At 51.1% G+C, this 110,122-nt stretch overlaps 3 protein-coding genes across 3 annotated transcripts; all 3 read right to left on the bottom strand.

Annotated features, from left to right (window-relative positions):
* Window positions 1-246: 246 nt before the first annotated feature.
* Window positions 247-23,924, bottom strand: LOC309683703 (receptor-type tyrosine-protein phosphatase alpha-like). Its single transcript, XM_082498025.1, has 28 exons — window positions 23,771-23,924; window positions 17,141-17,170; window positions 16,169-16,396; window positions 14,846-15,088; window positions 13,173-13,463; window positions 12,793-12,890; window positions 12,062-12,254; window positions 11,709-11,820; window positions 11,335-11,581; window positions 11,019-11,058; window positions 10,369-10,474; window positions 10,121-10,188; window positions 9,704-9,846; window positions 9,476-9,563; window positions 8,785-8,855; window positions 8,335-8,371; window positions 7,480-7,577; window positions 7,179-7,295; window positions 5,914-6,071; window positions 5,700-5,835; window positions 4,979-5,128; window positions 4,704-4,803; window positions 4,095-4,174; window positions 3,527-3,661; window positions 2,969-3,094; window positions 2,208-2,365; window positions 1,798-1,933; window positions 247-1,152 (listed from the first exon to the last, which is right to left on the bottom strand). The coding sequence occupies exons 1-28, from the start codon at window positions 23,871-23,873 to the stop codon at window positions 1,078-1,080; spliced, it is 3,567 nt and encodes a 1,188-aa protein (XP_082354151.1). The 5' UTR covers window positions 23,874-23,924; the 3' UTR covers window positions 247-1,077.
* Window positions 23,925-32,144: 8,220 nt separating this feature from the next.
* RUSC2 (RUN and SH3 domain containing 2) lies at window positions 32,145-69,823 on the bottom strand. Its single transcript, XM_082497670.1, has 12 exons — window positions 69,192-69,823; window positions 47,810-49,786; window positions 44,528-45,316; window positions 43,800-44,000; window positions 42,428-42,571; window positions 41,249-41,325; window positions 39,050-39,224; window positions 38,012-38,117; window positions 36,922-36,968; window positions 34,409-35,387; window positions 33,569-33,742; window positions 32,145-33,253 (listed from the first exon to the last, which is right to left on the bottom strand). Exons 2-12 carry the CDS (start codon window positions 49,677-49,679, stop codon window positions 33,073-33,075), a joined length of 4,743 nt encoding a protein of 1,580 aa, XP_082353796.1. The 5' UTR covers window positions 49,680-49,786; window positions 69,192-69,823; the 3' UTR covers window positions 32,145-33,072.
* Window positions 69,824-93,979: 24,156 nt separating this feature from the next.
* Window positions 93,980-109,683, bottom strand: LOC309683280 (phospholipid-transporting ATPase FetA-like). Its single transcript, XM_082497515.1, has 9 exons — window positions 109,582-109,683; window positions 108,610-108,757; window positions 105,207-105,390; window positions 103,462-103,685; window positions 102,652-102,735; window positions 101,480-101,725; window positions 100,473-100,611; window positions 98,468-98,598; window positions 93,980-96,680 (listed from the first exon to the last, which is right to left on the bottom strand). Exons 1-9 carry the CDS (start codon window positions 109,677-109,679, stop codon window positions 96,459-96,461), a joined length of 1,476 nt encoding a protein of 491 aa, XP_082353641.1. The 5' UTR covers window positions 109,680-109,683; the 3' UTR covers window positions 93,980-96,458.
* Window positions 109,684-110,122: the final 439 nt, after the last annotated feature.

Consider the following 110,122-nt stretch of genomic DNA (forward strand, 5'->3'; position numbering starts at 1 on the left):
GACATTCCAAACCCACATGGATACCGTCCTGTGCAACATGCTGTAGGTGAACCTGCTCTGTCAGGGGGTTGGACCAGATGATCTCCAGAGGTCCCTTCCAACCCTGATCATTCTGTGATTCTGTGAGAAGTCTGTTCTATGCCCATGCTGTGGCCAGAGCTGAGGGACCTGTCTGCTCTCAGCTTCTTCTCAGCCCCTGTGCCAGGTCAAACCTGGAAGAAAAGGGAAGAGGTCACCACCATCACGGCCAGCACAGTCTTTATTGGTGATACACAGAACAGAGTCATAGGGTCGGTCCTGGCTCTGAAGCCCCTTGCCCTTGAGCAGCAAAGGCAGAACCAGTCTGTGGTGCAGCAGCCCTTCCTGGGCAGTAGCCTGCTGGAACAGCACCTGGGGTATCTGAGTTGAGCCACTGCAACCAGGGATTGCCATGATGGAGTCAGAAAGGCTGGGGAGGAAGCCTCTGTGGAGTTGTCAGGGCTGTGGCACCTGGACCAGCATCAAGTGTATGGAACTCCAGGAAGGGATTGTGTGGGGTGGGAAGGACCAGGCTAGCACTACAGGACTGTGGATTGTCCCTCCCTTGGCTCTTGTTGGCCTTGGGCTTCATGCTTCTCCCAAAGTAAGACAGGTAGCCTGCGCTCCTGAGCTCCGTGGATGTTACAGTGGTTTGATGCTCCCCTGGCAAAACACAGTTTGGGCATTGGTGGAGCTACTTCACTTTCCCTGAGGCTGCCTGAAGGGACAAGGGAGCCTGGATGGGATAGCTGGCATAGACAGGTCAAGTCGTGGTGCTTCTGCTCTGGTCTGCATTTTCATACTGGCTGTAATTCCAGGTATGTTCTGACACAAACTTTGGGCAAAGGGTCAGGTTCCCACTTCAAAGCTTGACCACAATTTGGAGAGAGTCCAGTCTGTGCTCTCCAGCCACAGAGGACCCTTGGGGTGGCTTTTCAGGGGAGTTAAGCATCTTGGGTCTGTGTACACCCCTCTCGTCTCCTCTGGTTTCCACTGTTACTGATGGAAGGCTCTCAAGACAGTCAAAGTCCTGGTCAGAGATAGGCAGTGGCCATGCCTCTACTTGAAATTCCCATAGGTTTCAAATGAATTCAGGTAACTGAGAGCTAGTTCATAGCAGAGCCTGTACTGCTCCTGTGGATAGAAGGATGCATGTAAGAACCTGGTACACCAAGACCTGCAGAAGAAGGCCAGCCTTGGTTGCCAACAGCTTCCTGAGCAAGCCAGGTGCATGTACAGCCCACTCTTCTCCTCCCAATCAGAGCCCACCTTGCCCCGCTGAGGAATCACAGGCATGTCCTCCAGTAGGTAAGAGCTGGAGCCCAATGCTGGAGCCATCTGCTCTCAGGATGAGAGCCAGCACCTATGGCAGGAAGCGGCTCGGTCCCTTCTGGGGTGCTCACCCTACGATGGCACCCATGGCAGGAAGCGGCTCACTCCCTTCTGGGGTGCTCACCCTACGATGGCCTCTAGCACCCAGACCGGGTGGTGAGGTGGGTGCAGGACTGACACCTGGGCACCTACCAGTGCAGTCCCCCACTGAGCAGGCCAGGTGAACCAGAAAGGGGCAACTCAGCCAGCATGATGCTTTTGTAGAACCTGCCCCCGAGTGAGTGGGTATGTCCCAGCGGCAGAAAACAGAGTTTCCAGAGATCTCATCTGCCCTGCTGGCCCCGGATGATCTGAGCACAGAGCTGCTAGGACAGCTGCTGGCACAGTCCAGGCTATGGTTTTTGCTCTGGTGTTACCATCCCAGCTGAGTTTGAAGTCAGCACCTACCACATCTTTAATCAGCTGTCTCCGCCGCCTCTTCAGCATCCTCACAGCCTGGGATACATCCACCAGCCCCTCACTTTGGATCTGCTCACACAGGAAACCAGCAGCACAGAAGATTCCGCTCCGGCTGGCACCATCCCTGCAGAGGAGAGCAAGGGAAGAGTCACTTGCCCTAGGATCACCTGGCAGTGCTGAGCCTCAGAGGTGTCCCACTAACCATGCAGACTCTCAGGATGGTCTTGTCCACAAGTTCTGCCCCCAGCCAGTCTACACAGGAAAGCCTTCCTCCCTGAACATAGCTGAACTCATGTCTGCACGTCCACCCAAGATGGAGCTGTGACCCAAGATCACTGACACAGCCTGGGCTAAGCCACCTCTGTGCCACGGCTGCTCCTCTGAGAGACATCACTTACCAGCAGGTGACGAGGATATGTCCGTCTTGGCTCTGCCGATGGTGTGTCTCCACCTTTCCTAGCAGGCTGATGATGGTGGCAGGTTGCGGGGGAAGATGCTCCTGCATGGGCCAGTCCTTTAGTTGCCAGAGCCGGACTTCCAGTGCAGACTTCTTGGGCTAGTGGGGAAGAAAGTCAGTGGGCTGGGCAGAGAAAGAAACCCATTGGCTTCATGAAGGAAAGGGATGGATAGAGTGTGTCAGTCCAGGCTCAGCCATGCACACTGGATCAAGTGAACGGCTCCACATGGGATGGCCCAGTCCCAGACTTTGCCCTTCTCCATAAAGTGCTCTGAGACCGGCAGACAGACAGAGCACGAGATAAGAGCTGAGCACCAAGTGCAGCTCAGACTGATGCCAGTCCAGCAGCCAGCCACCTGTGATAACTGTCCCCATTCACGAACCACCACCGAGATACACAAATTCTATCCATGGCTGCTATCCTCCAAGTTAGAAAGGTACACAAATGTACCTCTCTGCCTTGAACCTCTGCCTGCAGCCTCACCTTCTTGGGACTAACCTCTTTCCCAAGGCAAAAGGCCGTGCTCTGGCCAGTGCCCTTCCAGGACCCCATCAGATCTCTCTGACCACTATGGCTTCTGCCATCCCTGGCTGTCTTTGACCCCAAATCAAAGGCTGCTGATGCTGGAGCCTGGCTGGTCCTCCCAGCTCTTGCAAAGGCTCATCTCAAAGGGCTTCTCCCTCTCTGTGCAAAGAGCCCACCTGCTGCTTGTTGGTGAGGGCAAGTGTCCAGGCTGTGAAGTCAGCTCCAGGCTCCTCTGAGATGAGGAGGACATGGAAACGTCCGTAGGCAGCTTCGCCCTGGGTGGGCCAGAACTCCACGTATGTCTGGGGGGGAGACACACACATGATGACACACAGGCCCAACCTGCATGTGTGGCAGAGCTCAGCACCTCTCATGGGTGTGCTGACACCAGTCCATAAGCCACAGTGTTCATGTAGGTGCTCTGCCTGCCATTTGCAGGGCAGGGACCAACCCGCCGTGCTGCAGCTAGAAAAATAATACTCCTGCAGACAGAACAGCTGGGCAGGGATAAGCAAAACCTGAGGGATGCTCCCTTGCTGTGAGACTGGGGACACCCCACTGCTGTAGTGTCATGGTGCTGGGACTGTCCCCAGGGCTCTCCCAGATGGAGCCCACAAGCTTCCAGTGGGTTCCTGTGTCAAGTGGAGCTCTCGTGAGAAGAGTTGCATGGGGGCAAAGGCAGAAAGAGCCGTGCAGGGAGCTGGAGAGGGGAGTGCTGCGCATGGGCTGCTGACCTTGTCCAGTTCCTGGAGCTGGTTCAGCACAACCACCGATGTGCAGGTGTAATCCCAGACCAGAGCCCAGAAATCCACTAGCGTGGTGAGGAAAGGCAGCTGGGTGACGATGAGTCTGTCCTCCTCAGTGTATGTCTGCAAAACACACCAACCGGGGTGTTGGGGGAAGAGGTCACACAATCCACCCCGCTGAGACCCCTCCGACAGCAGGAATGGCTCCCTTCCTCCCTGCAGGCCCGGGCCAGAGCCCGAGGGGACGCACGACTCCCCAGCCCTGCTCAGGACCCTGCAGCTCCCTCAGCTCATGGCACCCGGTCTTTGCTCCCAGCAGGCAAAAGCCAGCGGCCCTGCGGCAGCCTGGTGTGCAGGCTGGGCTTAGGCTGATCACGGGGGCCATCTCCTGGCAGCAGGGCCCCAGCTGCTGGGAAGGAGTCACTGTGAAGAAGCCCCAGGGCTGGAACACCTCATGGCATGGTGGCATGGTCTACCCCTGCCTTGCGCAGTGGTGGCCGGAGGAGTCTCTGCTGCTGGCAGCAGCTCCCACCCCACGCTGGGGCTGGAGCCTTACATTGGCAAACACGGCGTTGATGTAACCTGGCGAGCCGTCTGCGTTCAGCGAGGACATCAGGATGGGCCGCCAGGAATCGGCTGCAGAGGCAAGGGGCAGAGAGAGAAATGATGAGCCATCCTCTCCCTGCACAGAGATTTCCCTGAAAGCCGTGGGGTCAGCGTGGCTCCATGCGGCACAGGCTGGAGAGGCTCGGATGAACAGGCACCACCAGCATCGTGGCCATGACAGCTCAGGGCTGCCTGACATAGGGTATCCAAAACCCCACGAGTGGAGACCCAGCAGGTCCACCCTCCTCATTGTTCCTTAATGCCTCACCCAGGCTTCTCCACTGGCAAAGATTAGACCCAATACATGTTTATCCCAGGTGTACCCCATGAATGCATATCTCCAGCAAGCCCAGAAGGAAGCAGGGATGTGGTCTTGCTTCAATGGGGAGCCCAGCCTAATCTATACTTATTGCCAACCAGAAAATGACATTTGGACCCTGGGCAGAACCTGCCAGCGGCATGGAGCTGGGGAGGGAACCAGTAGGGCATCATTGTCCCCCCACACTGCTCTCAGTTGCTGGGTTGTGGACCAAGCTGCTCCCAGCCCTGCCAGCAGTACCTGGCAGGATCCCTGGCTTGCGGTTCTTGGGCTGGTTGCTGGGTTTCTCCGCTTCTCTGCAAGGCAGAAGCTGGAACAACTCGGAAAACTTCTGCAGGGTCTGCAGGGATGATTCAGCCAAGTAAGTCCTGCCTGTCAGCTCCTCCCCTTCCTCAGCCACCCCAGAGAAATATGAAATACTCCCCCATCTCCATCCCACTGCTGGGGATGGGGGAGCAGTAGGGGGGAGGCACCACAGCCCCCACAGCACCAGACCCAGTGCACCCTGGTGGTACCTTGAACTCCTTCTCAAGGACATTGTTGTGCCTTGAGGTCTCAGCTTCTCGAAGGCAGCGGACATGGCTGGCGACGCTTTCCACTGGGATCCTGGTGCTGCTGCAGAGCAAGCCTTCGAGCAGCACCTCGTACAAGAAGATGTACTGCTCCTGCATGAGGACATGGGTCAGCTGCACAGTCTGGAGTAGCTCCATGAGGAGTTCTGAGACTTCAGACCACCAGCTCATTGGCATCAGACTGTGCCAGGTCCATCCTTCACCTTCCTGCTGTGGGGACTTGAGGCCAGACACCTCTCAGTGCCGGCAGCCCTGCTCTGAGAAACAGCCATCAACTGCAACAACCATCTCATCCCTTGTAGTCCTTTGGCAAGGACACTGCTGCCCAGAAGATACCATAAGGGCAGACATCCTGAAAGCCTGAAGGACACGTGGACTCTTGTTCATCCTCCTTGCCTATAAGACAGTCTTTCTATACCAGGATGACTGGTATGTATGAATGCTGCTGGCACCTCAGAGGGTGTCAAGGGAATATGGATCCCTGCTAGATTTGGACACAGCATTGAAAACAAGATCCTGCAGTCTCCAGCACCTAGCAGCTCCAGCCCCTGTGTCTAGACCATGAATGGCATGGCCAGTGTGGCTTTGCATGCCACATCCCTGGGAAAGGTGAGAAGCAGACCTGCAGCCCGACAGTGTGCAGAGAGCAGGTAACTCTCCTCACCTTCGTCTGCACCATGCTGACCCGCTGCTCCCGCAGCCTCTGCACACAGTGAAACACATCCACCTTCCCCTCAGCCTTCCCCATCTTCAGGAGGAAGTCCAGGGCAATGAAGGTACCTGTCCGCCCAATCCCTGCGCTGAGGAGACAGAAAACTGGGGGTCAGCGTTGCCCCAACCAGCCCTACCCCAGCACCCAAGTGATCCCAGCCCAGTACCTGCAGTGCACCAGCACAGGTCCAGCCGGCACCTCCAATGCCCTCTTGTTCACCACCTCCACTAAGCACAGGAGATGGGCAGGGTTTCTGGGGACCCCGTGGTCCGGCCACAGCAGGTAGTGAAACTGCTCCACCACTCTTGGGAGAGCACAGCCTGCCTACAAAGAGGGAGACATGGCTGGGAGCAGGGAGCATGAACCAACCTGGAAAGTTGTGTGAAGTAATTCCATGCCAACAAGTTTGGAGCAGTGGAGAAAACTACTTTGGGGGGGCACCAGCACACAGTGTTCCCCCCAGCACCCCCACCATGATGACTGCTCCACTATAGCTCATCGGAGAGCAAAGGGCAAATTCAGCCAGCACACGGCTGCACCGTTCACTTTGTTCTCTGCTGTGAATAGTGTATTCAGAAAGATAAATGCAGCTTGTACCCCAGAGGAAAAAAAAAAACTAAATCACAGTGTAGAGTGTTTCCATAGCCATTGAAAAGCCATGATTTCCCCAAATAAGGTATTTCCTAAGGCTGGTACTGCACTGATGTGAACGTAATCACTTTTGTTGCCAGCCCATCATGTATTTTCCCCTAAACATCACATTCACTTGGCCTGAACTAATGAACTGCTGTGTCCCACCATCAGGTGCTCTTGGAGATTTACCTTTCAGTTAGACTTTGCTTGGGGCAAGACAAGAATATGCATAACTGCAATGTCTTTATATTCTACCTGTTTTCCACTCCTTGCAGCTCCTTCAGTTTTTGCTTATTATCTGAGGTATAACTTCAGCAGAAGTACTTGTCTTGAGAAATGTCATTATGTAAGTTATCTTAAACTATAAACTATCTGTTCAGGTTTAGGAGCTGTAAGTGACCACCGAGCTTCAATGTGGACCCTCTGCAGATTGGCCCAGGTGATGGGCAGCCACCGTCCCATCATCCTGGATGTACAGAGATGCCATTTTATACCCTTTAACTGCTTTTACACCTTTCTTGATCACCTTGTCCAAGCCCTCAAGGATGCACAAGCTGCCCATGTGCATCATCAGTCCAGACTCAGCTGGTGTGACCACTGGAGCTGACCAATTGCCTTTGCCTGGCACAGAAACCTGGGGTCGATGCCCTGGCATGGCATCCAGTGATAGCAATGATGACCTGCCAGTGCTGGAGACCAGGCAGGGCTACCCACAGAGTCTCTTGGCTGACAGCTCCCACTAGCTGCTGAAACCGAAAAGCATCCTGCATCCCCATCTCAGCTACACTCCAGGCTTACCTTATGCAGGCAGAAGATACGTGTGACAAGGCCTGTGGTGGTCCTGGTGTTGTTGAGTGTCACAGTGAAGTCCCCATAGACCTGCTCCTGCTCTGGCCAATACTGCTCGCACTTGGTCTGTCAACAGCAGCGAGACCACTAAGCATGAACAAACTCATGAGGGGAGCATTGCAAGCCAGCAGTGGTGTGGAGCTGCTCTCTGCCCTCATCAACAGCTGCATTGAGAGCAAAGCAAAGCAGGCAAGGAAGCCTGGGCTCTGGGGAAGACCAAGATGAGCACAGGCTGAGATGGTTTCTCTACCTTGTTCTGCTCCACTAAGCCCGTCAGCATCACAATGACCGAGGTCTTCTCTTGCCAGACCATCTGCCAGAAATCCACTACTGTCCCAGGTAAGGGGCCTTGGGGAGGAAGAGGAGAGCCCTGTGAGAGTGTCCAAGCCTTGCAGCCAGAGCTGCTCCCAGGCACAGCTCAGACATTCCTAGACTATGAGCAGCCCCGGGCTTCCTTCTGTCTGGGGACTAACACAGCACAGCCTGGGCACAGCAGCACCTGACAGGGGCTGATGAGCACCTTGGCTTCATCATCCATGTTAGAAATTGGGACAAAGAAGAAGGAGGGTAGGTAAGCCCAGGATATGTCAAGAATTCACTGCTGCTTCAGGGGCTTCTCTATCCAGACCATCCAGATGACCGTGAGTTGCTCCCACATTTAGGATCCTATTTCCTGAGGAACATTTCTGCAGCTTTGCAAGGAGGCTGAGACCTCAGCACATGCTGCACAGAGCAGACTAACCCATCCTGGCTTTCCAGTGTTGGAAGGAGCCTGTCTCCAAGTGCACTGAGTGAAGATGTGTCAGACATTTGTAGGTTGGTCCCCGTCATGCCAGCCACCAAAGGGAACAAACCAGGCTTGTGGGTGCAAGGACCACATCCACAGCCTGGGCAGTGCAGGGACCAGCTCCATCTGGCTGCTGCCAAACTGCCACTGAAGCCTTCCATGCCCTCCTGCAGCCATAACCATGGTCCAAGCCAGAGGCCCGGGAGATATAGGGCCTTGGACTGAGCCATTAACAGCTCCTAGGCTGCTGTCCCAGTTCCCCACTCCCCAAAGTGCTCAGCACAGTGACTGGCATCTCCTGAGCATGAGAGCACCCACCTTGAGCTGCAATGAAGAAGCGTGGACTCCGGTAGCTCTGTGGGGGAGATGTTCAAACAGCTCCGGTCACATGGGTTAAACATTTAACAGGGAATGAAATAAAGGACCCATCCCCACAGGCACCAGAAACCAGAGCCCCCACACAGTGTATCCCACAGCACTGCTCCTGGTCAGCACAGAGAGAGGGTACCCAGGGGCTGCATCTCAGCTCCTGTCCTCTCACACAGGTCCCTTTTTGTTGGAGATGAGAACTGCACACAAACCCACAGTACTCCGGGCAGCTCAGAGACAATGCAAGGAAAGTGTTATCCCAAGATCTGCTAGCACTTGAGGGCAGCAAGTGCCAGACCTTGGGGCCACCCACGTGAGGAGGACTGTCCTCACCCAGCGCAGCCAGGCACATCTCCTACCCTGCCCAGGCACCTCTACCCTGCATCCCTCGCTACCTACATCCACGTAGCTGGCATTGATGTAGCCATTCCCCGTGTCAGAGGGCTGCAGCACCACACGGCAGTGATCGTCTGAAAGAAAAGGGAGGTGGGAGTCGGTGGACAGTCTCTTTGGGATAGCAACAAAGTGACTGTTTAAGGAGGGGGATGTAATTTAGGAAAGTCTGGGGCTGTCCACTCCCTCCTCAGCAGCACTTGAGGCCTCAGGACATGTTCAGAGGTAAAGAACAGCTAATAAGATGAAACGTACCATGGCATGGCAGGAAATGCAACATGTTTTTTGAGAAAGGTTGTAAATGCAATGGCCAAATGTCCACACCATATGGATTCCAGAGGAGCTGTAAGCTCTGATAGAAATTGGGTTACTCCCTCCGCTTTCCCCCAAATAGCCACCTCTGGATGTGACACTGCAGCATTCAGCAATGACTAACAGCAGGAACAGGAATACAATGATGAATGATTAGGTTGCGGGGAGATTTGAGGAGCAGAACAAGGATTCTCCAACTGGACATAAAACAGTGGGGTCAACATGACAATTTTGGAAAACCCCTCTAGGTTTCAGTGGCCACAGAGGATGAGACGAAAAGCTCAGCATTGCTGAACAGCTGGAGGGGCACCTACACCAGCCCAGCACGCTGCACTGCCCAACCACCTCCAAGTGCCTGTGCCAACTGCTGGAGAGCTCTGCTTACATGGGATGATGCTTTTGTAGCGGTTCTTGCTCTGATTACACAGCTCCTTCCCAACATCACAGGGATGCAACAAAGTGGAGGACAGTTGCTGCAGGGGAAGAAGACAAACCCACTCTGCATTGGCATGTGTTTTGGGACTGGCCAAGGCCAACTGCATCACACAGCCTAGGAAGAGGTGAGGGCTGGGTGGACAGTACAGCCAGGTGGGAAAGTAAAGCTGAACCAGACCTGGTACTCTCTCAGACGTCCAGCGTCATGCCTGTCAACTGATTCGTCTTCATTCTGCTCTGCCTCTATTTCTTCTCTCTTAAATGTTTTCAGAGCCTCCAGCAGTTCCTCCACTGGGATCTGTGTGTTCAGCTTGCATGTACCTACAGAGACCACAAGGCCAGGAGTTTAGCATGCACCTGATGGAGCTCTGCAGTTGGGACTGAGCTGGCATTAAGGCGGTCAGGACCCCACCAAACCCTAGATTGTCCTCCCCACACAGATCCCTTTCTCCTGGGAGGTGTCCCTTTCCGCATGCCAGCCAGCTCTGATCCCTTTGTTCCTGTAAGGACCTTACAGAGCCTGTAAGCACCCTGCCTGTGCTTTTAATAGGCAGACTGTCCAGACAGGACACGTAGACATCTGCTCATACTGCACCTCCTCGACATCTTCGCAGGGGGATGGTGCTGTTGTTCTCCGAGGATTTTGAACCGTTGTACTTTCGCCTGCAAAACAGCAAGTCAGACCCGTAGAGCAGCAGAGGAGAGAGACAGAGGAGAGGCTGTTGCCCATGTAACAGCCCTGCCTCCCACTTTACTTTGTCTCAGGGTCCACTTGGACACTCCCTGGCAGTGCAAGGTGCTGGCTGCCTCACAGAGAGCAGGAGCGGTGAGGCACATACTCACCTGAAGAGCACGAAGAGCAGCAAAATCCCCAGTGCCAGGAGTGCAATGACTAGCGCTACTGCCAAAACCACAGGCATCCTGACCAGCAGAGACCCCGGCTCCTGATCTGCAACCAGCACAGACCAGACTCAGGCTCCTGCACAACCTGAACCAGGTGTTGGGAGATCCCACAGGGGCAGGGGGTGAAAAGCAGCTTCCCGCATCTCCCACCACGAGCTTTGTGTTGGAGAATAGCTAAGCTGGTGCAGAAAGAGTAAGTGCTTGCTTGGTGTGATACCCTTCAGTGTGGGCCCTCTCTCCCTGACTGCCCCAGGCGTGGCCAGAGCCTGGTGAGTTGTGTGCATTTCTGGGATTACACGTGCACCAGGGGAGCACCAGGACTGAGATGCAATATATGATCACTGCAGGGATAATGCACTGTGTCCAGCTGCCATCAGCGCCACACCTGCCCAAGTGGCCCAAGGTTTCCCAAAGCCCGTCCACAATAGATAGTTTCAAGATCCAGGGAACAACCACAAAGACAGAAGTAGGACAACGAGAACCCACAGGTGCTGTGCTCAGCCAGCTCCTGTCCACAGGAAGTCGCCAGGCTGCCAAAAGGCAACACATGGGAGAAACCCCCAGGCACAGGGAGAGAGGAGACCGCTTACCAAGAGAGAAGCTGTAGCAGATGCAGGTGAACCTCTCTACCTGTTGGAGGAGATGGGAGGGAGAGCTCAGGTCAATCCTGCCACACTGCCCATCCTGCGTGCAAAGACCTCCTACCCACGACCACCAAATGCCCGGCTGTGGCTGAGGACACTGGGGACACTGTCCTGTCACGGCACCTGGGCTCTCACCACAGGGGCCGGGAGCGGAGCCCATGCGGCACTGCTGCCTGCCATGGGTGGCCAGCCCAGACCCCTGGAGGATCCCGGCCCTGGCTGGCAGTGTCCCCAGGGAGAAGAAGCCCCACAGGATGGGTACCTGCTGCGAGCGGTGGACAAGGCGGAGAAGGGCCATGTAGTCCCATCCCGGCCGCAGGGCAGCATTGTGGTAGCCCTGCCCGCGGGTCCCATCACCCAGCACAAAGTCCATGGGGCCGGTGAGGTTGAGCACGGCAGCCACGTAGGTGCCGGGCTGCCAGCTGGCATTGAAGGGCTGCGGCTCCCCTGAGCAGGCGCCTTCCACCGCCGTGCCGTTGTGGGCCACGGCCACGATGAGCTGGTGCTCCCTGCAAAGCAGTGGGATGAGAGGGCTGATGGAGACGGGGCTGGGGGGAGCAGGACAGAGCAAAAGCTGCTGGTGGGGAAAGCCATGTCAGGGCTGCGGAGAGCAGAGCTGCTGAGGGCTGCACTCACCTCGCTGCCGCTGGGGGATGGGTGATGGGGTGGAGGGGAAGCACAGCAGTCCCTTGGGATGGGGAGACGTCATGGACGCTGCGGCAGCTGATGTCGAGAGGGTGCAGAGCATCTGGAGGGGAAGATCCAGAGAGATTCCAGAGGGGAAGAGCGATGAGCACCAAGCAGACAGCACAGCAGGGGCCGTGTGGGAGCAGGGTCAGCCCCGAGCAGTGCAGGCTGCAGAGCACAGCTCCTCTGTGCCCAGGCTCCTCCATGCCGACCAGGAGGCCACAGGGCTGGGGATAGGAGCTGCCTCAGCCAGGGCACACACCGTGGCCACCCTGGAGGGAGTGGGACACAGGAAACCTTACCTGACCCGTTGGTCTGAAACTCCCGCAGCAACGCAGCCCCGGCCCCAGCAGCCGTGAGTCCCTGAATCGTCACCACGTAGCTGCTGCCAGGGCTGTGCTTGGGCAGTGGGTGCTCAGTGACGAAGCTGCTCAGCTGCAGCCGCTCCACCTCCAGGAAGCCACCATCCTGCATGCTCCTCGTGGTGATGTTCAGCTGGGGAGAGGAGACAGAGCTGGAGGGCAGCAGCTCCCACCTGCCCTCTGGGAACTGCCCACGGCACACCGAGACAGAGCAAAGCACCCCTGTGAGCCCCTTCTTCCCCGTGACTGCCCCAGTTGTGGAAAGCTCCCGGAGAGGAACCAGCAGGAGCCTTGGCCCCATGCACGGACCTCCAAGTAGACAAGAGGAGGAGCGGAGGAATCTGGAGCCAATGCTTAAGACCTCAGAGCGGCTGCCACTGTGAGCAAAGGACCAAGTGTCTGTGAGGAGCTGAGGGCAAGAGGGAGGCCGTTCCTTTGCAGAGATGTATATACGCATAATGAGCTCAAGGCCAGGTCATTGGCATTGTGTTGCAAGACTGCAGGCACTGTGGTGACATCCCCCACCAGAGGAGCCCTGAACTGCTCTGTCCTCCCACAGGTCATCATGGCTTTTGCTTCTCTGCTCTCCCCAGGCTGCCTGCACAGAGCTCCAGACAGGGGGCACCTGGCAAGGTGAGGGGAACCATGGGGAGTCCGTGGTCCCCTGGTACCTGGTATCCGATGATCTCCCCTTTGCAGTATGGCAGTGGATTCCACATGAGGGACCCTGTGTTGGGATCCAGCCACAGCTTCTCTGGTTTGTCTGGCACTGGAAGCACAGGAGGACAGGGTCACGCATGGGGCCAACGAGGATTTGTCCACCACAAAGACTGAATGCACCACAGCCGCAGCAGCAGCAGCAATGGTGTGGTGAGGAGGGGGAGAGTGAGGAGGGGACGTGCTGTGTTGCAGGGCCCTACACAACCCCTTCCCCAGTGCCCCATAGGATCTGAGCAGGCATGATGCCAGGGTCATTATTGCAGGGAGCAGATGATCAGGCTGAGCTGCCGGGCAAAGGGGACATGTACATTTCCTGCAGGCAGACACATACCCGTTTCCTTTGTCGTCAAGAGCCGTGTGTACAGGATCATGCTGGGGGCCATGGAGATGGTGACATTGTAGAGAGTGAAGGGCTGCAGAGGGGGACAGGTGAATGTTCCCTCCTGGCCGTATAGCATCTCCTCTCCCATCACCTCCTCAGACTCACAGGGAAGGGAGGAAGGCATGGCCAGTCGGCATGTGGCCCGCATCTGCTGGCAGGCGTTGGGTAGCGTGCAGGTCCAGTTCAGTTTGATGCTGGTGCTGGAAATCTCCAAGGTCCCGGGGACAACCTGGAGGACCTCTGTTAAGAAAACATTGCAAGAGTTACTTTCTTCCCTTTCCCTCCCAGTCTCGCAAGGGTGCTGCAGTCAGGCAGTCCTGCTCCCCACTCAGCTGGGAGGGAGGGAAAGGGAGAGGCCGAAATTGGTCACTCCAGCTCTCTGCTGGAGAGAGCACAGGGAGTCTGGACAGGAATGAATGTGGGTGAATGTTTGGACTCCCATTGCTCAAGCCAATATTTCCCACCCAGTCAAGACTGAGGTATGTGTGGGTTCCAGCATCTCTACAGTTCCACAGATGCAGCTCTTAGAAAAACCTAGCCCTTTCCTGCTCTGCATAGAGCTCAGGAGAAAAGTTCATTTTCCCTGCCTGTGCAGTGAGACATGGAGCTCTAGGACACCATACTGAGTAGTCGTCTTATACCACATCCCCAGGAAGGGGGTGGCAGGAAAAAGGGCCCTGCGCTGCTTCCCTCAGGCCTCCCCGGAAAAGCCAGGAGGAGCAGGAGCTTGAGAGACTAGGGCACCCACAAGGTGCTCATACCATGCACAAAGCTTGCACAGTGACTGATGGACCAGCATTTGATCCTGGTGCCTTGTGGCATCATCTAAGAAACCAGGTCTATTTCATGCCTTATGAACCTGCCACATGAAGTCAGCAAAGCACCCAAGGGAACCAGGTGGGACACCCTGACAGCGTGGGGTCCTGCATCGCAATGTCCCCAGGGGGGCTGTCACAGGACAAGCGTCCCCTTCCCCCTCCCACAGACCTCCCCACACTACCCATGCTCACAGCTAGCTGCAGGTAACCAGCCCTGAGACCTCTTGCTGGGGCCCAGGTCTCAGGGCACTCAGTGAGCTGGGGAGCAGCTGAGGACTACTGTTTTCAAAACTTCAGAGACCTCCCGCCGGCTTCCCAAATCAGCCCTGTTCTCCCTTGGAGGGGACCTCAGTGCGCCACACTGTGCAAAGATGGTGCCAAGCCTGTGCCTACCATAACACAGAGCCTGGAGGGGACCAGCCTAAGGGGAGCAAGCTGTGGTACATCTGAGAGGACACAGGCAGCAGAGCCTTTGATTTCCCTCCCCCAGTCGTGAATGCCATGCAGCCCAGAAACTCCATCACACATAGTTCTCCCATGCTTCTCTCCCTTATGCACATGTTCTTCCCAGAAGGACTCAGAGAGACCTGTATGGCCCAGACCTCCCACAAGAACGTCCCACCCACTGGTGAACCCCAGGGACACTTTTCATCCTGGCCTTGCAGGAGCTGCTTCCAGGTCATTAAACCTCATGGCATTGGCCTCAGAGGACTCCCGTGACCTTCCAATGCTGACTCTCACCCAGACACATTCCCAGCAACCCATCTCTGCAAAGTACCATCCTGGTCTTGATGCCTTCCTTACCAATGCACTCCACATTGGACTGAATGCTGATCCAGTAACCTCTGCTGCTCCTTCTGTGCCAAACTCCTCTGTATACAGGATTCCCGTAGCTGATGGGCTGGTCCTTGATCAAACATTTGATTTTGGTGAAGGATGGCTGGAAACCCTCAGGGCAGCTCAGCCCCACTTCTTCATTCGTCTTGTAACTCTGCTGGTCTGGTGCCAGATGGAGTCTTGAGTCCCACTGGGGTTTTGGGCATGTTCCTGGCAAAAGTGTAAGTGGGTGTTAGTTCGGGTGGGAAGTTTCAAGGAGGTGGGGCAAGGAGTAGGTGGTGGGGTATCAACAATCCCTAGCAATTGCTCCAGCTGCTGATGGGAGAGGCAAATGAAGTCAGTACGTGACCCCTCATCAAAACTTATTGGGGAGGGACTGTTTTTCTGTACTGCTCAGGAAACACTGCAGGAGTTGCCAAGCTTGCCTGGCTGGCACTACGTTGTCTCTTGTCTCCTGCCTGGGCTGTCCTTTTCAACAGTTTGCACAGGCAACAGTGTCAAGGAGGGATGGTGGCATGCCTACTGCTCATCTGGGCAACGTCAAACTGCTGCCGAGGGTGAAGGTAGAGAGGGGATATGGGAGAGGTGCTGCTGCCTCACTTACCAATACACTCTACGGCCCTCTCAATGTACGTCCAGGCACCTGTGCTGTTCCTGCCCCACCAGGTACCTCCATAGGCTGGTTCTCCAGAACTCACTCGTTGAAAATCACTTGCACATTTGACCTTGGGGAAGGACGGCTCAAGATCTTCAGGGCAGGTCAGTGTGAATTCTTTATTCAGTTTGTAAAATTTTTTGCTTCCAGGAAACTGGACTCTTTTATCCCACTGGGGTTTTGAGCACTTTCCTGTCAAGGCAAAAGTGTGAGAGTCCTTCTCAGGAACAGGGGATGCTCAGACAGGAGGGGGCTGAGGCTTTGCCGTGACTGATTGTGGTGTTAGCATTCAACACCATGAGGAAACCCAAGGGCCCTCAAGTACAGGAAAGGAGTGTGTGCCTGGGCAAGGTGGTGATATAGGATACTGGGAGACACGTGAACTGAGGGGCAGGATCTGGCCTCCTCTAACTTCCGCATGGCTTGCAACTCAGGAGCGGACAGGGAGGAGATGGAGGGACAGTGACAAAACCTGTCTCACACTGAAAGCTTCTGTCCCTCCATATCTTGGAGACTGCTCCCAGTTTGGGCCCATCTCTGTGGCCAAGGTGTCTCAAGGATATGGCAGGATGTCAAAGGTCCCTCTTCAGGGAGAAACACATGTAGCAGGGGAGACCTACTGCTCCTCCACTTACCCATGGAGCAGGTCAGGTTCTCTACCACTGGATGCCATGTTCCCTGAATGTCCTTCACCTCCCAAGCATACTTCCAACCTGGAGACATCTGTTTTGTGCATCTGATCACGGCAAGGTGAAGAGGGTCCTTCATAGAGCAGTTCAGTGTCACCTCTTCATTAAGCCCGTAAAACCTCTGTGCTGGGGTAAAGTGGAGCTTTGAGTCCCACTGGGGCTGCTCGCATCCCTCTGCACAGAGGAGAAGAAGAGGGTGTAAGCAGGTTGGAAAGAGGTCTGCTGTGTGGTCTGTTGCCATGATTTTGACACTGTCCAGCTCCTTTCATTACCACATTTAATGCCAAATCCTTCTCTTGCAGCCTAGAGCAGAGTTAACGGTGGCAGCAGTCCATCTCAAGAGCAATCCCATCCATTCCTACAGACATGTAGGCTTTCCACTCAGGAATCATTTGGGTAAGGCTGACCAGGGATTCAGATCCTCCCCGGTCTTCACACAGAGGTCCTTCCACTCCCACTGCCTTGGCCTATGCCCAGAACTGTTTGAAGGCACTGCTGTTACGGTAGCCCACAGTGCCATCATGGTTGTTCCTGCCTTTGAATCCCTCCCCAGGAACACACACCCCAGGCAGCTGCCCATGGCAAGGTGCTGAGATAAAAGGTGCCCTGGCACTACCAGGACAGGGAAGAAAGCCAAGGCATCCAGGTCCTGGATTTTCACCAGGTGGGGCTGAGGCATGACCATGTCACAGAGGGTCTGCTGTCAGCTTAGGACCCTGGGATCAGGGTGTTGTTGGGCTGTTCTTACCCTTGCAGGTGGCAGTCCCATTCCACAAGGTCTGGGTCCCGCTGGAAATGCATCTCAGCCAGCAGGATCCAGCAGCCCGGTGGATGCTGCTCTCTCCTGTGCTCTCTCCCTCAAAGACAGGGGCTGTGGGAGTGCACCAGCCCTCCTGAGTCTGTGCTGGTGCCACTCACCTGCATTCCTGTCATCCTGCTGGGCATGACCTGCTCACAGCCACGTGCATGCTTATTTGCAATGAAAAGCCCACTCAAGTTGCCAGTTCACTTTTTCTCTGTAGGTTACACTTGTTCTTTTCTCCTTTCTATTCCTTGCCCAAAATACCTCCTGGTTCCTAGCACTGGGTACCTCCTGTCCTGTATCCCTCCCATCCTCACCCAGGAGGAGCAGCACCCCCACATCTGGGTTGGCAGAAAGGACTCAACAGGGGCTGCAGGTACGTATTTAACTAACTGTATGTTTAGTCGCATTTTGCAGTATGTAGATTGGGAAATTGGTGGAAGTAAATCTTCATATTAATTTTCCATTAGTTTCTAGACAGGAGTGCTGCTGTCTCTCTGCGTGGCACTAATTTGGGTCTCTACCCTTTGACCAGATACCAATTTTCATGTAATAAGTAATGTACCTCTCTGTGAGCTCTCCTCATTCAACAAATTCATCTGTAAGTACCCAAATGCTGTGCAAAGTCACCAGGGTGCTGCCAGGCCAGCAGAGTGAGTTTACGCTGCCTCCCAAAACATCCAAATGGCCTCACCACAAAACCGTAATTGCGCTGCACTCATTGTGCAGCAAGCCAACAGACCACAAAAGCTGCATCATCTCAGCCAGAAAAAAAAGCCCCTGCCAAATGACTTGAATAAAATTCTGCCAGACTGGGAAATTGAGCAGCAATTCTTTCAGGCAGGTGCGAGCTACTTGCGAAGGTGTTTCTGATATTTCATTTTGCATTTCAGGGCCCAAAATCTTGCCCGTACAAAGTTTGTTCATCGATGGGGATCCTTCCAGCTTAGAATCACAGCAGCAACTGAACAATCAAAAAGAGGTTTGCAGGGCCTGACCTCGAGCAAGAAGCAGTTTGAGGGAATGAAACTCCTCCAGTGGAGACAGCCCCCGGAGCTAAGGGGGCTGCGAGTCCCCATGGGCACAGCTGGCGTCTCCCAGACTTGCTCAGTCTTGACCTTCAGTGCAAATGCGGCTTGTTGCTTTTCCTTTTCTAAGTACTTCCTTCCATTCCTCCTGGTAGCCGTTACAGTCCCTGCAGTGACACAGAACCCACCGGCAGCACAGGAGATGGCGACCTGCCAGGCAGGAAATGAGGGGGGAAAGAGAAATTTTCCTTCACGCACAACCTGCTGACACAGGTGCAGATTTCAAGAGATATCTGGGACAGAGTCTTCCTACAAACAGTGATGCTCTGCTGGCAAGGGTGGTTGCAGATGTGTGCCAGTGCTCTGCCTTGCTCCTAGCCCACCAAAACTTGTAGTACCCTTGATGTAGCAAAGCATTTGCTGCTGATGCAGCCATGAAGGAGGGTTTTGGCCTTGTATGGTGCTTCCTTACAGAGACCAGGGGTAACACTATGTTTAAAAAGGCCACATCTCATGATTGCTGCTTTAACAGTGTAATACAGTGCAGAGTTACTGTAGTACAATTAAAGAATTAGCCTTTGTTTAAAGTTTATGCTTTCTTTTTTTAATAAAAGGTGAAGCTTCTGCATGCTGAAATTAGGAATATTCAGCATTATACTAATTACTGTTGCCAGGCACTTAGAACTGATCCAGCCTTTCCCTGTCTTAGTTCTGGGTGATTCACCAAAGTGCTGTGTAAGGCTCCCAGCCTGGAAGTGGGTGTGAAGGGATCCCTTGGGCTGAGCTGGTGCTGCAGCCACACATTTCTGACTAGGCTGGTCAGCTTCACCAGGGCTCCAGTGAGTCACTTCTCTTAAACCTGTGCGTTTATCAGCCCTAAAATCCCTTGCCAGAAACGTCAGCATCTTTTCCCTTTTCTTTTTTTTTTTTTTTTTTCAGGTGAAAAGGTCTTAGCAGAGGCACAGTTTTCTTCCAGGGCTTCCTCAGTCCTCCTGTTGGTGTCTGCTAGGCAGGGGTGGCAAGATGCTGCTGCAACACAGTGCAGCATGAGGCAAGGGCAAATGACTGAAACGTGCTTCTGCAAAGACCGCACATGTGCCAGTAGTGTGCCAGTGGCCACGTCTGCCCTTTGGGCACAAGGACTACACCGGTGAGCAGTCCTGTGGGCAAACCCTCTTGCTCCTTCCTTGTACCTGGCTGTGCCTGCCGACCCCCTTGCAAGCACCGGCAGGATGACTGTCCTCTGCAACTCGTCCTTTCCTTTCCGACCCCTCTGAGCTGTAGGGTGGTCATTTGCCCCCCTTTTTACTTCCCCACAGGTTCCCCTGTGCACTTCAGCCTGCCAGATGTAGCCGTTCCGTGTTCATGCGTGGAGCAGGCAGGGGCTGATACAGCACCTGGAGCCAGGCTGGGCATGGACCACACTGAGCAGAGCCCGAGGGCTGGGTGGGAGAGATCAGAAAAGGCAGGCAGAGCCCACAGCTCAGAGGGCTCAGAACCCTTCCTGGTGGCATTTCTGTGAATGCTTGATGATAAAGCCTAGAAGTCTCTGCTTCCCCATGGAAGAGAAGACACTTTCAGTCCACATTGATTTTTGTCTCAAGGACATCGCTGAATACAATCCAATTCAGCCCCACTTCTCCAAGAAGCCTAAGCCTAGCAGGCGTGTGGTTACCACATGAGATTCACTGGGAGAAACCAATCCATGACTGCTGGGTGCAGTCAAGATGCACAGGCTGGGGGGGACACCTCTGTCCTTGCCCCTTCCCCAGTCACTCTGTAACCTTTGCCATGGGAAAAATCTCCTTGGAGGAAAGGAGCTTTTGCTCTAGGCAGGGTGGCTGTGTGCTTTGGTGGTGGCCATGGGAGCTGCGTGGCACAGTGAGTCAGGAGGTGTTGGATCTCCACCAGGCTGGAGCTCAACACTTGTGCAAAGGAGACGGATGCACGTGCCTGTGCGTGGGGGGACAGGACACTGCTGGAGAAGGGAGGGTGCTCAGAGATAAAGGGGAAAGAAACACTCAGCTTCTAGCCTTGTAGGGACTAACAGCATCCGGGAGAGTAAAGAAACAGTCATCAGACACTGTTTTTTACCCTGTGCCGTGGTATGCAGACAGCCGCCCACAGGACCTCCACCCCCAACTATAGGAAAGAGGCTGAGACAAGTGAAATTTCTGCATGGAAAATATGGTGTAGACGTGACCAAACAGGCACCTCTTGTAACGTACAATGTGTGCTTGCTGCAAAACGAAGAATGCCAAATGCCTAGGCAGAAGGGGTAACAAAATGTTAGTCTATTTGCTTCATATAGCCAGAGATTAACTGTTATGTTAGCTGACGCTATTCAATGAATACCCTCCTTGTTAATATTCTTTAATACCCACGAATATAGTAAGCATTTTACAAAAGTATCTGGACTCTCTGTCCCTGCTGCAAAGGAGTTATGAGCCTGGCAGGCAAAACAAAGCCCCAGCATGCTCCAGAAGCAGACGTCAGGGAGGATCAGGAGAAAGGAGAAATAGCTGTGCTGGTAATTCAGGTCAGGCTCCTGGGTTCAGCGCTTTGCTTACCAGCAAAAGATGTACTTTCTTACATCGTGTTATCCCATACATGAAGAATAAAAAAAAAACCCAAAACAACAAAGTAAAATCTAGGGAGCAGCAGGCAAAGTTCAACCCTTTTCCCTTGGCAGCTCAGCAGCTAACAGAGGTGACAGCAAAGCACGCTGGAGTCTTGCTGCTTTTGATGCCATGCGTGTGCCGAGAGGAGCTAAGAAAAGCAAGCACTGTTTCCACCAGAGGAGAGTGGTACTGTAAACCACTGAGGAGACATGCATGGGTCTTAAAGCCTCTTGTCGCTAGCAACCAAAGCTGCGGAGCAGGTCTTTAAGAGTGAAGGGCAGTGTGAGGTTCGGGAAGGGGCGGAGAGACTTTGGGGCTGCTCTGCTTGTGAGCAGTGCCAGGGAAAGGAGGCGGTGAAGCAGGACATCGAACAAGGCACTGCGGGAAGAGGAGGGAAATGGCAGCGCTGTAACCGGTACTGCTCTGCTATGCAAAAAGGCATCCAACACAGTTTCAGGAACACGATGTGAAATACTTGTTTCCTGAATCTGTACTCTGGTAATGGGAAGTGGAAGCGTGGTGGAGCACACAGTTCACAGCACCAAGGGTGTCCAGCCCCAGGGCACTTCTCCACAGCTTCTCTGAGCGTTTGTGTTCCCCACGGGATTCACTCTAGGCACTGTTTGAAATTCAAGTCCCACTGACATAAAACCTTTCGGTTCAAATGGGGCCTTATTTTACCTAGCACCCTCCCACCCACCAGGCATTGCAGCTACGCTCCCAGTTAGGGCTTGTTGTCAGCTGCTACTAAATCACTGTGTAAAGTCAAGCAAGGCTGGTGAGAAAGGGGCCAGGGCCAGCGAGGAAAGCATCCCCTAGAAGCTTCTCCACCTGCCTCCTGGACACACAGGGACTGTAAGGAGATGAGGCTTTTGTACAGGTGAGGCATCGCAGGGGAGAGAAAAACCCTGTGAGAAGAGCACAGTAAGACAATAAGGTGACAATAGGACAATGAGACAACACATCCTGCTCCGTGCCTGGTGCCCTGTGATGTGGTGAGCAGAGCAGCAGTGCTGCGCTGTTTCACGCTTGTACCACACACACCGACCACATCCTCTGCCTGCAGCTGCTCTGCTCTTCCCGGGCTCCCGGTGGCACCACCGTGTCCCCTCACCTCCTGCCCAGTGCTGGGACACAGCTCTGCCGCCTGGCCCTGTTTGCTCGTCAACTGCCAGGCCCCGTGGCCCACGACTCTTCCTCAAAATAATTGCCATGGCTGTGACTTTTCAGGAACCAGTGCTGCCCATGCTCAGTGCTGGGGGGGAGAGACAGGGCGAGATGGGGAAGGTAGCACAGCAATTTTGGCACACTGAAAGGGGACAGCCCGACACTTCCCCACGCCCTGGTGCCCCCCAAGTGTGGAAGGGATTTTTTGGGTGCCTGGAAGGGCACAGCAATGTGCAGTGGGAGCAGCTTGTCTACTGTCCCCACTGGGCTCTTCCCCTCCCTGATTGTACCCTACATGTGGCAGGGTCATGGGAGATGCTCAGGGACCCCTGGGAAGGGGACCTTTGGGTCACATTCTGTTCCCATGTCCCTAATCTCTGCCCAACGGCTTTACCCTGCCCTGTTGACCCTATCTGCCCCACAGAGGCCCATTCCACCCTAATGGGGATGGGAGGGACTCTCCTGCCCCATCCTGGCCATCCCCCTTGTCCCATCCCTTAGCGAAAGAAGTCCCCCGATCCATCAAGTGGGAACCTCGGCACAGGTCCCGCCATGGAACGAGCCCACGTGCTGAGGATGCAGTCAGGGCTGCCTGCACTGCTGGGTGCGGCTGCCAAATGTTTTTGTCTTGGTTCCTCTTTTCACAAACCCCAGGGTGCAAACTCAGCAATACCATCTCTGCCGCAGGCAGCCCCACACTCCTCCGGGGACAGTTGGGCGACCAAGATGGGCAGAGCGCGCCAAGACTCTGCTGGTAACCAGGTCCCCACTGCATCCCACAGCATAGGAAACGGCCAGTTCCTGGCCTTAGTGTGCACCACGCAAACAATCTGGAGAGTTTTGCAACGCTCAGGCATGGTTGCACATGCTGGCCTGAGAGGGCAGCTTCACTGGGGGATCTGAGCAAGGGGAAGCCACTCTGGGCAGGAGGATAACCTCTGTCCCATGTTTAGCCCTTGTTTTTTGAGTGACAGTGTGCTGTGCTTACGCTCCCTGCAACCACAGGGACACATTTTCCGTGGGAACAGGATCCTATTGCCCAACTGACACAGTACAGACCCTGCCATCACTTCACATCAGCACCTAAAGGTCCTGGTCACATTCCCTGGCCTCTGTCATAGCCAGGGTCCTTAATAAGCAGGTTTCTTTAGCCTGTGTCAGCTCAGACACATCCCAGCCGTGGGTCTGGGCAACACAAGTAGATGCTAGTGTAATGACTTTCGTCACCTAGCTCCAGCAAGATTAGTTTAGAGAAATACTCCAATTCAGACAGTGCAGAGCAACGCAATGTCATGGCCCCTGGACCACAGCTCAGACCCCAGACAGTGCCACACTGAACTGATCCACCAGCCCTCTGGGAGGTCAGATAACATGTGAGCCTGAAGACACCCGGTAACTGACTCTGCTGCGTTGGAAGTGTGCGGCCTGTGTAGGAAGAGCCCAGCAAAACTCTGGGGGTGCCCTGCCCCTCTGGCACCAAGCAAGCCCGTTAAAGAACAGTCCAACACATAATAACTTCTGCCCACAGGGTGTCCCGGAGAACACAGGGGCTCAGCTCACAGCCCCCCAAGGTCTTTTCTAGGCACCAGCGCCCATCTCCACTGCAGTGAGGACATGGCATCTACACACCATGCAAAGAGAGATGGCCACCTGCTGCTCCCAGGGACACTGCCCACTCCAGGGAGGAATGATACGGCCCCTGCGGAGGCTTTCCCAGTACACCAAGTTTTGCTGCCGTCCATCCCCAAACAGAGCTTCACCCCACCCAACCCAACTAATGCCTCAGTGTCTCGAGCCCTGGTATGGACATCAGCTCCAGTCCTCTCTGATACAGCTACTGCATCTAGCATGCAGTAAAGAAACACAGCAACCTTGCAGCAGGAGAGCAGTGAAACCTTCTCTTGTGGAATGATGAGGGAGCACTTCTTACCTGTTTCCTGCAGTACTTTGGAGAAGTTCTTGTCTGTCTCATCCCACTCCTGTGCTGCCAGCAGAGCTGTGAGGAGCATGGGAAATACCCATCGCAGGGCCATGTTTGCTTATGCTCCCAGGGCAGGACTGATATCTCAGCCCTGCTGGGTGCCCCACAGCACACCCGTCTGATTGCAAGAGGTGCAAGCACAGAAAGGAAACAGCCACCCAGAGAAATCACGTCTGGTGCAAGAGGCTTCCTCATTGGAGAGGGAACCTCCGCCAGTGTCAGCGCCGCTTTCATTCTTCTCTTCTGTGCACTGGGGCAGCTTCACGCCCCTTTTGCAGTCTTGCTGCTCTCTGGTCTGTTGTCTGAAAACCAGAGTTTTCAGGCTTTCTGGCAGGAGCAGCTACTAGCCACAGCAGCTATGTTGCCTCCTCTCCTGGCACAGATCTCAGCGGTCTCAGAAGGACTTGTGAGCTGTGCCGGTTCATGGTCCTCCAGGTTTTGCAGAAAGGTGCAGCTTCCATAGTCACACAGTAAAGTCAAGCAGAGACTACATCAGGACAGCCCTCACTGTTACTTCCTGATAAGGATTGTAATAAAAGGGACTTCTGAAGTGCACTGATGATCTTTACCTGGCAGTGTCTGCCACAGGCAGGAAAGCAGATGTTTGGGAAGAAGCTGGTGAAAACCTTGGGGACCTGGAGCCCAACTGCTGTGGCAGGTTGTGTTGCTGACATGTGCTGGAAGTGAGAATGACCGTGAAGGGGTGAGAAGGTGGCACAGGCACAGCAGTGGGGAGGAGAGGGGCTGCTGGTGAGTCTGTCTGTGCGGCTGGTGGCACTGGCCATGGCAGCAGCTGCCACCATCAGAGGTGGCACAGGGCAGGAGTCAATGAATTTGTGCTCCAGCTTCCCCAGCTGCCCAGCAGCCCTTGCTGGATTGTGCTTGGCCCACATCCCAGCTGAAACACAGAGCTGGGAGAAAAACGAGCCCTGAAATCTTTTCTGAGGCTTCACAGTAGGGCTGTGGCCCCTTATGATGGCCTTCCTTTTTATAATGCTCTTCAGCAAGGCCCATGTCTGGGTTTCAGTTGGGACAGAGTTAATTTTCTTCCTAGTAGCTACTGTGTTTTGGATTTAGTATGAGAATAATGCTGATATAACACATGTTGTTTTAGTTGTTGCTAAGTAATTCTTATTTTAAGATAAGGATTTTTCAGCCTCCCATAGATGCTGAGAGGGAGCGTAGACAGGGCAAGCTGACCAAAGGAGTATTCCATACCACAGATGTCATGGTCAGTGTATAAATGGGGGTTGGCCAGGGGGTAGGAATCCATGATCACTGCTTAGGATGGGCTGGGCAGTCGATCATCAGGTAGTGAGAGCAATTGCATCTCATGACTCTTTTTGTATAGTCTATTATTATTATTATTATTATTATTATTATTATTATTATTATTATTATTATTATTATTATTATTATTATTCCTCTTCCATTACTGTTCTATTAAATGGTCCTTATCTCAACCCATGAGCGGTTTTTTTCCTTTTTCTCCTTCTTCTCCCTATTCTCCTGGGGGGAGATGGGTGGAAGGGAGTGAGTGAACAGCTGTGTCATCCTAGTTGCTGGCTGGGGTTAAACCGCAGCAGCCCTGTACTCTCAAGCCTGGGGTCAGGCCCTGCTTTCTGCTGATGCACATCCCCTGCTCAATTTGCACAGTCTGCAACACCTTTATTCAGCAGAATTGAGCAGGTCAGTGTGGGGTGGCCTTCTCCAAACACAGTCTTCCCAGCCACTCCAAAAATCTGACTCTGAGCAAAACACGGTAGAATTCTTGTTTTATTTTTTTTTTCCCCGCAACAATAGTGCTTGAGGGCAGACACTCCAGCAGCCTTTTCCCTCTCAGGGATAGAGCTGGCGTGTCTCCCCACTACCTTCCTTGTGCCCTCCTGCACTCAGAACGGCAGTCTCAGCCTCTTCTCCCTAGTCGGTGTTTCATCTCTTCCTGCAACAGAGCTGACTGGGTGAGTGGTCCCCCCCAGGGACCATAATCACTCAGACTATGAAGCTCACCTGTAGAGACTTTATCATACCCAAACACGCTTGCCTTAGCAGAAGCACCCTGGGGCTGCAAGCGCATGGTCAGGACCCTGCATCGCAGCAGGGCGCATCCTGGGAGGTAGCTGTGATCCACCTCGGTGGGAAGTTTGTGGGGTGGGGGGAAGCAACTGCTCCTCAGCCTCCAGGAACAGCAGCAACTCAGACATCACCTCTGCCTGCCCCTTGGTGCTTCTGGGTGTCTCAAGAAAAAAAGGGCTGCAAAAGCAAACTATATCAGTAGGAACAGATTTTTCATTTGGAGGATCTTTGGAAAAGAAGTAGGGAAATTCCATAAATCAAAAAAGACTAAAAAAATCACATTCCTGGTCCCTCTGTGCACCACTCCCAGCACAATGGTTGTCAGCTCATACGTTAACAGTAGATCTCCAAAAGTCCTTCATTACCCCATTTGAAACCTCAAAAGCCACGGAGGAAATGTGGACCAAGCGGTTGCCAGGAAGGCCTGTTGCTTTCTCGCTCTTCACACTTCCCCTTCGTCCACATCAGAAAAATCCAGCCTTGAGTGTAACCTCAGCTCTCGCACAGAGGACAGAGGGGTGTTGCGAGCCGTCGCCACCTTCCCCAGCGGGTCCAGCAGCTACCAGCTCTGGTCACACAAGGCAAATACAAAGCCACAAAGACAGCTTTTGTTGGTTTCCAACAAGACAGGAATGTGGGCTTCTTGGTTTGGCAGGTCCCACTGCCTCCCCCATGTCACCCCATCGCAGACAGCAGCCAACAGATCTGGCACAGCCGGGAGGACGGGCAGGGTGTACTTTGGGAGGGTGTATTTCAGTGGGGCGTAGGCAGAGACCCGCGTCCTGCTGCGATGCCAGGGTCCAGGCATGCTGCCCATTTTGCACGTCTCCCATTTTGCTACAAACCTCCCAGTGCGCTGGCATTTGAGTCACCTTTCACAGCAATCGTGCCACCCCGAGGGACGTCACTCCTCCGCTGTGAGGATATGCTCTCCCATTGACCCCACAGACTTTGTGGCAGAATTGAAACTCTTGAAGTGTTTGCAAAAAGGACTGCTGGCCACTTCTACAGGCTGTTCCTCTCTCTCTTTTTTGTTTGTCTTATCAAGCTTTTACATCTAACCTGCTTGATACTATTTTTTGTCATCTTGACATGACTTCAGCTCTTTGAAGGGGCCTCTTTCTTTTGAATAACCTCTGGCACTGGTGGTTATCCCTGCTGGTTCCTCTCTACCTTTTGATAACAGATGCCCTGAATGGCTACTTTAGATCTTTGTAAGTTTGCTGGACACTGTGTATCCATGCTGCTTCCTTTTGCTTCATTTCATCCAAGTTTCCTCATTTCAGCGTTTCCCCTTTCTGAAGCTGAACAAGTCGTCACGGGACTTTTCAGCCTTTGGTGATTGATGTAGGGTCATGGAAACGAACTTTGTTGTGGCCATCACCAGCGGGCAGCTCTTTCCTGAGAACGTGCTTTGTCCATTCCTGCACGGAGCTCAGTTCCCCATCTTTCCCCCGGCCTTGTGGCGCACGTGGAGGACCCACACGCCAACCCCTCGCTCTCTTCTGCCTGGTATTGCAAACCAGTCATCGGGATGCTTGAAGACCAGCAGCAGTAGTACTACACCCTGCCTCTTCCTTTTATTTGGGATTCCTGTTCCCAAAGGTATAACTGTGGTGCTGAGGGGTTTGCTTCCCTCTTCTAAAGCAGGGACCCCATCGCTGGGGCCACATGTTGGAGAAAGGGCTCCTGCCTGCTCCTGGCCTCCTGCGTGCAGCTGGAACTTGATGCCTGCACTCACATGTGTGACTCCCCTGCATTCCCCTGCTCCTCCAGGAGCAGCACCTAGCCTGCCAGTCCTCACCTAAACCTCCCGCACGGTGCCACCCATGGACCATGCACAGCTGATGGTGCGCAGAGACTGACTCGTGTCCCATAAGCGTTGCAGCAAGGGCAAACAGGGGCTCTGGACCATGAAAGCCGCTCCTGGGCAATGTTGCCACAAAAGTTCATTCAGAGGAAACCTCGGGCGTTTCATTGTACAGATGGGGGCACTGAGGCAGCGAGGGAGTCAGCGAAGGGGCTGAGGAAGGAAGTCCACTCGGCAGACACCGATTTCAGTGCTGAGTCCCAGGATGGTGCCTCAACCACAGTGGTGACCTTCCTCTGGCTGAAGGGGAATCGAGCGGCGCCGCAGCGTCTGGTCCTGCCTCAGCACGCCTGGGCTACTGACATGAGAGGGGTCACACCAACCAGGGACCTGGGAAGCAGCTCCTGGGACCCTGCTTGCCCCCAGGCTGTGTTGCAGCTGAGCTAGTCTGGAAGCTGGATGTTGAGCTGTTTTGAGCATGCACAAAGCTCTCAGGGGTTAATATAAGGTAATACATGGTTTGATGTCCCCAAAGTAGTGGTCACAGAGGTGTCAGAGGCACCTGTGTGCCCATCCCCAGCCTGGCAGCCCCTGCCCTGTATGGCACGGCTGCTGCATGGAGCCTTGTGGGACCTGGGGATGTGGCACTGCCTGCTGGACGCTGGCAGGGTGAGCTGACAGCGAGGTCTGGCTGACAGGAGGGGCATGGGAAAGAAAAGCATTCCCCCTCCCCCCCATCATGTGGACCTTACCTTCAGACGCACACGTCCCTGCTTGCACCCCATGCTCCCTTGTGCAGGTGTCTGCTGTGCTGCTGCCCGCAGGCTTGGTGCTGCCTCCAGCCCTGGCAAGAGAAGGGTTGATCCCAGCAGAGCATGAGCCCATTTCCCACCACATCGACACTTCCCCACTTGCTCAGCTTTTAGTGTCTGGAAAAACTGCCACGTTAATGCAGAACCTTCTTTATTCTCTGTCAGACGCCACGCAGTCACGGTGACATGGCAGTCACACTCCCCTGCCAGGCCTGAATACTGGCTGCTACAGAGCCTGTTTGATGAGACACCCTCTGCTTTCCTGTGAGTCTTGGTGGCTGGCACAGCTTGCAGGTCTGTCCTTAGAAACTGTTCACGACATCCTGGCTTAGAGGGGGAACCCTATCAGCCATAGGGTTCCCCCTCTGAAGACAGCTCTCCATCACCTTGCTGTGGCTGCGGACCCCCAGGGCCTTATGCTCACCCCTGAGTCTGCCTGTCCTGCCCTGTGTGATTCCTTGTCCCACCTCTCCCTGCCTGTCCTGACTCCATGTGCATCCCTGTCCCACCTCTCCCTGCCAGTCCTGATTCCATGTGCATCCCTGTCCCACCTCTCCCTGCCTGTCCTGCCCAAACGTGCGTTCCCACCTCAGCTCCCCCAGCCCAGCAGTTTGCTGGTGCGCAGGTGCCTTCTCCTTTCCCAGTCTCCCACGGCAGCCTCTGAGAGCTGCCAGCATTGCTTCAGCCCTGGCAGGCATTAGGGGCCATGACCACAGCCTTTGCCCTGAAGATGAGCCAGGTCCTGATGACCTGAGCAGAGAAGGTCCCAGGGGGACCTGCCAGGACCCCCTAGCACCTGGCACCATCAGGTTTCTGTCTTTCAGCTGGCCCATGTCCCCCAGGTTGTCATGCACCTCTGGACTCCCATGGCACCCTTAATCTGCCCCCAGCCACACTGTCACCCCATGCCTTTACCTGCCCCGCCACTGGGTCCCACAGCCCCCCCACCACCACCCCAAAGCAGACCCCTGTACCATGAAGCTGGACTCCCCTTTGCTTCCTGCATGCTGGGCGCTCTGCTCCCAGGGTACATGCCCAGTGTCCAGCACTTCATTGCTAAGACCTACTCTGACATCTGCAAGGAGGGCAGGAGCAACATCGCCGAGCAGCCGCAGAGAGCTGCCTGCAAGGAGCAGGACTGGAGGACACTGACACTGCTCCAGGACGCTGCACAGGAGGGTGACATGGGACAGGCGCGACTGAGTGTTCATCTTGCTGATGGTCCAGAACTTCCCCCGGCCTCATCCTGTGCCTCAGGGCATGCGATGTGGGCACTGGGCTGGGTCTGCGGCTGCTCTGCCCTGTACCCATGGAGGGCAGTGGGTGCAAGGCTGGTCCTGGCAGGCAGCCTGCCATGGGGAGGTTGGGAAGGGATTTAATTGGTGCAGTAATGAGGCCAAGGACCTGCACCATTTGCTAGATTGAAGGGTTGCTGGGTTTGGGTTCAAGGAAGCGCCCAGGAGGTGTCATGCACACAGCACGACCATCTTACCTGCTCCCATCTACTCTGGAGATGCTCGCGAAGGCTGTGGGCCAGCACTTGCCCCTCTCTCCATCGCCACCCACAAACCACAGCACCCACCTTTCTGCCGCTGTGTCCCAGCCAAGTGGGTGCCAAGGGATGCTGAGCTATCTGTGCCGGGGATGGATGAGCTGCCGCCCCCAGACCAGGGTCATTTCCAGTACACAGCAGCACCCGATGGCTCCTCTCCTTGCTCAGCCTGCTCCCAGCGGTACTCACGGCCCCATGTCCCCATCAGGATCCCACAGCTGACCCCCTGGGACCAGGCCACCAGCTGGGCCACCCAGCCACACCAACATCACCAGCAGCCACAGCCCCATACACATTGCGGTGTGAGTTCCAGCCATGCGGGCTTCACAGGCTTTGTGCCCCATGTCCAGTCCCTGATTGGGACAGGCTATCTGATAACCACCAGCCAGACCCTGCTTGAGTTTAGCGAGATGACCCTGAAGAAGACTTTAGCAGCTATAAACTCTGCAGGAGCAACCCCAAATCCAGCCTCTGATGGCCTCACCGATGGCATCCGAGGCTGCCCTGGCAGCAAGCACCCCGCAGGCTGCTCCATGTCAGTGCCAGCAGCACAGGCAGCTGGAAATCCCCTCTCCTGCTCCGGGGTTGGCACAGCACCCTGTGTGGCACATGGTCCCCTTCCCCATTTGGGCCAACACGGGCACGCGGGGAGAACAGCCTTGCTACGTGCAATCTGGAAACAGCCCTGACCACCACCCTGACCACCGCTCTATTGGAGAGGTTTATTAAAGCAGCCCATGTGCAAGCCCTGGCTGCTCCAAGCCTCTTCAAGCCAGGACAGGGGCTTACACTGCTTCATTTCTGGGGTTTTTTTTGACTGTTTTGACTCATTCCACCACTGCACTGTTTGTCCATGTGGATGCAGAAAGCTCCAGAGTTGTGTCCTTGCAGCAAAGGCTGGAGCCTCAAGCAGAGATCTTCCTTTCTCTGAGGAGCTACTGAGGTGTAAAGGGAAGGGATGGGATCTCGGGGCTAATTCCTGCTGGACTTGGAGTTCCAACACTTTCGTGTGTCTAAGCTTAAAAGCCCCAGAGCCCTTCCTTGTGAGTCACCCACAGCCACTGAGCCCCATGCCTAGGTTGTCCCAGGCTCTGGGTCCCAGCCCCACAACCCATCGTTCATTGCCACCTCTCTGCGCTGCTCAGGACTTCTTCCTGCTGCCCGCTGCCTGCGGGTTACAAGTTCCAGTTTGGCCGCACCTACAGACACCTTGCTCACAACACCCTGAGCACCCTGTGGAAGCACGTGCCAGACTGAAATGTTGTGAACCCCTGTCTGAAGCCTGCTTGGTCCCCTGCTAGCATGCAGAAGGAACAAAGACAAGGAACCTTGAACAACACTGTGTCCCCGAGACATACCATTAGCTGATGATGTGATGTAGTCCCCCCAGCCAGCCTGAGCTGACAGATAACCCCTTTCCTTCTGAAGGTCTGGTGTTGGCTGTGGTGGAGGCAGGATGAAGCCTGCAGTGCAGTGTCCCAGCACAGGTAACCCTCAGAGCCTTCTCAGGGATGGGTGGACTGAAATCATAAGGCTGTGTAGCAGGGAGCTCAATCAGCACCTTTTTTATTAATATGCATCATAAATAAAGAAATAAATAAAGGCGAGACACCTTGTTCTAATGGGGAAATACAAATTAAATATGGTGCAATGTCTGCTAAGCGATGTACAAGCAGGAGGTAACCTTGCAAGACCAGGGCCCCTTTGCCATGGGGAAGCCAGCCCAGGCATAATGCTGTGAGCAGTATCAACCCGGCCAAGGCACCAAATACTGGCATGGCCTTTCATTAACACTGTTCCTCACCTGACGGGCAGGTGAACATCCCCATCCCAGCGGGCGGCATGAACATGGCAAGGAAGGGGTTGGCATCGCCTCTACCGAGGACCCCAGGACCCCCAGCATCCCCTTTGTGCTTGTGCACAACACTTGTCCCCCCCCACCCCACGGCACTGCTCAGCAAGACCAGAAACCCTATGCCAAGGGGAGCACCACCCCTCCCTCCCCAGCTCCCTGGCTCCCTCTGGGAGCACTCCCCAATCTACCTGTCAGGAGCACTGCCCCCAACCCCAAAGAGCATCCCTAGCCCAGTCAGGGACCCTGCCCTCACCCCCCTACCCCCCAACCCCCCTCCACTGAGCATCCCAGGGCTTCCCAGGCACTGGCTCCTTGCTCAGTGTGGAGGGCACAGGGCCACCCCCCAAAGCACTCATCTCTGCACAGGGTGGCACTACCCATCCCAGACCTACGTAACACTGAACATCCACGTGCCTTCCTCATGACCCCATGCACCCCTTTGCTCTGCACACACACACATATCCCATTCCCCCTCCCCTGGCTGTGGCCAGGCACAGCCCCAGCCCTGCTGCGTGGCAGTGCCAGGCCACTTGGCCCAGTACAACCCACCAAGCACCACTATAACACATTAGGACAGGGTTCCTCCAGCATGGGGGAACCAACCTTGGAGCTCCCCATCAAACCGCAGTGCAACCCATCAGCCCAGCTTTGCAGAGACCTTGCCCACGCACGGTGCTCCAATCCCTACGGCTGATGATGCCAGGGATGCTGAAGGCTGCAGACTGCACTGCCACCCCCGCGGAGGGGACGGCAGGCACCCTGCACCCTCCAACGTGAAACTGAGCTGGGCAGCAGGGCAGCACTACCCTGACAGGGACTGCTTGGGTTTCTGCTATGTATGAGTCCATGGCCTACGTTTGCTGGAGATGGCGTGGGGTGGAGGGGGCTCAGGCGATCCCCGGTGTGGCTGCATGCACGGCAATGCCTGGCAATACAAGGTGCAGCTTGCAGAAGACCCTGGGGGCCAAGTCGGCCTCTGGCAGCTGCATGAGGAGGAGCAGGAAGGAACCACCTACGGTTACTGTATTTTGTAATGGCAAGAAAGGTAAGAAACTAGCAAGAAGCTATGTCTGTTCCTCTGGCAGGGTGTGCTTCCCCAGAGGAGCCGCAGCAGCCTACGGTACTGTGCTTGGCCTTCCAGCCAGGTCAGTAGTCCTCGTCCTCCGGGTGGGTGACATACATGATGGGCACCAGTCCCTTCTCGGAGCCGAGGCTGCACTGCAGCCAGTCACCATCCACCTTGGAGATGACCTGCAGGATGTCCCCCTTGTTGAAGCTCAGCTGTCCTGCCTCGGTGGCAATGTGATGGCAAAGAGCTTTCACCTCACTGCAGGCAGAGGGAGGAGAGGAAGGGTTAGCTTGCCACAGGACACTCACCCTGCTGAAGCCCAGGGACCACCACAGGCACAGAGGAGCGAGGAAAACAGTTCCTGTGCCTCCCCACCCACCCAGGGTCCCAGCTGCCCCTCGCCTGCAGATTGCAGAGTTGAGGGGGATGGATGCACAAGCTGCATCACTGCCCTGAACCATCCCCTGGTCCACAAGTATAAAGAGGGGCAGGTGAACTGCAACAGGCAGAGCCATGCCAACCCCAACCCACCATGTCCCAGCACCTGCGGGATGGCCATGTGGTGCCACTCACCAGGGAGGGTGGGGAGACAGCCCCCCGGCCGGCCGCGTAGTGGGGGACACTTCAGGTGACTCTGGCTGGCGCGGCTCCGGCACAGGGGCTGCTTCTCGCCACATGCTTGCCCCAACCGTCTGGGCCACCAGCTGGAAAACAGACTTGTCCAAGCTCAGCCAGCCGGAGGGCAACCTGGAAGAAGGAGACAGAAGCAGGTAGCGGCAGGGAAGCGCACCTGGGGCCAAGGAGCAGCCGCTGTCATGGCAAGGTCATGCCTTAGAGGTCTGGCTCCACACACAAAATGCGCTGTGGTTCCCAGGCTGTCTCCTGGCAGGGAGGGCTCAGCACCCTCCAGACACACCACGGCCTAGACTGGGAAGGACATTTCCAGTGGCCATAGAAGAAAGAAGGGTGCAGAAGGAGAGGCAACGCAGGGGGGTCTCAGCTACATCGGGCAACTTTATACCTCCTCCTCCTCACCCATTGTGTGCAACAAAAATGGCTCTCTGTGTTCTCTTTTCACTTACTGCACACTTTTGGGAGGGATGAGGTGATGATGGGGGTGGTGCAACAGGAGCCCTTCCCCTGGAGAGAAGGCTTAGGAGTCAAGGCAGGAGACGAAAGCCAGTGAGGTGGATTGAACAAGGGTATGAGCTGAAGAGGGGAACGGTGGTGTCGTAGGAATTAAGACAGGCTGGGAGGGTTGGGCAGGGGTGACAGACATCTCTGTTCACACACTGCTTCTGGTGTACCACCGTGTTGTAGCCTAGTGGTCAGCTGTTGGCCTGACCTCCACCTGCGCTGCTGCAATCCCAGGTTAACCAGCCCTCTCCAGCCCAAAACCATCCTGGTCCCTACCTGTTAGGCTGCCTGGGCTCTTTTTGCACCTTCCTGGACCCAAACAAGTGTCCCCACTTGATGGACTGGCTGCCGTCAGATGCACTGGTGCTGCTCTCCTCTTGGGGGGCTGCTGCTGCTGCTCCCACTCTTTGCTGAGTCCCAGCCTCCTTCTCCTTGCTGCGCTTCAGCTCTGTAACCACCGAGTCTGGGGGGCTGCCCATCCAGAAGGGCCAGCTCCGTTCCTTCACCTCTTCACTGACCAGTACCTGCTGGGGCTTTTCCAAGGGCTCTTCCACAGCTTCAGGACTTGGCTTGCTGGTAGCCTTGGGTCTCTCCTCCAAGGTGCCCTCAGCAATGGGGCAAGCCTCTGCGCCCTCCACCACCCCTTCGCGGGGGGGTGGTGCCTTGCGGGTCTCCGCTGACCCAGGAACAGCATTCAGAGCCTTCTTCTTCTTCTCATAGCGGATGAACTTAGAGCCTTCAGCTGAGCCCTCGATGTAAATCTGAGAGCTCTGCATGAGCTGGTACCACCAGCCCGCCTGCTTGTCCTTCTTCCCCTCCCACGTGCTCTCCCTCACCTTCCTCTGCTCTTCTTCCCTGTCGACATCTCCGCAGGAGGCTCCCACTCCCTTGACCCTCTCACTCACAGCTTGCCGGGAGCTGTGGCCTGGTGACATGTCACCATCTCCGGCATCCACTTTGCATGTTTCAGGGGCGGTGCTGCAGCCGTCAGGATCTTCACTGCTGCCCCGCGTCCGCATCAGCTGCAGGGTGGAGTGTGCGGAAAGCAGCAGGTCCTGCTTCACACGCAGCAGCTCCTTTTGCTGCTGCTGCTCTTTGCCCATTTGCATCAGGTGGTGCTCGAAAAGGAGGTCTAGGTTGAAGGGCAGCAGGGAGAGAGGCTGGAGCAGGAGCAGGAGCTCCTCGAAAAGAGGCTGGCACACGCTGTGAGACAGGCACAAGAAGCCCACTGGCTGGTAGTGTGCCAGGATAATATCTGCAGGGCAAAAGACATTAATTAGAGGAGAGCCCCTTGCCTCCTTTGCCAAGTCACCAAGAAGTTGCTGAAGCTGTGGGGAAAGGAGTTGGACACAGTTTTTGGTCACAGCTGTGGCTGCAGTGTGAGGCTCAGCACTGGGTCAGGGAGCACCAGTTGCTGTGGGCAATCTGGCCCAGGTCCTGCTTCCAGTCACGGCTGCAGCCAGGACCTGCCTACCAGGCTATCCTGCAGGATGACCTCTGCCACGAAATACCGTGGGAGCAGGGTGCAAATAAAGAGCATCAAAGAGCACATGCCAAGATTCACTTCCCCACCTTCTGGAGAAGAACAAGGAGCTGCAGATCTGGCCAGTACCAGGCCCCTGCAGAGAGAGGGGTTGGGGACAGCTGAATGCAGTCTTTCCAGGGACCTGGCTGGGCTGAACTGTGGATCCTAACAGAGAAAGGACTAGCATTTGTACCTGCAGCATTCGTCCTTCACTTCACTTGGCCACATCCCACCAGCTTTGTTGTCAGGTCTCACTCCCAGGGAGAGGGCTGGGAACAGGATTTGTGGCCATTTGGCCCCAGTGAGATAACAAGGTTATACCACAGACAGGACTCGCACCTTATCTCCAATCCCTTTGCCTAGCCTTCGTCACCCTGACAGCCCTAGCTATTGCTCACGCTTCCAGCTCTTAATGGCTCAGAACAGATGGTCGTCTTCTGCTCCAAAAAACCCAGGGTGCTTTCTCTTGCCACGCTGCTCAGTCAAAGGCAAGTCTACTCTCCTGCCTGCTCCAGAGAGAAGTGCTGACTGCACACGCCGACCTGGGAAATATCTGCTGTCAGCCCCCAAAACCTGTCAGAAGATACTGGGCTGGACTTCTTGCAGTGCATGGGGCCCTGGGCTGGGCACAGGCTGAGCCAGCAGCGCTCTCAGGGGATCCAGCAGGTCGAGGGTGTCTGTCTCACTGCGCACGTAGCACTTAGTCAGGCTGCTTCTAGGCATCAGGCAGCTTGGTCATGCTGCCGGGTTATCTGCATGCTCTAGAAACGTTTCTGGTTGAAAGAACAGATACATGCACTAAAATCTGCTTTTTGTTTGTCAGGAGGTTTTCCTTTCCATTTCTTTCCAATTCCCATGCCTGAAGGGTTTCAGCTAAGTGTGCACATCTCCAGCCATACAAAGCTCTCAGGCACTGGGCAGGGAAGGGAAAAATTTGGGAAGGGTTAGATCTGGTCTCCTGCGAGCAGATTGAGAGATCTGCATTAGAAGTGATAGCCTTGGGTACTAGCCGCAGCTGGGAAGGACATGGCTGGCCAGATGCAGGCAGACGGAGCTGCATGGAGCTTTGACCTTGCTCCCTTGAGCTGTGCAGCCTTCCAGCAACACTGGGACTGTGTACAGTCTAGTCCTTCAGCTCAGAGCAGATGGGAGCAGCCCAGGCTGAGAGACCAACAAGAGGCATGCGTGCCCCAGAGCTTTGATTTGTGCTCTACATTGTGCAGAATTTGGTTCTTGCTGCAGCCCACAGCCCCCAGGCACTTACCTTCATGGTTGTAGAGGTGGTTGAACCAGAACTCCAAGGACCGGATACTGAAGAAAGGGAAAACAAGCAGGGAAAGAAAGATAAAGTGAAAATCGATTCATCCCCTTCATCCTAGCTGTTCTACAAGAAGAAGCGTGGCTGGAAAAGAACATTTACACCATAGCCCTGTGAACCTTCAAGACCTAGTGAAAGGACAGTGGCTCACTCCCATCAGCATGCCCTGACCACAGCCACCCAATCTGTCATGGAGCCATCCCGTTTGCTCTGCATGAGGCATTGTGCAACCATAACCCCTAACAACCGTGCTTACAGAAGTTTCCTCACGATTTGGCTCCTACTTCCTTGGCAGAGCTTAGCTTTGCTGAGAAGGGCTACGGTGGAAGAGGGAAATCATCTACAAACATTAAAACATTGCTGCAGGCTTGGCCCAAAGTATGCTGTCATCCTGTGCCAGCAGGGGACAGCTGGGGAGAGCAGGACAGAGCTTGCTCCTGCTTGTAGGGGTCCCCAGCATTTGGAGATCTTGGGAACTCTGTCGCCACTGCCAGAGCTCTTGCTGATCACTGGAGAGGAGCAGAGAAATACCATCCCAGCCGTACTCATCCCTTTACCACTGCCTTCTTCTATTTAACACTGAGTGTACTCTGTATATTCCTTATCCAACCTGGAAGGGTCAGCCTTGAGTCCCAGACCAGGGCAATTTCTCCTTCAGAGCCTCATGCAGTGGATTCACTGCAGCTCCAGGAAGCAGTAATTTAAGCAGGGATTTTCAGGGGTAATTTAAGCATGCCTATCCTTATATGAACCGTGACAGGCAGACTCTTCCCACCTAATGTTTTGGGGCTAAAACAAGCTGACAATGTTCTTCAGTGGGCTACAGCCAGTGCTTCTCAGTCCTGGCCTGGTAGGGGCAGGTTTTGATCTTTCTGGAGTTCCCTGAGGCTCACAGCTTCTTCCTTCTCTCACCTACAACAGCTTCACAGGTTTCTTAAGTCTTTTCATTGGCAACTGTGCCTGCCCACAGTCAAGGACCAGCACCTGCTGCCAGCCCTGGACAGTGACATGAAGCCAGCCTGGGGAGCCTGCTTACTTGAGAAGGCCAAAGAGGAATGCGTTGAACCTCATGGTGTGGTTGGTCAGCTCCGTGTACTGGCTGATCTTGCTATAGAGGCTGTGCAGCAACTTGGTAGAGGGACCTATGGAGAGAAGCAACATATGGTGAGTCAGCAAAGCCAAAATGGCACCATGGGAAGGAGCATCAAGGCAAAGAGAGACATTGTCTGGGTGCCCATGCCTGTATGTGCACTGTTCCTCAAGATGAGCTCACTTCATCCCAACAGTTAGACTCCACAAGGGAGATGGGTTGTGGTCTGTCCCAGACTGCCAGTCCAAAACTTTGTGAGAGTTTCAATACTGCAAGGGCCTGCCTCCCACACTTCAGGGACAAGCATGGCCCTTGGCTCAAATCGAGCAGGTAAACAGAATATTGTCTCAGGTGGTCATAATCTGGGGTGTCTGCAATCAGAGACGTAACCCCAGAGCTGGAGATTTGTCACAAATTGGCTAGAAGGCTTCCCAGCCCTGGATGTAAGCTCTTCATGACGCAGAAATCATTGTGGCCCTGCCATCTGCAACCTCAGAAAGGAGATATCCTGGATCTACCATCTACCCCTGTCACAATCCAGGGTGCAAAACTGGTACTAGCAGAGGGTGCAGGTGTTGTGGGCACGCTTGAGCTGTATGCGCAAATGTTCTTACAGACCACGCTAGAGCACAACTCTGCCTTATACAGTAGCTGTGTAGGGCTAAAGATGAATGCCTAGAAATACTCTAGAAACTTACGAGGTGGGAAAAGGGCGTTATTTTGTTTTTTTTTTTTTTTTTTTTCATTGCTAGGGCCTGTTATAGGAGAATTTGGGAATTTTAGGAGAAATGACAATAAATATTTGGGCAGAATAGAGCAGTGGCTCTCCCACTTTGCAAGAGAAGGTCAACATGCACCCTGTTCCATGCAGCGAGCTGGGTGTTGCTCTGCATCCCCATCCTTATAGCCAACCTTCCCCAGCACCTCCCAGACACAATACGGGAGTACCACAGAGTGATGGGCATTGCTGCACACCCTCCATACCCAGTTGAGTGGATGCTTCCACCACGCTCCAAGGGATGTTCCTCCTCTGGCCAATGATCATGTCCAGGACGTAAGCCTTGAGCCCGTCACTCAGGATATCCCGGACAGCAGGGCATAGGTATTTCAGGATGAGATGCCCCACGTTGGGGCTCACAGAGCTGTTCCCAAGTTTAGCCTGAGGGACAACAACATGCAACAGGGAGAGTGTTGATAACGGCTCTACAGGGTACAGACGCATGCAAATGGTCCAGCCCCACTTGCCTAGCACAGGCACCCAGCAGGCAATATCCAGGCTACGATGAGGCTCAGAAGCTCCTTGAAAAGGCAGGGTCTTCCTCTTTCCCCCTGCTGCCTTATACACCAGTTCTGGGTTGCTCCCTGCAAGGTCTGCCCCAGGCTGGGATGAGGCAACTGCTTGGAAAGAGAATATCGCAGCTTGGGAAGAGGATATCCCAGTCAGAAGGGATGCCTGGCTCTGCCTGCAGTAGGTATAACGAGGCTGTCCTGCTGGAGGAAGAAGAGAGTAGGGGATTTTTCTGCTGCTGTAGATTTTCTTGTTGCTATTTTTGGAGCGGGAAGCAGCAAGCCACATAGGAACTACCACCACCAAGGGGTTAAGGAACACTTAACTCAGTGACATGGCGAGCTATAATTCCTAGGGATTACTATAAATAAACAGGGTGAGGGCAAAATGGATGGACAGAGCTCAGGTTGAGGTGAGGAAGCATGTAAGAGCCCAGCATCAGCAGAGCGGGGACATATTCTGCTGCATATAGTCCTTGAGCTGCTGAGGGGTCAATCCAAAGGGGTCAGCTCTAGGCCTTGCACATCATGTCGGTGGTCCCAGGCAGTCGTGTTCAGGGCGCAGATTTTACCAGCTGAGCTGGAATTACACTGGCCAGTTGGCACGGGTCCACAAAGGCCCTGAACTGAGACTGAACTTCTGGGTCAGGAATAATCCTGCCAGATCCATTGAGCGTGGGAGCATCAGGGACGGGTGCTGCCTTTTGACAGGTGGATGCTCAGCCCGAGGCACATCGATGCATAACAAAACGACAGCGTTGTCCGGTAAGTAAAGTAGTGGGGGAATTTTGCAATTATTGCCCAAACCAACACAGCAAGAATAGGAAATTCACAGTGAAGGCTTAAAAAGCTGTGGGAATCCAAACAGCTCTGGTTACGCTGCACAGCAATCGCTGCATCAGTAACAATTGTAATTAGGGGCGAATTACCCTGCGCTCTGAGATAAGATTGAATGGGCTTGGAATCTGACCCAGTCAGGTTTCTCCTTGAGGATGGCACTCCAGAGCAGTTTGTCATGTCCAAATAGTGTCACGTTGCTGCCCCAGAGTCCCCGCAAATGAAGCAGAGCATTCAGCACTGAGAGGAGGCACCACAAACATGTTGAGTGTCACAGGACTGCAAATGCTGGCTGATACAAACAGAAGCGAGCTTGCTCTGCTTCTGTGTTATTCCAGAAATGAGGGATGAGGGAAGCACAGGCCAAAGACAGCCAGCCCCATGGGCAACCTAGATGCTCTCTGAAGCCAGTGGGTTCATGGGAAGGGGTATAAGGCATGTTCACCTGCCCCAGATGGGGCATGGACTGATGTACTTTTTATCATTATGGAGCCTTTTGACACATGAAGGGACTGGGGACACTGCACTGTGTCCTGGCTCCAGTGCCAGAACAGAAACATGGGACACGTGGAGGAGGGAGACACAACTCTCCACTGCACAAGGAAAAAGAGCTGGTGTACTGCACCAGACCAAAAGTCCAGCTGGCTTTGTATTCTCTCTTTATAAGAGTCATGAGTAAGTACAGAAGAGTGAGTCAAACCAGACCGAACACATATAATATCTGCCCTTAATACTCACGCAGCCTACAACTACTTTCAACTCAGACACTACCTAAGCTGGACATTATTCCTGTGTTTAGTAGACCTCAATGAATTTCCCTTCCCTGTGTTTTTCTGATCTTCCCTTAAATCCATGTACTCTTTTAGCATCCCCAGCATCATGCAGCAAGAACTGTCACAGACTTACTATCTGCTGCATGGCGTACCGTTGCCTTTGCTTGGTTTGTTCTCGGTACCATTACCTCATTGGATACCCTGTAGTTTTTGACTGGAAGAGAATGGACAGGCTGTCTTTCTCCATCCTCTCCATGTCAGTCATGACGTTGAAAGCAAGACATACCTTCACCCCTGGATCCCTGCTGGTTCCAAAGTGAGCCACAATCAGGTCAACAGCAGTGTTGATTGCCTTCACCAGACCTAGAGGGAAAGAATGAGTCAGAGAGCTACCGGAGAGGCTTCTAGCACAGACCCTGACCAAACACCTCACAAAGAAATCAGGCAGGGGCAATTCAAGCCCAAGTCAGTGCATATGCCCTCTCTCCCAAAAACATGCAGAGCCCCTCCTAAGTCCTCACCAAATCTAACCCAGCTGGTTCCAGCACTCACTTATCAGCCCAACAGTAGGACAACCTTTAGGTGCGGCTGAAGCATAAGACACCCTGTCAATATTCCCACTGGGCATGGACCATCACCTCCACACACCGTCCCTTGAGGAAGCACAGATGGGGTCTGCGGCAATGAGTCTTTTGCTGCTTTGATGCTAACAAGGTGGCAGGGCAGAAGCCACATGTTTGGCAAGCTATGTAATGACTTTCAGTAACAAGCCAGTGGCGGGGAATCTGATATCTGCATCAGTATGATGCAAGAACAGAAGTGGAATAGAGCGGAAAGCTGCCACCTGGTAAGAATCAACACATAGCTGGCAAAGGCACGGGAACCTTTCTGCACACCCCTCGCCTCTGCAGTGATGCCGAGTCAGCTGTCAACAACACAGTCCCCAACTCTGCCTCTAGCATGGGTCTCACCACAGCCATCCATATCTTGCCCTGCTTTGGAATCCTTTCTCCCACCCTTTTATATAAATAATTTACCATGTAGGACCCAACAGACCTTTTACCTAAATTACAAAATCTCAGGCGAGCACATCTGCAACGTCAAACTGATTCACAGGTCTACCCTTGTGTACTGCGACAGAGGTGGCAGCCAGGGTCATACTCCTGAGCCTGTCTCCTCTCTCTGCCCTTTCTTGTGGACTTAAGATCCTTTCTAACCATACTTCCTGGGACGAGCAGCTCAAACATATTCCGTGGCATGTGTCATGGTGCAGAGAACTCAAGAACCTGCTGTGGAAACTGCCATCAGTCCAGGGGGACATGCAGTTATGGTACTACAGTAGAAAAAGGCAGGGAAAGAAACCATTATGTCTACAGAGATGAGATGAGATGAGACAGAGAGAAGCAGCGTTCACCTTATGCTGTGCTACGCCACACTCTTGTCTACGAGAGATGCACGGACTCACCCTTCTTCTGCAGCAAGTCGATGGAGATGGACTCTGTGTTGCCATCTGGGGAGAGGCAGAACTCAGCCGGGGGTTTCTCTGCTAGCGAGAAGTAGTCGGGGAAGAAGTCAGTGTAGGTAAGCTGGAGTTGCCTCATAGACTGTCCTGCAGGGCCAAAACAGGGGGAGAAGGATCAGTCCCAAGCCCTTATACCAATGCCTCTCGCACATTGTTTGCTTTTCCCATAAACAACCTGCACCAGCAGAAGCATTCACCCCAGCCTGTCCAAAACCGGGACAGCAAGGTTACAGGCTTGTTACTCTTCCAGCAATGATCTGTAATGTGAGTCTGTAGAGTTCAACCCCACAGCCCACCCAACATCTAGCTCCAGCTTGACTGGGGGCCCAAGGGCACTGGAAGATGCTGTGGGAGGTTCACCCTCATGGGCTGGTACTGAGGGAAACCTCACTGCACCAGACTCTCAGGGCTGCTGTGCCCTGTCCCAGCAAGTGGGGTCAAAAGTAGAGCATGGAGAGAATCCCTGCTTGACACACACAGGCATTCACAGGCAACAAACTACATGTTTTCTGTCTGTCCCCTGGGATGGCCTCTGTTTTTGATGGGTGACTCCTGCAGGAGCTCTTTCATGTGCTCGATTTCCATATGGTTGATTCCCCAGCTCTCTGCTAGGCATCTTCCCATGAAGGGCGGGTGAAGAAACTGTTTGGGCTGGCAGAGTTAGGTGTAGAGCTTTGGCGAATTCTATCCACAACTGGGGGATGGCCTGAAGAACACTCTCCCCTCCCAGACAGACCCCACCACGCTTCCTGGGGGACTCTCAAAGGTTCAACCAGCAGCAGCCTGTCTCTCTCAGTCCTTCCTGAACATGTTTTGGAGGATAGGGAAGACCTTAGGGGCAAAGCATGGAGAAGACAGAGCCACATGGAGCCCTCCAGTGTTGCCAGCTGCCCCATGAAAGCTACAGCCCAGCACCTAGCATACTGCCAGTATTGGGGCAGATGGGCAGACACCATGGGGCACAGACACAAGATCTCCAAGGGCCACAACTCCTGAATGAGACATGAATTACAAGATGGCTATAGTTCAGGAGCGCTTGCTGAGGTCTGAACCATCTTTTGGGCCATTCACTTTCCCCTTCAATCCTAACTGCTCTCAGTTTGTGGAGAAGAAGGGAGGCTCCACACAGAGTGTACCCATCAGTGAGGCAATTTTCACCTTCCTCTTGTACCCGTTGGCCCCACTGTGAGCAGATGCATCATCCCTCGTGCAGACAGAACAGTGATGAGGCCAGGCTGAACTTCAGCCTCAAGGGATACTGAACCTGAGCCCTAAGGTCACTTCCCAAAGCCCCCAGCAGAAAGGCAGTGCGCACCGTTCAGCTTGCAGTGGAAATGGCTGGTGTTGAGAGTGCCAGGGAGCTCAAAGATGGGGTTCCCCCGGTTCAGCCGGGTCTCTTGCTGCCTCCTGTCTAGGCTGCTCGCTAAGCCAGGCAGTCCTGAAACACGGTCCAGACCCAGGGGGTTCCTCCGCCTGTACTCCCGCCACTTCAGTGCTTGGGGGGAGAGGTGGTTCGCTAGGACACCGCAGGCAGTGAGCACCAGACGGGAGGATGTGAGCAGCCGGGAGGAGGTGGAGAGGAAACAGGGAGAGAGAAGATGAGAAAGAGGAAGGACAGAGAAAGATACAGCACATCAGTTAAAAGTCCAGCAGTGTTTCAGAACATTAGCACGCATACATGGTGGGAGGCGGAGGCCACAGACTGGCAGAGCAGGGCAGGAGCCCGGGTAGCCTCGTGGCTGCGGGCACAGAGGGAGCAGGTTTGGGGTGCAAGCACCTGGCAAGGGGTGCTGTAAGATCAACAGCCCACGCTGCCCTCTCCGGAGCCACAGTGCAGGAGTTGGGACTGGAGGGACAAGCTCTTAGTGTAGGATTTTCTTTTGCAGGCAAAGTGATGGTGGGGGCTGTCGGGCACTGCAGCACCCAGACGCATTTTTGCTGCAGGCTGTGGCTATAAGCAAGGGTGGTAATACAGGGAACAGCCACAACCATAGGGAGCTGGAGATGTTCCAGGCTAGCCCGTCCTGGCAGATGGGTACCTACCATTGAGGGGCCGTATTCCCATGCTGCTCAGGGGACCAGAGGCGCTGGTCTCACTGCCACTTCTCCAGTGGGGATCTGCGTGTCCTCCCACCCTGCCCACAGGCATACCACCCACTGAGAGGGGTGGGAGGGACCCGCTGTGGAGCCTGTACTCGGAGAGCGGTGGGCTCGGTTCCAGCGGCGCCTCCTTCTTGGGAACCGGCTTGGGGTTCTCCTTTTGCCTCAGGGCATCGGCTTTGGTGGCTTGGGAGGGCTGCATGGCACTGACCGCCGGGGAAGACCTCGTGGGCAGCAGGCTGGCGGAGATGGGGCAGGACCTGCTCCTGGGGGGCTGGCTCTCTCCAGCTCTCTCCGCGGTGGGCGAGGAGGAAGAGTCCACGCTTTGAAAGAAAGGCACGTTGCATCGCACAGGAGAGTAACTCCCCAGGGGGGATGGCCGGGTTGTCTCAGGGGCAGGCTTCTTAATGCAGCCATCATTGCGGGAGGCAGCTCCGTCTGCCGAGCGCTGGGTCAGGAGCGTGCTGTGGGCTCGGCTCCCTGCCGCCCCCGACTGCTCTGCCGAGGTGGCCGAGGCTGAGGCCTGGGAATTGGAGGAGACCTGCTGGCCGGCAGGCCGGTTGCTGGACAGGCTGTAGAGTTGGGAGAGGCTGGAGGCAAAATGGCTGTGCAGGGCACGGGCCTTGGGCGGCTTGCTGAAATGGTGCTGGAAAACAAAGGGCTGGATGGGCAGAGTCGTGGGACGCTGGTCCTTGCTGTAGCGTACCACGGGCTTGCTGTCTGTGCCACCACCTTCGGGGAGAGAAAAGGGAACAGAGTATGAGGATGGGCAGAGGGCAGTCACGTTCAGCCCAGAAGATTGCAGGCACAAAGGAATGTGCTCTCAGCTGCGGGAGGAAGAGGATGAGCTAAAGGCCAGTGACACATGCAGAGTGGTTCAAGTCTGAACTGGTTACACACATCATGAGCTGGCAGGGTAAAGACATGTGGCCCCAAATGAAAAGTTTCCAGTTGTTGACAGCTGTCTGGAAGAATAAAGCATTGCACCAGGAGCTTGTATCTCCTGGCAGGGTCACCAGCTTCATATGCCTCCCCCATCCCTTGCTCCCAGGACAGCACAAACTCCCCATGCGCCTGCCCTTGACTTGCCTCTGCCCGGGCAGTACCACAAAGACATGGCCCAGCGCACAAGATTTCTTACCCCGAAGGACTGTCCCCTCCCACACGTGCTGAGAACTTCCCCAGCCAAGCACAGCATTACACGCAGGAGCACTGCAGCGCTGCAGCTCCCTCATCACACCCAGTGCTGTAGGAAAGGCCACTTGCTTCCCCTTCTCCCTCCCCCTTCTTTCTCCTGGAACTGTCCCCCGCTCTGAACACACCGCTCCTTTCATTCCCCTGCCTGTACCAGACCTAGGCAGGATGTTCCCAACCAAATCAGGACCACAGCAGAAACAGAAGAGCTTCCAACCCTGTAAAGTGAAGGTCTGCTCCAGCAAAAGATGGACAGGAACGTCCTAAGGAAGTGTGCTGGGCTGACCTCCTATGTATGCCTCCAGATCCTGGTGGGGCCACAATATACCGAGGGACACAGCTGAAGTGTGACACGCTGTGCACCAAGTGCACAACACACACAACACTGGATGCACACACGGGGCTGACTGGGACCCCTGACCACCAGCCATGATGCATCCCGGCACAGTGTGGCACCTTCTCCCTTGCTTCCTCCTCACTCCTCCAGTCCACGGCAAATCCTGGGACAAAGGACCCATCCCAAGCACAGCCCTGGTGTCAGTTGCTGCCTGTGGGATGTGCAAGGCCTTCCTCCCTATAGCTAGCTTTTGGCAGGGCTTGGTTTCCCTCCAGTCCCTTCTCAGACTCTCCAGGCTTGCATGCTGCTCTCCGCTGGAGCAAGGCAGCTCTGCCTCTATCTCCAGCTGCAGGCAAGAGCTTTCTGCCTTGCTGTCATAGTGCAGAGGAAGGGACTGCAGCAGGGGCTGCAGGAACTGCTGGGGTATATTGCCCTGAGAGCTCCTGTCTGCCCCCTCCTTCCTGAGCAGCTCTTGCTCCTTCCAAGCACTCCCCCTGCGAACCAGGAGGGCTGCTCCCACGCTGCCTTCTCCCAGCAGACAGCTGCCTTCCCTGCCATCCCACACCGAGCACACGTTCAAGACTTGATAAACAAACAGGATAATACCTAAAACCCTCTTGCTCCAAAGGCCAAAATCTCTCCCACACCTACCGTGGCAACGAACGACATGTTCTTCCTACCTCTTGCCAGAAATCTTCAGGGCATTAAATGGAGACAGCCTGGTCTTTGGCATGTTAGGGGCTATCTACCCCAGGATTCTGGTCAGAGGCATTTTAGACAGGCTCTTACCTGTGAAGCAGGTACAAGAACTGTCTAGGGCAGAGATAGAGGTCTCCTGCCATGCTGGAGAAATGACCATACCTCTGATGGGGCTGTTGTTGCACAGCTTCCTCACTAGGACAAGTGACGGCAATATAGAGATGGAAAGCAACTCACGTATTACAGGCTTTCCTGCAGAGGGAACCATGACAATTACCCTCTATAGGAACTTTGCTGCAATCCAACGTGCTGTGGAGGATATGACCGGGGTATTACAGCAGAGACACACAGCTCCTCTAATCTCTACAGGACTCATGCTTGTAAGTCCCATCAGAGACTGTGTGAGCTCCCTGCACTCAGAGGAGACTGCTGGCTCTGCCTCTTCTGTCTCCACCTCTGCACCATGGAGCTCCAAAGAAAAAAGGCTAAAAACTCCCCAGTGGTTCCCTTCCCTTAATCTGCTGAGAACATGACTCTGTGGAGCATGAGCATCTCTGTCTTAAGAGGTAAAGGCAGGTGATTCTCATGGACTGGGGGAGCACAATGCCCTGGAAGGTGCTGCACAGACCCTAAGTGCTAATGCTGTGTCCTCCCTTACATGGTACGAGAGGTTTGCACAAAACCTCAAGAAGCTTTAGAAATACAAGGACAAGACACTAGCACTGATCTGGGTCTGATATATAAGCACAGCAGGGCTTTGTCCCAGGGAGGGGGAAACAAACAGCACAGGCACTGGTCTCCCATCACCATGCAGGTTCCTCTGCTGCTCCCCTCATGTCCCAAAGAGCAGCCTTTCTTTTTACTTCTCCATTCTGCCTAGTTTAGCTCCTTACCGTCTGCTCGGGCTCTAACATCTCTTTGTCCGTGGCCACTGGCAGAGCCACCTGAGAAGCTGGCATCTGCCTCCGTCAGCAGGGAGAGAGAGGCTTGCTCACCTGCCCCATGCCCACTGGGGACCTTCTCACTGGAGACGGAGTCTTTGGCGGAACACAAAGCCTGGCTATCCCCAAAAGTGTGATTCAAACAGAAGCCTTCGCAGCTCCGGTTCAGACCATGGATGAAGGGCATGGGTGGAAGACTCTGGCTGCGGCGAGCTCTTTCTTCAAGGAAGGTTGGGCAATCCCGCTGTGTCTCAGGGATAGGGGAGAACTCCAAGGAGGAATCACCACTGGACCGGAGTGGTGGGGAGGTGCCATTCTTCTTCCGACCTTTAGCTAGTTCAGCAAAAGATGTCACTCGCTTTGGGGGGGAACTCTGGATGGGTATTGCTGGGCTTTCACTCAGCTTGACTGGACAGCTCACCATGCGCTCCAAGGAGCCCAGCCTGCTGCTGGGACTCCTGTCCAGGTTCTGATCATAGCTCCTGGAGCGCTGCCGGCTTGTGTTGAGGTTAGGTGGTGACACATTCACATAGACCTGACCCTCAATCATGTTCTGGGTGGCTTCTCCCTTTGCTTCCTCTTCACAGCACTCCACGTTACTTTCTTCTTGTCTCAGGTCAGGCCTTCTAAACAGATAATATTCAGTGGGCTGGGCTGGGCTACCTTTGGTATGGTCTTCCGAGCAGCTAGTTATGGAAGATCCTGCTGGGCTGGGGGATGACTGGGAAGACAAGTCACACGTGACTAATTTATAATAATTCTGAGTAGCCACAACGAGCCGTGCTTGGCTCTGGAAGCAGGCAGTGAGGTCTGAGCTCTCTGAAGTACAAGGCTCACAGTGGAGGTGGTAGGAGTTGCAGTTGGCATCAAGGACAGGTGAGGAGGAGTGTTGACACCCACACACCTTCCCTGAACTCTCTGGGTGATGAGAGTCGCAAGACATCTTGGATTCTGTGGGTGATGAATGCAAATCCAGGTAAAAAGCTCCTGTGTCTGAGTGGCTGCAGAAGGAAGAGTCACAGGACAGGTTGGCTGAATTCAGGTTAGATCGAGATTGGCCATTCATTTTGTTGTAGAGAGCACTGAAGTTCACGAGCACCCCATCAGAGCTGTTGCAGGAAGAGTCACTGATGTAGCCCATCTGTTGGTCAATCACTTCAGACTGACTTGACGAACTGTAGCAGCGGCAGTGCTGGAGCTCTGAGCTGGAACAGCTGCATGTCCGGCTGTGCAGGGCATCCTGATTCCTCAGCAATTCACCTGTGTTCTGGTTCCACTCCTGGTCACCACCATCAAAGGAGAAGCTGGAGGAGCTGCCGCGATGGCAGCTGCATTCATCCAGCTCCATGTGTTCTGAGGCCTGGTGGCACCTGTTTGCGTTGTTCCTCTTCTGGACGTCGTCACTGCTGATTTTGTCCTCTTGCCCGTCTACCACACCGGACCGGCTGGCCATGTTCCAGGATTTCACAATGTGGTTGGAGTCGTGGAGGTGGAAAGGGGGTAAGGCCAGCTCGTGCAGCTGAAAGGGAGGTTTGCCAGCCACAAGTGAGTTGTGCAGGTGGAAAGATTTTTGGCCCAAGTCATCCCCAAAGATGCTGAGGTCTTCACCCTCACTCAGCAGGAAAGGATTGTGTCGCTTACTGACACTAGGGACAATCAAATCCCTCGCTTTGCCTTCTATATTGTCTGAGGCCTCTGCTGAGGTTTCAGAGGTCTGGAGAAAGCTGCTGTACACCAAGGAGTCAGTCTGTGAAAGCTCTCTGTCTGGAAGGGCAGAGGTCCGTGTAATGCTGAGCTCTGGCTGGCAGAAGGGGTTGGTCCTTTTGCTCACGGAGCAGCACTGTCTATCAGGGACCTGGCAATGCACCAGGGGAATGTGATGCACAATCAGCGTCTCACCAGTCAGTTTGGGTGGACTATCCATGGTGAGGAATGCTCTTCAGGACATCAGATAAGCTAGTGCTACCCATGGACAGGTAGGGCTGCACATGAGAGGCAAGGAGGACACTTTTCATGAGGGAATTCAGATACCTAGAGAGAGACAAAAGCACAAAGGAAGTCACCTCTCAGGAAAGGCAGCGACTATTTAAAGTGTTCTTGGTTTGACTGAAGGCTTCATGTGCTGACAAGGACCAAACAGACTGGTCCTTGTCAGCACAAGTACCCGGGCACAAGGTCCTGAGTTGTCCTTCTTCAGGGAAAGCATCACACCGTAAGACAAACATGTCCCCCTCCCTGTAGACTCCTGGGACAATAATTGTGCTTCCAGCTGACCCCTCTCAAACTCATCTGAAGTGAGTACCTGATTTCACTCAAGTGGCCAAAGGGCCACTGTGGACAGCACCGTAAGCTCACAAGAAAACACGCAGGGTCGGAAATGAAGTACTGCACTCTGATGACAGCAGTCTACCGTCTGACACTGGATTAAATATCTTTGCCTCCCTTTAGTTATCTTGAATTTTTCTTTAAAAACTAAACACTGAACTGCACTGCCAGGCCTTGCATCGTTAGAAACACACAGGTCCAGGCAGAGACTGGAAAGCGGGAACAGACTGGAACAGGAAAGCAGCAACATCCATTCCTTTCCAAAATCCAGGAGCCCCCATGAGGTCCTGAGCTCTTTTAATGGTGCCAGGGGAGCATACTAAAGTATACAACTACTCATGCACACAAGGGCATCTCATATGTAAAGGAGCAGATGACTTCAGTGGGGCCATGGGGAGCCACTGGTGGTGGTTAAATAAGTCCCATACACCACATTGCCTTCTGCTGACCGTTAAGCCTCAGCTCAAACTGGTTCCTCTTGTGGTCCGAGGCACCTGGTTCACAGTTCTCTGACACTCTATCTGTGGCACTTATCTGCTTATCTTATTACTTGGTCCACTTCACAACACTATGAGTGCCACAGCCAACGGTCCCAGGAGCCATACAGGCAGGGCACTAAGACCCCCACTCCCTCAGTGTTCAGTATGTAGCAGGTTCTCGTAAAGCTAGAGTAAGATGTTACACAGCATTTGATACAAGAGAGCAGAGAACATATTAATTCCTCCTTCCTCATCTCACACAGAGGTCCAGTCTGCAAGTACTTCCAGGACAGGCTGGAGGGGGTTTCCCTCTTGCCTTACCTTCTAGACCTCAGAGAAGCCAATGTGGAGAAGTGCATGGGAGGGCAGCTAAGGCAGAAAGGAAAGGGAGAAACCACAAAAGGCAACAGTGATCCAGGATGATCCACATCCCATATCTCATCCAGGCATCCTCAGTGCTCACAGCACCCTGATACCACATACTGTGATCCTGCTCTGGACTCCAGGACCTCAGGTCTGCTGCCACCACTGACCTTCAGACTCCAGAAAGTGGCATTCACAGCATCTGCCTTTGCCTACCTTACCCCCAGCATTTGTGATATGGGATGATAACGGATTTGGAGCAGAGCTGCAAAGGCACATGGGAGCCCAGAAGAGAAATTGAGAAATGTGGGATAAGTGAAGTCAGAACAACAGTGTAAGCAATGAGACAGCTCCACAGAAAGATCAGGAACTTCAGTTCTTTCAGTGTCATGGCGTAAGAATACCAATTAAAGGATGCTAAAAAAAAAATGATCAAAAGCAATACTTTCCTCCTACGCATAGTAGTGCTTCTCACAGACACAGGATGATGCTGGCAGGAAAATAAAACCCCAAAGATGGAAATGGACATAGTGTTTACAGTAAACACCCAATGATGTAAAAGTTAATGCTAACACCAGTGTTAGCAAACAGACAAACCTTCTGGTATACTCCACCAGAGATCATCATGAGACCTACGTGAGGGGCACACTCACCCTCATGGCTGCTTCTGCTGGCAGGTTTCACCCAGGATTAGGCTCTGAAGTAGAGAGGTCACCTGGACCACATCCAGCTGGACTACTGTGGACTACAGCTGGACCCTAAACTCTCCCCCACCTCTAGTCTCCCTAATGCCTGTATCACCCTCCGCTCCCCTTTCAGTGACTCCTCTGTCTTACAAGCCTCTCGCTCCTTTCCCACAGCTGCTGCCACAGAGGCTAAAAGGAACCAGTCTGTCCTCAGCCTGGTTTGGGGTGTGTGTGTGGGAGATCTCTTACATCAGGGATTCCCAAGATCCCACTCTTCAAGAACCACCGCGGGTACCAGCAGCTCCTCACTCTGAGCCTAGCACACACATGCTGACAGTGGTGTTCAACAGCTAGGGCAGTGTTCATGCCCCATTTCGCGCCTTGTGCGCCACTGACAGTACATGTAGCATCAGGACCCTCTGTTTATGCAGTTTCCCACCCCAGCATTATGGGGAAAAAAGCAAAGCTGGTCCCCCAGTGCCTATCTGCTCATGCAGCCCCCACCCCCCTGCCCTCATTACTGCCTTTGTAGCTGATGGTAACGCTCAGATCACGTCTCTCCATAAGGCTTTGCTATATTTTGAGTGCTGCCACAATGCAACCACTTGAAAAGCATCATTTTGAGGATACAGACCGTGATGACAGCACACTTCACTGCTGAAGCACCGGCTCTCCGCTGCCTCTGGGAAATGGCTGCGTTGAGCCGGCTCCCAGCACCAGCACTGATCTGCTAACCAGCCCTGCTGAGCAACACACGCTTTGTGTTGGTACAGAAGCTGCTGTGGGAGGACAAGGCTTGTACAGGCACATTTTTGACATTTGACAGCAAAATGTCACGAGAGCTGACACACAGCCATGTCCCAGCTGTCTCTCTGGAACTCTGGCTGCAACATGCAACTCTGCCCAGCTATTTGGTGTCAGCGGCAGCACGGGCTCCCCGGGTGGACTGCGATTCACTGCCTGCCACAGATGCTGCAGCAGACGGATGCCCACTCTGCCCGCACCCGCAGCCAGCACCCAGAACAAGGCTCCGAGGTTCAATACCACAGGTGGCATGCAGCCAGCTCCTGCTGGTGGCCATTCTGACAGCTTCCCCAGGGATATGCATGACTCTTTTCGTGCCCTGCATACCCCTCCTCTCTCCCTTGGGACACCTCTCCTGGCTTCTTCCTTTCTTAGGGACGCAGGGAGGTTGGCAATGGCACTGCCAGCACGGGGATTATTCAGTTCCCAACGTCAGAGCATCCTCCCTGGCTGTACCGTCCCTTGACTCTCCCTCCCTGATTCTGGAAGACTGTAGAAGGATCCTCCCTCTTCCTGCTCAGGGTCTGGTAGGCTGGGATTGTCACTGGGGCATAAAATCCAGCAAGCAGAGACGTTTCAGATTCTGCTGGCTTTGATCAGCTCTTTGTAAAGCTCTCACACCCCTTTGCAAGGGGAAGTTTCCAGATGTGGAGAGGCAGACTGTACCTGAACACTTTTTGCCAAATCAGTTAATTCTTCTTTATTATTTGCAATAGCACAAGCCCACAGGGTGCTGAATGCTGCTAAATCCTACACATACAACAGCAAACACAGCATCCAGCAACGATCCCTGCCCAGAAAAGCGTGTCGTGGAGTGCACGGCAGGGAGGCCCGCAGGGAGCACCGTGACTCTAGACACACCAGTACCACAGCCATTTTATTTTCAAATGTCAAAATTCTTTGCCTTCTCCATTCTGACACCATCTGCTGCTACATAGGAGATATGGGTTTATTCAGTCAGCTCTTTCTTGAGGTGGTAAGTGTTACCTGGAGAAGGTGAGGGCCAGCCATTTAATTACCTGTGGATGCTTCATTCCAGTCAAAGTAATACAGAGCAGAGAAGGACAGCTTTTTATGAGACACCAGTGGTGTGGTGTGGAGTTGCTCATGAACACTTTCACCCCCACCTACATATACATGTGACAAAAACTTAGCTGCAGCAAAGCTGTAGGTAAGTAGAAAAAGGTGAGGGCTGAGCAACACAGGATGGTTCAGCACCGATCTGAGAGCCGCCTACAAAGCTGTGTCTGTGCTTTAGGAAGGAGGCAGCGTGCTGCAGAGAACGGGGGCATGCAGCACCTTGCAGAGCTGAGCCCTTCAGGCTGTGCACTTCATGCCTTCTGAGTCCTTGCTGAGCACGACATAGAGGCCCCCAAACCCCTCCTTTGTTGTACCCTCAAAGACTGTGGACATTGTGCTAATTTAAGGGTCGGCAGTGGAGGTCCATGGCTCCTGGAGTACAACCTCCTGCTTCTGCAACGCTGCTGAGAAGATGGAGATGCCACCAGAGCTGGCTCCAAACTGGCCTGCAAGGCTCTGCTTCACTCAGAGGGGGCTGGTGCAAACACCAGCCTTGCCTCCAAGTGCTGATGGGTTAGGTGTGATGATCACTTACCTCCAGGCATACCCCGCTATCTGTTACCACTCCAGCCACGCTTTTGGAGTTCCATCCCTGATTGCTTAATACCCAGCTCTGCTCAGCACTGTCAGCTGCACACGTGGCGCGACACGGTTCAACACACTGTGACACAAGTTTCCTCATAAAATGTAATGCAATACTAGGGGAGGCATGCACAGATTTAAGAAATAAATGTGATTTAAATGCAAAAAGATTGCACGTGCCGCACGGAGGACGAAGATGCAGGAGCAAGATCACCAGAGCTGTCAGCTGGAGGCGATGCTGGCGTTTTGGAGGCTGGCTTTTCTGAACGGATTACTGTTTCTACACATCTCAGTCAGTTCATCTACGAAATTTCATCCCCAGTGAAAACCTTTAACTGTGAGGGTTCTTGCTGCCTCTTTCTGAATGGCTGTTGTTTCACTGTCATCATCATGTCCCTCAGACTGACCAAGATCCATCATGTCAATCAAGGGTGAAAGATGGAAGAAGAGGGTTAAAAGCTGGGCATTCAGTTTCATAGATGAACCAGCAAAAATCCTTTTGTACTGGAGCTGCTTGTTCTTTGAGGGTTGTTCCATGTGAATCTCTGACTCCTACAGAGCATTTGCATTAACAAGCCTGAAGAAATCACACAGCTGTACGAAACAAGCACGAGCAGAAATGCTGCAAAAAGCAACGGTTCGTGTGAGCTTGTGGACAGGGGCACGATACAGACACCTCCTCTTTGCTCCGTGGGGAGAGACATATTCAGTTTACTCCTTGTAAGCCTACCTCTGGGCAAAAGGGCTAGGAGATGAATCCAAACTGAAAGCCACTCTACAGACGGCGTGGGGCAACTCGGGGCTCACTGCTTCCAGCACCAGTTTCCAGGACCCCAGTAACACAGTTCGTCCCTGCCCCAGCTTTGCCACTCCAAAAGCTGCGAGAAAGTACTGAATGGCTTTAAAAACAAACAAACAAACAAAAAAACCCCCCAAACTTAACAGGAAAATTCCAAGAAGCTGAAGGGCATTCAGGGAGCAGTGAGTGAAGAGGATGGGGCAAGTGGCACAGGATGAGTGGCCTGGGGATGGGTCTGAACCATCGGGGTGAGCAAGAAGAGGGCGGAGGTGAGGAAGCCTGTAAGCTGTCGTAGGGTGGGACTAGCTAGTAGTGTTTGTTTGGTCATCCATTTATTTCTTGCCAGCTAATACATCTTTGCCAAATTCACGCCTTCATTAAATGCTTTAGTAAATCATCCAGCACGTTTAATGAAAGAAAGAAAAGGTGTAAAAGGAAATACTAGTTGTTTGACTCATCCTAAATCTCTAGCTCTCCTTCCCTGCCTCGGGGAACAGGGAGCATAGTGAGGGTGGTCTGCCTGGTCCCGGGGTGAATATTCCAGCACTCAGCGTTTAAAGGGGGCTGCAGCAAGACAGACTAAACACTTCCTAAATTTCTGCCTCATCTCAGGCTGGTTCTTCTTGTGGCACTGAGCAAACAGTGATTCCTGAAATGACTACTTCCCTGTTCTTTTCACAATGAGGTGCTGCCTGGTCCAGGGTTTTTTCCAGTGGTTTCCAGGACAGCCTGACTAAGCCCATGATTAATGATGTATCATTACATCCCAGAACTATATAGGACCATGATGTGTTCAAAATGGAAACTGCGGCATGTGACAATCAATCACAGCCCTTACACTTATGGCAGCAAGGAGCTGCGCAGGTCAGGGATGAGGGGCTTGCCAGCAGAGATGAGAAGGTGCGTGAGACAAAAATAAGTAATAGGTAGTATGTCTATTCCTGCCGATGACACAACCAGCATGAGGCACGTACTGCCTCCCAGTCAGAAGGAAAGAAGCCCCAGCTGCTTTGTGCATTTTGAGATATGCAAGACATCAGAAATAGCTCAAGCAGCAGATCTATACCACCTAACACAGGAGCTGGACAGTGACCGAACCAGTTTCTGTGCTCTCTTGCTCCGTGACTCATCATCTGGCATGTGGCACTCGGCAGGAGCCACTTACAGGCCATGACTCACGAGCATCGAGCATCCACCGAGTCGAGCTGGGCTGGAACCTGCTCCTCCTTCTCCCTACCGCCCGTCCTCTGCCCCAGCCCCCACCACATATGCTCCTAATTACTATATGGAAATCCGCAGAGGAAAAAAAGACTGATGTTTCTAGCTGCTAATATCACAGCGAAATTGCTGCTGAATTAAACTGCAGACACAATAAATCCTTTCTTATCACAGACACTCTAGCAGCAGCAGCAGCAGGAGGAGGGACTACATTTCTAGAGCGCTTTTCTGCCTGAGCACTCTGAAGCATACTGAAGATCTCAGAAGAGCAGAAATTACACAATTCCTTTCAGGAACGTGGATCTGCCTGGGTGCTGGAGCCTGGATGCTTCAGGGTTTCCAGAGCACTCAAGAACCTACGCAGAAGGAAAAACATCCTATAAGCAAGTGAAATTGCTGGGCAGAATCGGTAGCTGAAGATGCCATGCTTAACTCCTCCTTAACTGCACAGCTTTGGCCAGGGCTTAGCTGCAAAGCAGGGCTGTCAGCTGGCTGCCTCATCGTGCTCCTTTTACAGACCTGCCCAGCTGAGGATGCTAAGAACCAGTTGAGTAGTGACAAAAACATGGGTAGCGGTTGTGGGTGAACCAGAGCCAAAGCCAGCAGAAGCACAGACTGAAGGTTCTCCCATCAACTTCCATGCCCAGGAGCTGCGAGCTCAAAACTCTCCACCACAACAGCCACAGGAGGGCGGGGAATAGTGTTCTGCTGAGGGAGTCAGGCATCAAACTCAGCACAGCTTCATGAATCAAAGCTGGCTCTCTGTACCTGTGCTTGCAGGCATGCAAGATGGCAAAATTGCTCCCAAAGTCTGTTATGTGGCTATGAGCAGCGGTGGCTGAGCAGCCATTCTTGCTCAGGTGTGCACTGCAGGGGAAAAGGTTCCTGAGATGATAGCAAGAGGTGGAGAGGGCACAGATGCTTTGTATGGATGGTGATATTCTCAACAGCATTGGAGATTTCAGGGGTTGCTGGGGATCTGAAGCATCCCTAGAATTACTATACTTTGGAAAGACCTCTCAATGAGAGGTCACAAATGACTTCCACTGGGCCCTCAGGGCTTTCCTCCCTAACATTTACTAGAATCTGTCTTCACACAACTTGGTGTTGCCCGGACCATGGCAAAGGAGAGGCTCTGCTTATCCAAGGCTTATGGGAGGCCAATTTCAGAAGTAAGTTTCATCTGCACAAAGAAAAAGCACACAAGAACAGCTCCACCTCAAGTAGTTCTAGATCCTCTATCATCTTCATAACTTGGGGAAAAGAGATGAGCTAAGCCCTGAAAGGGACAAAGGTCTGTCTTCACAGTGAATCAGATCTCACCCATACAGACTCCAGCCACTCCATGGCTGCATATCTTCACTACTGCTTCCCCTCCATCCAGATTAAAAGTGGCATTGCATTTCTGTCCAGAAAATCCCTTGCAGGAATTGCAGCTGCAAAACAATTCTGAACTCTCCCTGCAAGGCAAAAGCATCAGTGAGCACTGGAGAAAGCCTGAAAAATGAGTAATTCAGTCTTAAGATAACTCAGTTAAAGAGACTGTAAAATCATATTTACTGTCTATTCAGCCCAGGAATCACTTACTATCAAGTGAAAAACAAACATTTCTGGGATGGAAGATTACAGATGTACAACCCATGTAGCAACATAGCAAAAGCAGAACAGAACAGGCTACGGGAGAGTGAAGTAAAACCACAGCAGGGCCAAGTTTTTGAAATATCTGAAATATCATCCCCCAAGCCACCACAAATAAAGCAGCCAGAGGTGTCAAAAAGCCCCAGCAGCATTATTTTCACTCTTGAACACAGCGGTGGTGCAATGGTTTGCTACCAGGGCTAGGTAGCCATGTCCCAGTAAACAGGAGAAGCAATACAGGTATGGCATTACCTAGCAGCGATGGGCACCAGTTCTGCCAGACAGCCAGAATGCCTGCACCTGCAGAGCTGTATTATTTTTAAATGATGGAATCCTACGAGGAATTTAATACATACCGTGTGCAATCAGATCAGGAGCTCCAAAATCAAGCACAAACAGAAAACATCCCAGCAGCAGCCTGGTTGTGTTAGCTGTTCCTCTTCACAGTGCACATCTAAATGGTTTTTCAAACAGCAGCTATGTCCAACAGCTGACTCCTGCTAAGACTGCAGGAAACTTTAACCCTTGCTAGCTCCAGGTATTTCTGCCAAGGCCAGAAGCGATAACTGGATATACAGGAAGAAATTTTCTGTCTCTCCAAAGCAGGAATATGCAATAAGCAATTGAATGGTCTGGAGGGTGGCAGCACCCTGATTTGGGGATTGACAGCACGCTACAAAGCAAAAAGGCTGAGTAATAGCTCAATAAAGACAGCATCTGATGAGACTAATGCATTGAATTTATCCTGCCCTCTGAAGGACACCAGGACCACATATACTTTTGCTGCTGATATCCAACTGCTTTAGGGCCAAAGGCCGGATTTTGCAATCCCTTGAAGCTAGCTGGAGGAAAAGACACTACAGCACACCAGTCTGAAAAGGGAACTGGCCTGATTACTGTTAAGTCTGTGCACTTCTGACCCTTTTTTGCCCAGGTCCCTGAACAAACAGGTCCTCTGTAATCAAGGCCAAATGCTGTCCGAATCTCATTTCAGCAGAAGTCAGTGTGGGTAAAAAAAAAAGGCAGAATGATTCCCAGGATGATGGGACAAGAAGCTTCTGAACTGGGAACAAAGACCTGAACCATAATAAGATTGTGCAAGATTAGAAAACGTTCTTTGCACTCCATAGCAGCTCTTGATATGACCTCCCTGATCAAAACATGCCTATCAAGAATGCTTTTCTCAATAGAGACAAAATCAAGGTCAACTATTGCCACTAGCTCAAAACTAGAGGGAAGAGAAAGGTGTAACAGACAGACTAACATATTCAATCTTCATGGATCAACTGCTACAGGGAAGTTTTGATCTCAGCACAGGAACACAGATGTCTGTGGAGTGAATCAGAGGGGTGAAGCCCATCCTCCACCTTTGCCAGCAGAATTCAGATGCTCTGCATGAGGTGTAATAACCCCAAAGTGGGCAAGTGAGTGACCAGCTGCTCCATTCTCCCCACCCATCACAGGCAGCCTCCTCCATATGGGAACAATTTATGACTAGAAGCGGGTTTCATAACCTTCCCATAGAAAGTTAGGAGCCTATACAACGATAGTGCTATACATTCTTGACATCCCTTATAGTGTCACCTTTTTTTTTTTTTTTCTGAATTCTTGCAACTTTTTGCGCTTGTAACTTCCTGAACCAGTGAGTTCCATACCAAATTAAACACTGCTGTGGTAGTTATCTGTCAGTCCTTTGGAACCTATGGGCATTTAATTCCATTGCTTGCCCTTGGGCTAGGGCAGTGAGAGTATTATATTTTCTACTACATTTACCACCCCTCTGAGCAGTCCCAAGCTCTTCATCCTGCTCACGTACAAGAGTATTCCCAGATCCTTGGTCTGGTCCCCAACCTCTCTCCAAGCGTCTTCGTGGTGTGTGTTTGTATGTTCACATGGCCGGCAGCAAGGCAGAGCTCAGAGGATCTGGATGAAACCGCAGCATCAATTTACGTAACAGAATATTTTCCATGCAACAGAACTAACAAAAGGCAAGCCAGAAGCTTAATAAAATACTTATGAAGCAGTCCAGGCACTCCTAATGATTACACATACTTTTTTTCTGAGAGGAGAAACTTATCCCTTGCAGGGGCTGGCAACCCAAACCAAACTCAGCTTGTAGAGCTCTATTCGGGACAGTTTATTTTAGGATATCGCTCCACAAGACAGCTCATGTGCTAATTAGGCTTGGAATGACTGGGCTCAACAGAGCATTAAGGGTCTAACTAACTAAATCTGATAACCCTGGATTAACCGAGGTCTTCTACTGAGGAAAGTCTTGCTGGGCTGCAGAGGATACATAGACCTATTCACTAGGAGAAAAAAGGAGGGCAAACGGGGATGATCCTTGGCTCTGTACTGGAAGAGCAGGTCAGAGTCCCAGGGGACACGCCAAGACTACCAGAGGGATGACCACTCTGCTTCTGATCACTTGAAAGGTGTTTGAGAGAGCTGAGGAGACACCTTAAGACTGTAGGCTCCCAGATCTTCCTCCCCAGCTAGGACATGCTCACACTTGGACACCTCCTGTATTGAAGCTGTTGTGTCCTTTCTGTACCAGATGTCTCAGAGAAAAGAATAAGCACCTGCAACAAGTGGTGAAGAAGAATTTACCTCACCTAAGTCCTTGCACTGAGATGGGCCTCAACTCAACCAGGAGGTTTCAAAACTCTACAACTTCTGAACACGTACTATAAATACACTGGGTAGTCTTATTCACACAAATGCCACGCCATTTGGGAATATTGCTGGGCTTCAAAGCTTGACAGGAAGATTCGTGGACTAATTAGTCACAGTATGTGAAATTATTTGTATTATCAGTTTGAAATTATCTGCCTTAATTTCCTGGAATACTTGCAAGTTACAAGCAGGGCAGCACATAAATCATTATTCTCTTTCCAGACTGTTCATGATTTCATATCAAACCCACAGTTTCCCATTTAACACAAATAATTCCTATTTATTCAGTCTCTCCTCTTATGAGAGCTTTCCAGGACTTTGTGCAGTTTTCTGGGCAGTTTCTCAATTCCCTCCAACTCTGCAGTCATTCTTCTGCACTGGGGTGACTAATTGCACACAGTTTCCCAATCAACAGTTGGATGTCCCCTACTTCCTGTATCAACATCAGAAGATTCTCTACCTTAGTTTTCTGTTCCATTTCTTACATACTCTAACATTCATATGTAGATGTTTGTCCTGGTTCGAGGTAGAACAGGACCAAGTTTGTTCAGTATCTTTGCTTCTTAGCTGGGCCTCCTCTAACTACTGAAATTAACAGCACATTGTGCAGACACTGTTCACTCTCAGAGCGATCAGACCGATGTTCATAGCTGACGCCCAGCCATGGTCTGCAGAGACACTCTTATACCTGTTGCTGTAACCCCCACGGGCAGCTGACTTTGTTGTGTGACCCATTGGAAGGTCAGAAACGCAAAAGTGTAGAGGGGTCCCACCTGTGGGGAGGAGCGGACAGGACAGGTGACCCAAAACTGACCAACAGGGTATTCCATCCCATCTGCCTCATGCTCAGTATAAAGCTGAGGGATCAAACGGCAGCCCTCTTTCTGCAATGACCGGTGTCCGAGGAGGACTCTGTTTGTCTGCCTGTGATCCCGATCCTGAATGCAGATCCGTAATCAAGTTCCTGTCTGTCACTGAGTCCAGTCTGGGACTTCCCCAGTGCCCACCGGTGGCGTGATCATCATCCTGGGATCTTGATAGGGTTTTGTATTTATTTCATTGTTTTCTTTTTATTTTATTATTAATATTTCATTAAAGTAGTTTAGTTCCTTCTAAATTCATAAGACTCATAAGTCTCTGCCTCTCTCTCTGATGAGGGCTGGGGGAGACCGTCTATCACTCGCCCGATGGCCGGTTCAGCCTAAACAATGACAGTGTTCACCAAGTAAAGTTCCTTATAACCAGGGTGATATCCAGGTACTTTTTGCAGCTTAACGACATCAGTTTAATGAGCTGGAATAAATTTAGTCAATTTAATGATTTTGAACATCACAAAGTGCACTTTTGTGACTATCCTCTGTTACATACATTTACATGACATAATATCAAGTTCAAAAACTCAAGGTTTGCAACAAGACTAGCCCAGAAGAAAACAAGGGATTTTTCTCACATTATCTGTTCTCTGAGGAGAGGAATTTCTTTTTGCTGTCTGTGGAGTGAGGTTTTTGGGTGGTTTGCTCCCTCAGGTTGCACAAATTCTTGGTGTAAGCACGTTGGGAGAGGTTTACCGTGTCCCCATGCAAATTCTCTTTGTGGTCTGCCAAGAGATTGAGAGGGTCCTCAGTGTCTAACTAAGGTCTGGGCTGAAGGATATTTTCCCTGGTGAACTTGCCTCATTAAATCAGTGAGGTCTGGTGGCTTGCCTCCATGAAAGAAGATTCCCCTTTTGTTCTGATGGGCAGGCCAAGAGGTTGTTGTGGTTTTCCTTTTCAACCTCAACTCATGCCAAGGGGAAGGCAGACAACAAGGCAGTAGATCAAAATACCGGCTGTCGAACACACTCTAGTACAGAGGGGAATCACCTCTCAGTACCTCCAGCACAAATACAAACACATTGCTTCAGACTGGGGTGTTTTTCCACCAAATCATATCAGCAGCACAAAGCCTGTAAGAGGTCAGGGTTACAGAGATGGAGACATTCGTTGGGGTCTCTAAAGCTTGTACAAAGTCACCAACAGAGGCACAGGGAACAGAAACCCCAATGGGTCAATGACTACTCTCAATCCATCAGCGAGATATGGTCAAACATAAACTGAATGGCATGTGACTACAGCATTGCCACCTTGTGCATTAACCATCCCCATGCCATTGCTTGTCAGTGCCTGGACATATCTGTTTCTGGCAGTTCCTCCTCTCGTCCTCTGTTATGCTGCCACAAACTGGCTAGCCCTACTGCACTAGGGTCTAGAGACCTCCAGGAATGTCTGAGGTCCCCCCTATGTGCCATGCTGCTTCACCCTTCCCCTGCCCTCATCCTCCCCCCAAAACCGCCAGTCTAAGAGGAAACAGGGAAGGGAAGCACATGGGAATGAAGAGACTGTTGGGCTTACAGTAATGTCATCACCACCTTCAGAGTGCTTTATAAATACAGTAATTATAAATAGTAAGTGTCTGCAGAAATGAAAATGAGGCATATGACATGGAGCTGAAAGCAGGAGGAGACATCTGGGTAAGGCCGTCTCCTCAACGGCCACTTCAAGCAATATGACCTGCAGCTGCAGATAAATCTCAGCAGTAGGTTAAGTTAGATGCCACTAACTGTGGACAAGAGAGAACAGCTTGTTGCCACCAGAACATGGCTAAGTGCAGATGTCTGTTGAAATCCACTTGCTGTTCTTCTGAAGGGTCAAGCTACAATCACTGCTCACGATAAGCCACATCCAGGCAAGAAATCCCTTAGAAGTGACTACAACTACTCACATACTAACAAGTGGTGAAGGAGAGGTCAACCAGACTAAGACAAACCTCAGGGCTGATGTGTCACTCCAGGTATCGATCATTACAATGAATTAGGCAAAGCCAGGGAAGATACGCTGTGTGGGCCAACAATATTTTGGGACCACAGACATGAATTATTTATACCTCCCACTGGATCTTCTCATATATGGGCTTGTGACTCTACCACCTGAGTTAGTGGGAAAGGTCTGAGGGTGGGACTACAGGGAAAAATGCCATGTAAGCAGGCTTCAGAACTAGCCTCACTATTAAGAACAGTAAATTGCACTGGCACAGTGGTTCAGACAGGTCATTCTCCCTGCTGAGAAGGACACCTGTGAGGACAGCTATGTGATCTGAGCTACAGAGAAGACACACGACAATGCAGCACAAGGCACGTGTCCCGACTCTTCATCATGGGAACCCCAGAGAGGGACCAAAAGAAGGTGGCTTGGTAAGCAATTCCGGTGAATTGGACCAACTGGGCGAAAGGAGGATAAGTAAGCAGTTGCTCCTGCACCAATGCAGGCAGAGCAGAATGGAGAGGAGCCTGCCCACTCAAGGCATTTAGGTCAGATTTTTCCAGAAGTAATGGCAGCTGTTCTGGAACAAGGCACAGTTCTGGACTTAAAACAAACCACTGAGATTAGTTTAACTATGTAGGGAGAAAGGATTCCCTGCTCCCTTAAAAAATAACACCTGACAAGCCTGTTCCCTGAGGGTCAGAAGGAGCTGAGAGAGATGATCTAATTGGTGCTGAACCGAGTCTGTGTTAGCCAACACTCAGGAGCACAATTTTTCCCCAGGGTTCACTGCATCACAGTTAAGCAACACATCAGCTCAAACCTCACACGACAACTTGAGTTCTCAAGAAAAACTCATTTTTCTGCAACTGTATGCAGGTTTTTTTTTTCTGGCACCGATAGGCAGCAGAGCTCCTGAGCATTTGCCAGAGCCACAGGTGCTCAGGTGAGTCTCTTGCACATCTGGGAACCAAGGGGAAGGGACACTCTCCCAGTCCACTACCCATCTCTTGCCCATGTGTCCCACCCTTCCTCAAGAACAGAGCACGGTCTAGTCATGGAGGTGACAGTGGGTCCCAGGGAAGTCTCAGGTGAAAATCTGCTGTATATTTGCCAAGGTCTTCCCTACAGTCTCTGATTATTTTTTTTCCCTGTAACTCCCAGAAGGAGCTGCTAGCTCTAATCACTCTGAGATTTCTGTGCCACTGGCCCAAAAAGCACAACAGGGCAGTGACATTCGGTCTCTGCTTCCGGGAAACATCTTGCGCTGCAGCAGAGAGCAGGTTTGGTGGCTGTGCCAGTTTCTCATCACTTGCCAGGTGTCAGTACAAAGCATTACTGCCTTCACTCAAACATTTATTATTTATCACTCAAAGGTACTCCCAGCCCCATACCCTCAGCACTGTACGAAGACCAACACACCATCTCTCTCCCACCAAACTCTGAGGGTGAGCCTGAGCCAGAAGCTGCCACCACCTACATTATGGCCACTCACCTACATTACAGCTTTGCCTCCTGCTTTCGTCCCATTTACAAGAGTTAACAACCACAATTATTTGGATTTTTGTTGTTGGGTTTTGTTTGTTTTTTTTTTTCCCTACCTGCTGATATAAGCACCTGCAGCCTTGCCCAGTAAGAAAGAAAAAAAACACTGTCAACATGACCCTGAGGCTGCAATACAACTGCACGGGGAGAGGAAGAGTTTGTGGACGTGCCTGCTCCTGCGCTCATCTTAACAGGTGTGTCCCTGCTTTGACCCACTTCTTTCAGAAAATGAACATTAAAAATCATTTTCATCAAGCGAGAAAACTGGAGCAGAATCAGGGACCAGAGCCATTTTGACAGTCTGCTTCTTTCTCTTTGGAGAGTAACCAACTTTCAGATGAGTGCTAGGGCGTGCAGGGAACCTGCTCAGCAGATAACACGACAAATCCCTGCTAAGGCTCGTTACCAACACAGCTGTCATTGATCATTGCTATGGATTTCACCCCCTGCCAGCCAAGCTCCCTCAGCTACTTCAAGCCCTATCCCACAGCCTTTCACATAGCTCTGGGATGGGGTGAACTTCTGGCTCTTTTGGACTTAGACTGGACTGCCAGAAGGACTTCATCCATATCAGAATTCTTCCCACGAAGCAGCTCAGGTAGCAGCCACGTGAGCTTTCCCACTACCGGTTGGATTTCAATGGCTCCCACAATCATGGGGACAAAATCTCCTCGTCCAGTACTGTCCTGTGATTCTACAGCTGCCAGGGAGGCATCTCCACCTCCAATCCTCCACCTCTCAACCTCCCCCACAGATCTCCGCACCTCTCACTTTTGGTTTGCTTTTCTTGGGTTGAACCATCAGAACCGTGCCCAGAATCTACGACATAGATGTGCCTTTGGTCTGAATACCTCAAGCTGACCCAGTTTATATTAAACAGAAGGGTAAAAAGCAAACAGCTGTGTAATGAAACCTTTTTAATTTTTAAAGAGCAGATATCTGGCGTATCAAGGAAATCAGTTATAAAGCCAAGAAGAACAAAGAGCTTGGAGAAGTACTGCAGAAAAGACTTTGAATGTACATCATAAATAAATAAAAAAAAACATCTGCAATCACCAAGCAAGGTGAGGGAATTAGAAAAGCAGGGTTCCTGAACAACCTGAATGAATAACCACACCAAGCAGGATATTAGAGGTAAGTAAAAAGGCATCTTTGGTGCTGTTTTGGCAAGAAGAAGAATATTGAAGCTGCGGCGACAACCGGTTAGGTAATATGGAGGAAAGAGGGTGCAGAAAAGGAAATGAGCGTTTGAAGTAGAAACCTATTCCAGAAGATGAATGCACTCAAATCAGAGGGACAAGATATTCTTGATTCCAGAACAAGGAAAGAATAGTTGCATGATGGCAGCTGGCAACAGGGCTTTTGATAGAATTAATTGTGAGCAAAGAGAGGAAGGAGGGGACACTGTGTGGCTGGTAAATAATAAACATAACGGCTATGCCTGTTGTGAAAAAGGAAGGAAAGTAACCCACATCAGATTTGTCAGCCTGCCCTCAGTACTACACAAGGCTTTCAGAAAACATTGGAGAAGAATAATAAGACTGGGAAATAAATGAAAAATGGGGCAAAGCACAACATGGTGTTGCAAAAGGTGGGCTACTGTTTGGCTATGAGGAGTAATAACAGAGTGAGAGCTTGACTCACCAGGAGCATCAGACTGGAAGAAAATGAAGATCTCTGGGACAGAGACCTCATTTTTTGTTTGCTATCACAGCCTCAGACAGCTGAGAGGTGGTAAAGGAGCCATGGGCAGGCCATTCCTGAGACCACGGCATATTCTCCCGGGCCACCTGCACTTTCTGCAGTGCAGGTCCAGGTCCCTTGGATCCAGAGATCCAGCTGCATTTTATCTCCAGTGTTTTGGACCGATGCAGCGAGGAAGACACACAGCAGCAATTGTATCTCCTTCCTGTGAATCATTTCGGTCAGCTCCAGTCGCCAGAGGCTCTTGCCCATCTTTTAAGCATCTCAAGGCAGAGATTATCTGTGCACTCTCACTGCTTAACAGATGCTCTTGTAAGAGCGGCACCTACTAGCTAGCCACAGCCTGTGTGTCCTGGGGAGCGTTCCCACCCCACACAGCAAAGGAGGCTGCATCACCTTATTTTTATTCCTTTAGGCAAGCATTGTGCGCACAAACTATATACAATTTTTCTTCCACGCCCTGACACAAGTAGGTGTATTCTGCATAGGTATGTCCTGTTGCGTCCTCCGGCCCATGATGCACTTACAAACACACACATGCTGTCGTTACCCCCCGGCCAAGCTCCTGCAGGAGCCTCTGCTGCGGCAGCACCGCAAATGTAGTCTGGTACACACCTACAGGAGCATATCCCAGTCCCTGCTCCCATCAGGCTGAACAGGGCAGAGACCTGGAGTCCCAGGTCCCAGGGCAAGATAGGGATAAGAAGAAGCTCCAGTTCAGGAAGCCCTATGGTGCTTCCAGGACATTGTCACAGAACTGTGAGCAGAATGCGCTCTGCTCCATGGGCTCACTGGAAGCCCTCTCCTTCCCACCTGGTACCTTGCACTGAAATTCTGGATTTATCTTCTTTACCAGGTGTAGAGGCCGGAGAGCCTCACCACTCCATAGGGATGGAGAGGGAGCATCCAACTGAGAACCTGCAGCAGCAAAATGGTTCCTTCAGAAAACTGCTGCAGAAAAGGCCATGCTGAGGATCACTCCGACCTCCACAAACCCCTTGGGGCTGCACACAGCACTGACCATCTCAGGAAACACAGCGAGAGGCTGGAGAATAACAGCACAAACAACACATTTACATTCCCTGACAATGACATCCCTGAATTTCTTCCCCCATGCCCTCTACTGCTGGTTTCTGACCCACAACCCCCTGTTCCTCCAGCTCTGCAATGCCCCTCACACGTGCCTCTTCTGCTCCATGGTTCCTCTACAGCTCTGCCAAACATTTACCATTTTATCTACATTTTTCCTACCATCCTGTTACTCCTGACAGGATAAAGATGCTTTATCTGAATTATTCTTGGTCACTGGAAAACTACAGAGAGCTTTTGTGAATAGGTTAGACCTTCCAACCTCGCTTTTTTGCAACACCAGTATATGAGGCTGTAGATGTCTGGAGGTAAAAAAGCAGATCTCTGTTTCCCCCATACTCCATACACCTTTATGCCACCCATCAATCCAGTCCGTGTATGATCTGTTCCTCAACAGCCAATACTAATCTAACTTCCATTAACACCACATTCTCCCCAAACACCTGCAATTGCAACCCCACATGCTCAACATCTTCCATAACCCCAAAAGATTACATCTGCTGTTTTTCCATCCCCTTTTGTTACCACATTCTCCTGTGTACATTCCTCTACAGCCACATCACTGTACCACACATACTGAAATCTCATTCTTCTATACCTTAGCCTTATTGTTCTCACTGACTGTCATCCTGAATATCGCCTCTCCAGCATCTATACCTCTATTCCGCCATATACCCTTCTCTTTGTTCAAGCCCTTCTCCCTCTGCGTTTGCAGAGGCAATTTGATGGAAGGATTTGTGCAGAGGGTGGGGGAGGGAAGAAGGTGGGGAGAGAAAAGACGGATTTGGCTATAACAAGACCATGTAATTAAGCTCTAGTAACTGGTACCCAGCCTGGACCCCTCATTTCAGTAATTAAAAGTAGTAATTCCTCCATTCCTAGATAACCTTTCTCATCTGATCTGTGAAAAGAGGCAGGGAGAAAGCATCCATTTACACAGCCAGCACAGACACACCCTGGGAAACACAAAGGACTCCAGCATGCACAGAGCCCATGTATCCCTTAGAAATAGAGCAGGGTTTTACCTGCCACTCTATTTTATCCTAATGTCTTTGGAGCAATTGATTTACCAGTAATTAGGAAAAAAAGAAAAAAAAAAGAAAAAAAAAGAAAGAAAAAAGCAAATAAAAAAAAGCCAAAAGCCACACTGACAGCAGCCTTTCCTCTGTCTGCGTCCTTTGTTTCTGGCTTTTCATGGAAGCGCTGTCTGTCAAAATAGCTTTTGAGCTGCACAGCAGCATCACCGCCAGGGATGCACAGAGAGCATGGTAGCTGGCGGGACCAAAACAATCTGTGTGGGGTCGTCCGTCATGGTAGGCACAATGGAGAACTGTGCGATGGCATTGTCAGGGCGAAGCACGGCTCGCCTCCGTGCAACCAGCCCCGGACATGACAACCGCTATTTCATAGCTGCAATGGACAAACACACATTCTGCGCAGCAACACCAGCCTCCTCGCTCACATCCATTGTCATCACAGCAGCTCCGAAGCAACACAGCCTCTGAAGAGACAATGCAATCCTAAAATCCTTAAGCTTCATCGGGTAGCTGGCAATCTCTACAAAAACAAACCAGCCACTTTGCAGGACAATGAATGGCCTGAAAACCATCACTACGACTAACGCCCACCCCAACCATTTCCCCACCTCACCTTTCCACAGATCCTCTGGTCCCTCTCTCCTCTCACTGAACAGGCTCTGCTCCGGCACTGCTGAGCACTCGGATTCCAGCGGGCTCCGTGCTCTCTCACCAGGATGCTGCGGGAAACACAGAGTCAATTTTTTTTAATTTTTTTTTTTTTTTTTTCACAGCTGCATCCCTGGCAATGCAGAGGGTCTGCGCAATCACATCTCCAATGCTCCTGCTGCTGCTGCTGCTGCTGTGACGTTGCTGCGTGCGAAGGAGCAAGCATGCCCACAGCACCGCCGCGCCGGCTTGCAATCAGTCCCTGCGGGACCTCAGACAAGGCAGGGGATGGGAGGGAGCAGAGAAGGAGAGGAGGGGAGATGAGTCGAGCTGGAAGATGGAGGATTGATTCTTGCAGGAACTGGGAAATCGGGAAGGTAGCATAAGGAGAAATATAAACACTAAAGCCTTTGCCATAAACCAGTGCATCTTATCTTATAACAGTGCATCATAAAACTGCAGCATCTTATTCTGTCATGAGTTTGGTTTCAGACGCTGCATGATTGCAAGCTGTCTGATCTCTTCTCCTGGCTTTGCAAACGAAAGCAAAAGGAACTGAAGTGTTATGTTCCTACCATTGATAATGGCAGCCAGAGCTCTTGGAGATAAAATGCTAGTCTGCAAAGGAACGCACGGAAGGAGGAGGATGGGAGGATTTATAACTGAGAGATCAGGAAGACTACAAGAAGCTTCTTGAAGCTTCTTTTACATTTCTATGGTGCCTTGTCCAAAAGTGCTTCATCAACAGTATCTACACAGCATCCCTGAAATGCAGCCACCCCCAGAGCGAGACGCAGCCACCAGCACTTCCCCCGGTGCTGAATCCACCAGGCAGGGACAGGGTGTCTGCAGTCCCTGCTGCCACAGGGAACCTCAAATCAAGATCCCAGCAACTGTTATCTACAGCTTATGGCTAAAGTGCTGCCTGTTACCCGGGCTAAATCCCAGCATCTCTGCAAAGCAAACCACGGCAGATCTTCCTTCCTGAAACCAGGGATCACCACCTGCAAAAGCCCAGGCGCTCTTGCTGTCCTGGGGCCATGTGAAGGGATTTTTTCATCATCCCCCTTCCACCAGAGGCAGCTGCAACCTGCTGGATGGGCAAGTCAGCGCAGCTCTGACAGGGCACAGGTAGCTTTGCCAAGGGACACGTGTGTTTTATACCACAGTCTGGATGTGACCACACACCCCAGGAGCTCAGCAATGCTCCAGCCCATGCCAAGGGAGAGGTTTCTAGCACTGGAGCAGCTGCCCTGAGACAACCATCCTGGAGGGACCGCTCACATTATTGCCCTTTGCCATCTATCCCCGCTCCTACAGCCACTGCCCTGTGCTGAGCCAAGCACAGCTCAGAAAATGGAGCGGCCACATCAGCAAAAACAACTCGTATGAAACCAAACCAAACCCCATCTCCTAAACCAAGGCTCCATGGGGAGCGGGTAAGTCAGAGAAGAGGTAAAAATGTCACACTGACACACAGTTCAAAGAAATGAAGAACCATCACATGCCTGATTACTTTTTGCTCTGTGCCACGATGCACCCACAGCAGCAACCAAATCAAACAAATACAACAGCCCGGACAATACAACACTTTGCAGAAGCTTCTGCTGCTGGAGAGGCCAACATAAAAAGCTATGCCAGAAAAATGTTAGACTCATTACTGGAAGCGGCTGCCAATTGTCTCACATCACAGACCACTAGAAACCTTTAAAATATCTCTTCAGGTAACTTTTAAATCAGATTTATGACTGAAAACCCAGTGTCTGGTCCGTGGCTCCCAGCAAGGGCTCCAGAGGCAGGAGCCCAGGACAGACCCTGGTGCAGAGAGACCCTCCCAGTAAGGGAAGAGAAAGGTCCTTGAACTGTCTGTGGGCTGTGCAGCCTGTTCACAGTGCACTGGACCCAAATGCACTGGACCCATCATCGGCGACACGGCTCTGCTACTCACCTCAGAAACACTGGGAATGATCCCTCAGCCCATCCCAAAGCTCAGGCTCTGCAGGTGCCTTCTCTCCACGTGCCCCATTTGTGGTACTTCACGCTCCCCAGCCCATTGCTTGCCTTTCCTTGGATGCTCAGGACCCACACCACCAGCTGGTCCCGTTCAAGCAGCAGGGACAAGCCCCAGGGAGGACGCAGGAGCAAGGGACGTACCTCCACGCCTGGCCATTACAGCCGACAGAAAGCTAGTCCTGCCGGGCTCTGCTCCACCCAAGCTGCAGTAAATGAGACTATTTACTGCATTCCCATTAGCGTGCAGCCCCTGGACACCCGTACGGCCAGTCCCATTGTATTGTCAGCGTTAATTAAGGCAGTCTCAAGCAGACATCTCCGGCCCGTTCAGCTGGGACAGTCGGGGAGCAGCAGCGAGGAGGGAGACAGAGAAGTCTCAGCTGCAGAGCTCTGTGCAGAACAAGGAGCATTTGTTACCCAGGAGACTCGTTCCCACAGCAGAGAGGAGAATGGAAACTATTTCGGTGCCCTCCCCAGCCCTCCGCGAGCACTGCCAATGCTGACGCCAGGAGGTATAAATGCTGGCAGGCGGAGTGCTTGCCTGCATCCCTCTCCCTGCCACAGGACACTGGCATTAACCGATTCACTGACAGCAACGCCTGCCTTGTGGAGCAGACACGTACACCAGAGCAGATGGAGCCAGGGGGCTGTTTTGTTAAAAACCAGACAGAGCAATGCCGTGGATGAGGGGCTCCCCCAGAAACACCCTTATTCACATATCTGTTCCCAACAGAAATTTTCGCATCCTCCTCCTCAAAACGGTTGTTCAGCACCTTTCCCCCCTTTGCTGCATGTCCCTCCCAGCATCATACAATCATGGAATGGTTTAGGTTGGAAGGGACTTTGAAGATCATCGAGTTCCAACCCCCTGCCATGGGCAGGGACACCTCCCACCAGACCAGGTTGCTCAAAGCCCCATCCAGCCTGGCCTTGAACACCTCCAGGGATGGGGCCTCCACAGCTTCTCTGGGCAACCTGTGCCAGTGCCTCACCACCCCCAGAGTGAAAAATTTCTTCCTAATATCTAATCTAAATCTACCCTCTTCCAGTTTGAAGCCACTACCCCTCTCAGCAACACTGGTAAAAACTGATGGGCTGTCCCAAAGCTTCGTAGGCAGCAAGAGATTACAGGCACTAATGAGGAAGAAGAAAGCAGGGGACTGTCTTCTAGCAGATGACTTCTCTTTGATCACAGATGAGTTGGTGCGAGAAGGGGAGCTTGGCTGACTCGACAGCCTCATGTAAGGAGGGGAGCAGGGATGCTGCAGGCTGGTGACTGCAGTCCTTAGAGAAGCAAGGCGAGGGAGGTGGCAGTGCCAGAACATGCCTGCCTCTACAGTATCAGGGGTCCCCATCCTGCTTGGCCTGGAGAGGTAGGGATAGGTGCTCCCTATACACCCCAGCACTGCGGGGTACAGCTTGGCAGGAGAAAACTGCTTATCAAGCAATGTTGGTCTCATCACTCACAGGCATCCTACGTGTAGGGCAGGGGTTTTGCCATCTCGCCTTCTTCCCCCGTGCTCCAAGGGTGTGAGAACTCAATGCACAACACACTCTCCCACCCATGAACTCCAGTAAGGAGGAGCATCCCATTCCCAGTGCTGGGCTGCAGCACAGCTCGTCGCGTCAGGGGAGCCCCATGTGTTGCACTCACACTGGACATCACACTGGAGCTGTGTGTGTGCCTGGAGCGCTTGCTGACAACAACCAGGACACAAATAGATCATCTGGACAAAAAAATACCCAACACATTACCGTCCTGGCCTCAGGCTCCTTCCTTCACCTGCCTTCACACACCATGCCAAAATTGGCTGCTAAGGTCAGCACACCCCCACATACAAGAAGGAAGAAACCTTTCCACTTTTGCTGCAGTTGTACAGCAAAATCGTTCACCAGCAGCCCAAGCCTCCCACCTATTTGCTGCAAATCTGCTCCAGTGATCCAAGAACTGGAAAAAGCTCAGTCCCAGATCCCAGCCGGCTCCCTGTGCTATAGCTCTGACACCAAGCAGCAGGCAAGAACAGATCTTCAGTCACCCCTCACCATCAGGCACGATATACAACCTGCCCGCCTTTGCAACAGCCAGACAGCCCCAGGGCTGCTGCCTCTCCACCGCAGCTCATGGCTATAACCCATCACAGGGCGCTGCGTGCCACCTTCTCCTAAAGGAAGGGTATATTGATGTAGCCCTCGTTACCTTCAGCGTGTCCATGCCTCTCAAGCAAATCAAAAGCAGTACAAGCAACAGCAAGCACATCACCCCAGTGGACAATCTGTGCCTTGCTGTCTGTGGGTGAAAGAGCACGAACATGCCTAGGCTACAGCTTCTGGCTCATCATGACCCCATCTGTAGTATGGCCACAGGAGGGGTGGACATCATCCCTCCTTCCCACGTGCTGGACCACCCATGAGCAAGGTGGGACATGAGCACTCAGGGCCTTTCCACCTCACTCACTGATTGCTCATGGCAGAAATCTGAATCCTCAAGACACAGAAACCCCATCCGCCACTGCTGAGGCCATTTCAGGAATGCCAGAGAGAGCAATGTCCATCAGAGCTGAACTAAGAGCATGGTCCTGCTCAACTGGAGCAAGGGGGACCAGAACACAGAGGCAATCAGGAAAGCAGGAAGTGCTGAAAACTTCATAAAAATCCTCAGAAAGAAAACCCAAAATCATTCCCCATCCCTGCCAACCCTGCCTTTCAAGGTCAAACAATATCCCTCCCTCAAACACACAGAGATCAATACAGGCTGATCGATACCAACATGTGCTTGATAACTTTTCTGTTTGGTGAGAACAAACATGGGAGTTTTTGAATGATGTGTCAGCATTGAAGAAGGCTGAGAAAAGCAGACATTAGCTTAGTGGCAATGCCTGCCCTCGGTCCTCACATTTCCCCAGGGGCTGAGGAACTGATCCCCCCCATGAAGCCTGCCTTCTAAGAGGACCTGAGGACAGAGGGACAGGAGCCTGCGGGGTTATGCCGGTCACAGACACATTCCCACCAGCAGGATTCCCCAGCCTCCCATGACCATCCTGCCCCAGTGAGCCCTGCCCAGAGCAGCAGTACTGATTTCTTCAGGGATAGCAACCCAAGGCAGGAGTCGTGCCTCCAAATAAGAAAATGGCTTGAGAAGAGAAAGTTGTTGCTGTTTTTTTCCAAAAATTTGGATATTTCTTGTTGTTTGCTAACGGTTTTCTAACAGAATTAATTCCCCAAATTAATTCCTCTGATGTTTAAGAACATTCTCTAAATTCCCAGCTTATCTTTATCCATGCACAGCTCACCCCTATTCACTCATGTTCCAAAAATGAGCTTTAACGTCAGCATTTATCCAGTCTGTGTTTAAAGTTATATCATCTGAGTTCTTTAATCACTTCACATTAGGTAGGCTCTTCATTTCTTTGATCATACCAGTATCCCTCCTCTGGACCTGACCCAGTTTGCGTACAGCCTTCAGAGAGTGACTGGAAATGTACGCAGTCTTCCAAGCAAGGTCTCACCATGCCTTAATACACTGAAATTTCCCCATCTCTGCTACAAATATTTTGTCCAGCGTGTGACATTTACCTATGAAAATCACAGCTGCATGATACCAGCTGCTCACAGTTATCCTGCACGTCACTGATAGACCCTTTGTTTTCCCCCCGTCTCTCTCACTTTCCCCAATGAGCTCCCTGTTGGAGCTGAACTTTCTGCTCATTTCTCATGCACGTAACCATGCAATTCTGAACTATCCAATTCCCATTAGTGTTATTCCTTAAGGACATCCAAGCTCTTCCTGCTGAGTAGCCCTGAACTGCCTCTGATGATGCTTCCTAGCTTTATGGCTTTAGGAAACATCACTAGCAAAATCTTACTTTTTAATGCTCAAAGCACGATTTGGTGTATTGAATAGCTTCCATTTTGAGACGACTCTCTACTAACAACTTCCCTTCAGACCAGTAGTTCCTCTTTCAACATTCCTGTTACCTTCCTCTAGCCCATTTGCTGCTCCTTACTTCTCAGCAAAGGATATTACAGACGGAAGAAGTCCACATGGGTTCAAGGGGAGGCAGGACAAGCACTTGAGAGATCCATTTGGGGTTACTAAACAGATAAAATATAATAGACTTAGCAAGTTCCCTGGAAAAAAAAAAATATTAAGATACCATATCTGCTTGGCCTGCTCCCACTCTTCCCTAGCTGACCACCTGCAACCGCTTTTGGAAAAAGTAATACTGGGCTGTGTGGTTCCTTCATTGCAATCACTATCTTGAGTTCCACCTTCCCATATTAAGGTCAAATCCTCCTATTGCTAGTGGCTGATGCCTCACTGCCCAGGAACAGAGGCTTTCACAAGCTCCATAAAAAGTCACAACTACCAGCTAGGGCTAGTGCTGGCAAGGGTCCCCACGGGGCTGGACTGAGTTCCACATAGCTCTACAATACAGAGACGTCTACGGGAAAACCAAACCCGGCCCACAGCCAGCTGTCTGTCTCCAGTCCCTTCCAGCCCAGGATTCCAGTATGTTCGTACACTTTTTCTAGGAAAGTGCTGCTACCAACATTTTACACACAGGAGACTGGCACAACGAGGAGATGTGAATCACTTGGAAGGCTGTGGGAAAGGGAGAACCGATCCTACAGCCCCCAGTGCCCATCTCTTAGCCCTAATACTTAGTACTGCCCAAGCAAGAGCACAAAGAAATAGCTGAACGCTTTTAGGCAGAGGGAAATCAGGACAGAAACAACAGAGCAGCTGCTGAACCATGCCTGAAGCCTCAGCTTCAATCTGATAAACCAAGCTCATAAAGCTGTACGGGAAACTTTGAATTAAAGCAAAGCCTGGACATAACTGATCCAGCCTGAGATTTCAGAGTGTTTGAATCACAAGCTCAGCTCTAAGAGCAAGCCTGTTTCTTTAAGCACTCACTCAAATATTGATGATAACACTGAGTGGGAATATAAACTTCACTAATCAAAGCCTTGGCAGAAGGAGCAAAAAGGGTATTATTGCAAAAAACATATGCCTTCTAATCTGGCAATCAATTGCTTTGAGCAGTCCATGGTAACAATGGATATTAAGGTGTTACTGCCTCCCCTCCTATTAAAATTAGTTTTGAAAATGGGATCAATGCTGCCTCTACAGCACAATGTACCTACACCATTAGTTTCACCATGACTTAACAATTCCCCGCTGCCATGAGGAAAGTCTTAAGATGCCACATTACATACTCTATTGGAGCTGGTGAATTTTGCAGCTTCAGTTCTGCTGTATTCACCAGTTTGTATTCTGGCCTCAAATAAAAATTCTGCATTTCCAACTAAGCAGCTGAAAAGCTGCAGGGCTGAGCTGAATCCACAGCCCTGAAATGGTTCACTGCCTACATACTAAGTACAACCACAGATTGCTGTGTACACAGCACGCACAGATCAAGGAAGGTGACTGCTCATGGTTCCTGTGATGTACACCAAAGTGACATTCCCTTGCCACTGCAGGGGCATCGCCTGGCTGACTCAAAGTGAGGGTGACTGCACCGTAAACAAGGCTCTGCTCACAGAGACTGCGACGGGAGGGACGCAGCAGGGAAGGGGCACGCAGAGGAGAAGAAAAGCATCACTGTTGGACACACAAGAGGCCACATCCAAGAATGGAAAAAGACTCCTGCCCTCCCGCTTCAGTACTGAGTCATAAAGATTCCAGTTTTCCAAGGCAACAGCAAGTATGAAAACTGCTCTGGATTTCACGCAGAAAACCCACACTCGCCTCTCTCCGCGCATGCCAAAGCACTTCCCTGCCATCACGGCTCAGAGCAACAGCAAAAGCCAAGCAGTGAGATCTGTCAGCTCACCACAGAGCGAGTCCCCAGCAGACCTCCCTCTTCTCAAACACTCCCACCTTTGCAACAAAGCCCAGGGAGCATGTAACCACCAGCTGATTTATTAGAGACACGTGAGATTAATTGTGGTTGTTTATACTGATTTTTTTCCTAAGTTTCTCCGTTTACCACCCAAAATGGACACGCCAGTGCTGCTCTGCAGTGTTACCTGCCCCAGCCGGCTATGTTTTAGTGGCAAATAAAGCAATGTCTAGACAGCCTGTGCTTCTGAAAAGCACCCTTTGTTGAAAGAGACTATTGCAGGTACGCTCAAAACCCAGCCACGAGCAGGAAAGTTACAGCACACGTTGGCAGGCACAGGACTCCAGTGCCACCCATGAGATCGCCCGTGCTCCTGGGCACCCGAATCCCAGTAGGCACCTAGGAAAGCTGCCAGGGCCAGCTAATGGACAACCATTGAAAACTTCTGCTAAAAAGCTTCCGTAACACAGGCTTGTAATTGAATCCTGGAGACCCCATCCACCACTTGTGCATTTAACCTGCTGGCTCTCAGATGGAGCGGGTGTTTTCCGCTCTTCATCTGTATCGTCTACAGCACCGATACTGTTAGCTGAAGGGATGAAGTCTATACATAAAGAGCAACGTGACATAAGTTATAATCATTACCATGACACCTCACTTAGCACAGATTGCGCATCCCCACCCATAATCATCATGCATGACCGGCTCATTGGGAAGGGATCTGTGGTTACCGCAGATCACAGGCTGAACTCGAGTGGTTGTGGCATTTTGCTTTGAAGCAGGGAACAAGTATGCAGGGCTGTATGAACAGGCATGTCATATGCAAGACGTGGAGTAATCCTTCCTCTCTGCCCAACCCTGGCACATGGCTCATGGATGTGTCCTACATGGACAAACCGGTGAGAGTTCAAAGACAGCAAGGAAAAACAGAAAGGAGTGGATTGCAAAGCAAGAGGGTTAGTTCTCTGTAGAAAACTAGGGGGTACATGAGAGCAGTTCTGAAATGTATAAAAGGCTGCTGCCAAGAGCAAGTGAATAAGCTGTTCTACACACCCCTGACAACGGGAATAGGCTCCCTGAGGGGCAGCCAGGGAAGTTTATGTTAGACATCGGGTATAGCAGTTAAAACTAGCCATTCATTTTTCCACCAAAAAAACAGAGCAGTCAGGAGGTAATACCAGTTTTCTGAATGTTTTGCGTGGCCTTGTCTGTCTCAGAAGCTCTTTGCTTTACTTATTTAGAGGCATGCATGCCTGTTAATTTTCATGGGTCCTTAGCGTCAGAAATTGGCAACAATTTATTTTTCTGGCTTTGCCACAGAAGAAATGTCCATCTTAGGTTCTTGGCCAACCCAGTGTGCCATGGCATCAGGAGATAACGATAGAGGGAAGGGACTGGACTGCTAAGATGCAGGATGCAGTGGATAATGTCCCAACCACTGGGAGCTTCTAGAGAGATGAAATGCAAGGCATCATGTCATGGTTTAGCCGAACTGGCCACTGTAGACGTGGGGCACCCGGATGGGACCAACAGTCACTCCCCCCCACCCGTCTTCAAAGGGAGAGGCCAGGGGAGGGAAAAAAAGACTTATCAGTTTAGAAGGAACTAAACTACTTTAATGAAATATTAATAATAAAATAAAAAGAAAACAATGAAATAAATACAAAACCCTATCAAGATCCCAGGATGATGATCACGCCACCGGTGGGCACTGGGGAAGTCCCAGACTGGACTCAGTGATGGACAGGAACTGGATTACGGATCTGCATTCAGGATTGGGATCAGAGACGGATGAACAGACAGAGTCCTCCTCGGACACCGGCCATTGCAGAAGGAGTGCTGACCCTTTGATCCCTCAGCTTTATACTGAGCATGAGGCAGATGGGATGGAATACCCTGTTGGTCAGTTTTGGGTCACCCATTCTGTCCGCTCCTCCCCACAGGTGGGACCCCTCTACGCTTTTGCGATTCCGACCTTCCAATGGGGCACACAACAAAGTCAGCTGCCCGTGGGGGTTACAGCAATAGGTATAAGGAAGAGTGATTCTGCAGACCATGGCTGGGCGTCAGCTATGAACATCGGTCTGATCGCTCTGAGAGTGAACAGTGTCTGCACAATGTGCTGTTAATTTCAGTAGTTAGAGGAGGCCCAGCTAAGAAGCAAAGTTACTGAACAAAATTGGTCCTGTTCTACCTCAAACCAGGACACATGGCATAGCCTGTGTCCACTATGCCTGGGTCAGGGAGACGTAATTATATAGCTTTGGGAAGTCTTATTCTCGTATGATTTCTGTTTGACTCAGAGGAGCAGGAAGCCTCTAACGCAGGATTAAAAGCCAAGAGCACTTTATTCTGTGAGGCAGAACACCTGGGGAAACAGAAAGACGCTCCTGGAAAGACACAGCAAATGTACAGGTACAGCCTAAGAGCGGAAAAGCATGCCATGCCAGCTGATCTGGTAGCTAATCCACCTGGCTGTTAAAAACATAGTCCAGATTGGGTTTCTTTTCCTAAATAGAGTCTGTTTAGCACCAGCTTTCAGCCAGTGGATTCATCCTCCTTTCATCCACCTCAGTGACGGGACTTCTTCTCATTAATTCAGTCTTGTTGAAGATGATTGTTGACCACAGCTGAGAGCTCTCCTAATTTTTATTTTGGTTATCTCTTCCCATCTAATACAGCAGGCTGTCCTGGATCATCAGTCAGCGTACTCAAGGTCTCCACAACAGGTCAGCCCACGATTGAACAACATTTTGGGTGTATGTGCTTATCGGTGTATGCTTAATTGGCACAAAGAGTCTAATCTGCAGCACCCAGCTGCTGTGCAGCCAGTTGTGCACGGTCTACCTCCTCCAAAAGACACGTTCAACCCAACACGGCAGCCACCCCTTATGCAGGCAGGCACACAGAGCCAGAAATGGGGGGTACGTGCCCATCCACAACGTGCTACAGTTTTGCCCAGGTTGGAGAAAGACCCACAGCGAAGGAAATGCTATAGGGATAAAGGGGATCCATGCGTGGGAGGAAATCCTGCCATGTTCTTTAAAATAGAAAATAAAAGCTGGCAGAGGCAAAGCCCGGGCACTGGCGATGAGGCAGGCCACGAAGGCAAAGCAGGTCAGAGGAGCCGCCCAATAAACAAGCCAAGTTTAGACTGTGCTGGACAGACTGAAACAGGGGTCGGCCTCATGGGAAGCAGAGGAAAGAGCGGGGGAACTCTGCTCTACAGGGTTCCCTGTGGAGACATCTCGGCACTACAGGAACCGCTGGAAACCGTGGCATGGGGCTCTGGCACTGTGCAGAAGACTATTGAGAAACATCCAGCAAAGAGGTGCTTAGAGATGACAAACAAGGTCATGTGTCCCCATGCTCCACAGACACATTCCAGTCAGGGAAACAAGAGCATGCCAGGGTGGAAAGAGCCCTGAAAGAGCCCTCAGGAGCTCTGTAATGTATAACAATACAGAGATCCTTGGCTCAGACCTAATAATAAGCAGCAAGGATGACGACTCAGAGAGGTCCTTTGTTGGCTGGACACGGGAGAGGAGCAGGAAGGAGCAGAGGAACGGAGGAGCAGGAAGCCCCTGATGAAGGACCGATTGCCCAGAGCATGTTCCTGGAAAAACAGAAACATGCTTTTCATCTCCATGACGTATTTCCATCTCTGGACAATTCTGAAGTCTGTGCTTTCAATACACACAAAATTGGTCCTGTTCTACCTCACACCAGGACACAAAGCTATACCAGTTATTCCAACATATAGATTTAATATGTGTTCTTCAATTAAACCAATCTCCAGCTACCAGTCCTCAGGATAAACCTAACATAGGGCCAGAATCCTTATATATGCCATTGCTACAGCCCAAGACTTTTTAGCGAAGCAGCCAGATCGGACTACCAGCAGGGACCTGGCAGCAGGCTAGATTAAAGCTCAGGTTAACCCACCCCCCCAGGCATTTCCTGTACCTCTCATTAGACCTAACGATAATACTCACAACACACTGGGAAAGCTCAGGAGCACATAACCTAATTAGAAGTGAAAGTCTCACATCCTCATGTTGACCAGAACATCTGCTGAACCTGAGGATCAGTGTCCCGTGTGGTCATCAGGCAGCAAGAAGAGGAAAACCCAGGGGTAGCCCTGCTGGACACCCTCCTGCTGCCCCCTCCCGAGGGTCCGAGGCTGCTCTCTATGGAAGATTCCCAACGCTTTGGCTGAAACGGTGCCAGCGTTTGGGCAGGGCTTGGTGTTATTTTTAATACTTGCTCACATAACTCTTTGGATGAATCCTGGGAAGAGCTTGTCACCAAAATAGTACACTGTGGGCACTATTTATACACCCACTGGCAGCACAGCAGTGTATGTAAGGGGGGGGGAAAGCTAGAGGACCCCCTTCCCTCCTCACAGCTTAGCAACTAGGGATCTGGGTGGGGGGGCTAAAATTTGGTTTGTTGTTTGGGCTAGTCCTCAGAAGTAGACCATCACCTGCAGAAAGGCCTGATATCCTCGCCTGTCTTGTTTAGGAGACTCTTGTCCGCATGGGAGGGAAGCCCAGGTACAGCAAGCTTGGGGAAGATGGATAGCTGCGCGTACAGGGGCAGGCGCGCCCCAGCTGCTGTGGACTAAAAAAGGAACAGTTGTGCCTGAACACCAGCTGGGTCAGAAGAAAATGCTGCTGCCCTCCTATTTTATCTATCCTTGGCTACCGCAAGGAAATCCAGCAGGCGTGGGATTTCTTGGTCATCACCTCTTTTCCCTACGCAGCCCCAGTAAAGGTGTGCAGCGGTGAGGGAAGGTGAAGCATTAAATGACAATGAGGTTGGCCGGAAAGAAGGCACCAGACTAATAAGACTGACTCTCCTTCATCCCTAGGAACAACACAGCCTCAGGCCTTTCCATATCAAAACACCTTTCCCTAGGGGACAGAAGGGAGGGAGGGGGCGGGGGGGGGGGGGGGGGGGGGGGAAGATACCCTTTTCAGACTATGCAGGGGAAGAAGGTTCTTCCCCTGCCTAATTTTCTGGGGTAAAAATAATTTCTCTCAAGCCATTCCCATGCCTATTAGACTTCCTTGATTTTTGTCTTCCATGAATTTCTTCTCCCTCCTCCCAAGACATGTTCAGACTGCTCTCTCTACTCCCATGTCACCCGGAGAGGTGGGTGACACGACCTGTAGGACATGCACAGGATGCTGCCCAAGAACAGAGGAGAGAGACAGTCCCTGGAGCACCTGCACACCACCCTGGAGTAGAAAAGGAGCCAGAGTTCGATTTGCCAGTGTGTAGGTCAAAAGATAACGGATATATGCATTTTCTTTCCATATAACAGAAGCTACAGCACAGTGACCGTTCATCAGAGCTACAGAACAATGCAAAACAAAACCGTGCACACACCACTAATTGAAGCATGCTCTCCGGGCAGGGGCAGGACCGGACACATTACTTTTAGCAGAAGAAATGGAAGGGCTCAGCTCCTACCTTGCCAGGCACAACCTCCCCGGACCGTGGGCTCAGCTCGCTGCAGCTGGGAGCCGGCAGCGGCAGCAACGGCATGAGAGCGCCGCAGGAAGAAGACAGCACACAGAGCCAGCGATAATCCAAAGCAAAACCCGCCTGTCCCCGTGCCGGCTCACGGATCAGCGAGCCGTGCCGCAGGGATCCTCTGCAGGCAGCTCGCCCGGTGCTGCAGGACGGCGGGCGAGAGGCAACATGACAGGGCGCTTCTCCCCGATGGGAGCTGGCTCAGGGATTCCTCCCGCTGCCAGTCACCCGCCTCTCCGCCGGCACGGAGCATGTGGGCAGGAGAGAAAAGCCAGGGCTGCCGGCAGCGCGAGGGCCAGATTGCCAGTGAAAGCCCCGGTGTGAATACAGATGCGCTCGGGAGAGGGCTACGGCAGAAATGCAGCTCCTGTTACAGACAGCCATTTGCAGCAAGCTGTAGAGAAGAGGGGGTGATGGGGCCGTGCCCTGCCTGCCAGGGGAAGCCGCGGGGTGAAGTGACCGCTAGCGAGGGGAGACCCCCCAGCTCCACACTCTCCAGCAGCCCCTGCATGTCCATACACAGCACCTGCTAGCCGTAATGCAAACCTACGCCATTTTCCATCCTACAGCCCCGGCCCCACACCTCCTCTGGCGCACGGTGCTACAGCATCCCACCACACCTGGGAGAAAGGCTGGTCGGAGCATGGCTCCATCCACCTGTGCCACCAGCTCATGGTGGAGGAGCCCATTCCCGTTGTCCAGGCCCTCTCCCCATGCTCAGGGGCTCCCGGTCTTCGGGACTTAGCCTCTCTCTCCAGTTCAATGCCCTTGGCACCTCCTGCTAGGACTCTTCTTTCCCTCCCATTTCAGGACAACTTACAAGTTGTACTGCAACTGGATTTACACCAACTAAGGCAGATGGGGGATAGGGGCTGGGTGAAGAAGCAATGTGTCAAAGGGTTTGAGGGCTTTGCCTCCATCGTGCCCACAACTGGAAGCAGCAGCAGGGGGGGTTGCAGGTTCCAGCTACTGCCCACTAAACTAGCACTGGCAGACCTCAGCAAGAAGCTGAGAAGGAGCTGTTTCAGGATGCATACCACAGCGGGCAGAGACTATTTTCAGTAAGCCCGGTGCCAGACAGGCACACAGCTCACACCAGGGACCTCTGGGTGCAACCAGTGACAAAGTTCGAGACATTATATAGCAACTGAGGGCTGTGCTGTAGAGGCTGGGAGGCCTTCTTTGAAAAAATATTGCCTAGCCTCTAAAGAAGAAGTTTGAAAACAGTTGACTTAGGCCAAGTGCATCAGGGAGTGCTGTTAAAAACCTGTCTTCAAGGAGAGCACAGGGACTCCAGAATAATAGGTGCATCTCCTGGTGATACCTACCAGAGGGGTGAAGCCAGCCAGGCATTAAGCCAGGCTGAAATCCTCCCCGTTAATGAGACCAGCCAGGTTGTATTATCTATTGTCTCCTCTCTCCAGCAAACTGCTGGTACAGCCACTACCCCTCCACACAACTGGGAAAGCAAAGTTACTCCGGCATAGTGACAAACTGGGAACAGGTCTCTCCTGGGGTGAAGCGACTACACTGACAGGCTGGGTCACTGCTAAGCACGACAACACCAAAGCCACGTCTTCAACCAAGCTGCTTCTGCAGCCAAACTGGTCTCAGCCTAACCACAAGATGATCCCAAAGGGTTTAAAAAATCCTTCACAACAACCCGGGCTGAAATGAGGCAGTTGAGAGTGTTCAGATCAAGGCTGCAATAAGGCTCATCGCATCGGCAGCAACGGCAATCCTCCTGCCAAGGCACAAGTGACAGCGCTGCAGCATCCGCAGCCTGCCAGGAGCATCAGCGTCGACCTTGTCTGGGGAACTGTCTCTACAGGCTCTCCCCTTGTGGGGACTGAGGCTAAAGAAGGTTTAAGTGTGGTAGAACTAATAGGGAGGAATAAGTAGCTGCAGCACTGTGTGAAGCGACTCCCTAGATAGGGAGGTGCTGCTCACAAGGAGGAGAGATTCCTTTTTTGGTGGGAACGTGATCTTTTAGAGTATGCAATGGTGTAAACAAGTAAAGTAGAAAATTACTGGCCCTGGTAGAAAAGTATATAAAGAGCACGCTTGCTTAATAAAGCTGATTTCGATCCTGCATATCGGAGTCCGTGTCTTTCAATTCGCCACATCCCCTGTGCTTTCTGACCACACCTGGAGAGATGGAGGAAAGTGATACCCACAGAAAAAGGGGTTTAGCAATCCGTACAGCCTGGCCTCATCTCATGTTGGGAGCTGCTCTTCCCTACAAGCACTGCTCCACCTCAGTCTGACCCACTGCCCGTGTTCATCCTTCACTGGAGGCATCCAGCCATTACAGGACCAGGCAGAGACAGTCAGCACCACTTCATGGAAGTTTACTTTTCTAGCTCAGCTGCGTAAAACCTCAAACAGATCACCTCCCTGTTCAGTGCCTTAGTTCCCCGCCCCCCCCCCCCCCCAAGTATAAATAAATAAAAATCATAACACTTACCAAGTTGCTGCAGATGTCACAAAGTTAACTTTAATATTATGGGATGCTGTCAGTCCGTACACACTAATGAGCATCCTGCGAGGCTCTTTTTCCACCCATAGAGCAGAGACTCCTTGTGGCTTTCCCCAGCGTACGAGCTACGAGCGTGAAGCCTTCTTCACCCTCACCACGGCAGGGACGCTGCTAAGACAGGGAACCCCGTTACACCCAAAAGCAGGAGCTTCGGACCCCCTACCCGCGGCGCCCGGGCCATCTGCCAGGCGGGAAGGCGATGCCCCAGCCCAGCCTCGGCCGAGCTGTCAAGGCAGCGGAAGGGTTTGGGCTGCAGTGCTCTGGAATTCCAGCAACGCACAAACACCCCTCTCAGCCTGCACCAGGAACGGACTCCTCCCTGCCCCGGACCGGGCTGAATCACTGGAAATACCAAAACAACGATGAGGTCACGTTCCCAGCGCAAGGAGCTGGAGCCAGATATAGCCGCGCGGAGAAGCGTGCTAAAATGGGACTGGGTGTACCGGCGGGAGGCTCTGGCAGACAGGCACCCCGGGCATTTGTCGCGTTTAAAAACAGCTTGAGGCTGCCAGGAGACTTTTTTTTTTCCCTTCCCTCCCTCCCCACCCCTCCCCGCAGGGAGCAAGGAACTGGGCAGCGCAACAGGGGCTTTAAACTCTTTATCCATCCTGCTGAAAAAGGGACCAACATTGCAGCTCATGAGTGCATGGATTTGGGTTCAAGGAACAAGGCACAGGTAAACTTATGACTGGATTCTGAGCTCGGTGTTCCCAAAATCTCACTGTGATACCATTCTCAGGCTTAAGCAGCTCAGAATCCTCCTGCAGCAAGATGAATGGCAGACAAAAATCATATGCCCATTACTGCCTGGTTGCTTTTGCTACAGCCTCAGCAAGTTCCACAAAAAAATACCCAACAACAAATAAACAAACAAAAAACCATTGGTTTGGTAAGTTTTCAATGGGGTGAGTGGCAAATACCAGTGGCTCCTGCTATTGCTCCTAAAATGAGCGTCTGAGGCACTCCGCTATCAGCAAACAGACTTTGCAAGGCAGTTCCAGCCTCTCCCAGTCCTCAGTGGAGGGAGACTGGAGACTTTTTGCTACTTAGACTGTGAAGGAAATTGCAACATAGAACTTGGAAAGGATAGAGGAATTCACAATAGAATTCGTGATGGCCTGCTCTTTTCCCTCTCCGTAGGACGAGGCATTTGGACGGATAACAATAACAGCCACAGTTATATGAAGAACAGGCTCTAAGAATCCAGATTTTGTTCCATCGGGACATAGTCCAGATCCCAATCAGAAGCCAAGGGGAGGGGGGCAAAGATAGCACCAGGGAGCTAAGGCCAGGCGTCTCACGTGGCCAGCTGGGCAGCAGCCACGGGGCTGGCATACTCTGCAACAACCTCAGCAGCGTCAGGCACACCGAGCTGGTGGGCGATGCCTGCACCAGTCCCTTTCTCCTCAAGTGCTTTCAGATTTGCTAATAAAAGATCTAAGAAAATCTCTGCTGACCTGTGTGTGACTCCCGCAGGAAAGCCATTAGACCAGAAATGCTCAAAACCAAACTAGTTCATTTTCACCCCGCTGTTTCAGCACATTCTGGTAACAAGAACCACCATATTGGGTCACAACAAGAATTATTCTGGTCTACTGCCCTATCCTTGGCATTCTGGCACCGGCATATGCATATCACAGAGTACACAGTGATCTCTCCTACGGCCACACTCATCAGCAGTCAAGGAACTTCTAGAGCTGGAGGTTGCACACTGACTACCATGTTTAACAGCCACTGAAACACATCTCTGCCACTGAGGTGTCTGGTTCCTTTTGGAATCTGTGTGTATTTTCAGCCTTCATGACATCTCGTAGCAACGTGTTGTGCAAATCAAGTGTGTTGAAAAAGGACTTCCTTAACCTAATAAATAATTTCGCTGGATGTGCTTCCTCTGTGCTGTGAGGAATAGCAAAGTTGAGCAAGGTCATTCCTTACTCAACTTCTCCCCACTGTACGTATTTTATAGGCCTTTACTCTTTCCCACTATCATCTACTTTTCCTGGTTTAATCTCTCTTCCGACAGAAGCTATCCCAGTCCCTTAATCATCCTCATTCTCCTTTTCTGTATCATGTCCAGGTCTATGCCACCCTTTTTGAGAGAGAGCGACCAGACTGTACGTGGTACTCAAGATGCAGGCACAACATGACTGTATACCTAAGTATACAAGAATATATACCAGCATTTTGTGATTTATTCTTTAATTCCAGTATGAGGTCTGCCTTTTTGGCTACAGCTGAACATTGAGCTGATGCACTCAAATAACAATCCAGTGACTCCAAAGGGCTTCTTGTGGGCAGTGAGAAACTGTTCACAAATCACCATTACATGCATAAAGTTTATCAGCATGGTATCCCATTTACTGTTTTATCATCCTAATAGTTTTGCAAGATTGTCCTGTACTTCTTCAGGCACTTTTCAAACTGACTATCCTGACTAACTTAGAATCATCAGAAAATTGTAGTCTTCTCTGTGTCTTCCAAACCACAGGTAGATAGATGTGTTGCACATCATGCATTCCACAGAGACCCCCACTGGACCCAGGCACTGAAGGTACCAGAGCTTTTGATGCACAAAGCCTGATGTTTGACAAGGAGTGCTCCAAGCACAGTGACCAGGAATGCTCTGTCTCAGTGGGATATCTCACCACAGCCTCATGCCAGCAGCTGTGGAGCCCTAATGCTTGTGGTCTGCACCTGAACTTGTGCTGACACAGGGCCACGCACAGCTGGACACCTGTACCAGATACTCCACAGGCTTTGCCAGGCACTGTCTCAATGCTGTGTATGTGGTAGCACAACCATTACAGCAGTAGGACGACCACACTCCACATCCCATTGGTGGGATGAGATTAGCAGCACACCAAATTTGCACTCACACACCACCATCTGAACCAGTGTCTTGCTCTGGCACTTGTGGAGGGTCTTGGTGCAGTTTGAACCAGCCATTGTGCAATCAGCCAACAACAAGTTCTTCTTGTGAATCATAGAATCATGGAAGGGTTTAGGTTGGAAGGGACCGTAAAGATCATCCAGTTCCACCCCCCCTGCCATAGGCAGGGACACCTTCCACTAGATCAGGTTGCTCAAAGCCCCATCCAGCTTGGTCTTAAACACCTCCAGGGATGGGGCCTCCACAGCTTCTCTGGGCAACCTGTTCCAGTGCCTCACCACCCTCAGAGTGAAAATTTCTTCCTAATATCTAGTCTAAATCTACCTTCTTCCAGTTTGAAGCCATTGCCCCTCATCGTATCACTATACGCCCTTGTAAAAAGTCCTCCCCCAGCTCTCCTGTAGGCCCCCTTTAGGTACTGGAAGGCTGCAATAAGGTCTCCCTGGAGCCTTCACTTCTCCAGGCTGAACAGCCCCAACTCTCTCAGCCTGTCCCCACAGGACAGGTGTTCCAGCCCTCTGATCATCTTCATGGCCCTCCTCTGGACCCGCTCCAACAGGTCCATGTGTTTCCTATGTTGGGGGCTCCATAGCTGGATGCAGTACTCCAGGTGGGGTCCCACAAGAGAGGAGTAGAGGGGCAGAATCACCTCCCTTGACCTGCTGGCCATGCTTCTGATGCAGCCAAGGATACGGTTGGCCTTCCGAGCTGCGAAAACGAATGACATGGACAAGTTGCTCAAGAGACACCACCACCGTAGTGCATAGTTTTCTGCAAAGCGATTGAACTATCAGAGAGTTTGAAAGCATCCTAAGGCAGTGTCCTCCAACAGCAGCCTTGGCACGTTGTGCCAGACAGATACTGGTGTCCGCAGAACATTTGTGACTGACTGCAGCCCAAGAGCTGTCCATGGGGAGACTGCTTAGAGAGGAGCGGACCTGAGGAGGGCACTGTGACCAGTTCCCCCTGCTCCCGACCCCTGGCAATGTGGTTAGCACAACTAACACCATTTTATAGGGCAAGCAGCCATTCCCTGTGGCCAAGTGAGCCACGTATTCATTCCCTTCCCTTCATTACCAAGCCCTGAAGGTCCTGTGCACCAAGTAGACAAATCAAACAGATTTCTTCTTCCCCTCCGTACCGACCTCAAGGCTCCTGGGCTCCAGGAACCTGTTAAGAAAATAAAGCTTTAATTGTAACTATGATTTAGTGTCATCATCATTCTGCCAAGGATCCCTAAAAGAACCTGTCAGTGCCGGGTGATGGACACAAACTGCCATCCACAGCTCCACCGAGTCAGAAGTGCAGAGTCCAGGGCAAGGCTTAAGGGCTACAAGGATGCTCAGCAAATATCCACCCCACCCAGGCACAGCAGATGTGAATTGTGGAAACCAATATTCCCAGTCCAGGCAAGCACACACAAGAATGGGAAGAGTAGGGAGAGAAACTGTGGGCTTCAGATGAGCAGCCGATATCACAAGCAAAACCCCAATGAGGCTTCACGTTCCAGAATCAGAGGAACAGAGACCTACAGCCAACAAACCTCAGAAAACACCATGCTGTGTGTCCAGGGCTTTGGTGAAGAACTGGGAATTAAGTCTTCAGCAGAAGGCAGATTGCATAAGGCCAAGCAGAATTAGGGTAACCAGCCTCCCTGAACATCTGGGAGGGATATAGCAAGCGGAAAAACTCCTCCCAGCCAAGTTTACCCTGAAGCAATCCAAGTCGAGCTGGCAAACCAGCAGGATCTGACGCCTGGCCCAGCTTCAGCAGAGCTTACCACAGGAAAGAGCATCAGGCAGCTACAACTACATACAATATCTTAATTTCATTTATTCCCAGAGCTCAAAGGTACCCTTGCCTCACAGCAGCTTGATGGCATGGGGAAGGGTGAAGTAGGGACTTCATCTGTCCCTCATCTGTTTCATGCAAAATACTGCCTTGCAATCCCACCAGAAACACAGAAAGGAGGTTTCAGCGAACCATAACCTCTACGTAATATTCTGGTCAGGGATATTACATTCTCCAGCTCACAGAAAAAGAGAGCAGATGTATTCCTGCACATTGCCCATCGAACACCGCCCAGTCACCAGCTCAAACCATCCAAACGGCAACGCAACTGAGCCACTGAGTAGAGAAAACTCTGGCTACCAGGCATCCTGCACAGGAAAAAGTGTCAGACACCATCTGCTGCCACAGCAAAAAGGGAACCAGAAGCAGAACTGCAGGCAGAATACTGGGCAACCATAAACCCGGCTTGCACGTTTTGAATATCCTGTGTTCTCTTCTCCACAGCCTGAAGATTTTTAAGGGACGATTGCCAGGAGGTAAGGAAGACTCTGGACCAGCTGCTCGAGGTGTTGCTATCTAAGACCAAAGGATGCAAACCCACTGCTGCCAGCGAAAGGTCACCAGACTGGAACCTGGCCCTGCAGACTCTATGAAGCCCACGAACTACAGGACTTTCAGACTGCAATTTTTCAACATGAGAGTACAAATTAGTTTTCTAAATACAGACCTGCACTCTGCATGAAATGAATGGCCTGGATGCCTGCAGGGCGGATGGAGGGTAGCACTCTACTCCAGACAACATAAAAGACTTCAGTTTAAAATTCAGGGCAGCTATTGACTCCCTGAGTCACCTTGGTCTGCATACCTCAGGACCCAGATCCCTGATGAACCAGAAGATACTGATCCTCCCTGCCCCTCAGGGGAGGGAGAATGCAACACAGCTTAAAAGATCCCAGGATCTCTGCCATAAATCCCAAACTTAAGGGAGGCAAACGGGGTGGTTCGTTATATACAAAAGCCAGGCTTCTTTTATCAAGTGCCTGATACGGATGTGGAAGCAGGATGCAGTCAGTAACAAAAACATTGCCCTTCCCTTGAGACACAATGCTCTGGTCAGACAGGCGCTTCGTTCGTAGGACGGTGCACGGGGCTGGAGATAGCACCTATAGGTCTGCCCCAGCTTTGCATTCCCGTTTGGGAAGAACCGCCCTGGCAGCGCAAACAAGCAGTTGAGCAGCACAGCCCTCACTGGGGCACAGAGAGCTCCCCAAAGCCAGGCACCACGCTTCCAGAGAACCTACAAAACGCTGCTGGTTGGGTCGTATGTTTTCCTAATTCAGAGGAAGCCTGGCCCAGCTCCGATTTCCCGCAGCATCTCTTGGGTGTCGGGGAAGGGGGAGGGAGGGTTGGGTTGGAAAAGGCCAGATCCATTTATAGCTGAAAAGTCTGGCAGAGGGCTCAGCGTTGTGCGGAAAGGCAGGGAGCTGACAGCCCAGAACAGCCTGGAGCTGGCTGGGGATAGGGATGGGGGGTAAGAAAACCACGTCCCTTCAAGCTGGGAGCGACGGGAGAGAGGTTGCTCCTCCACCGTGCCAGGCAGAGGAAAAACACTCTCTGCTTCTGAGTGAATTATAAAAAGTAGGGCAGCAGAAGACTAGCTTTGGAAAAACTGAAGAGCAGCTGAGCTGCAGCTACGGCCAGAAGCACTCACAGGTCAAGCCCAGGCTGCGGGGCTCTGTGGTCTTCTTCTGAGCCCTTCATCATGTCCGCCCTTGCAGCAACCCGGTCCCCTGTCACTGGGACAGGGCTAGAGGTGGCTCCCGGACAGGGAGCCGAGGATGGGAACTCGCCTTTGCTAGGAGGAATGACAGCTCCCTCGCTTTGGCATATTTACATCAGCCAACACATCAGCAGATGCAGTAAAAAGCCCTTGCCAACCCTCATGGAAAAAGCTTGCCCCTGAGGACATTCACCAGTTCAAAGCATCAACATGCACAGGCTTATGCTGTGATGACTCCAGCTCCTCCCCACATTATCAGGCACGAGACAGTGAGAGAGGTATTTATTTAGCTAACACAATTTAGCTAATAATTGTGCATATTTACAGCAAAGTTAGGAAAAATAACCTCTAAAGCTGCATTAGGGGTCACAGAGATGATGAGGCCATAAGAAAAGCAATCGCGGTCCAGACAAGGTGGTGCAATACCAGTGCTATTGTACAGGCACTGATGACAGGAGCATTGTACACAAAAAAAAAATCTGGTCACCCGCATTTAAAAATGATAAACTCAAATGAACAGGTGCAGAAAGGGCCTGGGGGAAACAGAAAACCTATCAAACAAGAAGAAACTTAAGAGCCTGGCTTGTTTAGCCTAGCCAAATGTAGGCAGAGAGCGGATAGGATTGCTCTCTAAATATATCACAGGAGACAAACAAAACTGCTGAAGCAAAAGAATAGTGCTGGCACAACAACAAGAGCATAAATGCACTGTGAACACATTTAGGTTGAAAATTAGAGGGGGAGAAAAAAATCAGCCATCAGAACAGTTTTATCAGTGGTCTGATGGGGTTATAGGACACAGCACCTCTGCCCACAGGTATCCCTTATGCTCCTGGTTTTGTTCCCAGCTGGTAATTAGCCCAGGTCATTATTCAGACGGCTCCTTTCTTACAATAAACCTTGTTGATGTTCACTCCAGTTGGAGGACCTTGGGCAAGCATGCAGTGCTCCTTTGCCTTCCCGTTGCATAAGAGCGGCTCATGACTAACGACTGCCAACCTACAGGTTGGTAGAAGAGAGCTGTGTGGATGCACACCGATAAAGTGAGAGCCACTGGGCAGCCTGGCAGGATCACAGGTGTTGCAGTTAGCCACGGACAACACCCCTGAGGTGCTCCTGCTCAAAAACACCTCGACATGGCTCTGTCCCAAAGCACTGGAGTCTCCACACTATTAGCGGCAGAGGTTTCTGCATGTCACCCTGTTGGATTCAGGGGAGAGAGAAGGTTCTCTAAGCCCTCTTCTGCTATAGCGTATGAAAAGTAACCATATCATAGAATGGTTCAGGTTGGAAGGCACCTTTAAAGGTCATGTAGTCCAAACCCCCCTGCAATGAGCAGGGGCATCTCTAACCAGATCAGGTTGCTCAGAGCCCCCTCCAACCCGATCTTGAATGTTTCCAGAGATGGGACATCCACCACCTCTCTGGGCAACCTGGGTGAGTGTTTCACCACCCTCGTGATAAAAAGCGTCTTCCTTATATATAGTCGCAATCTACCCTCTTATAGTCATCATCACTGGTATCAAAGCATTTTTATTCTTGATCCTGAAACTGCTGCCCAGTCAGCAGGTGTCTTTAGAATCATAGGATCATAGAATGGTTTAGGTTGGAAGGGGCCTTGAAGATCATCTGGTTCCAACCCCCCTGCCATGGGCAGGGACACCTCCCACCCGACCAGGTTGCTCAAAGCCCCATCCAGCCTGGCCTTGAACACCTCCAGGGATGGGGCATCCACAGCCTCCCTGGGCAACAACTTCTGCTGGTGCTGCAGCACAACACAGTGTTCAAACCATGAACCTCTATATTATGGAATAACGAGAAAAAAGGGCGCGGGGAGTGGGGGGGAAGAAGGCAAGGCGAAAAAAATTAATTCGGGGATTAATTTTTCATATCTCGCTCAAATACAAGAGCTCCATAAAAGACTAAATTACCATCTTCAGGCATTGCACAGCCGATGCTATGAGGTCTGACACACACCCACACACCCCCCCTCCGGGCAGTTGCTCCCTTCTCCTCTCCTCCCCCCTCCCCCCCGCTCACGGCCACCCTCCCCCCCCATCCCGTCGCCCCCCCGCCGCCGCCGCCGCCGCCGCCGCCCCTTACCGGCCTCCCGCCCCGCTCCGCTGTTTACCCGCCGGGCTGCGGGGCGGGATCTCAGCGATGCCCGCCCCCCCCCTCGCTTTCCTCCTCCCCCCCCTCCCCCCCTCGTCAGTCGGCGTCCTCCGCCTGAGGATGTCTGACGTTTCCTGTAAGTTTCCTCTTAAAACGTCCCCGACGGGATCCGCCGTTTGGGAATATCTGGTGATAAACTCCTTTGATCAATTAGCACGCTGGCAAGGAATCAGTCATCCCGATATTTTTATTTGTATTTTTTTTTTAATTTATTTTACAAAATCAGGAGTGATGTAGGACAGACATCACTGTCAGCTGATATGTTTCAAATGCTGATCGTGTCAAACCACTGACATATTTGTATCTGGCGCAAGTTCACAAGCAGATCTATTATCCCCTAGACGTCCTGTGCAGCATTTGCAAGTTCCCTTTGGCCAGAAGGTGAGTGCTTTGCACGTAAACTATACGAGGAGAGTGACACAGTCTCAGAGCTGCCTTGCTCTGCCAGCAGAAGGTCTGCCTCCGCATTACACGCCGCTGCGTTACCTGCTAGAAACAGCTCTGACAGGGCCCCCAGTCCAGCCCAGTCTGGGTATCGTGGGGATGTGGGCCTACCTGCATAAATTCTCTTTTTTCCCTCTCGCCCCAGGAGGGCTGACTGCGAAAGACATAATCCTCATCAGAAAGCCACGGCCGTCTCTGCAAAGTGAAGGGTAAATCAGAGGGCGGTGATAAGCACTAACTATCACAGCGGCTTCCTCAGCCGGGGCGCAGGCTCTCGCTTTGCTTAGGTATCTCCTTGCAGGGGAGATCAGTGGATTAGAATTCGCCCTTTCCCCAGCAAGCAGCTCCTGGCTGCTGAAGTCTGGATCCAGTCCCAGCTCTAGTTCTGCACTGGCTATGCTGAAATTTAATGCCACGGTTTGCAAAGCAGCAGGTGCACCAGACAGGGCTTTTTTTTCTGTGCTGAGTTAAACCCAGGGAGATGAAGCCTTCTATTAGAGCTTAAAAATATTATACAGTGACTGCTGAAGCTGGGACCATGGGCAGCAAGGTGTTATATGCAGATGGGATGGAATGGGGACATGGCTGGCCTGATGCCATCATACATTGCCACCACCAGAAACTCAAGGCAGAGAGTTCCCAGTAAATACCAGATGGTTACTGTGCAAAAAAAATCCAACTCAAAACAAGGAAGGGAGCCTAAATTTCTATAGAGGAGCTGGAAAAAAAAAAAAATCTAAAATAACCAGCGCTGCTTAGTCCTCTGCACAACAAAGCTCCATTTAGACAGCGCAGCAGTGCTGGCAAGACCGGCTCTCACGCTGCCACGCTGGCCTTCCACCCAGTCACCCCGCTGATTGTGGAGCTGGTGTAACAAAACAGCGAGCAAAGCCCAGCCTCTCAGCATCACCATCTCTTTGGCAGTGTCTGTGCATCTCGGGTCCCTCTGCTGGCGGCCAGACCAGCTCTCTGCAACTCATGGTTGACAGATGAGCCGTTCCCAAATAAAGTATTAGCCAGGACAGAGGAACTCTGCAGAAGTTCCTGAGCGCTGAGTTCCTCTGGAACGTGACCCACAGCGCTCATCAGGGAGAGGAAGGGAGCCACCAGGTCATGCATCGTCCCTTACACTGAGCAAGAGCACCGGTGGAGTAAAGGGCAGGAGACCCTGAGCAAGCCGTGAAATAGCATCTCTGCTCCTGATACTGCTTGGGTGATCTCCACCGAGTCAGATCTGCGTGTGCCTCAGCCCGTTATGGTGGGAGAGGCACCTGGTGCAGGTCACTCAGATGAGACCTGACCGACATGGGCATCTCAGGGCCAGGTTTTATGGCTTGATCCATGAGGGAGCCTGAGCTGCTTCTGCCCTTTTAGTTTAAGTCTAAATGAAATGGCTGGTGTCCGGCTACAAAACCCGAGAGGGCTCTGAGGACTATGATCTTTTACAAGAGCAGATTTGCAATGCAGATAAAACAGGGCAGGCTGATGAACATCAAGTCCTTGTCCCTTGACCAACTAAGGGTTTCTCTGAGCTTGCAGCACTCTCCGATTGCAGATGCGGGAAGAGGGTGGTGTTTGGGCACTGGCCATCTCTTGAGAAACTGGATTAACTGTTAGTTTGGAAGGAGGTTATTTCCAGGTCATGCCTTCCAAAGTGCCTGTGTACAGTCAAAAGGCTACAAAATTACACATATTACAAAGATTGGGGATTTGGGGGCTGTGTGGCTGGACCTAAGGCACACCTGGGGTCAATACTGTCACCACAGTAATATGGCCCAGAGTGGATTCATGACAGAAACAAAGAAAGGCACGTGAATGAGAAAGACATTGACTTCTCTTTGCTCTGAGGTATGTAGTTAAAGGGAGAAAAAAAAATAGCGTTACGAACAATCTCAAGGAGCGGAGGGGCCTCCTGCAGCATGTTCTCTCTTGTTCCAGGGAGGCCTTCTGGGATACTATACAACAGCTCTAATGCACCCTGCCTGCCTTCCCCAGGAGCACCACAAGTCTTTGGAAGAGAAGCTGGAGCCAGAGCATGCATGCAGGTTAAAGGAAAGGCCCAAATCCTTGATTTGCTAGCCTGGAGGGCAGACCTCTGGGTGGCCACCAGCTTGGTGCTTTGCAGGGACCACAGCCTCCTCTCCTGACAGCCCTTTACTTTGGTTTGCTTTGTTGGGTTTTTTTCCTTTTTTTCTTTTTTCTTTTTTTTTTTTTTTTTACAGTCCTTTGTGTTTATGTTTGTCACTATTTGGTGAAAATGTTCCCGTTGTGGCAAAAGGTGATTTTGGCCGCATGTTCCTCCCAGACATAATGAGTGCTCCAAAGCCATGCTGATGGGAGAAGGCATAGCCGGAGCGGCGGGTGCTGGTCCGACGCAGGCGTCTCTTGGGTGAGGGTGGAGGTGGCCTCTTTTTGGCTTCTTTGACCTTGAGTAGGACCTGAAATCAGAAAATAAGATGGAAAAAGTGGGAAGTGCATCACCATTCACAAGCACAGTAAAAAAGGAGCACAGAAAGGGAAATAGAAGCAAGGGCCCAAAGCCCAAAGTGACTGACAAAACAGCGGCATGGCAGGAGGGGTTGCAGAGCAGGGACAGAACTGGCAGCACGGGATGGCAGCCTGGTAAAAGAAAAAGCAAATCTTATCCTAAAAGACGTTAATGGAAGTGTCATCTGTAAGACTTGGGAGGAGATGATTTCCGTGTATTGTTCCTCACAGCTCTGCGATGCCTTGCTTGGGGCATTACTGAAGCTCTTCTAGGCACTTCAGTCAAATAATAGAAAACAAATAAGGAAACATTTTAAAATTGGCTTACTTAATCTAGAAAACAGGCTACTAAACGGGCTCTCTGATATGTAAAAGCTTTTTATGATGAGAATGGTGATCAACAGATTCTCATTTTCCTTGACAGAAGGGAAAGAACTAATGCCCTTTATTTGCAGGTAGCGGCGTCTCTGCTCCCACGTGGCCACCGAGATCATCTGCAGACAAGCACCTTTTCAGAAAGGGGATGTCAAAGGCAGGAGGCCAGTACTGAATGCCAGCGGCTCAGCAGAATCCCCAGCCACCAGACCCCTCTCTTTCCTGCTTGGCAGGAACAGTGGCAGCTGTAGGTACTTGGCCTCTCTTAAGCTTCAGGCTTGTATTGAAGTTCCTTCTACACTTCCAGCTGGGGAGCTCAGTACAGCAGGAAACCCAAACGTTCCTCATGATAATTCTACTTTCCAGAGGAGGTAGAAAAGTAAAGTAATTTTTCACTAGAGAGAGATGCTCAACCCAAGCACTGAGGTTGGGATTCTCAGCCACAGCTGTGTTGGACTTCTACTCAACTAGAAGGGTAAAACTCAGCCCGTTTTTACACATCTGAGCTGCCTCTGTGTCCTAAAGACCTCCCTACCTAGCAGTCTTCTCTAGCACCCACCCACTCCCTCTTCAAGGGCTGAGAATTCCCCTTCACTCATTCTCCGACAGTCCTGGAGCGCCTGGGGAGCCTCACAGACATCCCAAGGATGATGAGGGCAGGCACTGAGGAGCACTGAGGGCTCTGCTCGGAGACACTCCTGTGTCCTGCTGGGTGCAGGAAGAGGAAGGAAGCACCAGGTGGCAGCAGCATTTAGCAGATGCTCTTGTTTGAAAGCCAGCCCGGGGAGCGGCGTTTATGCCGATCTCCTGGAGGGGTCCGTTGGCTGTAGTGAGCTGTGCTCTCTCTGCCCGCTCCACCTCTCCGGGCCTCTCCTTGCCCTGATGGCCCCGTCTTCGTATTCCTGGGGAGGGCAGCTGGTGTCAAAGGGGCCATAGAACCATTGGCTACTAATGAAGCAAATCCTGAAGTCGAAAAACTCCCCAGCAAACCAATACACCTGGGTGGAGGGTGAAGGGCTGCCGAAAACGGTGCAGCAGCGAGGCGGGAGGATGGAAAATCTCCACTGCTTTGCCACTGCGCCACAGCAGTTAAACCCTGCACCTAAAAATAGTGCGGCTTCCTCGCTCCGGTGCAATCTAACCCACATCTAAACAATCTCAGCCCGTGGTCCCAGCTGCAGATGGTTTGAGCCGTGCCAAAACCCAAATTCAGTCCTTTTTCTCAAGGGAACAGGGGGATGTGGCAGCGCCTGCACCTACAGGGACATACACTGTGAACAATGCCAGGCCCCTGCAATATGCCTCTGTGGTAAGCTTAGCTGGTGGTAAGCAGGACTTTTTGTTTAATAGGGTATCTCCTTACTTTATCGCTGGGAGTTGGCTTTAACTGAGCCTTCAGGAATCGAAAGCCAACTACAGGCAGCACGCAGAGGGTGATACTGAGGAAGATGGCTAGCCACACATTTGGTTGGCTGAGGGTGTTTCGAGCCGTACCTGAAAAACAAAAGCATGACTAAAAACGTAACGGCGGCACTCTCACCATCACTCACCTGGACCTCTCACCCTCTCTGATTCCAAAACACTTGGCAAACAGACCAAAGTTCGAAGTAGATGCCATTCCCAACAGTGAAATCAACTTGCTGTAGAGAAGACAGTGATATGGGTATCACTGCCTGAGATGACCAAAGGAAAATGCAATCTCCAGACTCAACTGCAGCAACAACCCAGGGAGACAAGGATGTCAGAGTGAACAGCACCTCTTTACAAAGAGTCAGATCACTTCAAAGGATTGATATAAATGCTCATGGGACCTTTTTTTATCAGCAGTCCAGCTCTATCACCTTCTGCCAGGACTCTAGTACAAAAGGAGGAACGCTATTTTCTTGCTTTCCAGCACCATTTCCTGAAGCGTATGGAGTACTGACCCTGATGGGCCAGTAGACAATGGGATCACAGCCCTCTGTGAGAGGAGCATGCCTTGCTCTGGGTGTCTGCACAGACAGCATGGCCCGATGGGCGTATTGGCAGAGCAACCGCCATGTGCTGGCGTGACACTGCCACCTTCACTGAAACCAAAGTGCTCACTCCTGGCTCCTCCAAAACTGAAGGAATCTAAAACAGAACAAGCAGTCTGCAAAGCCCTCATTACAAGGCTTAACAATGCTGTTGTTGGCAGTAAAGTTGCTGAATGGTTTCTTTTCAGTTGGCCAATTCTGCTACAATACAACTCCAGTGAAATTAAAGTAAACAAGAGTAGAAACACTTTCCTTAAAAATGGTTTCAGGCTGAGACCTTATTAAGCAGCGCTCCACATTATGGCTAATTTCACCTACGTAGTATCAACGGAGCAGCAGATAGAGATATCCCTGGCAAATGAGTTACCTATCGCTGGAAACTGAACAGGCACTCTGTCTTCTCTCACTCAGCACTTTTGATACTAAAATCCATGTTACAGTGGATGTGACCATCTGTTTGGGAAATCCATTGCAACAACTGACCTGCACCTCAGATATTTCTGAAATGGCCAAGCACCTTGGTATTGCAGTGAAGATGGGCAGAACAAGTCTTGGCTTAACAATTCATCCAGAAATACAAGCATTGATTAATACACCAACCTGACACTTGAAACAAAAAGCAGTGGGATTTCAAAAGTAGAGGCTCATAACAATGATTTATCAATATTGGCTAGGGATGCACAGAGCTATTAAAAACATCTGAATTACTTTGCTAAGCTTTCATCTTCCTCCTGGTCAAAGTCTCAGGAGACAGACTTGTTCCTATGTTAACCTTCACGTTTTGCATGCATTCAGAAATCTGCTATGTAGCATAACTCCAAAGACCTGGTCATAACTGGATTTTTTTGTTTGTTTGTTAGGAATTTGCCATTTAACCTGGCTGAAGGCTCACCATAATCACACGGCATTTTTCTCATGTCTAACTGGATGTTGTACTTCTATGCTTTCCTATACTAACGTGATAACTTATTTACAAAAGAACACACATCCTTCTGCAGACATCTCCTACATATCTATAAGAATTAGACACCTGGAAACAGAACACAAAAGAGCAGCAGAAAGCATCCCAGCCAGCTCAGTAGGTTTATTTAAAGGATCATTCCTGTGGCTGCATGTGAACTTGCACTCTTGTGCAAGGAAGTGAACGTGGCACATGTTCACCTGGATGGATGGGATCCAAAATAAGCATTCCCAGCAGCCCTCAGAGATACTCTGGCATTGCTTGCAGAAAAGCAATCAGTATATTCTGTTATTGCCTCTAGAGAGGCAATAATATGTACTAAAAATTCTTGACAGATTCAAGCCCCACAGTATGCCCATTTTGAGTGAATCCGTATTTGTCCCAGGGCTTACCAACGAATGGAAAGGAGGCTGTGAAGATCAGGTACATGCCATCACTATACATGGTGAAGGTGATAGCAAAGTAAACAGAAAGGCTGCCCCAGATGAAGAACTGGTTCACAACTGTCCAGTAAGAGGTGTCCAAGCCAATCTGAAAGAATGGAGCAATACAGCGATTTTCAGTGCCTTAATTATTTAGCAGATCTGTGCTGAGCACAGCTAGAGATCTTGTTCTCTTCTTTGTACCCCTGCTCCCAAGGCTGTTATTCATTCAAGTCTCAAGAAATACCAAGCCACAGATCATAGGATGATGGGAGACCATTCAAGGCAAACATTACTACATTTGCCTTGTTGCACTCTTCTCAAGCATTCACCAGTGGCCAGTACTGCAGACAGGCTACTAAGTTCAAATGAGCCATCCTTATGTCCCCACCCCCAAGGTGTCTTCTAGCACTGAAGGTTAGGAGGAGGAGCCTACAAGACCTCAGACAGCAGAAAACATTAGTTAGGGAGGTATGATTGATTAGCTTTTCTTTTAAGACATGTCTCTCATCCTGCTAATACCATCTGAATTTTGTACCACCCAAGTCTTAGCTGTTTCTTCCAGCAGGTGCAGTTCTACCATCTGCATCATGCACGGGAACAGGCTACAGAGACAGCCTCATGATGAAGACCCTACAAATAATGGCCTGATAGCAGACAGAGAGGCCTGTGCTTCAAACCTATCCCATAAAACTGGAATGAGTCCTCCTCTACTCTCAGTATTAACTATTCTGTCTGCTATGGCTGTAAACTTCCCAAGGCAAAGACTCTGCTTTCCTGTCACCCAGATCTTTCATAACATATACATCTGTTGTTCAGTTGAACTGAGGAGAGAAATCTGGTGTCAAGAGACTATTTCTTTGAAGAACGCAAGATGCAGCAGCAAATACAATGCTATCAAGATCCCAAGTGGCCCTCCAGATGATGCTTCATGAAACAACAATGAATTCCTAAAAACATTACCTGGGATTCCTTACCTGTACAGACACCACAATCAGTAAGCAGGTCTGGACCATCAGTGCAAAGGACTGGTAGTCAGCAATGGCCTTTCCATCACTTCTCATTGTATTGTACATGGCCCCATAGGGGATGAAGAAGAGAATGAGGGAGCTGTAGATCCCTTGCAACATGCACTTGACAAACACCATTTTGTTGAAATAGAGGTTTTGCTGACCAGGTACATATAGCTGAGGAAACAGCATGCTCCAACGATCATCCACATCCTGAAAGTAGACAGGAGATGGTCAAATTTGCTGGCACCTACCCAACCAACCACACAAGACCTCTTGGGGTTGCCATGTCCCTGTGATATGCATTTCCATGAGAAAAGGCTTAGCGCACAATTCACTCAGTTGAGTGTGCTGATGAGTGTGCCATATCCCAAAGTCACCTAGACACATTTTTCATGTTGAATTTCACCTTTCTTGTGCTGAGAAAGCTGACAAGTGCTGCAAAAAAAAAAAAAAAAAGAAATTAAGCTACATCTTCATCTTAAGCGGACTACACGGTCTGCTCTTGTGAGAGTTGCCTGGAAGCTACGGGATAGAAAATACCTCCACTGGGTCCACGCACAGCCAAGGCCGTCTGAGTTGGAACCCTTAAGTGTCTAGAGCTGAACACTGTGAACCATTGCGGAGTAGCAAGTTCCTACTTACTTGACTTGTAAAAGGCATACAGGAGCAGCTTTATTACTGAACAGTAATACCACAGGAGGTGAAAATGCATATGTGAAATTACTGCAGTAAGACTTCCACTAGAAAGGCCGAACCTGAAAAACCTGGCTTCAGAGTTCTAGTTAGTTCATTCATTGTTCTATGCAGTCATTAAAATTCACTTGTCAGGCTTCAGGAACACAGGTAGAAAGATGTGACTACTTCAGGAGAACTATGCAATGGCAGCTTTTACTGTAGTCAACAACCTAACCCAAGAGTCTCATCACGCACTGAAACCCACAGGCCAAATAATACACCATCTCCTCCCCGGTGCATCCTTTTTTTGTACTTTCAGGTCTCACTGGCAGGAGACTGTGTTAGGAGCTACCACAACAGCTAGCCAAAAAAGTCTGCTGCTTTTGCTTCATGGAACCAGCTCAAAGCATCTGCAGATAAAACCCCTGTAAAAAAATACCAAGTGGCGATAGAAACAGTACCTGATCGAAGAGGCTCATTCCTAGCACCGGGAGGGAAGTATATACCAAATTGTAAAGCGTAATGAACCACTCATCATAGACAGTCTGAAAGAAAAAAGAAATAAAAGAGCATGAAAGGTAGCAAAAGGCTGCCTTTTCCATCTTTTCAAAAGATACACAATTAAATGCTGGAACATCTTGGTTCAAGACGGTACTGAGACTGAAAGTATAAGGTGATGCTGAGCAGGATCTGATTCTCCCTGGCACCACGAGCGGCTGCCGGCAGGAGGGAACATCGGCTCTTGAGGAGAGACACCCTGCACCCCCAGCCCTGGGGAGAAGGGGTTCACACGCTATCTGCCTTGCAAGGGTCTGGGTGCGGAGATTGGTTTGTCGTAAACTGCCAGCAGATTTTTCGCTGCAGGAGATTTGCCCCTCTTGCAGGCTGCTGGAGCACACAGCAGTCCTGGGGTTAAACTGGTGGCTTCGGGTGTGCCAACAGGGCAAGCATGGGTCTCACACAGATCTGCGCCAAACTGGTCAGGCCCCTGAGTAATCTGTACCCTTCATTGATGGCTGTTTGAACGAAAACCCCACGAGGTACCTATGTGCTTCATAACGCACCTAAATGTCTTCAGGCATCTGTCCTCTACCAGCAGCACAGTGAAGGCAGCAGTATCTGCTTTATACTCCTACAGCTGAAGAAGACAGACCTGTGTGCTGTTCAGCAAGGTGGGGGGAATGGCTTAGTTTATTTCCTTTTAAAATGTTTCCAGTTACTTTACTTCAAAATGGTAGACGTGACCACGAGAAAGCAGAAGCTGGACTTACCTGTGCTGAGAAGCCAGAGAAGAAGCCGTACCAGAAATGCACTAACGTGAAGGCAAAATTCTTATAGAAGAAGTATTTGAGGAACTTGCACATGCGGATGTAGGACCACCGGCCATGGACCAAGAGCAGGCGCTGCAGGTAACGGAACTGGGCAAACGAGAAGTCACTGGACAAGACTGCCTGCATCCCCTCCTGGCCGCTGATACCCACTCCGATGTGAGCAGCTGCAACAAGAAGGTTATTGATCACGTCATTACAGTGAGAGTTTTCATAACCCCATTTTGTAAGATTCCCGTCCACTGGGACACTGTGTTAATTCCCTCCCAACCTCCATAAAAAGTCACATGTAAAGATATTTTTTAAAAAATAAAAATATTCTGGGGCACTAATTCTTTCAGCAGCATTATGATTTTGGCTGAAGTGATACATTGCCAGTAACTGGGCTTGTATTATTTGAATGAAATTACACTCTCAGCGACAATCCATGTTTTCTTTCTGAATGTTTTCCAACAGCATAAATGCTGTTGCTCATAGCAGCTACTGTTACAAAAAAAAAAAATTTTTAATTTATATTTGTATGTGACTTGTAGTCACATGCATGCATGTCCTTCCAGCTGCCTTAAAATATCACTCCAGACAAGCAAAATCTTCAAACTCATAGATATTTCAGACACAGTGCTACAAGGCAGACTGTAGCCTTTTTATATTTCCTAGGCTTTATTAGTTCAATCAAATCATTAGATAGAAGAGTCACGTCTTTTTTAATAGTAGCTTGGGTTTATTAAACATGGACATAAGTTTAATGTGACAGCTAATTATACAGCTTTAACTAATGAGAACAATCTTGATAGCTGGAGGTTGGTTAGATTCAGGGGTTTTCACGGAACAGTGAATTGATAAAATCCCAAAGTCCCAACCCTCTCGTGGGGGGAGGAGGGGTAGTTTCTAATTATCATGTACACTTTAACTTGCTTTTCTTATCCTTTCTTTACTGACTGCCTGACTTATCTCCCTTGAAGCTCCCTCCTTAGCCTTTTCTTTCTTAATTAAAAGGCTCCACTTAATCAATTCTTGCAAATTAACACAAGGAAGATTAGCAATAGGCTCTTCTGAATAATCTTAATTTAATTATACCTAGTTAGGGGAATTTTTTTTCATAAATTCACTGTGGTAATGCAGCATCAAATGATGCTCAAGGACGAAGGGGCCTAGAAGCCCATGATTTATAACTCAAGGGAGATAATTGACAAATGGCCCTACCACATGGAAGTGTTTAAAACAGTCATGTAACATTCTACAGACTATTTACAGGCAAGAAGATTTTCTTTCTCCATTCCAGACAGGCCCTCCCTGAAACAAACCTGTTTGTTCTCTGCATTACCCCTGTGATGGTGGCCATGCAGAGACACAGGTGGACATGCCGTGGCTCTGGTGGGCTTTTGTCTGTTCTAAGGTAGAAACAGAGAAATTGGCAATAGGTGCCACCTTAGCTTCCTGCAATCTTGAAGGTGGGAGCACAGCAAAGAGCCCTCCTGTGTGTCCTGGAAGGCAGGAGACACGAGTAGCCTATAGTGACAGTGCTCTGGAGAAACCTGCCAAAACCTGGGCGGCAGCCCCCTGGTGCCACAAAGAAGGCGGTACAGAAGGCACTCAAATATGCGTTCCTGCTGCTAGGCCACCTCAGATAGCAAATACATCAGCGAGTCAATTTAGCTAGAGCATGCTGGCTGCCATCCACCACTCACTTTTGATCATGCTGACATCGTTGGCACCATCTCCAATTGCCAGGGTCACAGCCTTCTTGTATTTCTTCACCAGCTCCACCACCTGGGCCTTCTGCAGTGGAGTCACCCGGCAGCAGATCACCACTTTGCACATGCAGGCAGTTCTCACCAGCTCCAGCTCCAAATTCCCTTCCAGCGCATAAGCCTGAGAAGAAGGAGCAAAGGAGGTGTTCAGGTCAGACTCGCAGCAACTCGTGGCCCGGCAGAGAGGATGCAGCGGGAAGGGAATGAGAACTGAGCTAGTTCTTCCATTCAGCAGAAGGAAGGTGTGGCATATCCCAGGTGAATCCGTTCATTTGGTCGCAGGGAGCGTCCATACTGCACAACATCGTGCCACGCAACGTGCACCTACCAGCTTGCACCTTGGATGCGCCACAGCTGGATCTGCACAACAGCTGCTCTGCCTGATGTAACCTGACAGTGCAGCAGAAGTGTCAAACAATGGGAGCACTAAATTAGCGAAGCGGCTGCTGGGCCTGAGACAGCCTTGTGTATCTCCATGTGAGAGAGTCTCTGCTCATCCCTCTTTGTTTATTTTTTAAGCTCTGGGAGATCTGTGGCATAAACAGAAGATATTTCAATTTGGGAGTGCTTGATTTAAAAAAAAAAAAACAAAACAAAAAACATGGAAATGGCTGAGCTCAGGTGGGCATGACAAAGCAAAACACAAGGCCAGGGAGAAGGCAACTTTGCTCTGAGCACTGACCTTCTAAATCAGTCAGCCACGTTATTTCTATTCGGGAAGCACAGAGAAAATTGGATGTCTGGTCACCCCTCCAGCTCTGCGTGAGGAAGAGGGAGCAGTGTTAGCTTTTCATATTTCTTTCAGATCGTGCTTTTTGGCTCTGTTCTCTGGTGTCTCTTCTCAGTAGACGTGCATGGAAGGAATCCACAGGGCCCTCTCCTCCTCAGGGCCATTACAGCACGTCTACTGCCCTTTCTGCATAAGGCAGACAATCCTTAGGCCAGGTATCTTTTCTTCTTGAAACAGGAGAGCTGTGAGTCACCAGCACCCCCGCTTCCCTCCCGTCACTGGCAAGCAGGCTTGCTCAACAAGAGAGACCTTTCCACGGTTTAGCTTTAGTAACAGCCAGTCACTGCTGTTCAGGACGGCTTTCGCTGCCATGTCCTCGCTGCACAGCACTGGCAAAATGTTATCACATAGTATATTAATGGTACTGCACACAAATCAGCTCGTATGATGATGCCATCACAGATTCTGATGTGCTTCTGTTCAGTCGCTTTGTTTAAGTGAGACCACATGTGTGCATCGCCCCAGTGCTGCCCATCCCACCCATCTGCACACGGGGATTAGGCACTGAAGAGATGCTGTGTTTGAGTGGGAGAGTATGGGCACTATTACCATTGTTCAAGCTCTAGGTTCATATAAGTAAAATAAATAACATATAGTTTTGTCCACACTGTCCTTGTGGCCCACACCCAGGAGAAAGCCATAGTCTTGGTGAGACCGGCTGTGTCCACTCTGTTGCAGGCCATGTGGGCTGGCTGCTCCCACACAGCCCAGATTTGAATTTCCTTGTGTGGGACATATCTCCTTGCCAGGGTGTGGGTAAGTGTGTTGTTTTCCAGGAATAAAAAGGAAACTTTGTCACCACCGCCAGTAGTGCTTTTATAGCACAGTACTTGGGGTCTGTCCTGCAGGCTGAGGGGATGGAGTAGGAACAGAGAGGGGCTTGAGGCTGGTTGGGATGTCAGAGGAATCACCCATGCAGATGCACCAAACTTGACAGAGATCTTGTCTGGTTTGCAGTGGGGATATAAAGGGAATTAAGGCCCTGGAGTTGAAGAGGGAGAGAGTCTAAAAGAGGGAGACAGGATACTTGACAACATTGCCTGAAAGTGTCTCCTCTAGTCCAGGGTCTGTATATATGGCATACAAGCCAAAAATGGAGCAAGATGAGATTTTTTTAGTAGTAATTTGCTAGGCTGGTGTAGGGCTGGAAGTTAAATTTGCTGGACTGCCATCAAGAGAAGTAGCAACTACAGGGAACAGAAGCATCTTGGCTCTGAAAGGCAGCACCTCCCACATCTACCTATTTGCTTTCCCTGCAATCTGGGAGAGCAAAATACAATAGACGAATAACCCAATCTAGTCTAAGCCTTCCTCTCAGACAGGCTGAAATTTAACTAAATTGGTTTTTTCTCTAACCCGTTGTAAAAAATTTCCAAGGATGGAAAATCTATTCCCGCGCTTCACTGTTCTCACCAGGAAGACATCTAATCCCAAACTCTCTCAGTTTAATTCCATTACTTTGTTTACCTGTTATTATTTGAAGAGTATTACCAAGACTGATCAGTATTCTCTAGGCTCATAAATCCTAACTCTCTGTTTTCCCTTCTGCTTTCCAGATCATGCATGACCACTCTTAGAGTTTTCTTTGTACTCTTTCTAGCGGTGTGCATTTTCTCAAAGAAAATGGCCCAAATATGTTGAATTATTTCAGCTAAGTCTTTATCGATGCCAGATGAAGCAGGAGGCTTTCTTCAAAAGTCTTATAGATGATGGTCTTACATACATATGTAAGATGGTCTTACATACATATGTGTGCAGTTGCCTATGGGAAAGTGGAGAAACAATGCATTTGTTCTTACTGAATTGCATTCCCCATTTTTCCAAAGTATTTCTCCAATTTGTTAAAGTTGTTTCAAATCTAATCTTGAACTCCACCATGCCTGCAGTTTCTCCCAGGCTGGTGTTATCTGCTCTCTTCTTAAGCAGTTAATGAAAACACTGAATATCAAATAGATGTGGGATAGCCCCCTGCAGATGCCACTTAACTGTTGTTTTAGATCAACAGTGAGCCCTTAGGAGCCATACTTTCCAAACAGTCTTGCATCTGTCACTTAACAGTTTCATCTAGACCATATTACTTTAGTTTGCTTGGAAGATAATGGGGGAGAACATAAAACAATTTATTAGTTAAGTGGTACAATATATATCCTATCTGTTAAATGTATCTGTTACCAGATATATTTATTAGAATGCGTTCTTGGCATACTTGAAAACCCCATGTCTGATGTTATCTTATCTTCTTGCTGCATCCATAAACTGCCTGATTATTTTTCCAGTACCTTTCTGGAAATGAAAATTGATCCAGCTACTCTACCCCTCCTGTTTGCCCAACATCAGGGCCAACTCTTGCCTGTTCCAGTCTTCTCAAACCTTGCCCATCACTTTTGATGTCTCAGATAGCCACTGAACCTTATCTTCAATTAGGAAAAAAAAAAAAAATCCAGTCCTCTAGAGCTAAATTTTGAAAGCATTTTCAGACTTCCAGTATGTCCCTATGACATTAAGTTCTTAACAGAACTCAGCCCTAACATGTCTCTGAACCTTCCTTACCAGGCTGTGGCCGGTGATAACCAGACCGTACACTCCATTTGCTTGCTCATCAGGTATAATTTTGGGTTTTTTTGACGATTTTTCGAACTGAATGTTGATTTCATCACTGTCCAGAAAGGAGTCTGGCTTCATCTTTTTCCTTGCATTCCTAAAAAAAAATGCAGAATAATAATGAAAACAATGTTCATGGTTTAGCCGCTGCTGTTTGCGCGGACCACCAACATGGTTCTGAAACTCTAAGAAGTGTGTGCTAAACCTGTGCTGATTTAAAGTAAAGCAAACCATCTGAATGTCATAAAGGACATTATCCCAAAGGACAACCCAATTTTCTGTGCACATTGTCTGACAAGCGCCTACTTCAACAGAAAATGGCAGAAAAACTTTCCTATTTTCCACCTATAACTAAGAACTTGTGTCTACTGAGGAGGCTATGGAGGAAGACAGATTTACAGATAACGCTCAAAAAGGACCATAGGACAAAGGACTGCAAGGTGGATAGCAATAGCAGTAGAGCAAGAGCACAGCTCAAGCCTGGGGCCAAAGGCTTTGTGGCTCCAGGTTGCTTGGTGAACATCAGCTGATATTGCCTGCCTGACTCTTTCTTCTACATTTATTTATTTCTTCTAGATTTGAGCTCCTGGATCAAGAAGCTTCAGAATTTATCCTGAGGAGATTTCTACACTATGTCACTGCTGGATCTTTGAGGGAGCCACTTAGCTGTTATCTGAGGTCCCTGAATGAACTGCATCAAGTAAAGCCCACAGGAAAAGAAGCTGGAATAATAAAAATCATAGAATCATAGAACAGTTTAGGTTGGAAGGGACCTTAAAGATCATCTAGTTCCAACCCCCCTGCCATGGGCGGGGAGACCTCCCACTAGACCAGGTTGCTCAAATACAAATACAAAATACAAATACTGTTCCGTTCCAGTGTCAGTGCACAGCAAGGAAGCTGTATATTTCAGCCATTTACCTCAGCTCATTAAGTACGTCATCAGATGTGTGGCCTTCAATAACGAAAACATCATCCATGTCATCATTCAGCAAGTTGCAGGAGTAACCAATATTCATTGCTGTCTCTGAGAAAGACAAAGGAGGAAGATGACCCATCGTGGCAGCCCCAAACTCACACAGTGCCTCTGTGGCCTTTTTACATGCAAGACAAAAGCTCTCTTTCTCCCTAAAAAGATTAAAATTATTACATTTGGAACATGTCAGAACGAAAAGTTTAATTTTTCTCAAAAATTGTCTGCTCATTTCTTAGATAAAATTATTTGCAAACACTTTTGGCCTCCCTGAAACACCATTGTTTCAGTGAAGTTGCTATTTCTCCAAAAGAATGTATTGGAATCTATTTTCATTTCTGTCCAATTTAATGCTTTCTTCAAAAGCCTATATTTCTTCCATTTCTACTCTGGATCATTAATGCCAGGACCAAATTGAAATCAAGCCAACATGCACTTTAGCACTAAAGTTCCTGGAAAGCAGGACAAGATTTTTTCCACCTTCACCAT

This window comes from Vanellus vanellus (assembly GCF_965231255.1).
Source record: "Vanellus vanellus genome assembly, chromosome: Z".
Taxonomy (NCBI): Eukaryota; Metazoa; Chordata; class Aves; order Charadriiformes; family Charadriidae; genus Vanellus; species Vanellus vanellus.

What these genes read in the sequence shown, in the direction of transcription:
- LOC309683703 (XM_082498025.1), bottom strand. Translation starts at nt 23,873, where the DNA reads ATGGCCCTGCGATGGGTATTTCCCATGCTCCTCACAGCTCTGCTGGCA. An exon ending in CATCCCCCAGCGGCAGCGAG is followed by an intron (nt 11,582 to 11,708) that starts GTGAGTGCAGCC and finishes ACTGCTTTGCAG; the next exon opens with GGAGCACCAGCTCATCGTGG. An exon ending in GCTTAGTGGAGCAGAACAAG is followed by an intron (nt 7,296 to 7,479) that starts GTAGAGAAACCA and finishes TGCTGTTGACAG; the next exon opens with ACCAAGTGCGAGCAGTATTG.
- RUSC2 (XM_082497670.1), bottom strand. Translation starts at nt 49,679, where the DNA reads ATGGATAGTCCACCCAAACTGACTGGTGAGACGCTGATTGTGCATCAC. An exon ending in CGACTTGCTGCAGAAGAAGG is followed by an intron (nt 41,326 to 42,427) that starts GTGAGTCCGTGC and finishes CTTTCCCTCTAG; the next exon opens with GTCTGGTGAAGGCAATCAAC. An exon ending in CCACCTCTACAACCATGAAG is followed by an intron (nt 35,388 to 36,921) that starts GTAAGTGCCTGG and finishes TTTGCCCTGCAG; the next exon opens with ATATTATCCTGGCACACTAC.
- LOC309683280 (XM_082497515.1), bottom strand. Translation starts at nt 109,679, where the DNA reads ATGAATATTGGTTACTCCTGCAACTTGCTGAATGATGACATGGATGAT. An exon ending in TCTCTGGCTTCTCAGCACAG is followed by an intron (nt 102,736 to 103,461) that starts GTAAGTCCAGCT and finishes TTTTTCTTTCAG; the next exon opens with ACTGTCTATGATGAGTGGTT. An exon ending in AGCCTCCTTTCCATTCGTTG is followed by an intron (nt 98,599 to 100,472) that starts GTAAGCCCTGGG and finishes TTTGTTTTTCAG; the next exon opens with GTACGGCTCGAAACACCCTC.